Source organism: Durio zibethinus, chromosome 21 (assembly GCF_047325235.1).
Source record: "Durio zibethinus cultivar Kanyao isolate XHJ-2024 chromosome 21, ASM4732523v1, whole genome shotgun sequence".
Classification (NCBI taxonomy): Eukaryota; Viridiplantae; Streptophyta; class Magnoliopsida; order Malvales; family Malvaceae; genus Durio; species Durio zibethinus.
Genome location: NC_143182.1, coordinates 6114828 through 6252191, shown reverse-complemented (window position 1 = coordinate 6252191; position 137364 = coordinate 6114828). Strand labels below are relative to the sequence as shown.

At 31.9% G+C, this 137364-nt stretch overlaps 13 protein-coding genes and 4 pseudogenes across 31 annotated transcripts; 7 read left to right on the top strand and 10 right to left on the bottom strand.

Annotated features, from left to right (window-relative positions):
- Positions 1-20372: 20372 nt before the first annotated feature.
- LOC111305189 (mitochondrial Rho GTPase 2-like) lies at positions 20373-26610 on the bottom strand. Of its 2 annotated transcripts, XR_016331312.1 has the most exons (15): positions 26252-26579; positions 25780-25912; positions 25528-25677; positions 25001-25177; positions 24650-24901; positions 24091-24159; positions 23887-23942; positions 23274-23355; positions 22398-22609; positions 22172-22241; positions 21769-21881; positions 21312-21462; positions 21030-21216; positions 20784-20915; positions 20373-20596 (listed from the first exon to the last, which is right to left on the bottom strand). XR_016331312.1 is itself a non-coding variant. In XM_022902477.2 (14 exons), exons 1-14 carry the CDS (start codon positions 26455-26457, stop codon positions 20848-20850), a joined length of 1926 nt encoding a protein of 641 aa, XP_022758212.2. In that variant the 5' UTR covers positions 26458-26610; the 3' UTR covers positions 20625-20847. The 2 variants fall into 2 exon arrangements, 1 of the variants encoding a protein (XP_022758212.2); XM_022902477.2 differs by lacking the exon at positions 20373-20596 and having other exon boundaries at positions 20625-20915; positions 26252-26610.
- Positions 26611-52645: 26035 nt separating this feature from the next.
- On the top strand, positions 52646-54937 carry LOC111306424 (uncharacterized). The gene is made up of 5 exons (XM_022904296.2): positions 52646-52861; positions 52969-53031; positions 54185-54353; positions 54440-54529; positions 54615-54937. The coding sequence occupies exons 1-5, from the start codon at positions 52754-52756 to the stop codon at positions 54737-54739; spliced, it is 555 nt and encodes a 184-aa protein (XP_022760031.2). The 5' UTR covers positions 52646-52753; the 3' UTR covers positions 54740-54937.
- Positions 54938-56020: 1083 nt separating this feature from the next.
- SCY2 (SecY protein transport family protein) lies at positions 56021-63210 on the top strand. Of its 7 annotated transcripts, XR_016331317.1 has the most exons (15): positions 56021-56351; positions 57013-57534; positions 57681-57769; positions 58399-58478; positions 58597-58686; positions 58899-58990; positions 59972-60055; positions 60580-60721; positions 60985-61101; positions 61288-61417; positions 61921-62044; positions 62172-62278; positions 62471-62590; positions 62771-62862; positions 62980-63210. XR_016331317.1 is itself a non-coding variant. In XM_022902473.2 (14 exons), the coding sequence occupies exons 1-13, from the start codon at positions 56279-56281 to the stop codon at positions 62558-62560; spliced, it is 1740 nt and encodes a 579-aa protein (XP_022758208.2). In that variant the 5' UTR covers positions 56021-56278; the 3' UTR covers positions 62561-62590; positions 62771-63210. The 7 variants fall into 7 exon arrangements, 5 of the variants coding, with proteins under 5 accessions (XP_022758208.2, XP_022758206.2, XP_022758207.2 ...); XM_022902473.2 differs by having other exon boundaries at positions 62771-63210; XM_022902471.2 differs by having other exon boundaries at positions 62678-63210.
- A 693-nt stretch (positions 63211-63903) lies between these two features.
- LOC111305185 (non-structural protein) lies at positions 63904-66618 on the top strand. 2 transcript variants are annotated; one of them, XM_022902467.2, is made up of 8 exons: positions 63904-64322; positions 64498-64555; positions 64657-64962; positions 65042-65090; positions 65176-65270; positions 65453-65574; positions 66218-66279; positions 66372-66618. In XM_022902467.2, exons 1-7 carry the CDS (start codon positions 64177-64179, stop codon positions 66273-66275), a joined length of 834 nt encoding a protein of 277 aa, XP_022758202.2. In that variant the 5' UTR covers positions 63904-64176; the 3' UTR covers positions 66276-66279; positions 66372-66618. The 2 variants fall into 2 exon arrangements, with proteins under 2 accessions (XP_022758202.2, XP_089607097.1); XM_089750971.1 differs by having other exon boundaries at positions 63905-64322; positions 66218-66618.
- Positions 66619-67246: 628 nt separating this feature from the next.
- Positions 67247-72269, top strand: LOC111305187 (general transcription and DNA repair factor IIH helicase subunit XPD-like; annotated as a pseudogene). Its single transcript, XR_016331659.1, has 8 exons — positions 67247-67991; positions 68224-68530; positions 68820-68902; positions 69005-69408; positions 69877-70027; positions 70369-70411; positions 70533-70713; positions 70934-72269. The product of XR_016331659.1 is annotated as a general transcription and DNA repair factor IIH helicase subunit XPD-like (transcript).
- Positions 72270-72377: 108 nt separating this feature from the next.
- Positions 72378-78256, bottom strand: LOC111305184 (transcription factor BHLH42-like). Its single transcript, XM_022902465.2, has 8 exons — positions 77917-78256; positions 77521-77775; positions 75929-76025; positions 75546-75560; positions 75348-75404; positions 74680-75250; positions 72900-73801; positions 72378-72814 (listed from the first exon to the last, which is right to left on the bottom strand). Exons 1-8 carry the CDS (start codon positions 78018-78020, stop codon positions 72734-72736), a joined length of 2082 nt encoding a protein of 693 aa, XP_022758200.2. The 5' UTR covers positions 78021-78256; the 3' UTR covers positions 72378-72733.
- Positions 78257-92328: 14072 nt separating this feature from the next.
- LOC111306423 (aluminum-activated malate transporter 12-like) lies at positions 92329-95878 on the top strand. The gene is made up of 6 exons (XM_022904295.2): positions 92329-93147; positions 93274-93414; positions 93610-93882; positions 94249-94361; positions 94486-94629; positions 94752-95878. Exons 1-6 carry the CDS (start codon positions 92868-92870, stop codon positions 95079-95081), a joined length of 1281 nt encoding a protein of 426 aa, XP_022760030.2. The 5' UTR covers positions 92329-92867; the 3' UTR covers positions 95082-95878.
- Positions 95683-97570, bottom strand: LOC149512809 (protein trichome birefringence-like 6). The gene is made up of 2 exons (XM_089749792.1): positions 97397-97570; positions 95683-97173 (listed from the first exon to the last, which is right to left on the bottom strand). Exons 1-2 carry the CDS (start codon positions 97568-97570, stop codon positions 97108-97110), a joined length of 240 nt encoding a protein of 79 aa, XP_089605918.1. The 3' UTR covers positions 95683-97107.
- LOC111306083 (protein trichome birefringence-like 11) lies at positions 95683-102358 on the bottom strand. 2 transcript variants are annotated; one of them, XM_089749789.1, is made up of 5 exons: positions 101651-102358; positions 100632-100770; positions 100381-100526; positions 99667-99825; positions 95683-99021 (listed from the first exon to the last, which is right to left on the bottom strand). In XM_089749789.1, exons 1-5 carry the CDS (start codon positions 102130-102132, stop codon positions 98655-98657), a joined length of 1293 nt encoding a protein of 430 aa, XP_089605915.1. In that variant the 5' UTR covers positions 102133-102358; the 3' UTR covers positions 95683-98654. The 2 variants fall into 2 exon arrangements, with proteins under 2 accessions (XP_089605915.1, XP_022759724.1); XM_022903989.2 differs by having other exon boundaries at positions 100381-100770; positions 101651-102353.
- LOC149512810 (antifungal protein ginkbilobin-like protein) lies at positions 96305-96675 on the top strand (annotated as a pseudogene).
- A 4030-nt stretch (positions 102359-106388) lies between the features above and the next one.
- LOC111306082 (potassium transporter 5-like) lies at positions 106389-109563 on the top strand (annotated as a pseudogene). Its single transcript, XR_016331730.1, has 8 exons — positions 106389-106505; positions 106590-106824; positions 106926-107162; positions 107273-107335; positions 107433-107693; positions 107781-107948; positions 108065-108309; positions 108455-109563. The product of XR_016331730.1 is annotated as a potassium transporter 5-like (transcript).
- Positions 109564-110140: 577 nt separating this feature from the next.
- Positions 110141-112693, bottom strand: LOC111306081 (F-box protein At2g27310-like). Of its 2 annotated transcripts, none has more exons than XM_022903987.2 (2): positions 112344-112693; positions 110141-111531 (listed from the first exon to the last, which is right to left on the bottom strand). In XM_022903987.2, exon 2 carries the CDS (start codon positions 111411-111413, stop codon positions 110274-110276), a length of 1140 nt encoding a protein of 379 aa, XP_022759722.2. In that variant the 5' UTR covers positions 111414-111531; positions 112344-112693; the 3' UTR covers positions 110141-110273. The 2 variants fall into 2 exon arrangements, with proteins under 2 accessions (XP_022759722.2, XP_089605916.1); XM_089749790.1 differs by having other exon boundaries at positions 110141-111406.
- A 4703-nt stretch (positions 112694-117396) lies between these two features.
- LOC111305183 (outer envelope membrane protein 7 pseudogene) lies at positions 117397-117916 on the bottom strand (annotated as a pseudogene).
- A 315-nt stretch (positions 117917-118231) lies between these two features.
- Positions 118232-120617, bottom strand: LOC111305182 (small nuclear ribonucleoprotein SmD1a). The gene is made up of 4 exons (XM_022902463.2): positions 120461-120617; positions 120255-120331; positions 118788-118979; positions 118232-118670 (listed from the first exon to the last, which is right to left on the bottom strand). Exons 1-4 carry the CDS (start codon positions 120472-120474, stop codon positions 118609-118611), a joined length of 345 nt encoding a protein of 114 aa, XP_022758198.1. The 5' UTR covers positions 120475-120617; the 3' UTR covers positions 118232-118608.
- Positions 120618-121419: 802 nt separating this feature from the next.
- Positions 121420-123740, bottom strand: LOC111306080 (stem-specific protein TSJT1-like). 2 transcript variants are annotated; one of them, XM_022903986.2, is made up of 5 exons: positions 123422-123734; positions 122512-122752; positions 122281-122401; positions 121923-122032; positions 121420-121691 (listed from the first exon to the last, which is right to left on the bottom strand). In XM_022903986.2, the coding sequence occupies exons 1-5, from the start codon at positions 123622-123624 to the stop codon at positions 121656-121658; spliced, it is 711 nt and encodes a 236-aa protein (XP_022759721.2). In that variant the 5' UTR covers positions 123625-123734; the 3' UTR covers positions 121420-121655. The 2 variants fall into 2 exon arrangements, with proteins under 2 accessions (XP_022759721.2, XP_089606991.1); XM_089750865.1 differs by lacking the exon at positions 121420-121691 and having other exon boundaries at positions 122017-122149; positions 123422-123740.
- Positions 123741-127767: 4027 nt separating this feature from the next.
- On the bottom strand, positions 127768-131064 carry LOC111305180 (R3H domain protein). Of its 3 annotated transcripts, XM_022902457.2 has the most exons (8): positions 130881-131020; positions 130704-130810; positions 130445-130515; positions 129991-130099; positions 129528-129610; positions 129093-129251; positions 128443-128544; positions 127768-128162 (listed from the first exon to the last, which is right to left on the bottom strand). In XM_022902457.2, exons 2-8 carry the CDS (start codon positions 130774-130776, stop codon positions 128013-128015), a joined length of 747 nt encoding a protein of 248 aa, XP_022758192.1. In that variant the 5' UTR covers positions 130777-130810; positions 130881-131020; the 3' UTR covers positions 127768-128012. The 3 variants fall into 3 exon arrangements, with proteins under 3 accessions (XP_022758192.1, XP_022758191.1, XP_022758196.1); XM_022902456.2 differs by having other exon boundaries at positions 130704-131064; XM_022902461.2 differs by lacking the exon at positions 130445-130515 and having other exon boundaries at positions 130704-130997.
- A 776-nt stretch (positions 131065-131840) lies between these two features.
- On the bottom strand, positions 131841-135769 carry LOC111305181 (uncharacterized). 4 transcript variants are annotated; one of them, XM_022902462.2, is made up of 9 exons: positions 135341-135769; positions 134991-135052; positions 134551-134605; positions 134305-134403; positions 134041-134127; positions 132943-133059; positions 132618-132710; positions 132344-132374; positions 131841-132092 (listed from the first exon to the last, which is right to left on the bottom strand). In XM_022902462.2, the coding sequence occupies exons 1-9, from the start codon at positions 135443-135445 to the stop codon at positions 131896-131898; spliced, it is 846 nt and encodes a 281-aa protein (XP_022758197.1). In that variant the 5' UTR covers positions 135446-135769; the 3' UTR covers positions 131841-131895. The 4 variants fall into 4 exon arrangements, 2 of the variants coding, with proteins under 2 accessions (XP_022758197.1, XP_089606419.1); XR_016331252.1 differs by having other exon boundaries at positions 132016-132092; positions 132344-132415; XR_016331253.1 differs by having other exon boundaries at positions 132080-132092; positions 132344-132462.
- Between the last annotated feature and the right edge of the window lie 1595 nt (positions 135770-137364).

The following is a 137364-nucleotide window of genomic DNA, read 5'->3' as shown; positions in this document are numbered from 1 at the left end:
GTTATCCATTGGTATAGACCAAGATAAGCTAAATCTACAGACTATATTTTTTCACCATAAATTTTTTGACTTAGGCTTCTATAGTAGTGATCAAGTTCTCGATTTCAAGTCATTTCGTAAAGTAATCTATTGCTACTAAGATAAATATCTTTTGGTAACTAGTCAAGGTGAACAGTTCAAAGATATCCATTTTTTACTGCATAAAAAACCATGGGCTAATGATAAAGGTGAGCTCGATTGAAAGGAGATATTGCACATGAGTAAACCTCTGATGTTTATCACATCTTTTCACCAGTCTAATTGCAACTTTTTTTATAGTGAGCTGATAATAGCCTTGCATAAGTACTTTGTATAATAGTAGCCAAGGTTTGAGATGGCTTTCATTATTATTTTATGAATTTCTTGTAAGACATAGTCTGCCTCTTCTTTATCAACACATTTTAGATAAGGTAGGCTAAAAAATCTTTTATAATTTTTTCTTAATCATCGTGTATCGAGGAGCCTTTTTTATCGTGCTTTTGTTCAAATTCTATCTTTTGGTAGAATTCATGTGGTCAGATATGCTTTGATTGGTGTTATCCAAACTTTTTTTATGATCTCCCTTACGAGCTTCTCTTTAGTGTTTTTGTATGTCAACTTTTCTAACAAGACTTAGTCCGAGCTTTCTGCTATTATTCTTAAGCCAACTTAGATAAAGAGTCCATTAACAAAGTTTTTGACCTCGATATCTTTTTCACCTTTGCTTTCTTAAAACCAACCACTAAAGCCAATGTCTCATCCGGATATTTTTGAATTTTATCTTCTCGAGCTTCGAACTCTCTATTTATTTGGTTAACCACTAGCTAAAAGTCATTATATGCGGTTATATATTCAATGTTAAGCTCGATGGCTAACCTTAAACCAATTATCAGTGTCTTGCATTCCACTTTATTATTAAAAATCCTGAACTTAAATCTTAAAGCATATAGGCATTGCAGTCCTTCTAAGCTGATCAAAATAAATCGACTCCTTCATTATGATTCGTGGCCGATCTTTTAATAAAAAACTTCCAACTTTCTTTATTTGAGGTATTTATTTTTTTCTCAGGTTGTCTTTCAAAGTGACTTGAGGTGAGCTTTATGATAAAATTCACCAGCACTTGAGTTTTCATTGTCGACCTAGGTAGAATGTGCAAGTCAAATTCATTAAGCTCTATTGGACTGGGTCATTTTGGGGCAAATAAATCATTTATGATGAAAAAAAAGAGCTTCAAGAAAATGATTTAGAGTTCTTGTAGAGTGGAACCATACAACACTAGGCACGAGATGGATCTTTCGAAGAATAAGGCTTTTTTCGAATAAGCCAATTCATTTAGGACCTTGCAGATCTTTTTTTTTTCTATTCAAAGATCATTTTGTCTCTGTGTCTTCACACTAAGAATTTTGCCCATTTATTAGCCTCTCCAACATTTTAAGCTTTTGTAAGACTTATCTTATTGGTTGACAGTCAACACGTGAATCTTATAAGCATGAAAATATGGCATGAGTTTTATGACTGAAGTGATAATCACATAGGTTAATTTTTCTATACTATTGTAGTTGATTTCTGACCCTGTTAATACTTTGCTCACAAAATACATCGGTTTTTGTTTCCCTTTTTTCTTTCAGATCAAGATCAAGCTGATGGCTTGGTCTGTGGTGGCTCAGTATAAGCATAAGATTTTGTTGAACTTCGACTTAGATAGAATGGGTAGAGAGGATAAAAACCCTTTGAGTTCTTCAAAAGTTTTTTTACACTGAAAAGTTCTCTTAAAGTTAAAGATATTTTTAAAAATTTTAAAGAATGACAGATATTGTTCTACCGACTTGGACATGAATATGCTCAAAGTGACTATTATGCTAGTTAACCTCTATACTTCTTTTACCAAGGTCAGCATATTCATGTTTAAGATTGCCTGAAGCTTTTTTAGGTTTACCTTTATCCTTATTTTATTGATCATGTAACAGAAAAACTTACCTAATGTGACCCCAAAAGCATATTTGCTAGAGTTAAGCATCATATTATACTGCTTCAAGATGTTGAAGGTTTCTTTAAGGTCTTTTAAGTGCTCAATCGAGCTTTTGCTCTTGATTATCATATTGTTCATATATACTTTCATGTTACGGTTGATCTAATTTTTAAACACCATATTTACCAACTTTTAGTAGGTTGCCCTTGTATTTTTCAATTCGAAGAATATTACCTTGTAATAATAAAAGCCTTTCTCAGTAATGTAGACACCATTTTATTATTTATTATTTATTTTTCTTTTTTTTTGGTAGCGATTTTGACAGCCCCCTATAGTTGTACTACCAGCAGTCCTGATAGCCATCGACAATCGTTCTGATAGCCGATGACTGCCCTAATCTTAGACCACCGGTAGTCGTTCTAAGATTTTGGACTTCTTTTCGCTCTATAAATAGAGCAATAAATTCGAAAAAAAAGAGGAGACCTTGCCAAAAAAAAGTTTTCAGAATAAAAAAAAAATTTTGCCTAAAAAAAATCAAAATAAAAAAATATAGTCTTCCCCGTAAGGAGGAACCTCAATGCCAAAAGCCACGTGCACCAAAGAAAAAAAAGATAGTGTGGGTTTTCAAAAATTACCAAAAAAAAGAGAACTCAGGAACTTTAAATCCTGATCTATGTCGATCGGGATGATTTTTCACAAAATGGAGATCGGATTTAGAACGAGGAGGTTGAGTAGAATTTTTTGAGTCTTTTTGACGTTTTTTGACCACCGACGATCACCGACAACAATCGCTCACAGTGACCATAGGCGGTGGTTGACGAGGCAATATGGTGTCAGATTCTGGCAAGGCCAGAGAGTATTTTTTTTTAGTTGGGAATTTTTTTTGGAAGAAGGTTGAAATGAATTTTAAAAAAAAGTTCACTTTATATAAAAAGCCAAAGTTCAAAACAACACCGTTTTGGACTAAAAAAAATTCGCACGTGGATTCGGATCTGATCCAGGATCTACGTAACCCAACCCACTACCTGTTTTTACCTCAACCTAAGATCGGTCTAGTTGAATTGGTATCGAACCACTAGTGAACCGATTCAGACCGATCAAAACCGTCGAATCGAATGGATCCGCATTGATCGGACCATTGATCGTCCGGTTTAGGTAAAAATTTTTTTATTTTTTATCTATTATTTTATTAATATTTATACATATTAAAATATTTATATTTGTTAAATTAAATAATGAAATATGTAGTTAAATTTTTTTTATAATTTTTTTAATTTTAAAATAAACTTAAAAAATATTTAAAATAATAAAAATGAACTTTCTAATAATATAAATTAATAAAAAGTGTCAGAAAAAGAAATTTTTATCCGACGATGAGATTCGTAAGTATTTTGAGTAGTGATACCTATGAAATCTCTAGGTGAAATTTTTTTTTTAAATACTATCAGAGTATTTGAGTATTTATAAAAAAAATTTTCAATACAATAAAAATTCTCTTTTTCTTGGTAAAAAATTAAATAATAAAAATTAACTAATAAATTAAGAATAAGTAATAAAAAATGAGAAAAAAGTTTTATCCGATGACGGGATTCTAAAAGTATTTCGAGTAGAGATACTTTAAGAAATCCTTAGGTGAAAAGATATATTTTTTAAATATTACCAGCATATTGAAATATTTATAAAAAATCTTTAATATAATAAAAGTTTATTTCTTCAAAATAATAATAATTTAATAAATAAAAATCAATAAAATTTCTAAAAAAAAAAAATACATGCATCAACATATTAGCATTATGCATTACATGCATAACAAAGTTGTTGTGAAAAGTAAATTCGAATTTTCGAGGATGAGATTTTAAGGTATTCTGAGAAGTGATACCTAAGAAATCTTTAGGTGAGAAAAAGTTCTTCTAATATTACTAACGTACTGAAACATTTTAAGAATTATTTCGATAAAAAAATTCTAATTTATTTTTCTCGAATAAAATTTGAACACTAAATAAGAAAAAATCAAAATTTCAATAAACAAAAGAAATCAAGAAAATTATTTTTCAAACACAAAAAATAAGACTATTTTTATTAAAATCAATGGATAACACATAGTTAATTGGTACTGTTTTAAACGGACGTTATGGAAGTGTTAATCCTTCCTCACACGTAATCAACTCCTGAACCTAAATTGTTTCGCAGACCATAAAATTATTTTTTTAATAAATTTTAATTAATTTTAAAATTTTATTAAAATGATAGATTTTAATAGGTGGTCAATTGCACTTAGCCAAAAAAAATTAGTGGCAACTTTTTTCTTTTGTTTTTTTTTTTCAAATTCATCGGACGGACACAAAACCGTTATGATAGCTTGGCGACTCCATTAGGGATGCCATTTGTTTTTTAGAGTTAGGCCAAAATTAACTATGAGTTATCCTCAAATTTTAATTTAAACAATTCTAATCGATTTTTTAGATTTTTATTTTTCACCTTCAACAAAAAGTCAAAGAAAAAAAACAAATCGAAAACAAAAAGAAAAAATTCACACATGTTTTTTTTACTACGCCTTTTATGTTTTATTTTTCTGTATATATTACTCTCAATAAATTAGGATATATTTGTACACATAATAACATGATGCATTTCATGCATGAGCTCTATACCTGAGCTCCGTCCCTTATAGAAGGAAGTAAAGTACCTATGCCCTTGTGAGGTAATAACCTTCGCAATTGCAAGCGAAATACTTTCACTCAAATTGAATATTTTTCATTCGTAGCTTGTAATGTGTAAGGATCTGGGTGCCTTACTAGTCCAATGTGGATGATAATGAGGAACAATTTGGAAACTTTTAGACACATGTCAACCCGAACCAAGCATATAATAAGCCTAGAAAGCTAACCTTAGGTAGAGCCTTGCCCACCTTATTGTAAAAAATACCTAAGTCTAAAACATGTAGGAATAAAAGTTGTGTGTAAGAAAAAACACAAACAAAAAAAATCTTAAAATTTTTTTCCAATCTCAAACCACATCCTCACACTAACTTAATTTTATTTTTCTTTCTTTTTTCTTTTTACATAAATCATATCATACAATTTTGCATCGAGATATTTGTTTTATGACATCTTTCTTTCGAAAAGTCCTTCATAGATCCCATAGAACTATAGAGTTGCTCAAATCTCATATAACAAAAATTGTATGAATCAATGAAAGTTTTTAGTGCTAGAATTTATCCAAGAGCAAATATCTCCCACTTGCATTCATGCATCATGTGCACCATTTTTTTAAAAAAATTAAAAATAAAAAAAATAAAATTTTTAACGCATGGCATTCTGATTTTAAAAATTTATGATAATAAATGTTCAAAAATAGCTCACCCACAAAAAATTTTGACTCAACCTACCTACCATTCATACAACACCAAAGCTTGAACAAGAATCATTAAACAAGAACAAGCTAGTCGATTTGAGAGGATGGAGAAGGCTTAAGAAGAACTAAAAAATGATATTGATAAGATAATGGATATGCTCAAGAAGCTTGATAAAATAAAAGCGGTGGAAGAAAATTTTAGCTTTTAAGAGTAATTTTTAGACATGGTGGATCCTATTTACCCTTTAGGGTTTGAGCTACGACCAAGCCTACCTTTTCAAGGAACTAGAGTGCAAATTTTTTCTCCAGGAGGATATTTCAATTTTTATCCAAGAATGACATCCACACCTGTTCCAAGATAATTTTAAAATTTTGTCAATCTTGTTATGATGAAAAAATCACCTAAGCCAATCTTAGTTCTTAATTTGGATGATCCTAAAGAGAGAGAAAAGATAGGGATAAAGATACCTGAAAAAGTGAAAGATACTAGTGTCTGAGAGAAGATAAAGTTATTAGAAGAAAGGTTTAGGGTCGTAGAGGAAATAAATTTTTATGGCTCCACGGATGTAGTTGACTTTTGTTTGGTCTTAGATGTGGTCATTTCACTAAAATTTAAAGTCCCTGAATTTAAAAAATATGATGGCACAAAATGTCAAATGACTCATGTCACTATGTATTATTGTAAGATAGTGGCACATACTCGTGACGAAAAGTTATTGATGCATGTATTTCATGACAGCCTTTTAAGATCTATAATCAGATGATATGTTCAACTAGATAAGACTCGTATTCGTTCTTGGTAAGAGCTCACAAGGACATTCTTTACACAATACTGACACATCATAGATCTAGCTCCAAATAGTCTGTCTCTATAAAACATGAAAAAAAAAGTAACAAAATTTCAAAGAGTATGCACAGAGATGGAGAGATATGACTGCATAAGTACAACCTTTTCTCACTGAGAAAGAGATAACTGTCTTGTTTGTGAACACTCTGAAAGCATCGTACTATGAGAGATTAATAAGCAATGCAATCAAAAACTTTACAAACATATGATATCTGGTAAGATTATTGAAAATGCCATAAAAAATGGTAAGCTCAATGCAGGAGAGACAAGCGAAGCAAAGAAAGGTGAAACCCTCAAAAAGAAAGAGAATGAAGCCCAAGCAGTGAACTATATGGGGTAACAGTTCGGAGGTTTCACTCCACAACCTATACTAATAAACAATGTCACATCCATCCCTTACCCTTATCAATTGTATCAGCCTCTACAACAATCAGTTTGTACACTTCATTTTCAGTTATCTTTTCATACACCCAGCTATTCATACAACCATTTCGTTGTACCTACCAGATCAAAATAGAAATCCAATCCAGATAGTGGTCCAAGAGCCTCAAAAAATATAAAAAAAAAATTATTTTTTACCCTATTCCCATATCTTACACAAAATTGCTACCCCAACTTATCCAAAATTGACTTTTGAAACCTGTGCATCTAGAACCCCGTCAACCCCCTTACCCAAAATTGTACGATCCTAATGCAAAATGTGATTATCATAACAAAAATCAAGGTCACTCAACAGAGAACTGTCCTGCACTGAAATACAAGGTTAGAGATCTCATTAAAGCTAAAAAAATAAAATTAAAAACTAACAGTGATCATCGTGTTATTAAAAATTCTCTACCTTGATTTATTGTAAAAGAGATAAACCAAGGGTGTTAAAGCATTGATGTGATGGACAGATAAGAAATTGGAGAATGATTCTACAACTTTTCTCAAGAAATGATGGATACTTCATTTGGTGTTACAAAGAGATGGATTGATTCAAAATAAAAAGTAGGCCCTTTTTGTTTTCTTTTTCGCTTCTGTATTTGACATGTGTATGAACTTCATGACTTGTATGAAAGTTGAATTTGAATGCTAATTAAGAAAGTGTTTTTTTTTAATTTTTTATAAAATAATGAAATTTTTTCTTTTCTTTTCATAATAAAAACTCTTAAAAATTTTGGGTGATCGTTATTATGAACCTATCCGAATAAAATATTCTTGTGTCCTTTTCATGTCTTAAAATCACTTGAAAAACCTTAATGCATCAAAGGATACAATTTTGAACTTTGTGATACCTCTCGTCAAGGCAACAAACACTGAAATGATCAATTTGAAAAAAAATTTTGAGTTCCTTGAACGTCAGACTAATATTCTACTTTTTTATCTAGATGCCGGTGAGTTAATAGGTGTCAAGATGACGCTTCAAACAAAAAGTCATCTAGATAACCACAAATACACAAATGCACCTTTTTATCCAAGGGTATGTTGACAGAAGTGAATGATTTTCAATCACCCCAAAATTACCCAATTCATGCCACTAGTCAATTTGGTGATGATGTGCACAATCGAGACCCAAATAGATCCTTTCAACATGATTTTTATTGTCGGATAAACCCTGTTGACTTACCAAGATAGGACAAAGATTGGTTGTCATATAAGTTGTGAAGAAAAAATGAAAAAATAAAAAAATTTTGATGGTTACATCGTGCACTTTAGATATTCAAACGATCCTAAAAAAAAAAAGAAAAAATGATAAAAAAGAGGTGATAAAAATAAATTTTTGATTTTTCAAGGAATCACTCTTCAGCATAAGTGACCAGACTTGAAATGACGAATGACCATCTTTTGTTCATCCTTTTACAAATAAGAATTATCCATTTGCTACCCTTTTGAGCCTAGTGAATTTTTTCTAAATGAATACTGATCAAGGATCACCTGACACAAAGAAAGATCTATTTAATGAAGTCATGCTTTGACAACAAAGAAAGAATGCCTTAAGTTGTAGAAGCAAACGTCAAACAAATTAAGTATGCAAGAAAAAGCAAAAGTGAAAGCAAAAAAAGAGAAGAAAGAGAAAGGAAAAAAGAAATGATTGGATGTTATGACTGAAGGAATAAAAAATGAATGTCCAAAAGAACATCCTTCACATGATATGAAATGATCCTTGGTGCGATCACCTTCAAACACATGTTTTGGGCCCATTTATCCATTCTTTTAGAACCTCAAACTCTGGCTTATGTTACATATCTTGAAAAGTTCATTTTGATCAAACAATGACACTTGAACTAAAGAATTTATTTCTTACAGAATCCTCGTGATTAACTTCATTTTTGTCTATTTTTTTTGTAAGATATTTTTCTTTCACAAGAGTACTTAAGTGCATAATGAAATTGTCAAAAAACCAAAAAAAAAAGAGAAAAATAAAAAATAAAGCTCTATGGTGAAATTAAAAAAAAAAAAGGGCAGTCTAGAGCAAGAATGAGATTGCAACATGAAAGCTTATTGCAACCAATGATTGAAATAGAAAATCCTAGCCTTTTCTAATATGACCTTGAATTTACTACAACTAATCTTGACATCTATTAAAATACCATATTGTGATACTAAAAGGGTGTCAAATCTGATTTAACTACAAAAAAAACTTTTAAAAAGAATTTGTTGTTGAGCTTGGATAAAAATTTAATTTTTCATATCAAGTTACAGACCTCAATTTGATAATTAATCATCCAAGCCATTTGAAAAGATGAAATTGCCATTTTGTTCAAATATCTGTATAATAATGATCATCATTTTTTAGAGACTTAAGAGTCACATTGTTTCATAAAGGTTGACTAAGGGAGTTTTTTGTGAAAATTTTATTATTAAAATAAAATGTTTTAAGGAAAAGGAAAAAAACTTTGAGAAAATAAGGGGCACTATGGGAAGCACTTTTTAATAAAAAAGTATGTTTAATCAGTTGAGTTTTACTATAGTTCGATGGCTTATTTTCTTCAATTCCCTTTCATCAAGTTCAAATTGGTCATTTGAAGATGAAAAATGGAAAAAAAAGTCGAGAAATCCAAATTGTGAAGAAAGAAAGCAAATTTGATGAAAAGTGAGCAGCAAAAAAAGATTTGAAATTGAGATGAAAGATCGAGATTGAAAGAAATTGAAAAAAAAAATTTTGGGCAGTTGCGTATCTTGACTTGGTTTTTTTAACAAAAGAAAATTTTGAGCATTTGAACATTTTGACATTGCATTTGCATTATTAGCTTGTCCTTCATGGATAAAGCATGTGTGCATTAGTATTTTTGGAAAAGAAATTTGCATTTCATGTACATCTTTTTAAGAAAAGACATTTGCATCTCATAAGCATCATTTAAAAAAAGAACCTTGCATTTCATTTACCTCATAATGGTGTTCACTAATTTTGGAAACATTAAAGAAAAAAAAAGAAAAAAAAAAAGGCAAAAACATATTCAAGAGATAAAAAATTTTCAAGAATTTCAATGAGATGGTAAAAGATGAGAGCTTTAAAACTAATCTAGCTAGCAAAAAAAGTTGTTAACTCAGTGAAATTGGCAACGTTCAATATTGTGATAAATTATTTTTATTCTTCTTAGTGGTGATATTCGAGTATTAAAGTATGAATTTTATTTTCTTGATGGTGATATTCAAGACATTTTTAAAATTACTCGGTGGTGATATCCAAGTTTAAAGTTTGAATTTGCATTTGTATTTTCTTGGTGGTGATTTTTTTTTACTTAAAAAAATCATTTACATTTTTTTAGTGGTGATATCCGAGTGTCAAGGTTTGAATTACATCTTCTCGGTAGTGATATTCGAGTGTCAAAGTATCATTTACATATTCTCGGTGGTGATATCCAAGTATCAAGGTTTCAATTACATTTTCTCGATGATGATATTCGAGTGTCAAGGTTTTAATTACATTTTCTCGATGGTGATATCCGAAGTCATTTGCTTTTTCTCTTTTCTTATTAGCGATATCCGAAGTCATTTGTCTTTTCTCTTTTCTCGATGGCGATATCCAAAGTCATTTGCTTTTTCTCAGTGGTGATATTTGAGTGTCAAGGTTTGAATTGTATTTTTTCGGTGGTGATATCCGAAGTCATTTATCTTTTCTCGATGGTAATATCTGAGTGTCAAGGTTTAAATTACATTTTCTCGATGGTGATATTCGAAGTCATTTACATATTCTCAGTAGTGATATCCGAGTGTCAAAGTTTAAATTCTATTTTTTCGATGGCGATATTCGAAGTCATTTGCATATTCTCAGTGGTGATATCTAAGTGTTAAGGTTTGAATTGCATTTTTTCGATGGTGATATCCAAAGTCATTTGCATATTCTCAGTGGTGATATTCGAGTGTTAAAGCTTGAATAATATTTTCTCAATGATGATATCCAAGTTTCTTTCGGTGACGGTATCCGAAGTTATTTACATCTTCTCGGTGATGATATCCGAGTGTTAAAAAATCATTTGTATTTTTTTCAATGGTGATATCCAAAGTCATTAACATCTTTTCAGTGGTGATATCTGAGATTAAGTATCTTTTATGGTAATATTCAAAGTTATTTTTTAACAGTTTAATTTTAAAGTTGTTGAGCTTCTGTTTAGAGGAGCTTTTCCAATATAAGATTTTTAAAATTGTTAAGCTTCTGCTAAAAGGAGCTCATAGGAGCTTTTTTAAGATGAATTTTTAAAGTTGTTGAACTTCTGCTGAGATGAGTTTTTTCAATATGAATTTTAAAATTGTTGAGCTTTTGCTTAAATGAGCTTTTTCAAGATGAATTTTAAAAGTTGTGGAGCTTCTACTTATAAGAGCTTTTTCAAGATGATTTTTAAAGTTGTTGAGTCTCTGCCGATAGGAGCTTTTTCAAGATAAATTTTTAAAGTTATTGAGCCTTTGCTTAGAGGAGCTTTTTCAATATGATTTTTAAAGTTATAGAGCCTCTGCTTATAGGAGCTTTTTTTCAAGCTAAATTTTTAAAGTTGTTGAGCTTTTGTTTAGATGAGCTTTTTTTCAAGATAAATTTTTAAAGTTATTGAGCCTCTGCTTAGAAGAGCTTTTTCAAGATGAATTTTTTCAAGATAATTTTAAAAGTTGTTGAGCCTCTGCTTAGAGGAGCTTTTCTCAAGATAATTTTTAAAGTTGTAGAGCCTCTGCTAAGAGGTGTCTTTATAAGATGAGATTTTTAAAGTTGTAGAGCCTCTGCTTAGAGGAGCTTTTCAAGATGAATTTTTAAAGTTGTTGAGCCTTTGCTTATAAAAGCTTTTTCAAGATAGATTTTTAAAGTTATTGAGCTTCTTAGAAGAGCTTTTTTAAGATAGATTTTTAAAATTATTGAGCATCTGCTTAAAGAAGCTTTTTCAATATGGATTTTAAAATTATTAAGCCTCTACTTAGATGAGCTTTTTCAAGATGAATTTTTAAAGTTGTTGAGCCTTTGATTGAAGGAGCTTTTTAAATTTTTTAAAAAAAGATTTTATGCTTAATGTTTCTTCTTTTCGAATAAAATAATTGTCTATTTATCTTTGTTTTATTCCTTATTCTCAAAAATGGGCAAAAAGGGGTAGTTGTAGACACCATTTTATTATTTTTTTTATTTTTTTTATTTTTTTTCTTTTTTTCTTTTTCTTTTTTTTTCTGGCAGCGATTTTGACAGCCGCATATAGTTGCGTTGCCAGTAGCCCTGATAACCACCGACAACCGTTTTGACAGCTGGTGGTTGCCCTAATCTTAAGCCACCAAAATCTCATATTTTTTAAGATTTTGGTCTTCTTTTCACTCTATAAATAGAGCAATGAATCCGAAGAAAAAAAAAAAGAGGAAACCCCACCAAAAAAAAGGTTCCAAAATAAAAAAAAATTTATTTTTACCCCAAAAAAAACCAAAATAAAAAAACACAGTCCTCCCCGTAGGAAGGAGCCTCAGCGCCAAAAACTACATGCACCAAAGAAAAAAAAGATAGTCAATGTGGGTTTTCAAAAATTATAAAAAAAAAAATAGAGAGAACTCAAGAACTTTAAACCTTGATCTATGTCGATCGGGGCGGTTTTTCACAAAAGGGAGACCAGTCTAGAACAAAGAGGTTGAGTAAAATTTTTGAATTTTTTTTTATATTTTTTTATCATCGGCAACCACCGACAGGGACCGCCCACGATGACCATAGGCGATGACCGACTGGGCAGTCTGGTGTCGAATTCTAGCATGGCTAAAGAGTGTTATTTTTTTTAGTTGAGAATTTTTTTTTGGAAGAAGGTTGAAATGAATTTAAAAAAAAAGTTGACTTTATATAAAAAATCAAAGCCCAAAACGACACTGTTTTGGACTAGGAAAGATCTGCACATGGACCCGAATTTGACCCGAGATCCATACAACCCGACCCGTTACGCGTTTCTGCCTCAGCCTAAGATCGGTCTAGTTGAACCGGTATCGAACAGCTAGTGAATCAGTTCAGATCGATCAAAACCGTTGAGTCATCGAACTGACTAGACCCGCATTGACTGGATCGTTGACCAGTTCGGTTCAGGTAAAAAAAATTTTTTTTGAATTTTTATATATTATTTTATTAATATTTATGCATATTAAAATATTTGTATTTGTTAGATTAAATGACAAAATATGCAGTTAATTTTTTTAATTTTGTTAATTTTAAAATAAACTTAAAAAAAATATTTAAAATAATAAAAATGAGCTTTCTAATAATATAAATTAATAAAAAGTGTCAGAAAAAAAAATTTTATCCGACGATAAGATTCGTAAATATTCCGAGTAGTGATACCTATGAAATCTCTAGGTGAAAATTTTTTTTTAAATACTACTAGTGTATTGGGGTATTTATAAAAATGTTTTCAATACAATAAAAATTCTCTTTTTCTTGGTAAAAAATTAAATAATAAAAATTAACTAATAAATTAAGAATAAGTAATAAAAAATGAGAAAAAAGAAAATTTTATCCAATGACGAGATTCTAAAAGTATTTCGAATAGAGATGCTTTAAGAAATTTTTAGGTGAGAAGATATATTTTTTAAATATTACCAGCGTATTGAAATATTTATAAAAAATCTTTAATATAATAAAAGTTTCTTTTTTCTTCAAAATAATAATAATAATGTAATAAATAAAAATCAATAAAATTTCTAAAAAATAAAATAAAATACATGCATCAACATATTAGCATTATGCATTGCATGCATAATAAAGTTTTTGTGAAAAGTAAATGCGAATCTCCGATGATGAGATTCTAGAGTATTCCGAGAAGCGATGCTTAAAAAATCTCTAAGTGAAAAAAAGTTCTTCTAATGTTACCAATGTATTGAAACATTTTAAAAATTATTTCGATAAAAAAGTTCTAATTTATTTTTCTTGAATAAAATTTGAACACTAAATAAGAAAAAATCAAAATTTCAATAAACAAAAGAAATCAAGAAAATTATTTTTCAAACACCGAAAATAAGATTATTTTTATTAAAATTAATGGATAACACAGTTAATTGATATCATTTTAAACGGGCGTTGTGGGAGTGCTAATCTTTCCCTACGCGTAACCAACTCTCGAACCCAGACTGTTTCGCAGACCATAAAATTATCTTTTTAATAAATTTTAAAATTTTATTAAAAAGATAGATTTTAATAGGTGACCAATTGCACCTAACCAAAAAAGATTAGTGGCAACTCCCTTCTTTTATTTTTTTTTTTCAAATTCATCGGACAGACACAAAATCGTTACAACAAATAATAAAGGTTATCTTTTCCTAGTCATCTTTTAGCATTTTGATTTAGTTATCACCAGAATAGGCATCCATAAAATTGAAGAGGCCATGCTCGACATTGTCTTCCTTCAATCAATTTATGCTAGGAAGAGAAAAGTTATCTTTAGGGTAGAATTTGCTCACATCAATAAATTCAACACATATTCTTCATTTTTCACTATTTTTTTATCATGACTGCGTTAGCTATCCATTAGAGTAATAGATCTCTCTGATAAAGCCTACCGTAATAACTTATTGACCTTTTTCTCGATAATTTGTTGTCTTTTTAAGATAAAATTTTTTTTTACCAAGTTGGTTTTACCTCGAGATTAGTGTGCAGTCTATGAACCATTATCTCAGTATCAATCCTAGGCATATCGGATGGTGTCCCAACAAATAGGTCAACATTATCTCTCATGAGTTGAATTAACTAATCCTTATGTTGAAGTTTAGCTCCAATATGCATATGTATTATGAGGATGCTATCCTAGAATAGAATTGTTACAAGATCCTCAATCGGTTCAAGTCAATTTTCATCCGAGTCTGACCTCTAATCAATTATCTTTTTTTGTTCAATTAGGTCAAGGTCATTTCTTGCAAAAACAAATATCAACGTGATGATCGGTATATTATGGATAACTTATTAAATATGTATGTAATGAAATTAATATGTGTTTTTTATTTCATATTGGATTTTAACCGACGTATTAGTTTGATCCAAATAACATATGGTTGTTCACACTGACTTAAAAGCTTGATCATCTTTGAAGTTACCTCAAAAAATTTAAAAAATAGAAAAAAAGTTTTTTTGGTTAAAGTTTAAGAGCTCGAAGTGACTTAAAAGCATACTTCTATCAAGTTGATCTTACATTTTATGTTCTAACTTGTGGTTTTCTACTTTTTAGTTGGCTTTCATTGATTGTCCCTCCTCAATGCTTTCATTCTCAGTTGAACAGTCAGTCTGCTTCTTATTCTTTCCTTTCATTATTGTGATGTAACACTGATGTGCCTTGGACTGGTCTCCCTTAACCTCTTCAACACTATTGGGTGTTGAAAATTTAACTTTTAAATGAAAAACTAAGCCTATAAACCGTATAATAGATTGGTTAGATCAGCCCAATATCATGTTGTAGGCCTATAGAATGTTCACTACCATAAATTCTATAACTGAGATAATTGTTTTGAGTTATATCCCCAAGAAGATCAGTAGTTTGATTGCTCTTTTCAAAGGCACCTATTTATTCCTAAATCGCACCAATGTTATGCTAATCAGCTACAATTAATCTTTAATAATTCTCATCTTTTTCATGGTGTCATAGTACATGACGTCAGTCAAGTTTTCATTGTTGAACATGATTCTCTTAACTACAAAGTTGTACACTACGATCATAATCATTATAGCATCATCGTGGGGGTGCTGGATTTTTTCAAGGTCTTTCAGGCTAAATGAGATCAACTCATATCTTCAATCTTTTTCTCTCTTTATCATGGTACCCACTACCATAACCATATTTGGGTTGGATTTCCTTTTAGCTGAGGTAGAGCTACCTCCAATGATCACATTAATCATTCCGATAATTAGCTTGTTATTATCAGTTTGGCTTTCTTTTTATCTCACATTATCTTTTTAGTCTTTTCATTTTTTCATTTTCTAGTCTTTTTTCTCTGTTCTGAGTGGGCTCTTTTTGGTATTATCTATAATTTGTTATAGGCTGGCCTTATCTCCACTACTTTACAAACTTTCTCAACTGACATCTCCTTATCAAAGCTTTAATCTCATTTTTTAGGTCGACACAATCTTCAATGTTATGGCTTATATGCTTGTGAAAGGTATATTTTTTAGTCAGATCCCTCATTGTATTTTATTTTAGTGGCTTTAGCTATTTGAGGTCAGAATTTCTTTCAATTTGTATCAAAATCCTCTCTTAAAAGTTATTCAATACAATGTAGCTTTTTTTTTTTACCAGGACTTTTAGTCCTATGTTGTCTCCCTATTGGGAAAATCCTTGCTTTTTTTACAATCGATGAGGGGAGATGAGCCTCTTTCATCTCAATGAGTTTTCATTATAGCTTTCGTATTTATGTACTTCTCACTATCAATAGGACATCAACCAAAGTTTTGGATGGTTCTAGCCACAAAGTTAACTTTAGGTGATACTATTTGTTGATGGCTATAGCATTCGTTTGCTCTAAATCTTTAATCTATAGAGCTTTGGCATTAAAACGCATAACGTAGCTCTTCAAAGATTCATTCTGACCTTGAAGGATCGACATTAAGCTCAAAGTTATCTTCTTCACTTTTTGACTGCTGACAAATTGAGATAAAAAAAATGGCTAAGCTCCTTGAACGTCATGATTAACCTCAATTCTAGGTTGTTGTATCAGGACCAAGCTAGGCCCTTCAATATAAAAGCCAAGCCTTTACAAATCAGAGTTTTGTCTATGCCCTACATCATTATGTTAGTCCTATAAAGTTTCAAATGATCGAAAAGGTCAAAAGTACCATCATATATTTCCAAGGTCAACATTTTAAATCTTTTAAAAGACATGGTTCTGTCAATTTCTTTAGTGAAAGGCGAGATTTTTAGGAACTTAAGCTCATCCTCAAAGGCTATTGCTTTCGTTTTTAGCTCTTTTTTCATGGCTTGCATCCATGCTTTTAAATCTCTATTTGGCTGGGGTTCAAGGTTTGTTTGTTTAGATTTTTGGGTCGTAGCATATATTGAGTTATGGCTGGGGTATTGATAGATTGGGCTGGTGTGCTCCTCTTCTCTAGAGACTGAGGAAACTTTCACCTCATCATAGCTATGTTGTCTAACAATGGCTCATTAGCTAGAAGTGATTAGGTCAAGCACTTTTGAAACTTGTGATATGGTCATGGTTTGTAACATCTACTTGAAGGCCTATCTCTGTTCGATCAAACCTTGGAATTGTTCCATGGTCGGTCCCACCTATGGTTAGGCAGGTCAGACGGAATGTTGGCTATGATAGGTTTCTGTTCCAGTTGAAACAATCATCCTCCTTCCTCTAAGGTTTTTTTTTTTTTTGCAGCATTGCTTTGTGCTAGGTTAATGTGTGAAAAAAGCTCCCCCACCTGGTGCACCAAATGTTTGTGCCGAGCTCTAACCTTAAGGCGTTCCTAAAAAAATAAAAGAAAAAGATGATAAAAAGCAAAGGCAATGTGTGTTTTTTACGTTTGCACTATGACACATAAGTCAAGCAAAATGAGGTAAAAAAAGAAGTAGAAAAGAAGAAATGGGACTAAGATCAATTTACTTTAGTGGTGCTTGGGCTTTTATATTTATAGGTGAGCAATAAAAAACCATCAAGAAATAATAAAGATAGTGCCAAGCTGATGTGACATTGAGCATGTCAAATTAACCTAATATATTAAGTCAACATAAATAATAGAAATATCTCAAGTTGTATGCCAAAGACTTCTAAAAAAAAAAATTATTATATCCTTTTGACTATTAAATACCTTAAATAATTGTTATTATAATTAAGTTGATAAACAAGAAATTCAAACTTTCCATTGACAGTTTCTTAGGGGATTTTGAATGGAATATTAGAAGCTTAAATAAGAGAGAGAATTCAAAGAAAATGAGAACCATAAGCGTCCCTGAGAGGGCCCATACATATAAAAACAGCGGCTTACAACCAAAGGCCACCCGGAGTTTTTTTTTTTTTTTTTGGTGCTTATCTTTTTGTTATGTGCTGGCTAGGGTCGTGTCGACGATGGTGATAGCTGTTTGTTTTGATTTTTATGAAGCTTATTAAGTTTTCTTTTAATCTTTCATAGGTTAACGAGAAACTGAAAAATGCCACTACTTAATTGAGTGGATATACTTTTTTACGTGAAAGATAAAGGGTTGATATATATCCATGCAAAACAAATGCATTAAATTAAATGAAAACTCTAGAGCAAAACGAGGTGCATGTACCATTGGTATAGCTTAGGGGCTAACAAAGGGGAAATGCGTAGCTCCACTATTTGAACAAATTTAATTTCCAATTCTTTTTTCTTTTTTCAGATATTTCATAATTCAGGGATAATTTTGAGAGAAAAAAACTAATCCTAGCAGTAATAAATAAGAGAAGAGAAGCAGGGCAGGGTGAGGGAAGATCGTTGGGCCGTCAGGCATGGCTTTTCTGTATGCGTCTTATCTGTTGGATTGACAAGTGTGGAAATGGGGATTTTCAGAGGATCTATGAGGGTATCCAAAACAGGACCCCACGCCATATAATTCTGTTACCATTAGATTCTGGATATCAGCCTCTGCTCCTCTGTTCGGATACTACAGCATCTTGGAATGATTACATTTCTTGTCTTCTTTCCAACAGTTCTTAGTTTCAACTTTTTTTTTCCTTTTTCACTTTAATCTGGTAAAAAAAAAACCATTGAAAGAGCATATGCTTCTAGTAGTATGTCTTCACTTTGGTTATTAGACAGGACCCACTCGCATTGATCATAGATTGTTAACGTCAATTATGTATAATTGCTTCACTGAATCACAACCGTCCATGTTTCACACTTGCTTAACAAATTATCTTTAATTTCATGATTATATGTATATGATTAATCCTTGAAAACGATTAAAAAAGAATTTGATTAACATGTTTCGATATCAAGCTAGTATATAGAAACATCTATAAAACGAAAATCTATAAAATCTAATATGCTGCATTTAGGACCATTGATTGGTTTTTTCTACGCATGAAAAAATCTCCATGATGGACATTGGACTGGAGAGGAGCCTGATCCAATTAACATTTTTCTAATTGTATTTTATATAATATATATATATATATAAACCTACAAATTAGAGATATGAAAACAAACAAGAAAAGTTGCAAATTGCAATGGTGTTACACACGTGAGCCTATAGGTGATAGAGAAGATTTTGTTTCATTGAGGCCAGGAGAAGACAAAAGATGACTATACAGCCATGAATATAGAGAAGAAACACCATCGACAAGCATGGCGACAGAAAATATAGAGTCTAGCTCAGACATTTGTTTTTCACCTTTGCATAGGAGGAAAGAAAAGCCTGCAGGCTCTGGTTGACCGTAGTGGAAAAAGAGAGAAAGAAAGAGACTGGAGCCTACCAAGTTTCTTACTGGGAGTGATGGCAACGCCAATAATATTACACTATCAAATATGATCTTTTTGTTAACTCTTTCTTCTCCGTCTTTATTTTTACAGAATCCTACCCTTTCACATCAAACCCTCCCCCCTTTTTATGACAAAGTAGAGAACACTCGGGATACCGCATCTCCTCCCAGATTTCCCATTCATTCGCTTCTTCCTTTCTTTTATTATTATATTTTTGACCACATAGGAGACCAGAAATTATGGGACATCATGAAATTTACCTTAATTTTTGACAAAGTATAGATTTCTCGTCTTTGTTTCTTTTGTCCAAAGAGGAAAGTAGTGAGAAAAAGGTTTTTTTTTTTTTTTTGGATTTCAAATCAGAGAGACATGCATTGAAGAAATATATAAATTTACTGACCAAAGATTGCCGAGTCTATTTCGATTTTACTTCAAAAGAAAAAGTTAATCTCTTTGCAAACTAGTTACCTTTTCTTTTCCATTTGTTACTATTTTTTAAATAATCAATTCGGTTTTAATCCAGACTCGAGTTTTCACTAACCAAAACATGACCGAATTCATTCATCACGATTGAATTAAGACTACCCTTTATTGATATTTTTTACTATTTGTTTTTTTTTTTAATTAAAAATAACATACATTAAACCAATGAAACTTTTTCCTTTATTTATTATTTACTTTTTAATAACGCTATAATCCCAAAACAAAGACCTTTAACCGTGTACATGCCTACGCCACATTTGGTATTCCAAAATCCACTTAGCAATCTTTGGTCACAAAAATTAATGTTCATACTTCCAAGATATATGTGCAAAAATAAAGAAAACTCGACTAAATTAATAGCATAACTTTTCGTTTGGCAAAGTGCCTTTCTTGGGCTGAAATGAACAATGAACGGGAAGATTTTTTTTTCTTGTTTGGTCCACAGGATAAAATACGAGGACGGTGGGGTTAAGACTTCCACCTTATATGTCTTATGCGTCTTCTTAAACCTTTTTAACACTAGACAAGAAGTTGAAGACAGCAAGATGAAGTCTTTTCCTCACCAGCATTCTTTGCCAAACAGCCCAACACCTGTCTTTCGTCAGGATTATCAGTCATTACTAATGTATACTACCATGAATAAGGTTGAGGATAACTGACTGAAAAAAAAAAGTATCCGACTATTTCAATTCGATTCCTACCTTTTTCAGTTCATTCCTACCCAAAATGCTGTTTTGGAGTAACCATAACTAGGTAAAAAACCGCAACCGGCAGATCACCATTCATCTAAGGAAACAGGTATCTAAAGGCAAAGATGCAAACATTGCTCCTTCCAAACACGAGATGCCTTAAAAAAACTGCCTTGTACTCATCCTCGCTAAACAATACAAGCCAATTAAAAGTTTTGGAGGGGGAGAATTTGAGCTAGTAATCATAATTCCGAGCGAGGTGTTGCTGCCATTAGGCTATGCCTCAACCACAAGTCAATATAAACAATCACACTTTCAAGGATAACAGTTCCTACCATAACTGATAATTGGCATGAAATGCCACCATGGAAATTGATACAAAACTGCATGAAGTTTTACAAATATTTTAGTAGACAACGAAAAAAAAAAAAAAACCTTCAATAAAAGGTAAATTATTTGGTTCAAGATAAGTGAAAGTAGAAAAGATTACCTCCAGCCTTGCTGAAATAATTCCAACAAATTATATACAGGCTTCAGTTTGAAAATCCAATCAAGGATACATGTACTTACGATTTATTTGAGTTGCAAATGCAGCAAAAAAGCAATGGCAGCTGATGACCAAATGGACCATCTTTCAAGTATTCTTCCTTGCAGCATAAGCACGATAAGCTGCCAGTCCAACAACAGCAACAGCAGCTCCAACTGTAATTTAAACAGGAACCCAATCATGAACAAGTAAAATGTGAAGCAACTATTATATAAGGTTCATTTCTGTTGGAAGTAAAGAGGTGCATGGGCAAGTGACATAATACTAACGTGAAACAAATATAAGTGAGCTATTAACGAGCCGGCGATATTGCCTCCTTTTCTTCCCTTTCTCAGTTTCAGGAATGCTCATATGAGGGTGTTCTGCTGCACTTATGATTTTAGAAAATACATTTTTGGAATCTCTTAATTTCACGCTTACATGAAATGGAGCTTCCATTCCCAACTGCTGAGTAACCTGAAAAACAAAATTGAAATTAGCACAATATCTCATTTATCATCACAGTTTTGTAGGATTTGGACAAACAAAGCAGACAATGATAAGATAAATACTCTTGCAGAGTTTTGCAGTGCCATTGGATATGGATCTAAGTCATCCTTTGCTGCAATGAGGAGGCAAGGCACTCCATAACCACATTCCTCTCCCTGCCTAGCAACTTCCAGAAGCAATTCTCTTGATCTTTTCCATGAATATTCATCTGAACTGGCAATAGGAATATAATGTCATGTATGATAAGAGACCATTTACTGATAAATCAGCAGATTTCCACAGCCCTTCAAGGTACGCCAATTATTCTTCAATTTCCAGATATCCACAGGTTTGTAGATTGAGCACAAGATAGAAGCAGGTAAAAGGGGGAAAGTAGGATGAGTATAAAGGGCATTAAAAACCACTAAAATGCTAATTGAAAGAGGTTCATAACCACTAGTTATACATAAGCTATAGCATATTCACCATGATATTCTAATGTTGTTTAATTTAGACAAATTAAATATTGTTTAACTTTACCTGTCATACAAAAATACAGATACATCACAGGCTGCCAAACATTCCTTATTGAACAGGAATTTCTTAACTCCATCTTCTGGTATCTCTTGCAAAATAAGGGTTTTCTGAGTACCCTGTAAAGACAATAGGGTCACAAAGATTGCCACATCAAATCCAAAACTTCTCATCAGAAATGAACAGGCATGTTTTCAATGCACAGGAATCAGAAAATTGATAACAAAAAGAAAATAAAAACTTAGTTTATTTTTACAAGGACATTACAGTCATCCGAACAAAGATTTTACTACCATATTCATGGTCCATGATCTAAGGGGGAAACATCGGGAGATAGAAAAGAAAGAGGATAAAAAGCGAGTTCCATGAAAATACCCGGACATATGGCATATGTACAGTTATTACTCACCCCAATCTGTTCAACCATGTTCGTTGCATAATGTACAGCATTTGTTGGAGTATAGTTGCTTGAGAAAGGCCTGCAGTTCAAATATTATTCTAATAAATGAAGTCATAGTATCTAGACTATGAAATGACAAAAAACAATAGTATAATTTTACTAGATGAACCAAAGAAGCTGTAGATGAAACTAGCAAGATCAACATCAAATGATCACATAGATCTGGAGTCAACACCTTCCTAAAAATGAATTCATCAAAGCAGACTTCCCAGATCTTTTAGGACCAAAAACAAAGCAGTGAAAAACGTTTCTTTCTGTCCGTTGCTTCTTGCAATCTGCAGATCTTCTCCTAGTAACACGAAGGGCTGAAGTTGGATCTCCACCATATCCAATGCAAATCAAATTAGCCAAACTACATGCTGGATCCAGACTCGTCATCATGGCCCACTGCAAACCATAGATATGGTAAGAGTTACAGTTAAGAAGTAGATAGACAAGATTAAAAATGTTCAAATACCAATTAATGTCAGCAGAACAAAAGAAACCTATCTCTTATATTTTCTAAGAAATAAATCTGGTCAGTGTTGGAAGTCTGACTTAAGTCCCAGAACCAAGGGAAGCAAGAAACAGATATACCCAAAATATTCATAGAGGAGACAACAATATTGTTGTAAATGCAGATCAAAGCAATAATATGGACGTTCAAGTTTAATTGACAATAGTAGTAAAGTGCTAAAATAAGCAATTTCATAGAGACATAATTCTGTGAAAGAATATAAGAAAGCAAACCAGTAATATTAGCCACTCAGTCAGACTATGTATGATACATAAGTGGGACTGCTGCTTAACTGCATCCCAGAGGTCAATCCTTACTGAAATATGGTTTACCAATGCAAATTAGCAAATGCACATAAACTTGTGAAATCCTTAAAGAATACTCATGGTATGAGTAGGATCCCTAACACTCTGTGCTGTCAGCCCAATAATGCAGAAATTTTCAGATATTAATTAAACTCATAACACACATAAATGGCCAAGATAGGTATATACATGTCATCATGTGTTTATACCATGGTAAAGCATCAAGGAAGGAGTAGTAAGCACAACAAACCTCAGATAAAAACCCATTAAGAGTCAAATTTCCTTGATATGTTCTCTCTGCAGCATCTACATAAGGGCCCACAGTCCAGGGACTGAATTACAGAGAACACATATGTTAATAGAAATATATTCCTGATCATCATTAAGGGGAAAATGGATAAACAGCAATGGAGGATAAGTCTAAAAGTTAACTCGCCTTATAACAAAACAAGAATTTGTTAATAAAACCTTTAGAAGCTGAGGATTTTTGCAGGAAAAAATTAAAAGCAAACAGTATGATTATTTATATATGCATGCATGCATGTATGTAGTGTATGTGTGTCTATGTATGCACACCTACAGAGATGCTAATGCTTATAATAGAAATAATAAAATAACATATGTGATTTAATCCAATGAACCAAACCAAGGTTAATCAATTTGGTTCAGGTTTAATTCTTTTGCAACCTCAACATTAGCTGTTCCATCTCCACCATTTGCAACAAGCTACTTGGAATCAATTCAACAAGTCTTCAAGCGTTGTGACTTTTTGATAATTGGAGCAAAAGAAATGTGCTAAGAGAACACTGTTAACTCTATACAAGTCTATAAATAAAGAAGATACATCCAGTAACTACATTCACCTTTCTGGAGCGGTTACAAAGATATCATCAAGCTCAGAAGGTTGCAAGGATCCATCCTGGTAAGCTCAAAATCAAAGCAGAAATTCAGTGGTTGTCCATGAGTTAGCATTATACAAACTCTAAATATAATAAAGAACTTGCACTAAACATTCTTTGCATCTTATTTCTGTATAAGTGATAAGGATTTGAGAGATTAACACATACATTGTCACTGTCATACAATCGGAAGATCCCACGCAAAAAGTCTAGAGCTTCATTTGTCAGCTCCACACTCTACAAGATATCTAGAAGTAAGTATATTGCAATCCCCAATAGGAAGTTATGAACGATACAATTATAGGAAGTACATAATTCAACAGTCAAATAAATTTGTTATCGGGACATAAATAAAAGGGAAGGTGGGTGGGGAAGATTCATTAACATGATGCCATAAACTAGATAAAACTTCAGGATTAGGGATATATGCATAAAGCCCTATGTTTCCTTGATATTGAGATCCATTATGCATGACAAAGAAGATGAATACTTTGGAGTAAATCAATATGCTAAATCTTGTCTCAAAACAAGCATTCACAAACGAGATAAAAAACAATCTTCAAATCACTATTAACAACCTTAAAAAAACCAAAAGATCAAGTACCACATGCTTAATCAAGTGCATAGGAACTTAAACAATATAAATACAAGGAGAAGCAAGCCAATAAACTTGAATACCAGTTTGTAATAAATAATAGTTATGTCTAAGGTCAACATTATGAGCTACCTGATCAGGGGCATGCTTGGTTGGAACTGGAAGAATATCATCCCTAAGCTTTAAATCATCATCATATCCAAACTTTCTCAAGACAGCCCAAGCTGTCTCAACACGCCCTTTTTCTATAAAAAGAGCATGAAGAAATAGGAAACCTTCAAGAGTAAGACCAAGGTCATTGACTCCTCCTCTTATCCTCTCTTGCACCACTCTCTTTACAACCACTATCTCAGCAGGTTGTAATGGTGCATTAAAACATTTAACCTGTTTACCATTTGTCAAAGTTTTCCAAATTTTTAACATAGAGAGAAAGAGAGTGAGTAGCCATCATTAGGAAAAGGACAAACGAAAAGAAAAAGAAACCTGAAATTCATTCAACTCTGCATCACTAAGGGCTCCATCCATGTCATGATCACAAAGCATAAATATCCGTTTCAATGCTCTGATACATCGTGGTTTCAGACATTGTTTCTCATGATCAAATAGTGGAGCTGTCGGGTGAAGAACTGCCTTTTGAGCATAATAGAACACATCAGGGACCTGGAGCATGTGAAAACAAAAACCTTAATTTCAGTTTTCAATATCATAGCTACTAAAAGACACAAATAGTAAATGGATTTAACAAACTTAAGGACAATATAAATGGGTACCACGTTTATCAATTGGTCAAAAATAATAAAATAGGAAATAGTTTCGAACCAAAAAGAAAGACTGGAAGCTTGTCTGTTGGTACCCCCTAGAGTCTAGAGCCACCACTTAAAAGGTGAACTGCTAAATGCGAATACCACAACTTCATAAAGATAGATGGTGCGGAGACTACAAAATGATAATGCTCGTAATCATGTGAATGTGATGTTAACCCAAAAATAATAATAACAAAAAAAAGGAACCTGAATTAGCGTAGCAGAGGAACATTCTATACAGGTCTCAATCTCCCTGAACTGTTGCATGATTGGTGCCATAACTTGTTCCAAGTTCATGGGCTGACGCTCATCTCGTAAATCTAGTTTGCACCCAACAACAATCACTGGTGCCTTAACCTATTGAGACATAAGATATAAACATAATGAAAGCAATGTCATTTACTGAGTAAACGTAAAAATATATATATCTTATGTCAACGAATTACGCCGACTGCAAACCTCTAATTTATGAAGCTCAGGAAGCCAAAAAGTAGTCAGACGACTGAGTGTCATGGGTTGATCACAAGCATATGTTAATACCACAGCATCAGCTCGCTTCAACTCATCAATAAGTTTTACTCTGCTCTCCATGCTAAAAGTCAATAGCAATGGCAAAATATCAGAATATATCACAACTTATCAAACTTTGTTTTTAAGGTTGCTTTACTATTTACTGTTAAATAAAATAGCGATTCTCACGTTATTGTTTCATATATAAAAACAAAATCACAAGTTTTCTTGTTCAGACTTCTTTTTTTAATTCTTGAAAAATATACTTCAAGATAACACGTTCTAAAAAGGTGAACCATAATCCCAAAACTGACCATCTACTTAAACAAGTTGCTGTAAATTTTCGGTACGGCTGGATAAAGAAAAAACAATTAATAACATTAACATGCATAGAAGATTGAGAAAAGTTCAAAAACAATACCTTGAGGAGGTGTCAACAATGGTGATGGGGACGCCATCGGGGTAGAAGTCAGAGGGGAGGCGAGTTGGGGGGAGAACTGCCGAGACGTACTCAGGGAAAGAGTCGGAAGCTGCAGCGACTATGAGGCTGGATTTACCCGTGCCGCGGTCACCAGCGACAACGACTCTCACACCCGTTCGGACACCGGCGGCTGATCTACTTGGCATTGGGAGACGGCTATTGCAACTGAGAAAAAGAGAGAGAGAAAAGGATTTCTGATTTTTTTTTTTTGGGGGGGGGGGGGGAGGGTGTTGAAGGTTTGAAATCAGACAGCCGAAGGTTTAGTAGAACAGTAGTAGGAGAGGTGGGCTATTGGCTATTATTAGCGAAAGATTTCAATTCATGGCGTGTGAAGAAGTTGAGGGCTGCTTTTTGCGTGTACCAAAAATGATTGTACTCGCCTTCGTTAATGGACTATTCGTGTCTGTTGGGCATGTTTGAGTCCATTGAGCCTTTCAAAGTCCAACAACACCAACTTATGCCCCTGAGTCCCTGACTTTGCTAGGCCCCTACAGGTTTGCTTGTAACATAAGCGGTGTCGTTTATTCTGGCTTCCTTATCACCTAAACCCCGATCGATAGCTTACCCTTCCTTACGTAATTTAACAATAAGGTGATATCCTATAAATAAAATATGAAAATAAAACAAATATATAATATAATATAATATTTTAATAATTATTATATATAAATTTAATAAAATAAAAAAATATATTTTTATATTATTATATTTATATAAATTATAAGATATAATTTTTATATAAAATAAAACATAAATACACGAATATATAATTACATTGACAGTGAAAAAGGCAAAAACAATTAACTAAAGCGGTAAGAAAAGTGGTGGTCTCAGTGGTGGTGGCCGAGATACGCTAGGTTCTAAGCTTATAGGCATCGACTATAAGGCGAAATCCTCAATCAAACAGCTTTGCAAATTACAAAAACTAAGAGCAAGAAGACGAGGGAAATAAGAAAGAGAATCATTGATCTTATATGTCAAAACTTTTTAAATTATACTGTGGGCTTAAAATTAATATTATAGACACCATATTTGATTTAGGTCCAAGTTAATTAAGCTTGGTTCAATAAGATCTAATATATTCAACCAAATTAATCATTGTATTTTATATTTTATTTATTTATTTATTTTATTTATGTTTTTGGTTTTTATCTTCTGATTATTCATTTATCTGTTTTTTATTGATCTTTAATTTCTTTCATTTTTTATTTGATATATCTTTGATTTTTTTTTCTTTATCAGATTAGGTGTTAATAATAAAATAATAATAAGAATAAAAGAAATAAAAAATAATGAGGTTGTCATGAATAGGTGATTGCAGAATTGTTGATGAATTTAATTTTTATGAGATCATGCAAAAATCTTATCAAAGTGGGAGTTAGAGTTAATCAATAACTCTTTTGATTACACTCTATAAATACTCACCTTGATCAGAGCAGGGGACACACAAAAATACAAAGAGCATAATACAAAGATTAGAGTTAAGAAAAGCAGTCATGAAAATAGTCACGGGTTTTTAGAGAAATTTTTTGGGATTACAAAAGTTTTTTTCTGAAAATTTTGTGGAAATTCTAGATTCCAATTAAATTTTTGGTAAAATTTGAATTTTTTGATTACTTTTCAACGAAATTCATAACTTTTGGCATCCATTTTTCAAAAATCGGTGAACTTCCAACCAAATTTCGATAAACTTACCCAGATTTCGATGACAATCCTAAAATTTGGTGAAAGATTCAACCGATGTTTTTGGGGGTTTAAAGAGAGAGGGAGAGAAAGAGGAAGAAAAGAGAAAGGGAGAAAGAGAAATCTAAGGATCGAATTCTTACTATTTATACCCCATTAAAATGGTATCATTTTGGCGTTAAAAAACCTTTAAGATCCATGTGTTTTTATTTGGGCTGACCCAATCCAAGCGCAACCTACCAAGTTGAGTTGATTTCTCTAAGCCATGTTTCTGAGTCACTTTTTATGTCTGAAACTGAGCCACTCCAACTAATAAATTCTATTTTTTTGGTTTTTTTATTTATTTTATTTAGTATTTTATTTATGTGTTTGTTTATTTTTTTAGTATTTTTGCATGATTAAATTTGAAAAAAATAAAAAAATAAAATATTTTTTGAGAATAACTATTAATTATCAAATGATGAAATTTATAAAAATTTCAAATGGTAAATTTATATAAAAATTCTATATGAGGAATTTTATCTAAATTTATCCCAAGTGGTGAAATAATTTAGATAAAATTTCGATAACAATAATTAATATTTATTTTCAAACAAAACAAGAAATAAAATTAAGAAATAAAAAAAATAAAATTTTGAAAAAAATACTAATTACACAAGGATAAAATTCTTAGAAATTTCAAATGGTAAACTTCTTAAGAAATTTTTAGATGAAAAATTTTTCTAAATTTGTCCCAAATGATGTAATAATTTAGAAGAAATTTCAATAAAAATAATTGTATTCTTTTTCAAATAAAAAATTTGATTGAAAATATTTGACAATTGTCCAAAGATGAAAATCTTATAAATTTCAAATAGTAAATTCTCTAAGAAATTTCTATATGAGAAATTTTTTAAAATTTATTCTAAATGATGGAAGAATTTAAATGAAATTTCAAGAAAAATAATTGTCATATTATTTTTTTCAAAAAATAAAAAAAAATATTTTTAATTTGATCCAAATTGTGGAATAATTAGATATATTTTTAATAATAAAAATAAAAAATAAAAATAATTAAATATTTTTTCTGTCGACGAAGCCCCTTCAAGAAAACAAATGGGATCCTTTAATATTCTTGAGGTGAAAAAATATTTTTAAAAGTTCTACTAGATTAATAAAAAATCTTAAGAATTATTTTCAATATGTAAACATATAAATTTAAAACCATTAGCATTAAGACCTTAGGATAAATTTAAAATAAATGGTACTATCATTTGTATGAGCATGTGGGGGTGCTATAACTTTCTCTACATACAATCGAACTCTCAAACCTTATTCTGATTAGTAAATCCGAACCTATTATTTTAGGGACCCTTAATCAAGCTTATAAGCTCCTTAAAATGATAAATTCATTAGGTGGTCAATCACATATAATTAAAAAAGATTTGTGACGACTCCATTTATTAAGTCTAGTTATAGATTTATGGATCTATATATTATAATAAATATAATATGTATATTTTAATTAATATATTTACTTTGATTTGATATAATTTTAATTTTAAAAAAAATTTATTTTGATTAAATTACATACATTAATTTTTTAAAATTCAATTTTTTGTTTTTAATAAGTACGTTGCAATTCAATTTATTTTAAATTACTATCAAATAAGTTTAATTCTTAATTAATTTTAAATAAATATTTATTACAAGAAAAAAACATTAATTTATTAACATGATTTAATCTCTAAAAATGCTTTTCAAAATGATAAACGTTGAAACTAAAAAAATAAGAACATTTTAAATAAAAAAATTAAATATTAAAGTAATTTATCTCACATTTAATAAATTTTCAGTATTCTATAATTTTATATTCAAGTTGGACCTCTTCACTTATTATCAATTAGTTTTAAGTTGAATGCTTAACATTGTATCAGGCTAAGATTTTCTTCCGTTGTCTTTTCTAAATATGTCACATATTAGATTTCTATCATATTCAAGTTGTTTTCCAAGATTTTTTTTTTTGCCTTTTTCAAAAATGAGTTATCCCACATCTAATAACTATCAAATTTCCTATAATCATCTCATATTTCTTTTTGTCCTTTCCAAAAGTGAGTTATCCCACATCTAATAAATATCAAATTTTATGTAGTCTTATATTCAAGTTATTTTTCAAAAGTGGATTATTCTACATCTAATAATTGTTAAATTTCTTGTAGTCATCCCATATCTAATAATATCAAATTTTTTGTAATCTTATATTCAAGTTGTTCTCCAAAATTTTATTCTTGCCCTTTTCAAAAGTGAGTTATCCTACATTTAATAGATATTAAATTTTCTGTAGTCTTATATTCAAATTATTTTTTAGGATTTTTTTCTTGTATTTTCTAAATCTGTCATGTGATAGGCTTCTTCTATTTCTGCCTATACATGATGAAGCCTTATTAAAGTAGGTTATCCCAAATCTAATAAATATCAAATTTTTTGTAGTCTTATATTCAAATTGAGACACTTCACTTATTATTAAGTTGGATGTTTAATATGATATCAGAGTTAAGATTTTTTTCTATTATCTTTTTTCAAATCTGTTACGTGATAGATTTCTTATATCACCGCCTACACATGATGAGAGATTGTTAAAATAGGTTATCCCATATCTAATAAAATTTTAATATCGTGTGTCATAACATATAGATCCGTAAATTTATAACTAGACATTGACTTTAAGGAGTCACTGCTAATCTTTTTTTGTTTAGGTGTAATTAGCCACCTAAAGAATCTATCATTTCAAAGAACACCTAAGCTTGACTAAGGGTTCCTAAAAGATTAGGTTCAGGTCTATTAATCAGAATAGGGTTCGAAAGTTCAGTTACAAGTGAGGAAAGTTATAACACCCTCACAACGTCCATCGAAAAATGATACCAACTTAATTTCGTGTTATCCAATAAGCCTTAAAAATTTTATCAAGTAATTATTATTGAAAATTATTCTTAATTAACTCTAATACTTTTGACAAAAAATTAAAAAAAAAATTTTCACCTTAAGAGTATGCAAGGAAACTATTGTTTCTCTTGTAGAAGCTCCATCGTTGAATTATTTAACATAAAAAAATCCAAGAAAAAATAAAATGAGAAAGGAATGATGATTGACATTCAATATAAATCTTCTTCTTTTTTTGCTTTATAAGAAAAAAAACTCATGCTTTTATACAAGAAAAATTGATACTTTCAACTTTTCCTTAAAAATGTTTTTTTTTTTTGGAAATTTTTCTTTCAAGAAAAATTGATACTTTCAACTTTTTCTCAAAAATACTTTTAGAAATTTTTATTTTCAACAAAAATTAATACTTTCAACTTTTCTTCAAAAATATATTTTTTAAAAAATTTATTTTCAAGAAAAATTGATACTTTCAACTTTTTCTCAAAAATATGAAAATTTTATTTTAAAAAAAATTGATACTTTCAATTTTTTCTCAAAAATATTTTTTTAAAAAAATTATTTTTTATTTTTTTTTGGTTTGAAAATAAACATTAATTATTGTTATTGAAACTTTATTTAAATTACTTCACAATTTGGACCAAATTTAGATAAAATTTCACACCTAAAAATTTTATAAAAATTTATCATTTAAAATATTTATAAATTTCATTATTCAATAATTAATATTTATTCTCAAAATTTTTTTATTAAATTAAATCATGCAAAAAAATACTAAAAAAAATAAGAATAATAATCACATAAAACATTAATAAAAATAAATAAAATAAATAAAAAGACAAAAATACCAAAAATGAAACAGCTCGGCTCGGCTTGAGGCACCAAGACCGGTTCAGAGGTATGGCTTGGTAGCTCTACTTGCTGCTCAACTCAGCTGGAGCCAAAAGTAGATATACGGGTTACTGGTTTGGGTCGCGCTATGGGTCAGGTCACCCACTTGAAAACATGCGGATCTTGGTCCCTTTTTAATCTACAAACGACACTGTTTCATGCTTATATAAAAGCCAAAATCTTTTTTTTTTCAAATTCCCTTTCTTTCCCTCTCTATCTTCTTTCTCTTTTTATTTCCCTCTCTCTTTAAAGTTGAAGATTTCGATTGAATTTTTCACCGAAAACTAGAATATTGCACCAAAAAGTCACCGAAAACTTCAAGCTCGTTGAAAAATTTCATCGAAATCTGAAAATTTTTCAAAAAATTTCTAGAAAAAAATGCCAACAATTCTAAAAAAAATCTTAAAAATTCTATTATTGCATCTAGTTCTTCTAAACACGTATTTCTTTGCATAATTTATTTCTGTGATCTTTTTTTTGTGTCATCGTTCTGTAATATTTATGGCAATATTATAAGAAAATTAAAAAGAATTCTTGATTGACTCAACCTTTGACAAGATTTTGATATTATCAGAAACTTCAGATTTTCCTTTAATAAAATCAATCTCTTAAAAAAGCTACCAGCATGCATTCACACGGTAAAATTTTATCTTTTTCCCTTTTTTTTGCTAATATCTTAAAATAAAATAAATAATAAAATAACAAAAATAAAAAATAAGAATAAAATAAAATAAAATAACAAACACCTAGGCCTAACTACTTGGCCCTATTGAATCGAGCCTAATGGGCTTAGGCCCAAATCCTATTGGACTAGGCCCAATGGGTTTGGGTCTGGATCGATTAAGGTGTCTGCAGCTGTCCTTCTTTGCGTATCTCTTGTACAACAAAAATTATGCATAGACATAGACACCCTACATATGATCACCCCAACATCTTCATATTTTTTATTTTTTTTGAACAAGTAAACAAAACTCATCTGAACATATATATTATCTATATATATATATATATCTATATATTATTTATATATATATTTAATATATATTTATGAGATTTTGTTGAAATGTGCTTTTGTTTTCAGTTTTTGAGCGATCTTCATGTGAGCGAGCTTATGGGAATGATTTTAACCAAGCAACTGGAAGCGACCAGTTCCAATCAACAAAGAATACAATAATTAGGAAAAAAACTATTTGTATTTGGATATTCTTTATTGTTTTAGTTTGCTTTAGTTTTAAGAATATTATTTTCATTTCATTTTTATTAATTTAATAAATATTTTTTTATTAATTTAATAAATATTTTAAATTAATAAAATAAAAAATAAAAAAATATGGCTATATGGACTCGAACCGTAGACCTTCTCGATAAAACAGATCGAACTAATTATTATCAAAATGATTCGACCTATTTCAAAGACCCAACATGCATTTTTTTACATTGGGCTCTTTCATTAACTGATAGAAATATCAGCTAGTCTACCATATATATATGTTTTCATATATATTTTTTCTCTTAGAAAAAAAAGAAGATGGTTCCATGTGCTCTGATTCATTACTGATACAGGAGCACTACCAAAGTGTTTCAAAGAAGGGAAAGTTTATCTTAACATAAGTTTGCTTCTGGCCTAGATCAACCTAAGTTAAATGAAGTCTCTATCATCCTGATTAAAAAATCAAAGATGAAACTTCATACACCTTAAGATTCATAGGACGAAAAGAAAATTTTTGAGGTCTTTATACTCATTATGCCTAGCATTGAATAGACTAGGTATTCGCCCTATCAATATATCAAATCAATGATAGATTCGATTCGGATCCTGCTCCTACCTAAACGGTACCCGAATCGAACCAAACCATTTGTCAGGCTATTGTTCTCTTGTTTTGTTCCTTCAAAATAATGGAGTAAGACATCGATTTCTCAAAAGGATCAATTTTTTTTATTACATGATAGACTCCCCTGAAAAACATTGGCGCGCGTGTAAACGAGGTGCTCTACCTAACTAAGCTATAGCCTTTATGTTTGTGATACATATTTTATCATATTATTTAGATAATTTTTTGTCAAGATGAATATTACATGATCCAACATCATAATCATACCTTTTTGGTCGGTTTGATTGGTATTGCTTAGAAGTATATCGGATTTATAATCCACCGATGTGATAGGTCCTTTTTTTTTTTTCTCTTTATGATTTCTTATGATAATAAATGACCTACTTAACTCAGTGGTTAAAGTATTGCTTTCATACGGCGAGAGTCATTGGTTCAAATCCAATAGTAGGTAGAACTCATTAGATATCATTGATCCTGGTGTCTAATAAGTTTTTCTACCCATTTTCTTTTATTGATTTTCTATCTTTTTCATCTTATTCTATTTTCGTTTTCAATTTTCAAATTTTTTGTTAGATCAAAATCTAATTTCACTATTTTACTTTTGATTGTATTTGATTCTATTTAATCAACAGAATCAAAATGGGATGTAGAAACAAAAGTTTTGTTTATACGAAAATTATTTCGATTAACCAACTAGTTACGAAATCACATTGATAGCCTTTACTCGTGTCCTAACCCATCTGAGAGCTAGATTTACCTCAATTGTTTGCCTCTTGCCTTCAGCTTTCCTCAAGTTAGCTTCTGCTGTTTCAAGAGCTTGCTGAGCTTCTTGTGGATCAATGTCACTACCCTTTTTTCGTATTTTTTCCAAAAATAATGATTTCATTATTGACTATTCTAGCAAAACCACCCATCAGAGCCATCGTTAACCATTGGTCGTTAAGGCATATTCTCAAAATACCTATATCTACAACTGTGGCAATAGGTGCATGATTTGGTAATATGCCAATTGGTCCGCTATTAGTAGATAAAATGATTTCTTTCACTTCTGAATCCCAAATAATTCGATTATGGGTGAGTACGTAAAGATTTAAGGTCATTTCTTCAATTTGCTTTCCATTTCTAAGTTCGTAACCTTCGCAGTAGACTCAACGACTTTGAAAAAATAAATAAATTCTTTTAATCAGAGGCTCAATAACTTTTAAAAAATAGCAAGGCTCATTTAATCAAAAGCTCAATGAGTTTGAAAAAATAAATAAAACTCCTATAATCAGAGGCTCAACGATTTTTAAAAAAATAAAAAATAAATAAGGCTTATCTAATCAGAAGCTCATAACTTTTCAAAAAATAAATTGCTCATCGATAATCATGTCCAAAGGAATCATAGATCAGATCTGATAAAATTTATAATGGATACTTAAAGATTCATAATTTGAGTCCGAAAATCAAAGGTTCATTTTCATAAAAATCTCTCAGCTTCGCAAGAGTTCACTAAAATTTGATTATCAAAATTCAGTTTCATAAGGATTCAAATCTGTAAGATCTCAAGATTCTTATTTACAAATTGCAAGACTCGTATCCAACATTTAAAGATTCTCATTTGAATTTTAGAGATTTATATCCAAAAGTTTAAAGCTTCTTATTCAAGTTTAAAAGTTCACATTCAAGAAATCTTAGAGTTTCACATCTAAATTCAAAGGTTCTCACTAAAAAATTTAGAGATTCGCATCCAAAAATTGAGTTCAAAACTTTTCGTTTAAACTTGGAGATTCACATCGAAAAGTTCAAAGCTTTTCATTCTAGTTCAAAGATTCACATCCTAATAAACTTTAGGGTTTCACATCTTAAAGATTTTCATTTGAAATTCAAAGTTTCTCATTTAAATTCGAAGATTCACATTCGATAAATTTTGGGTTTCACACCTCAAAGATTCTCATTTGAAATTCAAAAATTCTCATTTGAAATTTTAAAAATTCTCATTTGAAATTAAAAAATTCTCATTTGAATTCGAAGATTCACATTCGACAAATTTTAGGTTTTAAACTTCAAAGATTTTTTTTTGAAATTCAAAGATTCTTATTTGAATTCGAAGATTCACATTCAACAAATTTTGAGTTTCACACCTCAAAGATTCTCATTTGAAATTCAAAAATTATCATTTGAATTCGAAGATTTACATTCGATAAATTTTGGATTTCACACCTCAAAAATTCTCTTTTGAAATTTAAATATTCTCATTTAACACTCAAAGATTCTTATTTGAGGATTCAAAGATTTTCATTTAAGTTCGAAGATTCACATTTGACATTTAAAGATTCTCATTTGATATTCAAAGATTCTCGTTTGAAATTCAAAAATTTTCATTTGAAATTCAAAGATTCTCATTTAACACTCAAAGATTTTCATTTGAAGATTTTTTAAAAATTTCCATTTAAAACTCAAAGATTCTCATTTGAATATTTTTTAACTTTAAAAAATCAGGATTCTTATAAAAAAATTTATAATTTCTTTTTTAGGTGACTCAAAATTTTATATGTCATGATTAATGATGCAAGTGTAACATCTGGATTCACACAATAATGTAGATGCCATATCTTAAATCATGATTTCAATGTTTACTGGCTGATGCATGTCCAAACAAAATTTTAAATATTCACCGAATCATGTATATGTGATGTTCAAATGACGAAGCAAACATAATGCATGTAATGCAAATAAATGTCATGAAATTATGGTAATATGGTTCTCAAGACCCCACCATCTCACATTTCACGAGTTTCATCAACTGATCTCTATTATTTTCATCACTTAACCATCATTCATAGGCTTCTCAACGTAACTATTTCAGAATAAATTTTGTCTATTAATCCATACTATTTTCATGGCTTGATCACCATTCACAAGTTTCTCAGCACTAGCCATTATAGAATGAATTTTGTCCATTGATTCTCATCATTTGATCACAATACACAGGTTATGTCAACCAATCTATCACCATATTCATCTCTTGATCACATCATCTTTTTAGATCTTATTGAGCAATCCATCACCATGTTCAATATTTGGCCCTCCCATGTGTCATTTTTTAAGTTTCTGCCATCTCTTCATCATTTTTGCCTCCGATCATTCTTGATTTTTTTTTTTAAAAATGCAAGAACCTTTTAAGCACATATTCATTCATTCATTCATTATCATTTCAATTCTTGATAAACACAATGCAATCATACATTTTTTTAATTCATTCTAAAGATATGAGAATAAAAAAGTACAAGGTGTACTAGAAGAAAAATAATTAATAAGAAATGAGTTTTGGTTCAAAAGTAAATGGGGAAAAGAAACAAGTTAGATGTATGTCATTGAGACAAATAAATATTTAGACAATTTTGAACATTAATTTAAGATTCTTTTTTGAAAACTCATTCCATTGACTGTTGAAATCATTTTGAGCTCATCAAACTTTGCTCCAGCTTTAGAGGATCTTTAGATGCCTTGATCTTCCATATATTGGAATTGTTTATCTAATTTTCAGCTTAGACATTTGTCTACCCAAATCGTCATTTTCGAGTTTTCAATTTAAGTCTTCTTTTTTTTTCATCTTTTTTTTCTCTTATTTTTATTTTTTATCCATTTTTCCTTTTTTTCTTTTTCCCTTATTCATCTTTTTTCATCCATTATTAATATCTCTCACACATTAATCTCTAAAGCAATATAGCATGATTCTATTATTCTATCATAAGTATGCCTTCGCTCAATATATGATCATTTAATTCGAGTATTCACACTTGATCCAAATAGACTTTTCAAGGTTGTAATGTAGGCTATGGTGAGGGATCATAAAAAAAGATAAAATAGGCTCAAAACATGTGTTTAAAGGTTTCAGAACCAAATGATCATTTGTTATTTTATGCAACCTGACATTTTGCCCCATTCTACATTATTTCACTACTTTTTCTTTTTTCATCGATTTCATTCTTCACAAAAAGATTCTCCTTATTTTGCCCAAATCATGTATGCCATTCATTTTTTTTCTTTTTTCTTTGTTTTACTTTTTTTTCTTTTTTTTCTTTTTATCTTTGAAACCTTTTACGATTTTTTTTTACCTTTTTTTTTTAAAAAAAAAATCCCCCAATATAAAGGGTGATCATTGGTAAGGGTTTTTTAGAAAAAAAAATCATAATAGGCTCAAAGGGGTAGCAATGAATGATTTTTTGAATGGTAAAAGAAAGATGACCATTTTTCATCTCAAATATGAATACTTTTTTTGAATATCATCTATTGAACAAAAATAAGCTTATGGATCTTCATAAAAGATTGTATCTTCAAAATATATCCATATCATATTTATCAGTAACTTTTTTTCAAATAATCACCTTAAATCAATGTGAATGAATTCTCAAAATTAAATTTTAAAATTATTGTTAGCATTATTATCTAAACATTCATCATTTGGAGTTTAAAAATGGGAATGAAAAGTTATGAAAGGTGATAAATAATGGAACAATGATTGAATGAAAGAGAAAATGTAATGAAATACATTATCCTTACCTTTTATTAAAATGATAACTAATGAAATCCTACTGCATAAAAGAAATCCTAACATTACTTTAAAAGAAATCCTAAACTGACACGTAGCTTCTAACCAGCTTTGACATCTTTCTCTAAAATCATGTTCATGTGCAATTAGGCGAAGGACTTTTATTGACATCTTACCCCCTGATTCATCGAAACTTTGCACTTTATGTTTAAAAGCATGGCAAGTTTCAATACAATGACCCATATTCTCATTATGATAATCGCACGTCGTATTGGCATCATACCACTTTAGATAAGGTGGCTTCAATAGTTTTAGCATAACTAAAGATACCAAATTGTTCTTGATCAGTTTTGAGAATAACTCATTGTAAGTCATGAGGATGGGGTCAATATATACCCTTTCTTGATTGTCCCGAGATCTTTTTAAATCATTTGCTTGATTGTTAGGCTTTGAAACTATTATAGTGATATGACTAGAATCATATACAAGTACTTGAAAGGTTGATTGATAAGTTGGTAAGTAAGCTGGTTATGGATATGGTTGGTACGGGTAAGGTGAAATATTATTTACAATAGGATAGTATGGGGCATAACCTTGTGGTAGATAGGGTTGATATCCTTCGAATTGTCTATCAAGGTTCGTGACTTAAGCTTCAATCTCTTTTTTTACTTTGGCACCTTTTTAGTTTTCCTTTCTTTCAACTTGCCATTTTTAATAGCATTCTCAATGATTTCACCTGAGATCACTATATCAACGAAATTTTTTCTTACATTTTTTATCATTTTTTTATAATAAGGAGATTTTAAAGTACTGACAAATAGTACTATGATCTCTTTTTTTGTAAAAAAAAACTATACTTGAGAAGCAATATCCCTCCACCTCTGACCATACTTTTTAAATGATTTAGTTACTTTTTTTTTTTTCAGATTTTATAAATAAAGACGATCTAGGGCTAAGTCAATGATATACCGATACTGACTAATAAAATCATGGGTCATATCACTTCAAGATTGAATGCGGGTTCTATCCAGCTGGACATACCATCTAAGAGTAGAGCCAGTAAGGTTGTCTTGAAACATATGCATTAACAGTTTCTCATTATTAGCATGGGCTACCATTTTTTAACAATACATGGTAATGTAGGTCTTCGAACACTTTATTTCATCATATTTTTCAAACTTCGAAACCTTGAATTTTAGAGGAATAACCACAACTGGGACTAAACAAAGTCCAGCAACATCCACTGAATCATAAAAACCTATGCCCTCTATAGCTTGTAACCTTTCCTTTAACAGGTTCATTTTTTGTTCAACTTTTGAGGCTTCTAAAGTCTTTTTCTCCTTGGGCCTTAATTTTTCTTTATCCTCTAGATAATCTAAATTAGGTACTGGTATTGGTTCTACTACCTTTTCAATAAAAACAAAATTTATGTAGCTTTAGTACTGTGGTGGATTTGAAACTGATGGTATTTCAGGGTATGTGTACCCTATAGGATATGTGAACTACTAGGGCGGTAGATTTTGTACGGATTAAGCTTGATGTGGCCCAAAATTAAGAGGGTACAGTGGGTCATCCACCTCTTGTGATGGATGGTCTTGTTGACTAATGCTTTCTTCTATACCTTTTCCCTTGTTTAATTTGTTCAAAGCCTTTAAAATCATATTCAACTTCCCTTCTAGCTTTTCTTGGGCTTTTTATATCCTCTCAAAATGATTAAAATTTTTTTATTTCATCTATCTGGCTCGAGTCCTTGTATTGTATTAGTGAGTGAGGTTGTTTGATAGAGCTAGCCTTGAACCTTTAACACCATAATTATGATTAGAAATGCTATGCTATGTTGATGTATGAATGAAATATACATTTTTATGGATGAGATAAAAATGATGCAGATGTAGAATGTTACATATGACAATGAAAATGATGTATGATATGATAATGCAAATGCATAAAGTCAAACAATCAAAATAGTTAGATCATAAACTGTTTTTTCTTATGTCTTAACTTCAGGTTACATCTATCACTAGGTAGGAAAGGCTCTAACCTAAGTTTAGCCTCTTAAGTGCACACTATATGCAAGGTTAGGTGATTTTACCTACTAAAAGTTTTTAAATTGTTCCTTACATCATTGTCTATCATAGACTAGTAAGGTAGTCCAATCCTCGCCCATTATAGGCTACCAACGGAAAAGATTCAATTTGAGTGAAAGTATTTCACTAGCCGCTGTAAAGGCATTAAACCTCACGAAAGCATAGGTACTTTACTCCCTCTTAAAAGGATGAAACTCAAGTATAAAGCTCATGTTATGCATATGCATATGAATGACATAGTTTACAACATAAATAAAATGAATGGAAAAGAAAAAAAATCCTTACAACGAATTCAATTTTATTAGGCTTTTTGGATAACACAAATTTATTTACTAGCCTGACTTTCAACTCTTTCTAGTGGAGTCGTCAAACTGTCATAACATATAGATCCATAAATTTATAGCTAGACATTGACTTTAAGGAGTCGCCACCAATCTTTTTTTGTTTAGGTGCAATTGGCCACCTAAGGAATCTATCATTTCAAAGAACACCTAAGCTCGACTAATGGTCCATAAAAGAATAGGTTTTGATTTATTAACCAGAACAGGGTTTAAGAGTTTGGTTACGAGTGAGGAAGATTATAGCACCCTTACAACGTCCATCGAAAGATGGTACCAACTTAATTTTGTGTTATCCAATAAGCTTTAAAAATTTTATGAGGTAATTATTATTGAAAATTATTATTAATTAACTATAATACTTTTGGTAAAAAATTAAAAAAAATTCCCTCACCTTAAGAGTATGCAAGAAAACTACTGTTTCTCTTATAAAGGCTCTATTGTCGGATTATTTAACATAAAAAAAATCCAAGAAAAAAACAAAAATGAGAAATGAATGATGATTGACTTTCAATATAGATCTTTCTTTTTTTATTTTTATTTTTTGCTTTATAAGAAAAAAACTCATGCTTTTATACAATAAAAATTGATACTTTCAATTTTTTCTTAAAATATTTTTTTTAATTTTATTTTTAAAAAATTGATACTTTCAACTTTTTCTTAAAAATATTTTTTTTAAATTTTATTTTCAAAAAAAATTGATACTTTCAACTTTTCTCCAAAAATATTTTTAAAAATTTTTATTTTTAAGAAAAATTGATACTTTCAACTTTTCCTCAAAAATATTTTTAGAAATTTTTATTTTGAAGAAAAATTGATACTTTCAACTTTTCCTCAAAAATATTTTTTTTTAATTTTTTAATTTTTTTGTTTGAAAATAAATATTAATTATTGTTATTAAAATTTTATCTAAATTATTCCACCATTTGAGCTAAATTTAGACAAAATTTCACACCTAGAAATTTTATAAAAATTTACCATTTAAAATTTCTATAAATTTCATCATTGGATAATTAATATTTATTCCCAAAATTTTATTTTTTTATTTTATTTTTATTAAATTAAATCATGCAAAAAATACTAAAAAAATAAGAATAATAAACACATAAAAAATAAATAAAAGGAAAAAAATACCAAAAATGAAACGGCTTGACTCGGTTTAAGGCACCAAGATCAGCTCAGAGGTGTGGTTTGGAGGCTCAACTTGTGGCTCGGCTCAGTTGGAGCCAAAGGTAAGGACACGAGTTGTTGGTTCGGGTCACGCTACAGGTCGGGTCGTCGACTTCAAAACGCACGGATCCTAGTCCCTTTTTAATCTGCAAAATGACGTCGTTTCCTGCCTATATAAAAGCCAAAATCCTTTTTTTTTCTAGATTCTCTTTCTTTCCGTTTTTTTTCTTATTTCTCTTTTTCTCTCTTCATTTCTTTAAAGTTAAAGATTTCGTTTGAATTTTTTACCATAAACTGGAATATTGCATTGAAAAGTCGTCGAAAACTTCGGGCTTGTCGAAAAATTTCACCAGAATCTGAAAATTTTTCAAAAAATTTTCAAAAAAGAAAAACCAAAAATTCTGGGAAAAATCCTAAAAATTCTATGATTGCATCTGGCTCTTCTAAATACGTCTTTCTTTGCTTCTACTTGTTATCTTTGGATAATTTCTTTCTGTGATCTTTTTTTTTCTGTGTCATCTTTCTATAATCTTTGTGCCAATTTTATAGGAAAATTTAAAAGAATCCCTAATTAACTTAACCTTTGACAAGATTTTGATATTATCAAAAACTTCAGATTTTCCTTAAACAAATTCAATCTTTTAAAAAAGCTACCAACATGCATTCACACTGCAAAATTTTATCTTTTCCTTTTTTTTTGCTAATATCCTAAAATAAAATAAAAAATAAAAATAAAAAATAAAAATAAAAATAAAAATAAAATAAAATAAAAAATAAGAATAAAATAAAATAACAAACACCTAGGCCTAACTACTTGGCCCCATTGAACCGAGCCTAATGGGTTTAGGCCCAAATCCTGTTGGACTAGGCCCAATGGGTTTGGGTCCGGATCGATTAGAGTATCTACATCGTGTAGTCTTATATTCATATTAGGCTCATTCAATTATTGCCAATTGATTTTAAGTTTGATGCTTAACACTAAATAATATGCAAATATTAGTTTCAAAATTTAGATTAGTTTCCAAAAAAACATCAAATATATTGGTTTAGTTATGATTCATAAATCACTATTTCTCTTTTTTTTTAATATTTCATTTTTGATTTTGTAAATTTTAGTTATAAAGATTTTTTTTATTAACATATTTATCCATTTTATAGTTATTTTATCTCATTAAATATTTCGTGTGTATATAGATAATGAATTATATAAGTTTGTCATCTTCTATTGATTTAAGCAAACCCTATAAAGAAATTGGATTTTTTTTAATATTTATCAATTGAATCTATTAGTGGTTCAACTTCAATACCCATTAACTGAATAATATATATTCAACATATTAAAATTTAACTTTTTATCTTATTTTAAATAGCCATACATCCTATATATATTGCTTTAATTTGCAAGACTTTCCAAGTTTTTTCTCATTATTGATGAACTATTTTTAGTTGGGCAATTTTTTTTAATATTATTATTCTAACTTTTTTTTTATTTGTACTATTTTACAATTGATTGAAATTATAGTCGTGATATACTACAGTACTATTATTATTATATGCATAAATAAAAATTAATATAATTATGAGATAATGTGTTAATATATATTAATATTAGTGTTTGTATATATTTTGATAAACAAAACATGCAAAAATACATTAAAAGGGTGTTTGGTTTGATTATAGGGAAAAGTATGATTTTTGAAAAAGTGCGATATCTAGTTTTTTTTTTCATTTTTAGGGCATTACATGTTCAAATTCACTCATTTGATTGGATAAAATTCACATATATTAATTCTTAAACAATTACCATAATTTTCTTCACATATATGATGATTAACTTTTATTAATAATAAATAACTAAACAACAAATGATGCATTTAACAATAAAAAAATATTTTATTTGATTGTTGTTTTTATTTATAAAATATTATCAATAAAAAAATATTAGGGATTATTTAAGGTGTTTATATCTGAAAAATACCTTAAATAATCCATTTTATTTTTTATAATTAGGATTATTTTCGTCATTTTCAAACAAAAAATGTTTTAAATTATTATTTAAGGCGTTTTTAGTTTGAAAACGCCTTAAATAATCACGTTTATTTTTTAAAAAATAAATTATTTAAGGTGTTTTTAATCAAAAATACTTTTTAAAATGTCTTAAATAAAGGGACTATTTAAGGTATTTTTGGTTGAAAAATGTCTTAAATAATTTTTTTATTTTTTTAAAAGTCATTATTTAAGGCGTTTTAAAGAAAAAAAAATCTTAAATAATCCTTTTTAAAAAATATGAGGGGATTATTTAAGGCGTTTTTCAACCATAAAAACTTTAAATAATTTTTTTAAAAAAATCAAGGATTATTTAGGATATTTTTAGTTGAAAAATGCTTTAAATAATTCTCATATAAAAAATAAAGGGAATTTTTACTTAATGTATTTTTCAACAAAAATGCCTTAAATAATACCTTTAAAAAAATACTAAGGATTATTTAAGACATTTTTCATTCAAAAACGCCTTAAATAATCTTTTTATTAAAATATAAATATATCATTTAAAGCATTTCTATAAGCAAACACCTTAAATGATCATTTTTAAATATTCATTCCTCGTGCTTGATCTTTAAAAAATCAAACAGTTTATACAGTGAATGATAAATTTTTTTTACAGCAAAAACATATAACTAAATTGCGGTCGCTTCCAGACATACTTTTTAAAAGGGTAACGACTATTTCATTTTTTTTATTCAAATCAAATTTGAAAATTACATAACTTCCCCCTTGAAATCCTAGAATACCACAGAAAAATGTGAGTTTTTAATTTTGAAACTTTAAGTACTATTGGGAATCTATTACTTTCCCCCATAATTGGAATACCCTGAACCAAATGTGGGAATCAAATACCCACCTTTAAGATTTCGAGGGAAAATTTGTAGATTCTCATGAACCAAATGCCCCCAAAGTATTTGCTTTCAAAAGTATATCATAGTTTAGATACTACAAAAGCTTTATTGACATATAATTTCTATATATGTTAAATATAAAGTATAATTATGTGACGAATACGGGAGAGTCAATGATATTTTTTATTATCCATTTATTTTAATTTAAAAATAATAGAGAATCCAATAATACTTATTTGGTGTCAAGGAATAACATCTCTATCCTAACTATTTGAAATTGTTTTCCTTCTCAATAATGCACTGTTTCAACCAAAATACTAAGTATATTAGTCTCACCAACATAATCTTGGAAGCTATATACTAAAGTTAAGGAGACATACGTAACGCAAAATTTAAAAAGTTAGTAGAAACCAAAAAGAAAAAAAACAAATATCATTTTTATACCTAGAATTAGACAAACATGCTATTTTGCTATTACTTATTGGATTACGAGAAATTAATAATTATTTTAAATGTTTATTTTATGGTAAACATTTTAAAATAGATAATGAAAAAATTAACTTAATGAAATGCGAAAATCAAATAAGATAGTTTAGAAAAAATCATTGTAGCCATGATAATCCACGTGTAAGTGTATCAATGATGATAGCATTGCTATTGAAGTAGCATATTCTTCTCCACTTTTTGTATACATTGGTTCTAAGTACAAATTATGTTGCAACTATTACATATGATTCAAGTAAAATATGTGGATGACTTGAAAGGTAACACCTGGTGCATATAGAGTTTGACATATATTAGAAGCATTCGCTGATTTGCTCTACATAATGCTTTCCTTCATGATTTACAGTCTCAGGAACATATTCAAGCACCAAATTAAAATATAACTCATTCTTATCAGTTGTTAGAAAAAAACAGTGCTTGAGTGATACAACTTTGGGATGATCAAGTAAGCACAAGGTTTGCAACTCATGGTATTTATATTTTTTGTCATGTAAAAATTTCCCAACTACTATAGTTTTTCCACTTTATAGACACTTAGCTTGCAATATCATTTATACATACATAAGGCTATAAACTATATTTGTAAACTTATAATAAAGACACCAAAACAAAGGCTTTTGCATTTATTATTCATAAGTTGTAGGCAAAACATCACCTAAAATACAATTAATCCAAAAAAGCCCTGACAAACATTACCTTCATTCATGTAACTTATAGTCTGCAGGACAACAAAAAAGGAATTTAAAGATGAAGGGGTTTAATGCATGTTGGTTTTCCATAGCTTCTAACTTCATAATGATAATAAAATTGAAAAAGTTAGAACTTGTAGTCTTAAATGATGAGATGTGCATTCATATTTAAATTGCTTGTGATTGAAATATAACCATGAATACAACTCCAAAGATCTAATCAACCAATGCTATTGTATGGTGAACATAAAATATGTTAGAAAGTAAGTAAGTCTACGTGCATTTTGTAGAAACTTCAATATTTTTAGGTATGGCATGCATTTCTAAATTCTTTTCCAAAATAGAACCAGTGATTATGTCAATCAATCCCAACAAAATGTTAGAATAAATTATATGATAAAAACATGAATGATAGTGCGATGTAATGGCTTTTATAACACGTAGAATTAGATTAAAGTTACACTTAAGAAAATATATACTTGCTTTGATTGACCATTTCTACCACCAATAGTGGTAATTATAATATGCCCCGTTTAGTTCCATTTCCATCCACCAAAGTTGCTTCAATTACCTAACTCACAAAACTTTTAGTATATAAAAAAGAAGTTTGTGCCATAAAGAGACAATACATTATACTACATGGTGAAGAACCTTTTAAGAGAGATAAAAAGCTCCAATTGTCAAGCAAATCAAAATGTGCAAAATGATCAATAATCTGAAAGAATTAAAGATGCAATCAACTTAAGAAGTCAAAGGAAATCTAATTATCAAATAATCAGAGCCTTTGATTGTTTTAAGTTTATAGTATACTTAACTTACCAAAAATATTGCATCTTTGAATATTATAAAATAGTGAATTTTTTTCCTTTGCATATCCCTTTCCTTTCAAACTAAGCCAAGGCAATGGGTTACCTTTGCCTTTTCATTGCCACCACCCACAAAATTAATGACTTGAATTTTTTTAAACCTTGCAAATGAAAACTCACTCCATTTCACTTACTAGACTCTTACATCTAACAGTTTGAAAACTCATTTCATTTCACTTACTAGATTCTCACCTCTAACAGTTAAAATTAAAATTTTTCATTAAAGTTCACATATATTAATTGGTAAGAAAAACCTATACCAATTTTATTATATGAGTAACAATTAAAGCTTTTTAAAACATAAAATTGAGACAAATACAAAGTTCACTATATTTAAAACACTGGAATGAATATATTGCGTTGTCAAAATGCATAATTCATCATTGAATCAATTGCACTACCAAGAAGCATCCCTTAAATCCTGCTGTAGCCTTCATTCAAAAAAAAAAAAAAAAACAATCAAAATCTTAACTTTACTTTGGCAAAAAAACCTTCAACTTTACCAACAAAAAATACAAACCCACATCAAAGAAATAGTAAAAAACTTTAATCTAAACAATCAAACCTTCAACTTTATCAATCAATAATCAAAGCTCATTTTAAAAATTTATCAAAAGAAAAAAAATGAACAATGAAAACAAAAAACTTATGACATAATAATAAAAAACCTATATAAAAAAGTAATAAAAAAACTCAAAGAAAGCAAAACATAAAAATCAACTTAAAACCAATTTGAAAAAGATTTATCAGGAAAACTTAGATTTTGACATATTCCATAAAGGTCAATTCATTGTCAAAAGAAGCTTCGAGGTTTAAGAGGGTGGTTGAGAAAAGCTACTATTGGCTTTATGCAAGAATTGAGGAGAGATGAGAAGTGTTTGAGACAATGCTAAGAAAAAAGCTTCTAAAACTGTTTTATTTTAAGATTACCCATGGAATTTTTTTTAAAACATTGCTTAGGTGTTTTGTTAGTGTAAGATCATTGATTGCTTTTATTTATTGTTATAGATATGAAAATTTCTTTTGAAGCACCCAAATGAGTCCAAATTCCAAATCAATGCAACAACTATCTTATGGCCCATAATAGAGACAATGGTGGAAGGCTTATAGGCTTTGTGTATTCGAAACATTGAGCTATAGGTTTTGCTTGTTTTATTGAAAATAATTTTTTAAAAATAATTAAAAATAAGACATTTTAATTTTATTTTTTGATATTCTTTGTTGTTTGAATGATCTTGTGAAAAATATTTTCACTTGTTTTGTTTTTTTTTAGAAAATTAGTGTTCCCATCAAAATAATGTTCTTTGCATGATCATTTAAATTGTATTTTTACATTTATCCAAAATAATAATAAATGTTATAAATATAAAATTAAAAATTAAAAATTAAAAATTAAACACAATAAAATCATTATAGTAAGATCCTACAAACTTAGAAGATAATAAAATAGTTTATATATTGTTCTTACATAAAAGATAGTCTTTACAAAAGTTACAAATTATGTTATAGTCTTTACAAAAGTTACAAATTATGTTCATAATAATATAAATTATAGGATTTTATCTAAATAAAATAGTTTTTATGTATACAAAATAGTCAATATTATTCCTTAGACATAATAAACCCACAATAATCATAATTAACCTACACAAGAAAGTGGTTTCCATTCAAATAATATTAACATAACTATTAAAATTTTCAAAATTATTTATTAGTAAAATATTGAAAATATTTATTATTAACATTATTATATATTTGAATAATAACACTTAAAATAAAATTATTTCTTATTATTTATATTAATATTTTAAAATATTTAAAATAACATTACTTTTTTTGAAATATTATTTCTATGAATATAATAATATTTTTAATAATATTATTTATTATTTAAATATTTAAATATTTACATTAAAATGGTTATATTTTATATTGAAATTATTATTTTTAAATTATAACAAATTTAATATTTATTATTAAAATAATAAAAAAAATTAATTGTCAATGAAATATAAAATAATATATTTTAAATTAAAAATATTTAAAAATGTAAAACATGATTAAAATAGTCATATTATTAAAATAATATTATTATATGAAACAATATTAATTATTAAAATAATAAAAATTATTTACTATATCTGTATTTATTATTAAAATAATAATATAATATAATACTATTTATTATTAAAATATTAAAAATATTTATGTTTAATAATATACAAAATGTAAATATTTAAAATTAGGCACAATGGTAAAAAAAATCCTCAAACAAAAATTTAATAATCATTTAAACTTATGATACTTTGTTGTAATCAATCAAGTCTTAAATTTTTTATTTTGAATCAATTGTATTCATAAACATTTATTTTTATCCAATTGAATCTTTATATTTCTATTTTCATTCAATTAAGATCTTGATTTGACAAAAACAGTTAATTATTTTTCTTCGAATAAGGTTTCAATTGATGAAAATAAATGTTTGAAAGTTTAATTAATTGTAATAAAATAATAAAGGTTTGGATGATAATTGAATTATAGTTTAAGAGTTTTTTTTTACCCTTTTGCCTTAAAATTAAAATATTTGAAAACTTTCAATATTAATATTTTAATATTTTGATTTTTTTAATTAAAATCAAATAAAATTGCTTTAACATAATATTATTTTGGGTAAGATTAAATTAAGTCATAGTTTAAATAATTATATCTGATGTTTGACTTAGATAAAACTATAAAATTATTAAAAAACTTTCAATATTAATATTTTAATTCTTTAATTAAAATTAAAAAAAAAATATTTTTTAATAAAATAATATTTATGACCATGTCAAATTAAGATTGAATTTAAAAATTTATGCTTAAGGTCCAACTTAAGTTAAAATATACTCACGATAAATGGCCTTATTCATGAACTTGAAAAAAGAAAAACAATTTTCACAAAAATGATGTCATTTTTAATTGATTAATTTATTTTTTGTCAAACAAATATAAAACAAATACAGAAACCATCGCCGGAATTACAATACGAAAGTGGGAAAAAAGAAGGCTATAAGGGCCGCAGCCCGCAGGTAAGAGCTCAATAGAATCGTCCGACTTCCGATAGTTTCGCAAGCTCAAGCGCTATAAACACGCCCTCAACGTATCATTCTTGTTCCCCTCCATTTATCTACTTGGTTTACTTAATGACTCTTACGGCCCTTGAATTATGAACTTTTTTTTTTTTTTTAGTTTCAGTTGAGAACGAGGCCTGATTCTGAAATGCTCTACGCTGCTCTTAGTTGGGTTAATCTGAATAGACTGTTTGCTAAAAGTAAATGCATTTTGTTTATAATCTTTGCTCCCAGTGCGAGATGAGGAAACCATTTATATATAGTTCTCTATTAATTGCTGCTACATTGCAAACAAAGTCATGAAGGCCACTTTCTTTTCTTGACTGATCATTTGAAGAATAAACCCTTACGGTCCCATTATTTCATCTTTTTTTTTTTTTTAAACATGATATATGCCATGATTTACTCATAGTCATGGACATATCTAACTCTTCAATCCCTGCAGAAATTTTGTCAAAAAAGCAGGTGGATACTTGGTGCTAAAAGCATTAGCATGCTTGAAGTTGTTATATATAAAAGCTGAACTACAAAATCTCACCTGACTTTGCCAACCCATTAAAACAACTTCACATGATCACTTTGAAAAGTGCCAAAGTTTTGGACAATCAGTGGTTTATTATTGACAGATTTAGTAACTTCGACCTTACAATTACACACAAATTGATGTTGAAAACTAAACTTGAAGGTGTGTTTGGTTGCTGAATGAAACTAAAAAACTGGTTTACACGTCCGCAAAAAGACCAGCAAAATCAGCAGTCAGTAGTTCACCAACATCATCATCATCACATTTGTTAAAGGTTTACCCTTTAGGATGAAGGCTTTGCCTTAGTAGTTTTTTTTTTTTTTTTTGGTCAGCTGGGGGACCTACTTTCCTAAACCAAACATTTCAAGATGTGGAGGTGAAATGTCAGAGTTGTTGCGGTGGTTAAGAAGAATAAGCATAAGCATAAGCTGCTTGCGTATATTTTGCATGGCTTTTTCGAGATGCCTCAAGTCATGAAATTGTACTCTTAATTGCATATCCATTAATCACACAAACTGCACACAAGAGGAGAAAAGCCTCAAAGATAATAATAAATTAATAAATAACTACTACAACAAAATTGGAAGAGGGGTTTACCGAACCCAACCCAAACCCACATCCATACTACTAATCGGCATGACATCCAAATACTGAAATACCCTTGATATTTTTTGTTTCTCTTTTCTATGGAAATATATTATGCAATGCAAATTAAAAAAAAAAAATGATTGTCCCCATAAGAGCTTCTGAAGCCGCGTTATAATAGTTCATGAAGAGGTAAATTTAGTGTGATAGTGTATCCACACATCTACATTTAAAAAGTAATATTAAATAAAATTTAAAATTCAAATCGTATTATTTATAATTCTTACTTCTTTTCTTAAACTGTAACTTTTTTTACACCAAAAAAATTGAATGCCGGCTATTGCTAGTTTTAATGGCAGATTAAGTTTCAAATGATGCAATAATTAATTAATTAATATGATTTTTGATATTTGAATTTGAATTACAACTATTTTTCAACTTACAGTTACTATAATTTTGACAGATTAATATGAAAAATGGTGGTCAATGATTTAATGACTTAAATTTGAAAAGGAATAATCCCTTAAATTGTCAACCTACATAGAACTTTAAAATATTACCATTTAAGCTAGGATTGTGAACGAAATGAAAATGAACGAATGAATGTATATCTATGATTCATTCGTTTATATTTAGAGACATTTGAACTCAATTCTTATTCGATAAAAAAAATCACTATATTCATTCGAGTTCGATTCGTTTAAATGATATGATATTTACATTCAGTTTATATTCGATTCAATTAAATTAAACGAATTCGTTTATAAATTTTAAATTAACATGTTCATGAATATATATAAATGAATATGTTCATAAACAATAAACAAATCATAATTAAATAAATTTAAACAAACAAATCATAAATTAATATAAACAAACTCAAACGAACATAAACAAACCCTAAAATAGGAATATGATAAAAGATAAAAATATAATTTTGTTAATATTATTATAAACGAATAGCAAACAAACAATAAACGAATAAAAAATGAATGAATTTTAAATAAATTTTAAATGAATTTTTTTTTATAAATATAAATAAACCGAATAAATCTCTATTCCTATTTGGTTGGTTTAATAAATGAAAAAAATATTATGTAAAATTATTTATTAAACTTAATAAACGAATAAAAATAAAATATATCATAAACAGTTGGTTAAATATTCTAATCGTTTATACCTTAATTCAAGCTTTCCCAAAAGAAAAAAAAAAGGAAATAAATCTATCAAAAGACTATTATTAAGATTTAAGGTGAAAAATATGAAAAAAATCAACAAAATTATTTCAAAATTTCCTTTTTTTGTTTTGACTTTTGACCAATTACCTCCAAAGTTTACATTAGAATCATGCAATAATTGGGAACTTTTCTAATTTTTTGCAACTAAAAACCAAAAATCACTAATCAGAGGGAAAGTCAAAAAGGGAAAATTAAGAACCGCAGAGATACCAAAAAATACAAATGAATGAAAATTTACGCGTTTAACGCTTAATCTAGTGGCAAATCAAGGTCAATTTACACGCACAATTCCATTTTAGCACATGCACGCTGATTCCAAACGACATCGTTACCGATTCTCTCATTTGAAAGTGGAATGCACGCTCTTTAACGAGAAAGTGAGTTAAACTCTCCATGTGGCTCCTAGGTGGCCGAGGCTCCTATTTTAAATATCGCTTTCTCTCTCAGTCTTTTCCCAACGTAACCCAAAATTTGTAGTTAAGTTGCAGGTTAGAAGTTGGAGCTCCAAATCCTCCCTGTCTCTGTTTCTCTCTCAAAGAAGAAGAAAATAAACTGAGAAGCCATTCTCTCTTTCAGAAAATGGCTGCTGGCGCCGAAGATATTGAGGTTGGCTTCAAAGAAGCAAATTCGTGCCTGCCTTCTCATGTTCTCGATGATCAGGCAATATGGGAAACCAAGAAAAAGAAGGTTTTCATCAATATTCGCAGCTAAATCCTTTTTCCTTGTTTTCTTTTTTCATTTTTTTTCAGTCGTTTTACCGAAACATCTGCTGATTGGTTTGCTGTTAATTACAGGATGATGTGAAGCACAATTACCATTGCCATCGTTCAAAGTTGCCTACTGAGCCCTTTCCACCGGTACACAATATTTTTTTATCCTTGCATTGCCTTGTTAAACAAAAAATATAAAGAAACTTGATCGCCATTGATGGAAAACTGTAAAACTTTCTCTCTTCTTTTTTTTCCCTTCTTTTGATGCTGTAATTATGAAACAAGTGGAGAAAAATGTTGGGATTTGGAGAAAATCAAAGAAAATTCAAGAAACCGGGAATTATGGGATGAAAAGCAATCATATGTTGACTTGAAAAGATATTTTACTGGAAATCATATCAACTGAGCCCAGGAATTTCTTAATGGTCATACCAGATTGGGAAATTTTTAGTGATTTATTTTCATTTTTAGTTTCCTTTATCGGAGTGAATATACAGTAGAATTGGGTCTAAAGAGCTTTCCCTCATTTCCAAATAGCAAACACTCCTAATTAGGAAATGATAGTCCTATTGGTTGTACTCTTTTTTTCTTTATATAATTTTGTTGGTAATATTTTATGTTTATCATGATTTTAAATTTTTTATTTTTTTCATTTGTGATTTTTTAATTTATTTCAAAATTTTGTAATGGTGTTTTTCAAATATTTTAAAATCTTGATTTTTTGAATTTCATTTGATTTCGTAATCTTTTGTTTTTGAAATTTTTTCTAATAGATAAAATTTATCACCTAGACTTTAGGTGGAACGTAAATGCTCATATTTTAATGACGTTTTAACAGATATAGCCATTTAAAACAAAATTTTAATGACAACAATTGGATCACAGATTAATTGTCAAATTTACTCTACAAGCAAATTGCAAAATTGATTTCAATTTGTACCAAAATTGTAGGGGTGGTTTGGTGAAAAAAAAGAACTTTTAGGGGTGGTAAAACAAAATTAAAATATTCCTGGGGTCATTAAAGTTGTTGGTTTTGGGCACCTTTTTTATACGTAGTTTATTTCGAGGAAGCTGGTTTTTGGGTGGAGCAAATCGGTGTGGCAAGCTCTATTTTTTATATAATCACAAAGCAAAATGATCTATAAACTCTTCTACTGTTTCTCTTTTTGTGTTTGAGAATCTCATCAAGTTGTAAATATTCATGACTCTATCTTATCACTTTCACCTCATTGATGAATTTGCTTCAAACTAATGGTCTTTCGATTTATTTTCATTTACATGCATATTTAATTTTCTAAAGCACTCAAAGGGTAGCTCGGGACGGCATCAGAAACCAAGATACTCCGGCAACTGGGCATCAGGAGGTGGAATGCAGGCTATTTTCCTAGATTCTGGTAAAAAATCATGCGGGACTGGTGTTTTCCATCCTCAAACGGTTGGCACTAATTTTCAGTCAAGTAGAAAACCAGGTACTGTAACATAAATCCTAGTGATATATAAATAAATTTGGTGATAAATTACTGATATTAAGGTTTGACATTGTTGCATGGTGCAGCTTGCTCTCCGGTTCTCCTCCCTTTCCGAGTTGTTCAAGCTCTCAACCTCAATGTTCATGAATTAGGCCGGCAAATTTCTCCCCGGCGAGGTTTACCAGTAACTTAGGTTTCACTTTGTATATTTAATACTATTGAACTTGCTGCTAAAACTGGTTTTTGTTCATTTTCATGCAGATCTCAAAAATAACAGTGCAAGAAGTGGAGACAAGGGGAAAGATGTATCAACAAAGCGTTGGGTGATTTCCCAAAATGAAAATTCTTCGCCAGAGGTATTTCTTCCCGAGGAATGGACGTACTAGCCTATCAAAATTTCAATAGCCAAATTTAGCAGTATTACTATCTGTTACAAACCACACCCCCCAAAAAAAAAATCATAAAGCAAAGCATTAGATTTGCATGATTGTGGTGTTGTCCGCTAACGATCGAATAATGTAACATAAATAATAACAGCACCAAGTCTCGATGTGATTGGTTGTCCTGATTTCAATAAAAATATTTTTCCATTTATTTCTTGCTCATAGAATTTTACATTTTCCTGCAAAAACACTTTTATAAGGGACATGTAGTGTTTGATATGAGCTAATTACTTCAAAAATTATAATGATTTATATATAATGATTAAATTATTATGTTTAATAAGCAATCGATGATTTTACAAGCTAATATTTATTATAATAAATTCAAAAATAATTTATTAATTTTTTTTTTACTTTTTAAAATATTTTATATATAATATAATTTTTTATTTTTATTTTATTATCAATTTAATAGATTGGTTTTATTTTTTAATTCAAATATTTTTTACATAATTTATATTATAAAAATCAATTTACCTATCAATAAATATATTTATGAATTTAATAATTTAATAATATTTTATTATAAAATAAATAAATATTAATAATATTTTACAAATTATCATCTTTAAACAATCAAATAATTATTAATTTGTGTAACTATTACAATATGCATATTTATTTTTGTACTTTTAAATAAAATAATTTTGATTTTTTGTAATACTAAAGACACGGTGATCTTTAATTAAGAATTAATAATTATTAATCAAACAAAATTAAAATCTCTTTGGTAATAAAATTATCCCATAATTACATTACCATAATGATCTTTCAAATATATCAAACATTATCTTAAAGATATTAATTCAGTTATATGATAGATAAGTAGCTAACTATAGCATATTTATTTATTTATTTATATTTTTAGATTTTGTTTGAATTTAGTTTTTTTGAGTGATTTAAAGATTGTATTTTTTTACATCTATTTGGTGCATTCAAAATTTTATATTTAAAATAATGTTCACAATAACAAAATCCAAATTAACAAAAAAAAAAAAAAGAAAAGCTATTCTTTGACTGCTCTTAATTGGAAAATAAAGAGAAATTCTAATTTTTTTATGAAAAATAAAGGAAAATTCTAATTTTTTACCATATTTGAACTAAATTAAATTCATATTATAAAAAAAGAATAAATACAGTAGCACATATTTTGGTTCAATTCATATCCTATATATATACTAATCATAAATCTGTAATTCATTTCTTTCCTTGGCCAAAAAAAAAATAATCATAAATCCGTAAAAAAACAAAATTGTAAACAGCGGTAAGAAATAATACTAGCACGATTATTCTCTTCCAATAAAATGCTGTGAGGTAGTTTACTAGAAGGATAGAAAATCCCAATTGGAAAAGAAAAAAAAAAAAAAAAGGGTTGAAGGAGATATTTTGAGGTTATTTCCTTACGGATTAGCGATTTCTAGTACTAACATTTTTTGATACTCAAAATCCGGTCATTCTTTTGCCTCCCTCTTTCGGTGGACAATGGAAGCAACTGTTCTCGGCTCCCATCGCTTCCTCCCTAGCCTCCTCTCAACAAAACCACTTCAAATTCCAGGTTAGTCTTCCCCTGTTTGGTTCCTTGGAAAACCTAAAAGAAAAAGGAGGCAAAGTTAAATAAAGAAGAGTTAAGCACCGGTTCAAATTTTGAGAGTTTCTGTCAGTTGGCTGTTTCAGTATGTGGGCATGATTTTACTGATTTTATTTTCAGTTTATTGAAATTGGGCCTTGAGTTCAAAAGGACTTAGTTTACATGCTTATATCATGCTTTTTTTATTTAGATTGAGAAATGTGGTTTTGGTGAATTAGAGCTATTTCTTTGTGGATGGTGTTCTAGCTATGAATTTAATTCGTTAATGTGAGTTTCAGTGGAAGTGCTTTTAGTTTTCGGTTTGGATAAACTCAAGGCTTTTAAAAATGTATTCTCTCTGTTTGTTTTAACTATGCTTCATTAGGAACTTTATTTTGCTTGAGTAAAAAAACCATAAAAACTAGTTCAAAAATCGTGGGGGGGGGGGGGGGGGGGGGGCAGGGGGAGGGAAGAGGTGATGTAGATGTTGAATGCAAGCCACAGTATAATTTTGGAGGAAAGGAGAGAAACTTGTCATTCATATCTCAGACATTTTTATCTAGCGTAATGGGAAAGATGCAATGTTAACTTTTTTGTGTTAATGGAGCAATTCTGTGCACAAAATTTTTTACTCTGACTTGGTATGCAGCTGGACATGTGGCTCGTGACCTACGATTTTATCATCCACTCTATGCCAAACTCCACCACACTCTCAAGATGAAATTGGTAAACTGCAGTAGAAGCCATTTTGTGCTGCCAAATAGATGTTTCCAGTCAAAAACAAACAGAAAATGGTCGAGCAATTCTTCAGACCAGCTTCGAAGTGACTATGTAAATGTTGAATCACCATCCTCAGAGTCTCTAAATCTGGACGTTGTTCCTTCAAGTTCAGATAAGGAGACAGATATTTCCAATTCTAATGGTGTTAATAGCATTGAGACTTCATGTGATAGACCAAAATATTTTAGAAATAGATTTCTAAACTTTGTATGTCTGAGTTCTGTGATGAATAATGCTGCGGAGTCATTCTTTAAGAGTGAGATTCGAAGGAGGCTATTTGTGACAGCTATACTGCTTGTAATTAGTCGTGTTGGGTATTTCATTCCTCTACCTGGATTTGATAGAAGGTTGATACCTCAAGATTACCTTAGCTTTGTCTCTGGGTCTGTTGGTAAGTTTTGTAATCTATAAGAAAAATTTGTACCCTTTTATGCCTTCTAAGCTATTTGGAGTTTTTTTCTGCGTTTTTGGTCAATACTGTTAAATAATTTTTGTCTAAGTTAATGAATGTATGACCTTTCATTTTGCTTTTGGTAGATGACCTGGGTGATTTTTCTGCGGAGCTTAAACTGTCCTTTTTTCAGCTTGGTATCAGCCCTCAGATAATTGCATCTATAATTATGCAGGTTTGTAACTTTTATTTTGGCTATATATGTTTTTTTTTTTTTCTTACATGATTGTGTAACATACATTCCATTTTTGTCCTTTCTTGCTGTGAAATCAGTTTGCCACCCTCTTGGTATATGTTGAAACGGAGATAGATAGATGTTGAGGCTGCTTGTTATGTTCTTTTAAGATGGAATGTTGTATAAATGGCTAAAGGTTATTCCCTTTAATATGAAGCTCACATGAAGTGCCTAGTTATTCTTCTTTTGGCCTGTGTTCTAGAGTTTAGTGGTACATTAGGGTTCTGAAGTTGCTTTCTATTAATTGGAATAACTATTACCTTGTGATTGGATAGAATGTGGGACTAGGAATCTCTTCATATTTTGTGGCATTGTTTGCTCTTGTTTAATGTATTTGTGAATGGTTGTGAATTTTTCTTGTTCATTTGGTCTTGGTAACTAATGTCTATGATCTCTATAGACATATTTGTTAAGTTAGGTTCAAGAAGGAAAAAAATGGATGTGCTTTTTCTTGCCAAGAGAAAGATACCCAATAGAGTCTTTGCTTGGCCTAAATTTTTTTTTGTTTTAGGGATTCTTTTATGTTTGGTGTATCCTTATGTGGATTCTCATGAACTGGTTGAAAACAGGTACTCTGTCATGTTGTTCCATCCTTAGTTAAGTTGAGGAAGGAAGGATTGGATGGCCACGAGAAGATAAAGAGTTATATGTGTGTCTAGTTTTTCATCTCAAGCAGTGAGAGGAGCCCTTGCTACATAATTTTACATGTATAATTCTTGATAAAGCTTGGCCATTTATAAAGCATGTTATTTTTCTTTCTATTGCAGATGGTGGATTTCACTTGGCTTTGCAATATTAGAAGCTGTTATAGTTGCTTGTTATTCTCTTCCATATTCAATTTATGCAGCCAGTTACAGGTACTTTAGCAATATAAACATGATCAACAGTCTTCTGATTTTATTGTTTCTTGGAAGAAATTGGCAGGATATGAGACATATTCAGCCTTTCCTGGAATAATTTACATGTAATCAATGTCAAATCCATTTTTGCACTAGTGCGCGACCCATTTTTTCCATCCATATGTTATGTTTTAGACTTTATTTGTTAATTAAAGTCTATGGTTTTTCAGGGTCAAGCATGTGATGGTGACTGCTTTTCTATTGGTTTGTGGTGCAATGACTATGACATGGATCTGTGATACAATATCAGAATCCGGATTTGGTATCATTCTTAATATATTTACTCATTATTTCTTATACCCGCAAATTGTTATGGACAAGTTTTTTAATTTTATGATAGTATGAACAACCGGCCAAATAAATGTACAGCTAGTGGTTCTTTTCTCTTGAATTTATATTGAGAGAGCTCTGAAAATAGAGCTTGAAGCAAAAAGGTTTATAGGATGTGGGAAGACCTTACCTTGGATTGGACGAAATTATGGGAAATAGTGATAATTTTCTTATTGTAAATTATAATGCGTTCGACTTGAGATAGGGGAAAAAATATGCTTCTATCTAAGATTTTTATAATGCCTATGATGCAAGCTGTAATTACATATTCTCATTTTGAAACTCCATCTTTTCTGAATATATATAATTTCCACCTACTATGTTTTGGCATATATTAGAATGGCTGCCATAGGATAGTTGGATTGCCTCTAAAAGCTTTGTGCCCCCCAGTACTGGAAACATTTATTTTATGTCATTAGCTGTGCAAAAGATGGAAACTCTTTTCTAGGGATAAGGGTAATATGGTCCACTATTAGTTCATCTTGTAACATCTGCATTTTTAACTCTAACGAAATGTCTTTGTTAAGTTTAACTTATAACACCAATTTATTCCATGTATTTGTCAAAATTTTATGAGGCCTTTTTAGCCCTTTGGTTCATAATGTCCATATCAAAGCAACAAATTGCTGGCAGAGTAACTTACTTTCTAGCTCCTGTTAACCATCAAATCAACATTTTATCATCACTATGACTAGAAAATGAGTTTTGATTTTAGAACTTGTAGATTATATCTCAAACAGAAGAAATTCATCAAAAGTTTCAGCTTCTTATGGTGCTGGTTTCGGCCTTTCAGCTTGTTCAAATTCAAGAATGGATGCCTGTTTTCTTGCATTTTGAAAGTGATGAAGTTGCTTATTACTTCAATGTTTGAGTATTGGTAGCCTTCTTAATTGACTGCTTGTGCATGTTTTAGGTCAAGGTTCGTCTCTAATTATATGTGTTGGAATATTAACCGGGTACACTGATACACTATACAAGATGTTGACTCAGCTCTCAGGTATGCCATATGTGCTGAGTGAGGACTTACTAATGTTTTAGTTGGGTGGAGCTTTTGTCGCAATTGTAATTCTTTAGTTTGAAAACTGTTGATGTTTTAAAAGTATGAAATGATTACAGGATTTCTCTTTTCCATGCAAAATTCTGAGTAGTTTTAACTAAAAATATCTCAAGCAATTATTAATTAACAAATTAAGCTTTGACTAGGTGGGCAGCCTGTCGTTGCTGTACCAGAATTTGATTTCAGTGTAAAGAGTACATTCAGTAAATATTGTCAAGGAAGTAATCCTATATGTGGGCTAGAGGAAAGTAAAATGAAAATTGTACCTGTGCACCAGTCTTTTAATGATTGTTGCTCTACTACAATGTAAAAACTGCCAATGTTCTTGGTTTTCTGTAGATGTGGACATCAACAGAGCATGTAAACTATGAATTTTTTGAAAATTTTCTTGGTTTTCTGTAAATTTTTTCTTAATTTTTCAGTGTTCAACATTGTTGTTTTCTTTTTTTTTTTTTTTTTTTCAGGGAGTGCTGTGAGTTGGTGGCCATACATGCTTGCTGTACTGGGTGTTTTTACTGTAGTCACAATGTGGGCAGTTGTTGTAACTGAGGGTTGCAGGAAAATAAAGCTGCAGTACTATGGATTTAAACTAGCATCTTCGGCAAGGTAATGCCAGTGTTACTCCCTAGACATTAGATGCATTCTGTGGAAAGACAGAGGCTTTGGTTTCGATTCTTCTCGGTATAACATAGATATTATATATTGTGGCTAATCTGAGCAGTGAGCAATGACTGATTTTATATAAGCTAGGACTATAATTGAATTTATTTCAGGAGATTTGTAACTTTTGCTGTTCATTTATTAACTAATAATAAATGGTCATATAATCTTTTTCAGTGCCACTTTTTCTTATTTTGTGTTTTGGACAGGGATGATTCCCCAATAACTGAAGTAGAACCCTATATTCCTTTTAATATTAATCCGTCAGGAATGCAGCCTGTTCTCACCACCACTTATCTCTTGGCATTTCCAAGTATTGTTGCTAGGTAATTTGCCCAGAAGTGATTTAAATACTTATTATGAATCCTTTGTTCTATTTGCATTTCAGTGTAATATTCCTTTGATGCATTAAATTAGCATGGGTTTGTTAATTGTCCTATCCTATTTACTTACCTTAAGGCTATCTATTGTTGAATGCCCAGCAATTATCTAACACACAACACTCTTGACAGTATCCTTGGTTCGCCTTTTTGGGAGCATGTTAAGGAGATATTGAACCCTGGAACATCCATTGGTGCAGAGCCATGGGTTTACTACTCAATATATGCGTTTTTTGTTTTTTTGTTCAATATATTTGATATTGTAAGTACTTTTGAACCTTGATGATTTTAAGTTTCTGATGATAATCTGCTTATTGTCTGCTGTTGCAAGCAAATTGCTTTTCTTGCCATGTTATCTTCCTTCTGGCTATTGCTTACTTGCTGGGGTATCTTAATGCCAATAGAAAATGAACCACGGTTATCTTTACTTTTTATACTTGATTTTGCTTTATTATTTGTTTAAGATGATGAGAAATATTAGTTACTTAAGGAAAACTACAGAAGTGGCTAATACTGGCAGGGCTTGAACTTTAAGCTTTTGTTTTTTCTTTTGAAATATGAACTTTAAGCTTTGGTCCGCTGTCTTATACACTTTTTTCTACTATTTGTATGCAATTGAACTAAACTTTGAAATGTACTAATCAATGCATGAATTTGTTTATATGATGTGTTTGTCTGAAGAATCATATAATTTTTCTCCTAGTAACTTATTCTAGTACTTATTGCTTTTTTCTGTTTGATATTTGTGTGTAAACTCCTGTGCAGGCCAACTTGCCGAAGGAAATAGCAGATTACCTGAATAAGATGGGTGCCAGGATACCAAATATAAAGCCTGGGAAGGCTACTATTGAATATCTCTCAAAGATTCAGGCATCAACACGTTTTTGGGGTATGTTTCTGTCTGAAAAATAAGTACAGTATGGAGTTGAAAGCTTACACCATTGTCAGGGCTATATGTTGAACCCACTTCCCATTTCTTGTGGGATTTTGGCTGTTTTTTGCCATCACATCTGCAGGAGGGCTACTGTTAAGTATTTTGGCAACTACATCAACCGTACTTGATCATTACTTGCGACATATCAATGAGGGATTTGCAATTGGGTTTACATCAATTTTAATAATTGTAAGTGCAATTCTAAAGGCTTGTTTGTAGATGCACTGATGCTCAGTTTTATAACATTTTTTAGAGCACTTGATAGGAGACCAAACCATTAAAGCGATCTCAGTAAATATCACCTATGAAATACTGTTCTTTTTGAGTGATTAGAGTGTACTGTTTTGCATTTCATCTAACGCATTGCTCCATTTTGATTAGGTGGGTTCCATAATTGAGCTAAGAAGATCCTACCAAGCATATAATGTCATGCCAAGTTTAAGCAAAGCTCTAAGGCGATATGGGGTGTAACATTTCAAGAGGCTCTTCACATCCTTGGAGGTATTACTTTATTTTATTTTTACCTTAACATGTAATTCATGCTTCATACTGGCAAATTATTAGGAAAATATTACTCCAGTGGTGCAGAGATCCACCGCAAGATATTGGTATTGAGTTGTTATGTGGTAGCTTTGAGTTAAATTCTGGGTTCAACGTGAGAACACAATTTTGTTAATACAGTTTGGTTGAGTTGCTGCTGCTGCTGCTTTTGGGGAGTAAAAGATGAAAAACCTAACTTGATTTTTTAGTTAATCAGCTCACTTCGCAAGCAGGTTCTTATTCTTCTGAATCCTCATTTCTGGATTTGGACATGGCTTCTCTACTCTGTGAGAAGTGGATTTTAGTTTTGAGTTGTTGTAATACGGTTAGTGGATGTATATACACAACAGGTGAAGCATGTTTCCGCAGGAAGGGATGTGATATCTCCCGATTTCTATAGATTTGAGGTGTAGATGGATGTAAGTTGTAAGGTAAGGCAATTTGACGTTGGATTCCCGGTCGAGAATACGCATGGTTGTGATTGATAGCCGAAGGGGGTGTAATTTTTGTTTCATTTATCCATCTTACCACACACCACTAATTCATGAGAGAGTATGAATTCCTGATCATTTACGCTTACATGCCCAGTGGCCTATATTTTTTATAATCTCTCAAGATTAAGATTTGTTTGATTAATTTTTTTTTTTAATAATAGAAAGGAAAAAGTAATTGTTTTTTAAAAAGTAGTTTAAATTGAATAAATATGTTAAAATATATAATTGAAACACATTATAGTAGTCTTATAGTTGTACGTATAAATTTATGTTTTTGTAATTACACATTTTACATTTTAATCTCAATTTATTGGATCAAATTTAAGATTTTAAAAAATGTAAACACGTGGTTATAGTGTTCATAATTCGGTTAAAATTGAATTAATTGATCTTGATTTAATTTAGTTAATTAATTGGTTATTAAAATTTAAAGTTGCTTTTCGGTTAATTTGATTTAAAAATTAAATTAATTAAATTAATTGAATTAATTACAATATTATAAAATTTATATATAAAATAAATATTATATAAAATTATTTATTTCATTTTACGTTATTAGAGTTTTTAATTTAATATTTTAATATTTTTGTTAAATAATTTTATTTAATATATTTAACATGTAAGAAAATAAAAATCTAAAATGTAATATAATATAATATATTTTATTATTTTATTAATAAAAAAGTAATCATTAATTGAATTAATTTTAATCAATTAATTTTTAAAATTAAAAATTTAATTTAATTGATAAAAATAAAATAAATAATTTAATTAATTTAATTTTAAATAATTCAATTGAAAATTAATGAAACAAATCGAATTAATACCTCCGCTCGTTATATCTTCACAGTAGCGGAGGCTAGGGCAGTCTAGTTCTTCGGCAGTTAGATAAAAAGCAAGTGACGTGGATCACGGGGATTGATTGTCATTTGTCACTTTTCACTCTTATAGTCGCACTCCGTGCCGGTTTGTTCTTATCCCGCCCAAACTTCTATTCAAATAATAAACCTCATCCGCTCAAAAGATTTCAAGCAACCCAAACACCGGAAAAAAATGGAATTGTCGAAAGGAAAAGGAAGCTCGGAGATGGAGTTCACGGAGGTCGAGACAACCGCTGAGTTCCTGGATGGCTCTGTCATCTTCCACGTCGTCAAGGACGCCATTGGTTTCGTTCTCTACATGCACCAGCAAATCCCTTCGTATGTTCTCGCTTTTTCCTTTACTAGCAAATTAAAAAAAAAAAAAAACTCATAAATTTCTCTATCTTAAATGTTTATCGAATTGGTGACATTGGAGGTTTCTATTTTATTTTCTTAACATTATATTTATTTTTATAAATTTCTTGATAACATCAATTACTTTATATATATCCAGCATTTTGCAAGACATCAGTCTTGAATTCGATTCGATGCATACTGAATATAAAGAATTGGTATGTTAGCGTTGTTGTTTCAATGATTTGCTTTTGTTTTAGTATTTTATCTTGTCTTTTTTTTATTATTATTTTTGGACCCTAAGAATTGTCAGTTTTAGGAGATGGATCTTACAAAAACAGAGGCGAAGGCATCTTTGCGACAAAAGCACATTGGCAGAATGAGAGAGGTTAAGCAAGGGATCAGAAGGATGGAAAAGTTTATGAGTACAATTTCAAGTCTTCAAACTGCATTTCAACTGATGATAAGCGAGATCCCCAACATCCATGAGGTTATTTTGGTCCTTGGGTCAAATCCAATTCGACCTCAGCACGTTTATCACATGTATTTTTCACATGCAAATCCTGCTCCTTCTGCTGAAGCTGATTTCATGAAAGGCAGGACAGCAGAAGGTCTTTCAAGGAAGGTAGCTTATGATGCTGTTTCTACTTCAATTTTAAATTGCACGTTTTTTGAGATATGTAATGATTTATTCTGTTTAACAGGCTATTAGGGCATTGATCTCAAAAGGTGCAGGTTCCAGTTCCTATCCAGGTAGTTACTCCAAACATTTTTGTTGTTAATGCCAATGACTCTGTGGAAGTCAAGTTGATGATTTTCTGTTATCTTTATTTTTTAGGCCCTACTAAGTTGTTTCTAATGGTTAAAGCTCCCACCTCATTCAGTCTGCCTTTGCATTTTCTTCCAAAACGTGACTTCAGATACAGCAAAAAGGTACAGATGTAGTAAACAATTGTGCACCCATAATTGGACCTTTTATTTACATCTTGAGATCATATATGAATCTTAATAAATTATAATTTAAAGAATTGTTTACACACTACTGGTGGGTCTATGCATGTTTATTACCACTTTTATTTTGTAATCAGTAATTTTAATGCAATTTTGCTTTCCAGATTGTGCCTTTCAGACTACGGTTTAGATGTAGAACCCAAGGTTTGCAAATGGATGCTCCTGATCATGGTCCGCAGTCTGGCAGATCAACTGGTTTGATAGATTCTTCGGATGATCTCATCTGGTATGCGGATTGATATCTTGAGCGCTTCTAACTATTTACTTAAAGTCATAGTTGCTGTCAAGTGCCGTAGTTCAGATGAAACCTTTTATTATATTCCCCTTTTATAGGTAATAAACCTTGTTGTAAAACACTATAAACACGGGGAAGTTTAATGTACGTTAAGGTGGCAACTCCAGATGGTCCAATCTTTGAAATAAAGTTTTGACCTATTAATCTGAATTGGGAGACTGATTAGTAATTATTATCGTAGTCCAAGACCATGACTGTCATCCTAGTTATGGTTTTTGGCTGACTTCCAAGTTTCCCACTTTGACATTGAGAACATAGTCTTTCTTAACTCTCCAGCTGTAAGTTTAGGTTATACTTTTCTAGTTCAGGCATGCATAAAGTGATCATTACCACATATGGTTATTGGCAAACTAAGGTGCAGCGTAGCCACATCGGAAGATGTTAAGTGGGTATCAGTGTTTGTGTCAATGTTGTTTTTGGTACATTCACAAGAAAAACTTTGCAGCTGATTGGCTTGCTGAAGCTGGCACTTCTTGGAAGCCAGTGTTATGTAATCAAATTATTCTAGAGGATTTCACTGTGTATGCACTTAAGGTTGTCCAAACCTTGCTTTTACCTATATCATTCTTTACAGGTTTCAATGTCGGCATGCAATAAAGGGCATAGCCTTCAAGACATCAGAAGAAGAATAAGAAGGTTCATCTTCCCATGATGAAAGTTTTGTCTTCTTGCCTCTTTAGCTGGTTCCGTCTCATTAATAGGCTCGTTATACTTTTTCATACTTGTAGATGCAAGAGTTCGTGCATATTGATAAATAAAGCTGCAAGTTTAATAGCTGTGGTTACAAGTGGCCAGTAATTAGCACTCATCTTATCTGCTAACCTGCATTCTGATTTACGACTTCAACCTGTGTATCACTGTGTAACTGAATCGACTTTATTTTGTAGCTACCAAGAATCTACAGAGCATTAACCATAGAGTTTGGCTTAGGCATTAATTAACTTGAACTGCAACTGTGCAAGGTGTTTTTTTTTTTGGAAATATTTCATCTATTGTTAGTGTAGTTTTCAGACTACACAAGTAGAAATAGGAAAGTGACATATCTCTTAGAATATATTTTAAAAAAATAAAAAATTTAATTAAAAAATAAATATAATGTGTTAATCTCTTAAATCCTTGTGTAATTAAAAGATTATATGTGTATCAAATATTAATTTTGTTTAGTTGAAGTGTCAGGATTTAAATTTTAGTGACTAAACCTAAAAATACAGGACTCTCACACTGCAGGACTGTTGGCAATTTGTTTCAGCGTTTGGATAAAATAAATGATGCATTTTTCTCTTTGTTAAAAGGGTTAAAGCCTAGAAAGAACAGCTTTAAACGTTTGTGAAAGAGGATATTGAAGAGTGAAGACAATGACAATCAAACCTAATCCACAACTCTCAAATTTAGAAGGTTTTAATTTAGGTTAGAAAAATGGTAACAGTCCGAAAATATATTGTTTTATTTTCCTTTCTTCCTTTATGGAATTTTGAACCTCCAATCGAACCTTTGGGTTACATCTTACATGACTCGGAAGTCAAAGGGCCTGGCGCCCCAGGCCCAAGGCTGAAGTTTGTGAACGTATATATCGGGTCAGGCTAATATTGGTCCACTGCAATGTTCTGTTCTGGGAAGTGAGCGAGAAAAAGGAAAGAGGGCGGTTCTTCTAGCAACTAGCAAGATCAACAATTAGTGAAACACCCACCAAGCCTAAAGTGAATGAACTCTCTCTCACCATTCTTCTTTCTCCAACCTCTAAACCTTAAACCCTACCATCTCTGAATCCATATAAATCCATAAGCATCTCTTGAAACAAATCAGAACCCAGAAAAATACTATGAAGTTCCAAATCGAAGACGTCAAGGTCTACTTTCCCTATGACGACATCTACCCGGAACAATACTCTTACATGATCGAACTAAAAATAGCCTTAGACGCCAAAGGCCATTGCCTTCTCGAAATGCCCACTGGCACCGACAAAACCATCGCCTTACTCTCTCTCATCACCAGCTACTCTCTTGCCAAACCCCAAAGCCCAGCTCATTTACTGTACCCGCATTGTACATGAGATGGAAAAAACCTTGGCAGAATTAAAGCTTTTGCACAATTACCAGATTAAGCATTTGGGTTCTCAAGCTAGGATTCTTGCGATTAGGCTTTCTTCGAGGAAGAATTTGTGCGTCAACCCAACGGTTTTAGCGGAGGAGAATCGGGATTCGGTGGATGCCGGGTGTAGGAAGCTGACAGCGAGTTGGATTCGAGCCATGGCGGCGGAGAATCCCAATGTACCTATGTGTCAGGTTTTTGAGAATTATGAGAAGGCCGCTTCTGCTGCCGTGTTGTCACCCGGCGTTTATACCCTTCAGGTATTCTTTTTTTTTAATTGATAAATGTATGATATGAGTTTCAAGGTTCAATTGTGAACTGAGTTTTGTGGTTTATTTAGGTACCGTTTAGTTGTTTGCTTCCTGAAGTAGAAAGCAAAAAAGCAAAACAATAAAAAAAGAAAAAAAAAAACTTTTGAAGAGTTAAAAGTACAGAAAAATTTTTTTTTTTATGTAAAACCAATTATATTAAAACTGATGTTACATTTTATAGTCTCTGTTTTTGGCACTGTTTTTGTTGGATTTGAGGGCGTTTCGGACGGAGAAAGGGTGGTTTCCGTACATTTTGGCAGGACATATGGTACAATTTGTAAAGGTGGTTGTTTATAACTATCAGTATTTGCTTGATCCTAAGGTGGATGGGATTATATCGAAGGAAATGCAGAAGAGTCTGTTGTGGTGTTTGATGAGGCGCATAATATTGACAATTTGTGTGTTGAAGCACTACGTGTTGGTGTTAGGAGACAGACACTTGAAGGAGCTACAAGGAATCTTTATAGGATAAGCCAAGAGATTGATATGTATGTATTTTTCTTTGGATAACATTTTATTTCATCTGTAAAATTTCGCATTTTAATTGAAATTAGAGGGTGAAACTGATAGGTAGGAGACTAGAACTTGTGAAGTTTAAGGTTTCAGGAGTTAATGCAGTCAATCTTTTTCATTGCCTTAATATCCAAATACCTCAATTAGTTCTCTGTAATTTCTTAGGAGCAATCTTCGGATTAGTTCTTGAGGAGTATTTCATCCCTTAATTTCTGAAAATGAAATTTTATTTATGTTCATTTCAAGTTATATCATGGTAGGAAGGTTCAAGGCCACTGATGCAAGCAGACTGCGTGCTGAATACAACCAGCTTGTAGAGGGTTTGGCACTAAGAGGAAGCCTACCTAGTATGTGGAATAGAATCCTTTTTTTGCGAAATGTTTTTATCATTATTCCTTTGGTTTGATGATAGTCCCAGATCATGAACTTTACTCTCTTCTCTTTTGCAGTCACTGACAACTGGTTTTCAAATCCTGCCTTGCCTGATGATATTCTAAAGGAAGCTGTGCCTGGAAATATCTGTCGAGCTGAGCACTTTTTGCATGTTCTACATAGATTGGTTCAGTATCTGAGAGGGAGACTAGATATTGAGAATTTTGAGAAAGAAAGCCCAGTTGGCTTTGTTGCCTCTATCAGTAGTCATGCTGGAATTAACCAGAAAACATTAAATTTTTGTTATGACCGTCTGCATTCACTCATGTTGACTCTAGAAATAACTGACACAGATGAGTTCTTACACATCCAAACAATATGTGACTTTGCAACTCTTGTAGGTACTTATGGTTGTGGATTTTCAATCATTATTGAACCTTTTGATGAAAGACTGCCACATATTCCAGATCCTGTCTTGCAGGTTGGTCTTTGTCATTTTTTTTTCTTTTCTGAATTAATGATTTTTCAGTATGTTGACAAACTTACATAACTCTGGAAACAACATACAGGTTTTGTTCCCACCATGAACATGTCCCTGTGATATTATCCCAAATCACTATTTTTATCGGGACCTTATGTTTGGAAGCTTTACTCTATATTGTTTTGTAAGAGAAGAAAATGAAGATAAATTTTCATTCTTGTTAATCTATGTGTATAGGATCTCTAATTTTCATGATATCTATCTGTCTGAGGTGGTCATGTAGATGGTTTGTCTTCCATGTTGACATTCATTGTATGCCTTTGTTTCACACCGAGATCTAATTTTATGGTTTTGTCCAGTGCTTGCATACAAATGACTCCTACTAATTTTTCTCAGTTACAATATCATTAATATATGATATTATTTTCTTCTTTTTCATTTACTAATCTTCATGATTTGGCATTTCAGCTTAGCTGTCATGGTGCTTCGCTTGCCATAAAACCTGTGTTTGACTGATTCCAATCAGTTGTTATTACATCTGGCACACTTAGCCCAATTGATCTGTACCCTCGCCTTCGTAATTTTCATCCTGTTGTTAGTCGTAGCTTTACAATGTCCTACAGTTGAGTGCACCAGCAGTCGCGGTCATTGTACCCACGAGAGAAGATGGTCTAGCACTTAGACTAGAAGCCTTGGCAAAGGTTGAAGATGCACCGGCGCCGCTTTGTCTGAAGAAGGCTCCATTCAACATCAAGTCACCTTCTGACCTCCAATTCCAGTTTCTCCATTCACTCTCCGGTGCATCCTCATGCTTGGTCACCTACATGAAATATTCCAACTTAATTCTCAACTCAATGTTTACGTTTAGGTCTTAAAATTAAGTGTTGCTGATCAGGTCTTAATTTAATACCTCTTTCTTAGAGCTATCATCAGGTGCAAGAAATCTGTTGCCTTGGCTCTTGACAAGAGATCGCATATGTCCGATGGTTCTCACTTGTGGAAGGTAGGCAGATTATAATCTTTTCCCTTTGCTTATGAAAACTTACAAGTTTGTAACTTATAAGATATTTAGCCTTATAAATATAGTCATTTTGTGTCAATTACCATTTGAGTTGTTCTTGCAGTGATCAACTTCCTGTTAGTACTAAATTTGACATGAGAAATGATCCTGGTGTTGTGAGGAATTATGGAAAGCTCTTGTTGGAGATGGTCTCTGTTGTCCCTGATGGAATTGTCTGTTTTTTTGTCAGTTATTCATACATGGATGGAATTATTAACACTTGGAATGATAGTGGAATTCTGAAGGTGAGGATCTTTTGGGCTCTCTGGTTATCAACTATGCAAAGAACTTGGGCATCTCTCACTCCCTTCTGGTCTCTGCCCTTCTTTCTTTTCTTTCCTTTTATTTTTCCCTAGCCTCGTATATGTAGGACTGGTTAACTTGCTTGAGAATAACATTATCCTTATACTGGAAGCAGATGTATATCGTTTTCCTGATGAAATGTTATTAATCCATTTCTTGTAGGAAATAATGTAACATAAGCTTGTCTTCACTGAGACGCAAGATGTTGTAGAAACCACGTTGGCTCCAGACAATTATTGCAGGGCTTGTGACTGTGGAAGAGGTGCGGTTTTTTTTTTTTTCTGTTGCCAGGTACTATTGTTGATGACATGTATAATTTTGAATTTGTTAGCAGAGCATGCAATTGGATTACATCTGTGGTGTCAGTTAGACAGGATCACAGGCTTATATTTGTTAGATTGTGGCCATTCTAAGTTGTTTCTGTCTTTGCTGCGAAATAACCAAAAGCAGTTGTCTTTATCATTTTGTCGTCATGCTAGTAGTTCATTTAGTAAAGAGAGGTGACGTGACCTATTACATTCTAATGAAATCACCTGAATTGCTTATATGTTACGGTGGAATGGTTGCTGAAGGTATAGATTTTGATTGACATTATGGAAGACTAGTAATCATGTTTCGTGTTCCTTTCCAGTATACATTGAGCATGTGAGTTTCTTCGAATTAATTAATTACCTTTCCAGTTTGCCTATTGCACTTTTAGGCATAGGCAACCTATGGGTACAGTAGGTTTATAGTAATGAAGTTACCGTAAGTTACATTTTCTATGTCTGCACGTCAATGAACTTGAGTTTCATCTCAGAATATTGCTGGTAAGGTTGGAGTACTTACGAGACACATTCCAGATAAAGGAAGGGGATTTTCTTACTTTTGATGCCTTTGTATGATTCTACATCCATCTTTGTCATGAAAGAAACTTGCTTTTTCTTGACCGTGTGACTCTGTTAAGCAGAGGCAAGCTGCACAATGTGTGGGCCTAGTTATCCGTTCAAAGGCTGATTATGGGATGATGATATTTGCAGATAAAAGTTATATATATCTCTTTATTTTTTCCAGTATATTGAAATTAGAAGTTCTCTCCTTGAGCTAGAAGCATTGCCTTTTTCAATTAGCTGCTAATCACTTGAACTAATAGTTGTTATTGTCAGTCATACTAAAGCTTAACTAGGGTTCTGTAGGATAACCGGCTTGAGCCGTTTTAGACTTCTTATTCTTAGTCCATATTTTGGTTGATAAAGTCATGGCATGAAAATTTCCCACTTTAATACTCAACTTGCCTTCCGAGTTAGTAATTGGATGCAGGTATAGCGGACATGACTGGCGTTCAAAATTACCAAGTTGGATACTGTCTCACTTACGAGATGCAAACCTGAATTTGAGCGCTGACATGGCTCTACATATAGCAAGAGAGGCGTGACCTTTTATTTTTTATTCAGTATTTTGTTAGCACTTTGGAGACAGATAAATTTCTTCTATACTATAACATAGTTATAAACAGATATATATTTGAGGTTTGCTCTGACTGTTGCAAATCTTGTATAGATCCTAGTTTCCTGGAGACGGTAGAAATCTTGTTTTGATTTTTCTTTGTTTACGATGAGGCAGAGTATTAATATTCCTAATATTTAAATATCAAATTACCATATTAGAAATTAACAAGCTACAAATTTCATATCTGATCGAGGTTTAAACATGTTTGGCGTCCAAACTTCTTTGCAGCTGCAGTTCCTAAGAAAATGGCTCAACCGTATGACAAGACCTGTTGAAGTGATAATAAGACTTTACCGTCACAAGAAGATTTGCGATGGAAACATGCATGAAATGTTGTATTAAGGATGCTTCTGGTCGATCAAAACCAGGAAGAAATTGAAAAAGAGAAGATCTCTCTCTGCCATCAACAAGTTCTGAGTCCACTTTGTATATCCATTATGCTTACTTCGATTTTATTGCCAAAAAACCCAAAACTTAGAATCGAGGTATTATTTGATTTATTGCCGCCTTCACCTCCATTATGCTTACTTTCTTCCCCTTCTCACGATCCTTCACCTGCCACATTCAACTGTAAGTCAAGTCTTCCCTAAATAAATCATGAAAAATTAACATTAATTAATTGGTATAGTGCAAGATTTACCTTGGCTCTCAACTCAGCTACAAACACCCCATTGTTCAAACAAGACTGAACCGCCGTTATCTCAATCCGAAGCTGTTCTCTTAACATCTGCATTATATCAAGCAACAACCCTTCCCTATACCCGCATTGCAACTCCAACAACGCGTCGCTTTCTATTATCGACACCTCCACCGACGTCTCCACCGTTGCTTGGGGCGGCGACTCCGCCGTCTTCGGCTTAGTTCCACCGTCATTACCTTCCACAATTCTCATCTTCCTTTTATCCGGCCCTGGTCCCGGGCCCAATGATCGTGTCCGCTCTGACACCGTTACCCCATTCCTCTGATCCTTCAAACTACTCGGTCTCTGCAGTGAATCAGCTGATCTCGACCGTTCGTTTTCAGCTTCCATTCGTCTGTTTTGTGTTTCGAGTTCTTGAATCTTTTTACGTAACTGTTTCACGTACTCTATGGTATCCCCGAGTATGGAAGCTTTATCCATTTTGGTAACAAACGGAACCAACGATCTTAGGATAAAGAACCGCTCGTTGAGCTTCTCGCGTCGTCGCCTCTCTGCCAGCACGTGGTTGGCGCTGAGCTCGTCCTGAGGAGTTCCCTTGCGGAACCGAGCGGCTGCGTCGGTGTCACGTGACTTGGGGGAGTTCTCGTCGCGGTATTTGCCGTGGAGGAATGGTACGGTAAATAGAATGTACTTGAGGAGCCATTGGGACATGCCTTCGACGGCCACGTGGATGTGGTGGTCTGAACGGGTTGTCCACTTGGCAAATGCTGATTGGGTGGAGTAGGTGGCATAGCCGGTTGAGGATGACTCGGCCCAGCGGGTTGGTTGGCCTTGGAGGATGGTGGAGACGGTCTGAGAATAGTGGGTATCTTCTCGTGACAGTTCATCCAAGGGCTGGGGCCCTACAAAATGCTCAAAAATTAAACCCAAATTGCAAATGATTAAACTAAACGAGAAGAAAAAGCAAGGTTTTTTCTTGATCAGTATTAATATCAATAGTAACAAGATTGATTGATAACATCAATGGATAATGCAGTAGGGAAGAAGAAAGGTTTTATGGGACAAAATAATTAAGGCGCTTTTGTCAACCATAACCAATGAATCAGTATTGTAAGGGTTGGTTGAAGGAAAAGCAAGGTTTTTTCTTGATTACTATTAATATCAACAGTAATAAGATCAAGTGATAACATCAATGGATAATGTAGTTGGTAAGAAGCGAGGTTTTATGGCATAAAATAATACTGGCGGTTTTGTCAACCATAACCAATGGATCATGTATTGTACAGGTTAGTTCAAAAAAAGAGATTTGGTAGTTGCAAGAAATATAAGCCACTGAGGCAGAACCCAATGCCAAGTTTTTCTCAGTACGCTGAGTTTACAGGCAGACCTCGATTCTGGTCAAAGCCTCAAGGCTCAATCCAACGAACGACCGGATCCCTAGGATCAGAGAGTTCCAAGACTCTTAAAAAAAGGCTATTCTGACCCACACCCCATCCCCCACATGCCCGACAGGGGACCACACTGGGAACTTAATCAAGGAGGGTAAAAATTAATTTCTGCGAAGGCCATGTGCATGGCCTTGCATGGACAGAGGCATACAGTTTCAATGTCATCGTCAAGGGATATGTTGATCGATTTTGGTCCACATGTAGAAACCAATTTTTTATCGGCTTTGATCCCCCTAATCCTGTTCCACAACTAAGATTTTGTACTAGATTTCTCCTAATTTCCTGACAATGCGTTAAAAAATTTATAGAGCTCAACTACCAGTATTTTTTACCTGAAGAAGTTGGTTGAAAGTTATTGCTCATTGGTTCCTGTAGCATTTGCCACCTCCTACTCGTCTCGGCTCTAAACGAGTCGGCTCGCCTCTGCTGGTCGGCTTGCTTCCCACTTTGACTCACTGCTAGCATGTGAAAATCTGAGTCCAAGTTATTTGATGCGTCGTCTGGTGACCCTAGCCTAATATCTTCCGACATATCCAACTGCATTAGTTCGCTTGGCTCGCCTGCGGCTGCTACTGCTGCTCGAGTGATTTGCGCGGGGACTTGGCTGCTGTTTCGACCCGTTTCAGCGGAGTCTGATTCGGGTTCTTCTTCGTCATCATCATCATTTTCTTCTTCTACTTCTTCCTCATCATCGTCTTCTTGGTTATCGTTTACTGGAGGGTCTCCAGCGGCGTACATGGGAGGAAGGGAAGAAGAGTGGAAGCGGGTGTGGTCCGAGGAGGTGGCGGGGTTTGAGGTGGAGTGTTCGGAGAGAGCAGGTTTTGGTGGGGGAGGGTTTGCGTTATGACTTTGATCACTGAAGAAGGTTTTGACACGTTGGACTAACCCTAGATTCTCTTGGACCTGAAATACGGCCAGTTGCTATCTGCTGTCAGCATATTGAACATATTCATGATCAACATTTTTTCTTCTAGTGAAACGAAAAGGCAACTCTAATTACCTTCTCCGTGGTGCCAAGTTCAACGACACCATCAAGAAGAGGAATGCAAAGCACAGTCTACAACAATAAAACAGAAATGAAATGGTTCATTTCTAATCTTAAATTAAATTCACAAGAGAAAAGAAAAAAAACAAGTGTTTATATATATGGTTTTAATTTAATCTGAACTTAGCGATGGGTTAGAAAGGAGATAAATACCTGTATACGAGCACTCTGTTGTAATTGTATGGCATTATCAATGTTGACAAACAGGAAGATACAGCTTAGTTAGTGCACTGAATTGCAGTAAAAATGCAAATTAAGAACAAGAGACAGTACTCATTAACTAAGCTACAGTTCTGAAAATTATAACTCTGTTGCAGTGCATTATAACCCCTCCTGAAGTACATTCGCAAGAAACGAGGTGCTTCTTCATTAAAGGTGATCAAAAAGCCAGACAGAAAAAGATTTTATTAGCATATGCCATGACCCCTCCAAATTAATTCAAATACTATATACTAATTAATAATTAGTTGAAGACACTTGTACAATTAACAAAAGCATGTCTTTCTTTAATGAAAAAGGCAATACCATGATGATACCTTAGCAAGAATAGCTCTTGAAAAGGTTTTGCTGTCAACCTCATTTGCACCTGCGAGCCAGACATGCTGTCTCCTTGCATATGCCTTTCCTGGTAACCTACACAATAGATATCACCACCCATGTTTTATATATGTTCTTGAATATATATCACTGTTTAAAATCTTTGGATGCAATATATTATGCTATAGACATTGAGCGTATACTGATGTCTATAGCTGAGTTTTTTTTCATTCCAAATCACCAAGTTCACAGTTTTGCAGCGTGATATATCGAGTGGAGCATCCTTATCATTACTCAATATATTATATATACTATAGTACTGCTACCTAAAATTTCTTGTTCTAAGTAGAGAGACGAGCCGACTCGTCTACCTTCCTCCATTATTATAGATGGCCTCGAAGAATAAGGTGAGTAGATGATTTGGACGTAAAACATGGCTGTAAAAAGGATTGCAAGTCTAAAAGCTAACTATTAGAGTTCATAGTAAATCTTATCTTGGAGAGTTTCGGAGCAAGGATTACTATGGTCGCTTAGGTGGGTTTCAAATTTTGAAGGGCAATGACATTTGGTTCTTTTTGCCGAAGTAGTATCTCCATAGTAGAAAAAAATTCGGTGACTAGGAACCAATATTTAACACCAATTCATTAGTCCTACTTTACCCATTTCAAGTGTTTTGACAGCAGTTTACCGAATATATTACTTGAGAGCGTACTGAGTAATTTTTCAGTGTTAAATTTGTCTTTTTGAAAGCGAGTTAATTTTCAGTATTAAACTGCAAAAAAAAACACACGAGAATCTCATCAGCCCCCCAAAAATGAAGAAGAAGACGATACGAAAGGCTCTTACCTAACCTATTGTAAAAGGCAACATTAGCCTGAATCAAATTCCGTAAAACCAAGGCTGGTGGATCAACTTAATTTCTTCAAATAACAAAATTCATCTGTAACTTTTAATTCTTCATGACCTTGGATGACATACTACTCTATATGAATCTACTACTTAAAAATTACTGCTGCCATAACGAATCCAAACAGTCTCATTTATGTAATTGCCTAATGACATACCATTCAGTAAACACAACCCCACAGCGACCGACGCATTTCTTACACTGAGTACCGATAAGTACTGAATAGGGAAGAAAGACTACTGCATTATTTTCTTTCCTCTCTTCAAATAGGAAAAAAGAATTGAATTATGTGCTCAATATGATAATTGTCCTACCATCTCGGAATCGAAACTTTGAATTGTTTATATAAGAGTTTTAAGACAAATAGAAGAGCATTTAATAGGCAGCATATAAGTTTATAAGTTTATAGAAGAGAATTGTTATAATTGTTTATAAAATTTTCTGTCTATCGACAAAGAGTGTAAAACAAGAGAGATCGTCATTCATCCCAATTCCCACCTATAAGTTTTTTCTACTTTCACTTGCAGATTCGAGCGCTGAGGTTCACTAGAATAAGTAATTCACATTAAAGTTAACGGAAACAAGTGAAATGAATGGTAGAAAGTTGAAAAGGAGAGCACAAAAGTCAATTTGGCTATCAGCTAACTGGTTATGTGAAGAAAGCTACAATATGGGAGAACTTACCCTACTGCAGGAGGAAAAGAGAAGGAGACACACATCAAATAGAACCACTCCGTCTCAGTTAAGTCTTCTGGTGACAACGCTGCACATGGTCGCCGTGCTGGTTGGTTCGTCTCCCCGGCAGACAATGACTCGTACAGCTCTCTAAGCTGCTGGCTCCTTTGCAAAGACGCTTCCTCCGCACTAACCTCCATTGGTTGCACTGTCTTTCTTGTCTTAATTGCTCCATTGTAGTATCCGTCTGACCATATTAAGATCCTATTAAAACACAATCAAATTGATCATTATGGCACAATTTTCACGAATATAAAGCCGGACACTGAGTTAATTGTATATTTCAGAATTAGTATAAGAAGAAAGAGATGGAGCTATTGGTTCTTGTGAAGGAAAAAAGTTTACCCTTGCTGGGGACAAATTTGCCAGAAAAGACTGTACGTCCATTGAACTGATTGCACCGCCGTCTGCAACATATTCTGAAGCCTACTACTAGGCGGCGCTGCCATTCCTTCCAACTTTACTCTCTCTCTCTCTCTCTATCTCAAATATTATTCACTTGACTTTCAAATCTGAGCCTGAATATTATTGTCAGAAAGGAGAAAAAATCCCTTTGGAGATACTAAGATTAGTAAAGAGAGAAAAAACAGAAGAATCATCAATCATTCTATCATGATCTCCATCTGAAAATAAAAAAACCCTTTAGTCCCCAACTGCTAAAACTCCAAAAAGAAGAAGGGTAGACAGAGAAGTCCGAGGAAGGAAGAGAAGGTATATAGCAGAAGAAGAGACCAACAGGTGAGAGAAAAAGAGATCAGACGGAGACAAATTTAAAAGGTAGATGACTTTGAGGAGAGATTTGTTTTAGTTGCCCAAGAAATGACCCGCACTTTGTAATTAGATGAAATCGAAAAGGAAAAATTGAAGGGTCGTTAGCTTAGAGATCGATCAGTATAAACTTAAAAGAAAGAAAATTTGAAGTAATAATAGTAGTAGTAGTTTAGGGTTCGTAAGTGCGAGAGAGTAGTTATCGTTGTGGTATGAGAAATGATGAGATTTGACTGGTCGGTCTACCAGACAGTTTGATGAAACCTGACAAAGGCTTCGGTGCGAGCGTAGATTTTGTTAGTTGCGTGGTCTCGCCCTCCGCTTACTTGCGTGCGTGCATTGTTCACTGTTTACATCATCCATAGAAAGAGTGTGCGGTTTGATTAGGTGGCGTAGACTGGGCGTTGGGGAACTGTTCATTCATCTTCAGAGTCAAAATCAAATTCATTGTTGGGTGTGAAACTACTTTCACTTCTACTATTAATAATTGCAGGAAAAAGAAAGAAAAAACTCATTTTTTTCACATAACCCATTTTCATCGCGTGGCTCCTGAATTTTGCTTTTGCTTTTATTACAGTTAGTTTTCTCTTTTTAAATTAAAAAGTACTAGTATAATTTTTTTTCTTAATTTCCTGTAAATTTGAATAATTCTTATTATTATTATTTTTTCACAAATGAGGTTACAACTTTAAAAAGTTATATGTGTTGAGATTCTAATTTTAAATTTAATAAATATTATATTTTAAATATGATTCCATAAATTTCTCAATTTTTAGAATTTTTTAAGTCAAATTTAGTATTTTTCTTGTTACTTGTTACTTTTACTTAATTTGTCATATAATGTTAAAAAAAAAAAGGAAATAAATCAAATGGTACTTATAATTTAATAAAATTAATTTCAAAACAAATGAAAAGATAAACATTTTGAAAAACTAATCAAAGTTTTACTGGCCAAAAAAATCGAAGTTTTTGTTTTTCATTTTAAAGTTAGGTTTCCTTTGAGATTATTAATAATGATTGAAAAGTGTAAAAAAATTTATTAAAGAATCATGATTAAAAGCTGTGATTTCTATAAGAATTAATATTTACATATAATGTGCATTGAGTTATAAAATGAGGGAAACTAATTAAACAAAGAGTGATTTTTTTTCCCCAACCCACCTTTTATATAAGGTAACATCAAAGAATTTCTCCCCCATTCTTTTATTTTTACTAATTTGAAGACCGACTTTCTATGCCAAAAAAAAAAAAAAAATGTTTTTCTTACAAAATTAAGCTTTGTTTAGAACTGTATAATATGTTGAGGTTAGATTTTAGACTAAAAAGCTGGCTTTCAACACATTACCCAATAAATTTAACACCTAATGACACATTAAATCAAGACAATGAAACTACACTATTAGTTTAACTTTTCTTTTTTATCTGACTTTTTCCCTAATTTTTTATTTTTCTTTAACAAATTTTCTACAATACCCAAGTATTAATTTTTAGATTTGATATTGCACGCACGTAATTTCTATCATTTGAGTAGAATCATTTTTATATGTTCCATGTTGAAGATTTTTAAAGAGAATTTATCATCTCTACTTAAATTTTATTATCAAAATTAGTAAGATAATACATATATCTTAATATATATTAAAAAAATAACATATGTGTCAGTTTATTAACTTCACTTATAAAATTTAAAAAAATTTCACTCTCAATGTATGAAAAAAAAAATTTTTAATTAAATATGGGTTCGTCTTTTTTATCAAAATATAAAGAATAATAAGCTAGGTACAATACAATACTATATATATTCATCAACAAAATTAAGAGAAAAACCAGGCCAATTGGTAGAAAGAACATGACACAATACAATTAAGGGAAAATTAATAATAAGAGTTATCTTTATAAATCAGCATGCATGCCTTTTATGATTATGGCATGCTAAGTATGTAGTGCAGCTAAGTTATACGTACAAAGATTATATGATATTAATGAAAATAAATAAATCTTATTTTTAGATGCTATCTGTATATCTATAACTGCAAAATGTTTGGCATGAGTTATAGATTCTATTTTGGTCGATGGCTTTGTTTCATGGGAAATGAAGTACTTTAGAAGTTACTTTTCCTCATTTTTCTTTTTCTTTTTATTTTGTTACTTACGAAATTTTCACAAGTTTTCCAATAAAAATTGATAGATAAAACAAAAATATAGTCAATGAAAAATAATTGAGTTTCAATCAGATCAAGAAAATTTTCTTCTTTATTAAAACCACAGAATTTGCTTGAAAATAAAAAAAAATTATTTTAATTTCTAGCATGCTAATGTATTCAAGCCCTAAATGATTAAACCATCATAATCATATATATATATATATATATATATATATTATATTATATTACAACATATATAATTATCAAATAATAAATATTGACATAAACACTTACGTAGACAATTTTTTTTAACACATAAAATAATTCTTAAAACTTTTTTATTATGATGGCACATAAGATATTTATTAATTTTAAATTATTTATAAAAATAAATTTTAAAAATTATTAAATTATCTAAAATTTTAAAATTTAATAAAAAATCAATTTAAGTTTTAGTGAAATTTCTTTCTCCTATACAACATCTCATTTCAATTTAAAATTAATTTTAAAGTTTATCGTATATTATTTATTGTATATTTTAAATTTTGTTAATTTTTTAGTTAAAAGTTTTATTTTTAATTATGATTTGATATTTTAATTATATTATTTATATTTTACATATATTTTGAATATGTAAATAATTCAATAATACTAATTTATATTTTTATTTAAATTTAAATAAAATAAAAATAATTCGTGCATTGCAAATAGCAAGTTAGTCTACAAAAACATCAAAATTCTTTATTCCCTTTCATATATATATATATATATATATTTATATATAATATTCTCTTCTCACCCAGCTCATTTGACTCTGCTGGAATGGTAGATCGAATTTTGAACCCACCTTCTTCACATTCATATTAATATTAATACACTTTAAAATGAATCAACCCAATTTGTACATATTCATCATTCTTGCAAGAAAACAATGTTACAACTTACGTAGACATATTTGCAAACAATTGGTCATTTTCTTCACTTTATGTTAAAGTTAATACATTTTTTTAAAAGAAAAACCTATACACACTTATTTAATACATTCATGTCAACTACTCATATAATATATATAAATTTTTTAAAATTTTATTATAATTCATAAAAAATGGTAATACTTATCACTTAAATTCCTAAAATAAATAATACACGCGTAAATATTAATATATGATATAAATGCCTATAGTACTGTCGTTTTTGAGAATGACCGGCCGATGCCTCAACACTCAAGCTATCCCTAAAAGCAATAAATAAAATAAAGTTAATTAGAAAAACGAGCGCATTTGACTTTGGTGGAATGACAGATTGGACTTTCAGCCTACCTTCTTTACGTTTATATTACTTTGAACCTACCTTGTTTACATTTATATTATTTTCTTCCGTCCCAAAATTATTATTTTTAATAAAATTATAAAATTAAAAATAAATTTTATAAACTTTAAATTTCAAAAATTTTAAAACATATTTTTAAAATTTTAATTCAACAAAATATTTTAAAAAATGAAGATAAAATTGAGTTACTTTAACCAAAAAAAAAAAAATCAACAAAAGTAATTATTTTGAGACAGAGAAACTAATTAATATTAATAAACTTTTGTACATACATATATGTCATTCAAGAAAACAATATTAGAGTTACATCTTACTTTTTTTTTTGTGAAAAGAATTCAGGGATAGATAAGTTGTTTAGTCTTAAAGTCAAAATAAAATATATTATACTTGATAACTTAAAACAGGTAGTTACAGGTCGTGTATTTGAAATGATTCTAATAAGTGATTATCAACAAGATTCGAATCTAAAATTTTTTCATCGAGAATGACAAACTTAATAGATTAAACCAATCACTTATTGATTACATCTTGAATATAATTGCAAAGAATGGTCTCAATCATAATCGCGCCTTGTGTTAAATTATAATTTTGTTTTACAATTTTTATAAAATCAGATGATATATAGAAGGATGGCCACCTAATTAATTAACTCCAAAATCTATACGTGAGACTTGTTTGATTTGGAATGATTATCTGAAGTAACATCCATATTATTAATAAAAAGAATATGATTGAGTTTGACGTCGCCGAGTCAAGGAAAATCTTAGACAACGTTTTAACTCATCATGTAATGATTAGGCTAATATATATATATATACACACACACTAAATAAACCTTCAACTTTTTACTGTTCCTAAATAAGTTGTCCATATTGTACTATTTTACTTAGATATAATTAATGCGTACCTGTATAGATTTTTATGTTGGTAGAAGGATGACATAAGAATTCCCCAAAAAATATTGAAGAAACTAAAGTTTGTAATTGGTATACTTAATTATAAACTCTAAAAATCATAATTAATGTTCAATATTTGTTAAATTTGTTAATGAAATGTGAGATGGGTATTGAGCAAGTTAAATTTTGTTATCTTCTATATGTATATATATATATATATATTACAGTACTTAATGATACTTGAAAATTTGTTCATATTAAGAATAGTATTATTCTCAACAAATTTAAAATTTACCATGTTGGTTAGTAGGAATTGAACGTCAAAAATCAACATTTATATTAACAAAGTATGAATTAGAAACAACTTAATCGCTATATACTACCATGCATAGTGTATGTTATAAGTCAGCCTTCAATTTGATAATGAACATTAAGGTTTGTTGTTGCATGTGCATGCATCAACTTTAAACGATAAGAGTGGTGATTAATTAAATGTCTCTTTCGATTCAGCATGCATTATTATTGGCAGCGATTTGTCTCTGTGCGGGCACTGTCGACTAACCTTTTAGACAAGTAATATAGCTCTTAAATGCAGAATGGAGGTGACCCTTTATTTTGCAAAAAATTTTTGGTTGTTTCTTTCACAGGTAGAAAAGTAGCAGCAGATGATAGGGCTAAAGCTGTATAGAAAGACATAGTCACCTAACAATAATATTGTACGGTAAACAGTCCGATCCAATTTTACCAAAATTCTGAAACTTCTAAGCTTTTCCTCATCATGCATGCTTTAAACGTCCTCTTCCAGGGACAAATTGGATTTGCAAGCTCTTACACAAAATAAAAATTAAAAAGAATCCAAAAGATCCTCTTGTCCTTGAGGTCAGCAATTGGTTAAAGCACTAAGGGTGGAGACAGAGTTTTGAGATTAGGGCCTTAGGGAGGGGCATCTTAAATGGTTCCGGTTAGATCCCTTGATGATCAAGTTAATTCGAATCACATCATTACAAAGATGATCATCAAATCAAGAAAACTAATAAAGCGGCAATTAAAAGCAATGTTTAGTGGGGCAGAATCCTGTGGCTGCTCATATAGAAGAATAGCGTTAAACTCGGACGTTTAGGTTGTTGCACTTGAAGCAATAATCATAACAATATAAAAGTAACAGACAATAATCAATAATAAAAAATACAAAAAAAATAAAATACATCAAGATTTATATGAAAAATTTTCAAGTGTAGAGAAAAAAAAATCATGGACCACCAGAAAAATCTTCACTATCAAATAATAGGTATACAAAATTCTTTTTTAGCTAAAATTAAAGCTAATCAACAATTAGAGAAATAATTAAAGAAATTTCACCAAATAAATGAATCAACAAATACACCATGAATTTATTCATAGAGAGCTTCAAACCCGATCTTCACCATTTAGAATGTAAAACTCTGAATCATAAACCTCCTGACAAGATTTCAACTCAATTGGACCACAGATCGATTTCCGTTCAACCAACTCTCCCTTTTTTTTTTTCTATACTTTTTCTGACTTTTTTTCTTTCTCTACTTAGTTTTCGACACACACTTAAAACAATCCCACCTTTTTTTTATTAAGTAGCTAGAGCTCTATGTAAAATAAAAAATCAAAGCCCATAACCTTTACTTGGTTCAAAACTACTTATACGATGTTGGACCTATTTTCCTAACACACGTTATTTAATTTGGGCAAAAAAGAGTTGAGGAAAGGATAGAGAGATTCTTCCCCCGAAAACAATTGGCACGATACTTATTTTATTCCAATATATTATTTGACAAATTAAGATCCCAAACATTTCTGAACTTTGAAACAAAGATTGGAGATGCACTAGATAAAGAATTCTAATTATTTTCAATCTTCCTTTTCATTGTTATACCTATCTAAAGCTCATGAATCAGGAAACCGTTGTTTGTTGATTCGGCCTCGGGCCTTAAAAATAACTCAAAAGTCCTGAAATGAGTGATTGCCTATATATTTGAACTGTCTTTGCTTCAGAGTTCAGTTCAACTCTCTTTGCTGCTGAAAACTGGTTTCTATATGTCGATCGACTGCGTTGCCTAGATGCGGCCATGAATGTCATGTCATTGAAAAATAGCTCGAGTTATAGTCTGGCATATTAAACTAAGAATGTTAGATGGTCATGCCGAAGCTCAACCAGAGTTGTGCTGGTGCAGCTACTCCGCTGTCTTCGCCTAACCTTCTCACCAGCCGTTCTTATAAATTGGGGGGGTTGTCTGCCACTAATTTTTAATTCCCATTTGATGGTTTCGGCTTTTCCCGCCGGGTCAGCCGGTCATAGCCTCATAGGCCATGGTCTAGAAAGAAAAGTCCATGGGCAAATTAATTCGGAGTGTTCTATTTTCATCGTTTTGTCATTGGGCAAGGGCTAGGCTAGTGAGCCTGCCTTGCTATCTTTCAGTTGGCCCAAAGCTCCAAAAATGGGCAGGCTCGATTCCTTAATTTCAGTACCTAAAAGATGGGCTAAGCCTAAGCCGTTTTCATCAAGGAAAAACCAAAGCAGTAGAATTTCACATGGATTAAACTAATGAATATATGTTTTTGCTTTTCAGGTTTTCCGGGGTTTTTCCCGAGTACATGATTATTTTGAATAAAAAAAAATAAAAATCTTGTTTGGCTAATAGTGGGCAAGGCACTGTAGATAATCTGCTCAAATTCCACCAGCTTCCTTGTCTCGAACAACAAATTAAAGTAACACGGCAACAAAAATGATCTAAAAAAATATGATAGTAACCAGATGAATGGCTGGGGCACCTGCACGCTCTCTTAGGTCGCGCAATGCTTGGTTCTTAGTGGAATCTCCACTTATTATTTGTCTCTACTTGGTGATTTAATATACTTTTTCTTATCACTTCAATTCTTTCCCTTTTTTTGTTATTGTCGACATTTGTTTATCTTTTGTTTTGATATGCCAATGAGCGCTAGGGATTCAGTTAACTCTTCGATTTTCTGTACCTTGCTCAATTGGTAAAAAATGTTGCAAAATTTTTTTAAAGGTCGTATTTATTCTGATGCGATTTTCGGAAAAAAATTCATGAGATCATTTTATTTGGTAAAAAGGTTGATTAATTTGAAGTAAAGCATTTGCTCCTGCTTGGTGTTTATGAAACAGTGAGGTGAGTGCTAATTTCTTGTTATAGTAGAGTACGAAATCGTTGTATTCTTCTGAGATATATATTGCAAAGCCAAATATTTTCTTAGAGTATAATAGCAAAACCATACAAAAAATTAGACTATCAAATTCGTCAAAGATACAGCTATAAAAACTTCAGACAAAGTAAAGCATCAACAAGAAATCCACCAAAAATTATGGGTACAAAAACATTGGGGTGATGTTCGAATTTGATGGCATATATGCTTGTTTCAATTGGAAACCAATAAGCCTCCACCCCCAAACTCTTTTTTCCTTTTTCCTCAAAAAAGAGTTACAATTTTGTGGTAGTTACTTGTTCAAGTCAAATGATGAGGTTTTTGAATCGTTATGCCATAGAATTTTTTTTTTTCAAAATTGTAGTTGTGCAATAATTTCATATGTACTAATTCTTGGATTTAATCCAAAGGTTCATACACTTCTTTTAGAAAGTGAATTCCAGCAAGATTAGAGTTCAATTTTTAACAGCAAGGTTAGAATTCCAGCAAGGCTACTAATACATTCTCGCACAAGCACACCGCATTGCCTGCTAGCAGCGGTCCGCCGTCCAGCTCTCCAGCATTCCATCCTCCAGCACTCCATGCTTCAGCCTTCATGCACCCCGCCCGCACTCTAGCACTCCAATGCTCTAGCCCTCCAGCGTCCAGCGCCCTTTGATACCAGCGCTTCCTGGAGACAGCGTTCTTTGGCTGTAGTGCTCCTTTATAGCAGCACTCTCTGATGATACTGCCCCTAGGAGACCACGCTCCTTTAGCAGCAATGCTCCTTGACAACAGTGCTCCTTAGCTTCTAGACAAAGTGCATCACTGCATAAAGAGCAGTGGAGCTAACCCCCCGAAAGATTGGCAAGGTCCACTTTTGAGATGTCCTGAAGAACCTGGCTTAGTGGATTAGATTTGGAGATAATTTAGATATATCCTCTTAACCTTTCTTTGAAAAATGAATGTTTCTCTCTAACAAAACAGATAGTGAACTCCTATGTTCGTTATTTATAACCACACCAATAATTTAAAGTCTCATTAAAACAAAAGCATTAATACTTTTATAATAACTGATAATTTCTACCATTATGCCTATTAAATATTTATTTATGTTAGGTAACTCTCAATTTAAAAACCTATAAATAGGAGCTTTCACAATTCATTTTATTTGGATTTTTTTTTTTGTAAGTTACCAATTCTCTGTCAAATTTGTTTCTCTGCCTTATCCTCCACTCTTGTTAGTCTTGCTTAACTTGTCACCGCACTTGTTTTTAAGGTCTGCGCCATCTCCCATGACATTTTGCTTTATTGATTTGCAAGGACTTCACCTACTCAAAAGAATCCTCTCCACATACCAAATAATAAAATATAAAGAGGGGTATGATCAGCATTGGATACCAGGTGGATGACGATGCATCAACTATATTTAACATTTTGATTCATGATAATGACAGCAATGGAACCCTACAGAGAAAAAACCATGATCATTACTCGTTCATGGCAAAAGGACAACAGTTTGTGGGTTCCTATCCTTTTCTTCTAAATATGGAGTAGTAGTATTACTTTTCTAAAACAGGTCAACCAAACGTACGGATGGATTTGTATTCCGTTGCACGGACATATCGAGTATTTCATTGGTTAATACCTCTTTTTGAAATATCTCCGTTCTCCATTGTGGTTGATTTTAGGTATATAGGGTATGCTTGCTTAGTGCTTATTGCTTTATCAGGAGTCATAGATAATTTGGTAAACGTGGCGGCAAAATTTTCAATATTTTGTTTGTACCAGTGAATCAATATCATTGCTGCAAAAGAAGCTGCTACAAAATGGCACAATATATCGGGAGGAGGAGAGCTAATTCATGACTTCTGATTGGAACATCGACAGTAGTGGTCAAGAAGTGATCAAAAGTAGTGGAAATCCTGAGACTATACTTTTCAGGACTCAGGTTGATGCATAAACAAAAATTCTAGAGGAAAATCATTTGTGTGCTGAAAAGCAATCGAAAAACTAAATACAAAGTAATTAGGTGCATTTTGATAAATGAATTATATAAGATAAACTTTCTATTCCGTGTGAGGTCCGTGTTTGCCCTAGTGATCATCTTTAATTGATGGCTTTGTTTTCAGTTACCATGTTCATCACAGTTTAGCATATTTTTTAATTAATAAATGGCTACATGTCTTATTAATCTATCCGTTCTGGAACTGACCCTAGTAGAATTGTCAATTTCTTATCTAGTGATCTCCACTAAAGAACGAGTTAGGTTCTTGTCTCCCAAAGAAAATGAATAGAGAAAACTATGTATTCATAACTTGTTAGATTCCACCAAGACGGAGATAATTTCGCGTATGCTCACTCTATATTTATCTATTGTTTTAAACAAAGACGTGAGATTTTAAAATGTAAATAAATTTAACATAAAAGAAAATATTATATTCTTAATCTGTTCATTTAATTAATGAATATTAAAATATTATTCATACACTTAAACAGGATTGTAATATTATGCAAATTATATAGGACCTCCATTAATCAAAAACCTTAATTTATGACCAAAAAAAAAAAACAAAACAACGAAGGCTAATACATGCATGATTTGCTTCGTTGCAAACCCTTTTTGTCAGGTACAACAAGGTGAGAAAACATAGAATCAGGGATTGAAATTGGGAAACCTTTTTGTTAATTAATAACTTTAAAGAAAAAGAAATTAAGAAGATGTTAGAGGATTCAATGGACAGCTGTTTTTTGTCAATATTGGCTGACATTGATTGTCGATACACATGACATATCGAACATGGGAAAGCACTGAAGATTTTAAAAGGTTTAAAACCTCTGCTTTACCTAATGACAAAAACTAATACCCAGAAAACTATTTTTTAAATAATTAAACTAATCAAAACCCTTTTTCACTTCTCCAATCTCCGCCCATTAAGCAAACGTATTGTCTCCACCTTCCACAGCGCATGGAGTTTACCGCTTGATTAGTGCTTGGAAATTACCACGATCGTACAGCCTTCGTACACATTAATTAAAGAAAACTGCCTTTTTTTCAGAAAAGTAAAAAAAAAAAAAAGGTCATTGTTAAAACAATGTATAAGAGAATGTTCACATGAAAAAATTTTCTTCTTATCATTAAGGTCAACTTTGATAGACCGATAAGCTAAAGTACCTGATGAGGCTTAGCTCATGAGACTCACAATAGAAAAATAATTTAGACAAATTTAAGGAGTTAACCTTAGGTCATTTATTTCGGTCAAATTTTGTTTAGAAGTAAAGAAGGCTTATATGTTAACACTTAACTCGAATTATGTAATTTTATTTTCAGTTATATAAATTGTAAGGTAAAGGATGAAAAAACAAGATTAATGTCACGGACTTAAAGAAGAGTCTTGAATCTTACATCGAACATAATAAGAGGGTCTCTAGGGTATAAAAGGGTTCACACTATCTCTGTCTTGAGAAGCACCTTTTGTAAGACAAAATCGTGAGCTCAGAAGGGTCAGAGCGAACAATACCTTATAAGGGTGTGAACTGTGACAGGAAGGCTGATCTGAGACGCCGGAAAGGTGAATGTCTGAGTCCCAGAGCCACACGGATTCGAAGCTTAAGTCTTGACCCATGACAAGTGATATCAGAGCCAGCTCTAAACCGTTCGATTCACGCCAAACACCTCAAGGGATGCAGGCAGGGTGGTCAGCCTTCGTGACGAGGGTGTCACGAGGTTGGGTGCGGAAGAATATCACGGACCTAAGGAAAAGTCATGAATGCTTTTTGTAGGACAAAACCATGAGACTAAAGGGGCCAGAGCGGACAATACCTCATAAGAGTGTGAACCGTGACAGGAAAGCTGATCTGAAATGTCAGAAGGGTGAATGCCCGAGTCCCGGAGCCGCGCAGGTTCGGAGCTTAAGTCTCGACCCGTGACATTAAGACTTTTCTTATTTTTTGCTAAATACTATTTTTTTTACTTGTACCGTTTGTCTTACATAATCACTGACTTGAACATCAAAATGCATCATAAAATTTTAATTTTAATGTTATTTTAATCATTTTTTTCTTTTTTTGACAAATTAAACAATTTTCCTTTCCAATCCAAAAAAAACCTCAATAAATTTAATCAAACCTTGTTATAGAATATTGGTTTGTTTGTTATTAGATCGTCAATGGTACCAAAATTAATTTATTACTTATAATTAAAGTATATGCGCTAACACACACAATCTTAGCTTATTAATTTATTTAAATGATTCTTAACTCTTCAAATTTTTTTTCTTTTGTGAAACAAATACTGATTATTCACGCTATACTTGCATTTTTTTTTTATTTTTAATATTTTTCTTCACTCTTTGATCTCATCACAAAGCTGCGTGATCATATATAATCATTAATCAGTCACAGAATCTAGATTACATCAATCTCTAACAAAACTTGTAGAGCTGCAGTTCTCTAAATGAACAATATATAGCTTCATATATACACCTAAATCAAACAGAATAATTATAAAATAAATTCAAACATTTGGTCGTCAGCAATCAAGTAATGAAGCACTTCCATTTCGCTTCAATGAGACAAAGGACGGCAACTATAATATTTGAAAACAAAAATTGGAATTAATTTAATCAAGGAATTATAATCAACACAATCACGTAATAGACAATATAAAGTGGCCAAATTGAACATTCTCCACTACGGCTGCTGGTACCATTTCTATGCAATCATCAACATGTTTCTTCAATACCTTTTTATTCTAATCATATAAAAATAAACATAGTCTTTGAATTTATATTTTCCTTTTGAATCACTTTAAAATAAGCTTCTAAGTTATAATAGATATAGTTAATTAAAACATTACCAACTAAAATTTTACAATATTAGTGCTATCTTATTAAATTTGCAATTACATAGCATCAAAATATCCGATATTTGTAATTTTTTTCTTTGAGAAAATATGCCATCAGTGCACAAATTACTTACATATATTGAATTTTTGTACAGAGTAATTCACTGCTTGATAATAAAAAAAAAGTTATAAATATTAAATTTTGATTTTTAAACTCATTAAATATTACCTTTTAAAAATTGATTACACAATCAAATTCAATTAAACTTTGAGTTTTCGTATACTAAACTTAAACCATGCAGAAAACCATGCGAGGAACAGGCATGATGGAAACGTCCTATCAAAAGGAATCATTAGATATCTAAACTCCAGCATGACATGACATTGCAACTTCTTCTTGCAACCATTTGGACATGAAAAAGAAATTGTTAGGCCGATTTATGGTATATGTGGGGGATGTGGACTCATCTAATGGCGATATTGATAAATGGCACTCTTTTATAGTGGAAATTATCTGAAACCCCATTTATAAATGGCTCTGGTGAACTTATAGCCCTCCTCCTACTTGCCATATAATATGTATATGCATATGTATATATATATATATATATATATTTATATTTGTATTACGTACAAATTTTATAGGAGCCTCAATTCTACGAGATAAGTATTAGAGATTTTTAAAATAAAATTTGAAAAAAAATCTTACATTAAAAAAAAAGATAAATAGTTAAAATTTTTTAAAATAAAGAGATAAATTAATTTAAAATGAATAGTTTCAATTATTTAAAAATAGATAGTTTTTATTTATTCAAAATAAATAATCATATATGTAAGAAAAGACACTTATTTGTTTATGAAAAACTCCTTTGATTTTCTGAAAATAGACAAAGATAATTCTTGAAATTTTCAAATTTCAAATTTTTTTTATAAAAGTTTTATTACAAAAATTTTTTATTGAAGTTAGTGATCTTATGATATACCGACGATTGTTCGATGGATTGATTTCATCAATACAAAACGCAATCGATCACTGAACTTTATTTTATTATCAAGATTTATTGCTTATAACTTTTTTACACACCTAATAAGTAAATAATATGGTGAGGATAAATAAAATCTTAAGAAAAATAGTATCATTATACGCTTTAAAGTCTTTTTTTAAAATTTTAAATTTACCAAAAACAATAATTTTAAACTTTCAATGTTTGCTCTAACAATAACTATATTGTCATTTGTACGGATTTTAGCACTTTCGTATCTCACTAACAAATAGATACAAACAAATATTTACCTACCATGTTTATTTAATTAATTACCAAGCAAATTTCTCAATCAACATTAAAATCTCAATTAAATTTGAACAAGAATTTCCAACAATATTACCGATCACTCCATTTGAGGTGTAGCAAAATGACGCCCTTGCTCTACATCAAAAAGTCTTCACTTCAAGTATACATATAAATATATATATATATATTCACTTATATTAATATAAATTTTACATTTTTTTTATCATTGGATAAAAATAATTAAGGTAAAAATATTATTTTGATCTCAATTAATCATAGATTTAGTTTGATCCAATGATAAAAAAGTGTAAGATTTACATTGATGCAAATGAATCCCTATTCAAATATATATTCATACCATGATGTATACTTAATTAATTACCAAACAACTACAATTCCAATTAAGGAACTTGAACAATATCTCTATATGGTGTCCATGCCATATTTGATGAGGTGTTGCGAAAAGACCTTTCTCGGCATGATCAGAAGAAATGTCGTGCCGAGCGATGTGTTCCACTAGAGTCATATAGCTAGGGTGACTAAATTCATAAATGAATCGATCTAGAAATAATGCTAAACATTGCAAACTTGTATTTTTTCATGCTTCATTTCTTTAGGCTATTATAAGCATACAAAGTGCTAGTATTAGTTTTTGTCCACTTTTGGAGCTCAGCATTTCTTGTAATTCCCACTTTATGCCTGTCTAGATCACCTGCTGTGCATATATATACTCCGTTTCTCCCCACCCAACCCCCTCAACTAGCAAGTGAAATTCAACAAATAACGCAGGAATAAGGAAATAAAGAATCCTAAAAGGAGTAAGAGGGAGTAGTTTTGTTTGCCAATGGGCTCGATTGTTATAGATATTCCAGATGGAGAAGGGGTTGCGCCCAGCAAAATAGAAAAGAAGAAATTTGATAGTTCTTGTCAACCCATTATTTCCTTTCTTAGAGAAATGAAAAATAAAAGGCATGGCATGAGAAAAGTGATTCATAGTATCAAGGTTGGTGTTGCTCTCGTTTTAGTTTCTCTTCTCTATCTACTTGATCCTCTGTATAAGCAAGTTGGAGATAATGCCATGTGGGCCATAATGACTGTCGTGGTTATCTTCGAGTTCTTTGCAGGTTCGTATATATGATTTGCTTGTTTGTACGTGTGGTTAGTCAGTTTTCCAACAATTATTACAAGATTTTACACAGTTTTGCTCACTTTTGTGTTTTATGTTATTATGCAATGATTATGCCTGTCAGGCGCTACTCTCAGCAAGGGATTAAATCGTGGAATTGGGACTATACTAGGGGGTGGATTGGGGTGTTTAGCTGCAGCTTTCGCCCAAGCAGTCGGTGGGATTGGCAGAGCCATAGTTGTTGGCATTGCTGTCTTCATATTCGGTGAGATTCTACCGCGCTAGCTAAAGCCTTTTCTTTTTAGCCCAAGATTAAAGTTTTACTAGACAATTAGTAGATGGATATAATTAATACATATAGACTATATTTTTAACTTGTTTGAAGTCATTGTCATGATCATTTTTAATTTTTAAAGCATGCGATCTTGACCGAAAGTCTGGGGTGATGAAATCTTTTCAGGTGCCGTCGCAACGTACACTCGACAGGTGCCAAACATTAAGAAGAAATACGAGTATGGAGCAATAATATTCCTCCTCACTTTCAATCTGGTTGTTGTATCGGGTTTACGCGCTGAACAAGTCATGCAATTAGCCCGTGACCGTCTCTCAACCATTGTTATGGGCTTCATTATCTGCATTTTCACAAGTTTGCTCGTCTTCCCCATATGGGCTAGTGATGAACTTCATGACTCTTTTGTCACCCGATTTGAAGACCTTGCTCGCTCTCTCGAAGGTATTATTAATTTTACCCATATACTTACTCTTTGGGTCTACAGATTTTCTTTCGTACTTTTCCTAGTGGGAGCCCAAGGCTAGGGGTTAGGCCTGGGGCCTGGAGCGAGACAGGTGTTGGAACATGACATCTTACATTTCTTAATTAGGGAAATTAAGGCTGAGTGTGATCAGGTTGGTTGGGTGGAGCACCCAATAACTGACCACCTAGGCAAGGGCCCGGCTTGTCTCTACTTGTATTTGATGAAGTACAAAAATGTTTCGAAGTGTATAGTTAGCTTTATGGCTATCATGGCTAAAATTTCTATTTACTCGTTCTAAGTTTCTAACCATAAACTTGCATGTTCTTATGTTTCATTTATTGTAGGATTCTCCAAGGAATACTTTGAAAATATCAACGAGAAGGAAAAGAAGTCTAGTGATAATTTCATTAGTAATTGCAAATCAGTCCTGCACTCCAAGTCAAAGGATGAATCATTGGTACCATATTATTTCTTCCTATAGAAACTCACTGTTCACATCTTCAAAGTACTTGATGGTCATCCATAAAAGATAAACAATATATAGTCCAATTCTTGTTTGATAAACAATGGAAGTTGTGCAGGTAAATTTTGCAAGATGGGAACCATGGCATGGAAAATTTGGGTTTTCCTACCCTTGGGGAAAATACCTAAAAATAGGAGAGGATCTAAGAGATTTGGCTACAATCATCCTTTCACTTAAAAGTTGCCTTAGACCATCAACGCAGGTACAAAATGTTCATAAAATTATTTTACATGATCAAAATATTTGAACGAACGTTTTTCCAATGTTTCTTATGAAAAATTTTAACAAATTCTTGGTTTAATTATTTTGAAATTTTGTCATCAGTTGCCGGAAATTCTTCGACAGTCAGTTAAAGAACCATGTGAAGCAATTGTAGCGTCACTTGCCTGGACACTAAGAGAACTTGGAGAAAGCATTACAAAGATGAGAAAATGTGGATCTGAGGAAACGATAGTGCCAAAACTGAAGTCAGTTAGGGTAGAGCTAAGTCGCATTCTAACTCCTTCCACACATGGAACTACTGTGGAGAATACCAATGGTCTTGGATTAGCAGGCTTAGTATATTCTTTAATGGAGATGGTGGAAAAGATGGAAGAATTGACAAAAGAAGTGGAAGAACTTGGAAAACTCGGAGGTTTCCATAAAAATAGTTGATTAATTATTTAAATCTATGTGCATATTCCTCTGTATATATATGCCAATATTTTGGGCTGGCTATATACAGGAATTTTGAAATGAATTCCCAAGAAAACAAATAGAGACGGTATCCTGGGAAAAAAAGATTACTTATTTATTAGTTAAGATAGATATGATAATCAGAAAAGCGGGGTGGGGAAATAAAATGTCTGAGTATTTAGAATGTATTCTGTGGTGATATTAAATTAAACCGATCACTATTCAGGTCTATAAATATAAAATCAGATGTTTATGGCCTGTGAGTAGATCGCTTTAATCCACCTGAATGTGTGAATTGGATCTCCTTGCCTGCCTGCGTGGCCCATTACATTGTAATCTGCATTTGTGCCCCTGAGCACTAGGCTGGCTGCTGATGCCTGACCTAATCTTTGTATTAATATCAAAGCAGATGGAAGCTTTTGAAAGAAAAACCAAGGGCAGCTTCCAGAGTATTGAAACTTGAAAGAGTCGATCACTTCGGAGTCTTAGCTCAAAGCTCGAATGCAAATTGGCCTTTTTAACAGGACGGTCGATCAGCACGTAAGCTTGTTCCGCAACAATGTTCGGACTTCCAGAATAAAAAGATTTTTCATCCATCAGATAAAGATAACGAATGAAAATAATGGAGTTCAAACTCTTATTTTACATGTCTTTTAAAACTATTTAATCATTAAATAAAAAGCTGTATCATTGACTCTTTCACATGACGTCATAAACATAAATACTCCATTCCGGGTAAAAAAGTAAAAAAAAAAAAAAAGGATTGGATCCCAAATCATGTAATTAAAATTAAAAATAATACTGCTGGGCGCTGGCTAAACTTAACCCGTAATGCCTCGTAAGAGAAAAAATAACAGCTATGGGTATATCTTCTTCTAGACAATGGCAACTGGCAAGTAGCAACGAGCCTCACACATCCCCGGAATACGATCGGTGGAACAAGCAGTGAGTAAAAGATATACTTAGATACCAACATGGAAGAGTATGGTAAAAAAGAGATTATATAAAAAAAATACAGATGCACAAGGACAAAAGTCTAACATCTTCATTTATTGATTTGATGGAGAAACGAATGAGAAAAAAGGAAGCCAATTAAAGTAATCGGACGCCTCATGTCTGATCAGAAATAATTGAAACAACAAGCAAGAAAAAAAAATAAAAATAAAGATTCAGATCGGTTATCTTCGAAAACGGCAGCAGCCATGATCTGATTACTTTTGTTGTGCAGTAATAGCAGAAGTGTTCCAAACACAAGCGTCACAACTGTTCTTTGCAACTCTGTTGTCTATTCCAAGGGCAGTCCTTTTGCCACTAGTTTGGCCTTTGTCCTCGAAGAATTAGAGACCGTCAAACCTACCCGCAAAGGTTACGTTTCTTCAACATCTCCCAATATCCTAATGCTTTTGCCTATGGTCATGCGGCTTGTAACCAAAACCTCACCAGCTCGGATTGTGCTACTTGTTTGGCTGTTGCTAAAACAACCATCTTTGGAACTTGTCAAAGACAAAAAGGGTCTCGATCGGTGCTCCATGATTGTACAATTAGGTATGAGCACTATCCATTTAATGACTAAACAGCTTTTTCACTGGAATTAATGGACTTTATCTGATAAATGTTTGTTTTGTAGCACCAAGTGTTTGCAACACTGAAACCTTATCTATTTTGGTGTAATCATATCCATTCCTGTTTCGATTGTGGATTTGTGGTTTAGCTGTTCACTTTCTTATCTAATTCTGGGTTCTTGGAAATAACTTTTGCACTTTAATTTATTGATCTTAAATGGAAAACATTTATTGGCATACGATTCTTAACGATATAACATGAATAAAAAATCTGAGTAATTGCAAACACATGTATAACACCATCCAGTTGGATGCCAACACAAAAAGGAAAATTATTTAAATATTTTTAATAAACACAGCAAACAGAACAATTTGCATCGCACTCCAATATTATTTTTATAGTAGAAGCACACAGCATTTTCCCCATACGTGAAAACTGGAAACTATAAAGAGACAATATCAGGGGTTGTCCTGTTTTTTGCCATTTCATCCTTGCTGAAGCAAATTCCCTACACGCCATCATAAAAGCATGACATCCGTATGAATTAACTACCGAATTTTTCACACTTGTTATGAATTTCTCTGTCCAAGAATCAAATTTTCACACTTGTTGTCTAATTCATTTCATTTCCTATTTCAACTAAGATTGGAGTTTAACCCTTTTTTTTCTCTTTCCACTACTAAAAGAAAGCCAATAAGATGGACGGAAAAGAAGAGAAAAGATGAAAAGACCTGGGCAAATAGGTTGCCAACGCCACTGGAGTAGAAACTATCAGGTCTACCATTCTCTAAACACCGGAAACCGCTATCTATAAAAGGGCAATCTGGAGCTGGACTCTGACGCAGTGGATAGTTATCATACCAAACCCATTTCTCAACATAAATCGCAATTATCTCCACCTTCATCCAAAAATCCAAGACGTTGATTCTTATTCAGTGCTGTTGCGTCTGCTTGTAATGCTGATGATGCAGCACCACCAAGTCCAAACCAAGGGAATCCATGGAAGATGACAGCCTGGTAATTTAAGTAAAATAAGCAAGCAATGAAGAGACAAGTAACCAAAGCGAAGCCAAGAAAATCAAGAAAGGGTTCGAGAAGGTTAAATTGCTTGAGTTTCTTGGAAAACTCTAAATGGGTTATTGCGTTCAAGTCTTGTGTAGTTGTGCTCTTTGTCATCCTTGTGAACTTTAAAAGAAAAAAAATCATTTACACTCATCTAAGGGCTGTTTTTCAAAGAAAGATTTTGGAAAGAAACGAAATGTGGAGTACCGTTCTAAACTGTCAAAACTCAAGGAAATAGGCATGTTTTTACCCATGCAGTATAGCCAAGAAAGTTTTATTTCCGGGCTCTATCAAACTTACAGCAGCCTATTTCAGGATTGTAAATGCGGCAATGTTTGGACCTCTTGCTGTCAGTGGTGCGGTCGTGGCTAGAAAACGTGGGAAAAAGGTGAAGTCCCCCGACATAATAGTGCTATGGCATTCAAGGGCAGGAGAATTTCAAGTTATACTTGCAATTTATCGAGGAAAGAAAAATCTAGGAGAAAGATGTAGAGGCCTTGATTCAATGCACTAGTTAATTACCAGTGCGGTGATTTTTTTTTCTTTATAAAAAAAATCTATTACTTAATAACGCAAGACCCCTTTATGAACATTCCTTTCATATATCTGTTAAGGCTGTTGACAATTTCTTTCCCAATCCTAAACCCCTTTAGATTTTGTTTCCAAAGATTGAGATTTCTCATTTTAAAATTATTAACCTTTGATTAATGCAAAATTTTTCCGATTATTAAAATGGACCATTAGTTCATTCTAAACATGGACAAAACCAAGAGTGCGGGTGGGGTAAAGAATTTGCTATAATTTCATTGATCAAGAGAACAAGATTTTCTAGTGTCAACTCCACATTTGTCACGAATACAAAACCTTTTTCCTATACATTAAACTTTTGTTGCCAATAGGCAATAAATATGGAAACTTTCTATACCATCACAATGGAGCTTGAGAATTTTGTGTTGAACTAGGTGAACGCAAGGATTCCCACTGAAGAAAAAGAGCATACAGAAGCTCATTCCATGAATCAGGCACACCAGGCAAACACCAATGGCTACAATCTTGACGGTTGAAAGGAGCCGGCCCTTTTTCTGGGCCAAAATGATACAAAGATGTATGTCCATCTTGTCTTAGATATGTCATGGGAGTCGCATTCATCATCTCTATCACTTGGAATCCTTGTGGGTGTTTTGATAATACACCAGAGATTATATCAACAAGCTTTTCCGTATTATTAGGCAATGGACCAAAATCAGGTAGCTTTAATTGATTACAGTGTCCTCCAGTTTTCCAGGTACCGCCTCTGTTCATCCATCCGCAACCAAAATAAAGTTGATTAATCATATTCATATCCTTGTATATTATATACATTTTGATGCACAAGCAATAATGAAAATAGATTCATAGTCATTGTCCAAAAATCAATGCATATATATGGAGTATGTATGGTCCACATAAAACATATCAAGACTAGCAATGCTAGACAGTAAGAATTCATGCTCATTAGAATTCAGCTTGCTGTAAAACTTGCATCAGCTAGAGAATCATATATACAACCATATAAAATTCAATGTGGTCTCATGTGCAAACAATTGAAACTTTCACTATAAACTCAACCAAGAGCATTTCATCACATCTATTCGTATGGTACTTGGGTCTCAAACCAAGAAATATAAACCTGTACTTCTTTAATTGTTTTTTGTTCTATTACTTGCTCTTTTCAAGCAGTTAATGGAGCATCATGTCCAAAGGGTTAACAATCACATGTTAACGGAAGAGATAAAGGCTGATAAGAGAAACCAGTATATCCAAAGCTCATATCCATCCTAATTATACTGATAGCAAAGAGTGTATGGATTGTGAAAAAACCAAGCTGAAATAAAAGATAGAACAATCAAAAAAGACAATGAAGTATTGCTAATCTAAAGAGAAAAGCGTAGGGGTAAACCTGAAATGTACAGGAGCATTGGTGCGAAAAACAACTTGTGTCTTGTTTGTATCTACTTGGCTGGTAATAAAATCAACTAGTGTTTCAATGGATTTTTGGTATGCAGTTCTAAGGTCCATTCCCATCTTCACCTCTGTTCCTTCTTGGAAAAAACAACCACTGCCAAAGAACATAAATCAATCCTAAGATTAGACATCATTTTATTATAATGAGAACCAAAAATAGCTGCATTAAACTAGCATCAAACTAATGGTCCTCTATTTTCTGTCATTGTTATTTCTTCTTTAATCAATGATGGATAACTTTTAAATATTCTCCAAATTTTCCATTATCAGAAGCGAGGTTGGAGAGCTTAAACTTCTTGCACTCAATAGCTGGAGAAAGTAGATTAGCAGAGAGTAGCAAAACAGAGTTGTCACATTCCCATTTACCCTCAGGAAGTAGCAAAACTTCTTGTACTTCGTGCACCGCTCTAATTCTAGATTCAACATGATCAACTCGATTCTTATGAATTCCTCCTATAGCTGATTCCTATAATTGATAACTCCCAGACATGGCATTTCTAGTTCACTAATTCCTATAAGTGTCAATTACAGGCATGGCATCTAAAAAACTATAATCTTATAATTGATCATACACACACAAATAGTACATGCATGTAAACACACAAGCTTACTAGATCATATAACATATTATTAGGTTGATGAGATTTACATTTTTATTGTCTTCTCTTCAGTCCACCAATGGCCACTGTTAAAAAATAGCACATCTGCATCTTTCCACATCAGATGACTCCAGGTCACATGATCCACTCTTACAGTCATACGAACACCTTTTGGAGATCCCTTTGGAGGACTTCCCTGCACCATTAGATATGGAGATCTGTAGTATTCAACTGTGCAGTTATAATCTGCAAACCTGAAAACCAAGAACCCTTTGTGCTTGGTAATTGGGTTCCCATTCACCTCATAAATTGAATCCTTGTTGGGAATAGCAGTAGCAAGCATGCAGAGCATAGATTCCCATTGGTTCCTTCCAATGGAGTCACCAATAAATGCAAGGCGCCGGTTCCGCAGCTTTTCCAGCATCATTGTTGCATTAAATCTGTCTTCAAGAAGATAATGTCAGATATAAACATACCTCATCAATCAAACAGCATTCTCAAGAATATAGTAAACAATAATGAAGCAATTAACATTAATGAAACAATTAAAATGAAGCACGCTTGTACTTACCACGAAACCAAGTTATAACCGAGGTGTAATCATGATTTTAGTCGATACAACAGGCATATTTCAGCTTTATGTAAAAAACAGATAAGATCATTATTCAAAATTTTAAAATATATCCAACAATGTCTCAATAGAATTAACTAACCAAGTGGACATATCAGAATTTGTAACATCATGAAGGAATGAAGAAAATGTAAAATTATAAAGCAGATTGTCAGAGTATACAAATTAGATGCTTCGGAGAAGGTTTTTAGGATACTTCAAAGGAGGAAAGATTGTCAGCCATGGAAAAATGATTTATTATAGGGAGGAAAACAGTTGAAACATTACGAATGAGTAATGCCAAAAGTTAAGAATGGAACGTATCAACAGATAGCAAACAGTCAACAAGCTACAATACAATTTGAAGATGACTCAAACAGACAATAACAAAGACACCAATCAAGAATAAAAACATGGATAAACCAAAAACAATAGTTGGAACATCTTTCATAGACACATCAAGATCAAAATTCCAACTTTTTCCTAATCATAAAAAACAAACATCAGGAATGTTCCTCTAGCTGGAAAATTTTAGTAAAAAATTGCTGACAACAGACACTGTTTAACTAAGACGATATCATACTTCTTTAAGTAAAATTGAAGTCAAAGTTTAACCCACTTTGCTTCCTGTATTCTTAGCGCAAGCAGAACAGATAGTACTAACTACTAAAATCAAAGTCAAACAAAATGAAGAGAAAAGAAAAAAGGACCTTGGCAAATCACATCCGTTAGGTTGCCAACGCCACTTGGTGTAGTAACTATCGGGCCTGCCATTCTCTAGACACCGGAAACCACTATCTACAAAAGGGCAATCTTGGCTTTGATAAAGTGGATGGTAATCATCCCAAACCCATTTCCCATCATATATATCACATGTATCTCCACCTTCATCTAGAAATCCCAGCCGTCCATTCACATTCATTGTTGTTGCTGGTGCCATAGCCATTGCCGCTTTTACTTGTTTATCTTCTGATGGTGATGATAGAGTGCCACTAAGTCCAAACAAAGGGAAGCCAGGGTGGAGCACAGCTCGGTAATCCAAGTAAAAGAAGACCCCAACGAAGAGGCAAGTGACCAAAATGAAGCCAAGAACACCCAGGAAAGGCTCAAGAGGGTAAAAGTTCTTGGATTTCTTGGAGAAATCCAAGTGGGTTGTTTTGTTCAAGTCTTGTGAAGTTGCGTTCTTTGTCATCCTTATCAGACGAAATAAAAGAATGAAAGAAGAAACATTCACATTGATTAATTGGCTGTGTTTCCAAGATTGTGCAGAAAAAGGGTGGCTTTAAAGGAAGATTTCAGAGAGAAAAAAGAAAAAAGGGTAGGGTCTTCTCAAGGAAAACACTGCATTAATGGCTAACCATGAATTTTCTTCCCTTCATATGGTCTTGATTAAAGGAAGAAACCGAAATCATTCAAACAATAAAAACGTTTATGATTTTTGTGGTTAGTTGGCTTTAGACTGAGAGAGAAAATGTTAAAGTATGTAATAATACAAATCATTAAGGCATTGAATACTTTTAATTATGCATCAATTGAATTTGAAGAAGACGAATAAAAACTCCTATCTTTACAAATATAGCATCCTAAATCATCAGAACTCCACAGAAATGTTTTTGTCGTGCTGCTGTCGTCTAGCCAAGGAACAAGACAAAACAAAACCAAGGTGGGACGTAAACATTGATTTGGTAGCGTCAAAATTTCACCTAGCCAAGATAAACGAGTGAGATATGGTCATATAGGAGGTGGATGTGGATTGGGGACTAGAGAGACAATGGCAGCAAGACGGTTGGAGTTGGACCTCAAGATGTCATTCGTGCAGCAGTGGACTCGTGGCTCGTGGTGGATACAGAACGTGGAAAAAAGAAAAGAAAAGTACGACCCCCCGACAAAAACATTGCCCTGCCATTGATGGCAGGGGAGCTTCAAAAGTGCAATTATTTCAACAGCATACAACTTTTATTTGAAGGAAAAAAAAAATTTGGTCTGTTTGTTGATATGACCATTAATTAATGACATTAATATCTACAATGATAATCAACAACCTTCTCTCTCTCAAAAAAAAAAAAAAAAAGGTTACTAACTCCTAAAGAATCTAGATTTTTGTTGGCCAATTGTGTCCTAGTTCTTTAAGGTATTCTTCACGACAAATTGGCAATCCAATCGAGAAGAAGAAAGATATCGGTCATTGACCTTTTTTAATAAAAAAATAAAAATAAAAAATAAAAAATTCAAAACACTGTAAACAATAAAATTTAAATTTATTAAATATTATTTTTAAAAACAATTATATGAATAAATTAAATTATTTTCAAGTTGTTGTCAGTATTTATATATTTTGCATTAATGTGGGACACTCGTTTTTCATATCATTTTTTTTCTTTGATCTCAACTTTCCTTTTTTGGCAAATTATAAACTTGTCATAAAAAAAAAACACCTTTTTCTTTCTCCCAAAAAATACATTCATAATTTATCACCTTGGGCCGATGTTTGTTTAAAGTCCATGATGGGGCTTCATCCTATTCAACCCTATCATATCGGCATATAAATTAACTTACCCAAATATTAAGTGTTGATTTGTCGTGTTTTCCACCTGTTAATAAAACTTTCTTTTCACATAATTTTGCTTTGCATTGCATTAACATCTTTGAATCAACTTTTTATTTTTTGGTGTATCGGAAGATGTTTCAAATTAAAATTCTGATAAAAACATGACGCCGATACCAAAACTTGTCGACAACATCAATGTCTAATAATTAATAACCTACAATAATATTTATCCCCAATTCATTTTCGAGCAAGAATTTATACAGCCCATGCTTTTTATTTGATGCCAACTGTCATTTAATTGAATAGACGGGAACAGTTGATCCAACCACCGCTATCCAACGCTCGTGGTACTTTACTGTGAGTAAGAAAAACAAAAACTTCTTTTGAAGCCTTCCAAATACACGCTACCCAACTCTTCAAAGGCTGCTGGCGGGTGTAAACATTCACTGGGGATTGGGCAACTTGACGTTGAAGTGAGTTGAGAGAGTCGAGGTCATTATTTTTTATATAAAACAATGAGATTGAAACCAGGATTTGGAGTGTTGAGGGTTGTATATTTTTCTCCCTATAGAAGTGGCAGTACCCTTATTCAATTGCCGTAAAATGGAATGTATTAGATTTTTGGGGACTGGATATTAAGTTTCATTTTTTTGGGTTTTTAAGGTAAACGTTGTGCATATATCTATAAAATAAAATACCATAAATACTCACAAGAATCAACATTTGGTAACAATTGAATACTTAGATAATTATAATTTATTATTGTATAGGGTACATCAAAAAATTATGTAAAACTTATATTTTTAAGTGATAAATCTTTACATAATTTTTTATTATGATTGATTAATTATAATATTGTAATAGAAAATTATAAGTAAAATGATGCCGTTCATAAAATAAACTTAAACTTAATTTATTTTAAAGGAATGATTTACTTGTATTAGTATAATTTTTATATTTTTTGAATTTTTCGATTAAAATAATTAAATTTAAAATTATTATTTTAATTTAAGTAATTCATAAATTTAATTTTAATCTAAAAGTTAAAAAAAATATAAGAGTTACATATAATAGATCTCTATTCTTTATTCTATGGTATCTTGTTTAAACTGCAAACTTAATGCAGGTTTCCAACATTTATTTTGCTTTTTATTTTTTCTTTCACGTAATGCTAACAAATAAAAAAAAAAAAAAAATTGCCCGTAACGGAGAGAGAGTAAAGTAACTAATAATACAATAAATTTGGTAGATGATGCTCTATTATTTATAAAAATAAATTGAGCTTTGAATTAACTTTCCTGCCATATTGTGAATCCATATGCACAATGAATCACGCATCTAATAATAAAAATATTATAATCTAATAATAGAAAAATCAATAAGTCTAAAATATAGAGTAAAATTAAATTTGTTATCATTAATTTTTTTTTTTCAAAATTATGGAAACTCACTTTGAATAGAATTTATATATACATTTATCTAACTACATATTACACAACTACTAAATTTTAATTTATAAGTTTTAAATTTTAAATTCTATAAATATAAATAGTCCTTTTTAAGTATATATCAAGTAAAGTAATTGATTTGCTTAATCGTAATCTTTTAGATAAATTCAATTATATTTAATAGTGTAGATGAACGGAATTTTTTATGAACTATTCATGAACATGTTTGAATTCTATTTATTTATTAAGTTTAACAAATGATTTTGAATTTTATTTATAAGTTCTTTTATTAAATAAACCAAACACGAATAACTTTTTATTTATTCATTTATGTTCATAAATAAATTTATTTACGATTCATTTAAAATTCGTTTGTTTATTGTTCATTTATAATAATACTAATAAAATTATATTTTTATTCTTTACTCTAATCCTATTTTAAGGTTTGTTTATATTTGTTTGTGTTCATTTATGTTGGTTTAGGATTTTTTTATTTAAATTTATTTGGTTTAATTTGTTTATTGTTCATAAATGTATTCATTTATATATGTTAATGAATATATTTATTTAATATTTATAAACAAATTAGTTTAACTTAACCAAAGAAATACGAACAAGACACAAACAATCTATCATATTTTTTTAAATCAAATGTTTGTTAGTAATATGTATGAATTGATTGAGGAAACATCTTACTCTCTTAAGTTTAATTTATTAAACAATTACCGATCGACTAAGATGTTTGCAATTATCAACAAAGGATTAGTTAAATTGATAATTAATTGTTTCAATGTAATTAGTAGTTTTGAGCTTTAATCTTACTTGTGGTCTTTAATTTGTTGATTTGATATTAATTAGCATAATCTCTATGGAGTATAACTCATTTTGCTTCGATTTAAAGTAGGAGCAAGTTATTTATCCCATATTTATGTTTCTATAACAGTAAAGTGTTTTGGCAATTGATTGAGTTTATATTGCTAGCGGTTCTACGTAGGATCAAATATCAATGTTGAATTTTCCTCACTTATGATTTCCTTTGATAATATAATTAAGTTTGCCAAAGAGATCATCACACGTAGAAGAAAAATTAAGGGTAAATTAAAAATTAAAATAAAAAAAAAAACTATTGGATTAGCATATATGCTATCTAAACCATATAAATAACGTGTTAAAGAAGAGTTAATTTGATCTAATTCTGTTATTCATTATGATAAGTTTCCTCGGCATAGACGCCCTAACTACATACTCGTATTTCATACGCTTTCCCACTTTTGGCGCCTTTAATTTCATACCGAAGAGATGAGGATTACAACAATTATAATTTTGAATTCAAGTTTTGGATTAAAGTTGTTAGTATCATATTCCATACTAATCAATATACCGGTTTTATAGTATATATAAGCTTTCATCTTCACAATTAATTTATTACTCTTCACAGTTTGAGTTAAAAACATGGCCACTGATAGTGAGCAAGTCATTAATCCAAAAATCATACAAAGGAAACACTCTTCTGATTCCTTGGATCTCGAATCCGCCGATGTCCCTGCTTGTAATGGCCACAGCTTCAAGGTTTTGCTAACATTTTTTCTTTAATGTAAATAATTTTAGTTCAGTTTTTTAATTTAAATTATATATTTTTGGTTTTGTGTCTAGCATGGGAAGAATGTCAACTGGTCGATGATCTTTCATTTAGCGTTTCAGAGCTTGGGAATTGTATATGGAGATCTTGGAACTTCGCCTGTTTACGTTCTTCCGAGTACTTTCAGTGAAGGAATCAAGCACAGGGATGACATTCTTGGAGTTTATTCATTGATCATCTATACCTTCACTCTCGTTCCTTTGGTCAAGTACGTCTTGATTGTGTTACGTGCCACTGACAATGGAGATGGTAACTAACTATATATGATCTCAGTCCCAGAGTTTTGTTTCAAACAAAACGATTTTTTTTTTTTTTTTAAGTTTTGACATATTTTATGTGACGCCTTTCAGGTGGAACATTTGCTCTATACTCACTCATTTGCCGATACGCGAAGGTGAGTTTGATCCCAAGTCAACAAGCTGAGGATCATGTCGTTTCCAATTTTTGGATCCAGTTGCCAAGCAGGCGACTGAAAAGGGCATCAGCACTCAAAGCTAAGCTAGAGAAAAACCACTTTGCCAAGTAGTTCCTATTGCTTGCCACCATCCTTGGAACTTCTATGCTCATTGGGGATGGCATCCTCACACCTTCCATTTCAGGTTTATTATTAACAAACCTTTAAAGAATAATGATTTGCCATGTATAAATATTTTATTTTTGTTTTCGTATTATCTTCGTACTCATGGTATTGCTGCAACTTGCATTGTTGTTTTATCTGCAGTTGGGGGCATCAAGCAAGCTACGTCTGCAATGACAGAAGGTTTTTCTCCCATTTTGTGTATCATTTGGCCAATTCTTGGTTCGACTTTCCAGTGACTGTTTATTCATTTGCTTATTTGTAAATTCGTTTGGAGCAGATATGGTTGTTTGGATAGCTGTAGCCATCTTGATCTTCCTCTTCATGATTCAAAGATTTGGGACTGACAAAGTGGGTTATAGCTTTGCTCCTATAATGTGCGTACGGTTCATACTTATTGGTGGGATTGGCCTCAACAACTTCATTAAATTTGATCCACTAATTGTCAAAGCTATAAATCCACAATACATTATAGCCTATTTCATGAGAAACAAAAAGGACGCGTGGATTTCCCTTGGAGACATTATCCTTTGCGTAACAGGTTTAAATCTTTTGTTCCATTTTTATGCTCATCTATAAGGCCTGTTTGTATCGAGAAGGTGAAAAAAAAAAATTCATTTTAATGCAGGAGCTGAAACATTATTTGCTGATGTTGGGCATTTTACTGTTCTATCTATACAAATAAGCACATGTGCCATTGTCTACCCATCTATTTTGTTAGCATATACTGGACAAGCCTCTTTCCTTCGCGAGCACCAACAATATGGAGCTGATGCCTTCTACAAATCTGTACCAGGTGAATGATAATATTGCCAATTGACACTTTGTTTCTTTACCCAGTGACGAAACTTATAAACTGAAACAATTTTTATACATGTTTTTCTTGTTCTATAATTCATACTTGCAATGCAGACTCTTTGTATTGGCCAGTGTTTGTGGTGGCTGCAATCATAGGGAGTCATTCATTGATTTCAGGGACTTTCTCCGTAATTCAACAGTCACTTTCACTAGGTTGTTTCCCTCGTGTGAAGGTTATACGCACATCAACTAAGTACCAAGGACAAGTCTATATTCCCGAAATCAATTACCTTCTTATGCTAGCTTGTGTGGGAGTCACTCTTGGTTTCAGGACTACAGACAAGATTGGCAATGCATATGATAATCCATTGGCATTAATATTGTTTTACCCTTTTCTCCCGATGCTGAAAATAGTTGTTGCAGTCACGTCTCGATGAATTTCGTCAATCTGGAGTAGCTTTGATAATCAAAATTGAAACTAATTATGACTCTGTGTTATATGCAGGGGTTGCTGTCGTTTTTGTAATGGTTCTTACATCTGCCTTGACGGTACTCATCATGATAATGATATGGAAATCCAACATTGTTTTCATAATCTCTTATGTTCTTGTCATTGGCCTAATAGAGCTACTCTATTTGAGTTCAGTCCTATACAAATTTGAAAGTGGAGGTTACTTACCATTAGCTTCGGCAGCAATTCTAGTGACCCTGATGTATATTTGGAATAGCGTGCACCGGAAAAGGTACTATTATGAACTTCAGCACAAAATTTCTGCTGAAAAGCTACAAATGATAGTCACAGACACAAACTTGTCTAGAATTCCCGGGCTTGCCTTATTTTACTCGGAGGTTGTTCAGGGTATCCCACCCATCTTCAAGCAATATGTTTCTAATATACCAGCACTGCATTCAGTTCTTGTTTTTGTCTCCATTAAATCAATGCTCATTAGCAAGGTCGGGACGGAAGAAAGGTTTCTCTTTCGAAGGCTAGAACCAAAAGATCGTCTTATCTTTCAATGTGTTGTTAGGTATGGATACAAAGATGTGCAGGATAAACAAGAGCCGATTGAGAAGCAGTTAGTTGAAAAATTGAAGGAGTTTATAACAGAAGATTTTCTGTTATCTCAATCTCAAACAACAGCGAATGATTGGGACACAACCAACGAGGACGGAGAGCTGCAAAGGGAGATAAGTGTTGAATCAGATCGAAATAAGCTACAAGAGGCTCTAAGAAGAGAAGTAGAAGCAGTGGATAAAACATCTCAGGCTGGGGTTTTCCACTTGATTGGTGAAAATGATGTGAGTGCAGGCAAAGGAGCGGGAATGGCAAAGAAGATTTTGATAGATTACGCTTACAATTTCTTGAAGAAGAATTTGAGACAAAGCGATGTATTATTTCATATTCCCCGTGACAGGATGCTCAAAATTGGGATGACTTACGAGCTGTAGAGTATGCAACTGGAATGTGTTTTCAAAAGAGAATATTGAAGATTAATTGTGCTCCAAAATTTAAACTCGTCTTCTCTAATAGTTCGTTCTAGATGAACATATTGTTGATCTAATGATTAGTAGAAGATCAACAACAGATCGCATGTGCGTTTTTTTTTTTTTTTTTTTTTCTGTTTGTGGAAATCTAGAGATCTAAGAACTTGATTGGTAGAGCAATGAAAGTAGATTATTTGTGTTTTCTTTGCTGGTGCTCTTGGAAAAGCAGAAGACCCAAGAAAATCAAAATCATTGATTGCCTTCTGCTAAACATTTTCAAGTCCTAGAAGATCGACTAACTTCTTGATGTGACAGCGACAAAATCTCCTTTTCTGAACTGAAAAACAAAAAGGTAAAAGACGTTTTAAGCCCAATGGGTTACCATTAGCGTTGCCGAGATTTCCCGTCGTCCTGAAACCAAGAGTAATATGAATGCACAAGAGCTAGCATTAATTAGGTAACGCATAATCAAGTAGACCTGCAAATAAATGCTCCATGAAAGGGCTAGTTCGAAGAAGAGCACATGCTCTGCCAGTAATAGAGAGAACTGGCCTACCAGGTCCAGGGGAGAGCCAATAACGCTTGAGTGGGGAATTCTACAGATTATCCCTTAAATCAGTTATATAACAAGTTAACAACCACTAAGCAAGGACAATACAAGTTGGCTGCTAGTAAAACAGATTTTCTTTAACACCAGCAAGAGAATTAGATCAGAAACATGGTAACATCTTCATTACTTGAAGCAAATTGAATCTTTACATTATTAAAAAAAAAAAAAAAGGTTTAGAGTTTGTTAGAACATCTATGGTAAGGTGTTAAATTAAAGCAGTACCTACATTTACAAGATGCAATACCAGAAAGTAACAAAAGCAGCAATGCCGCTTAAGATACAAAGTCTGTCTAACCTGCTTTCATTTCTCATCTTCTCCTTTTTTAACTCACTCTGCACTTTCGAGTACAAATGACAGGACTCAAGAACTTCACTGTAGTTTTTGCTTCGACGGCAGCTTAGAGCTTCCTTAAGAATAAGCAAACTGTTTCTTCCATTAACATGTGCACCTTCCATATCTTCCAACTGCATGCTTAGCTCTGTCAATTTGAGAGTTGTCTCTACACCCTCGCCTTCAGTGTGTATGACTCTGAACTTCATGCTGAGAGTGCACTCTACTACTTGACATGGAAGGATGTCTTTGGCAGGAAGAATAGACCCAAACCTTATCACAAAATCCTTGTCTGTGGGCCAATGCCTCTGACCACCAAGAGGACTCCAGCTGGCAAGATTAGCAGCCAGCTTAGCTTTCTTGTTTACGACAATCCAACTAAGGCGGAGGCCATCTCGGAGCTCCTTCCACAGCTTTCCATCTTTCCTTTCCTTTTCCATAGAGATAATTGGTGGCAGACCATCAGAAACTGAAAGGGTAACCTCACCTTCATTATCATCATCTCTAGCCGCATAAGTAAGAAGATCAATCCGAAATGGGCAGTTGTGAAACCAACTATTGGATCCATTTGCATTAGGAATACCCCACAAGACTTTTGAGCAGATTGTTTTATCTTTATACCTGACATCCACAATAGAAACAAAATCCAATGGTGAAATACTTTCAAGTCCATCTGTGTCACCATAATATTCAGCTTCAGTCCATTCTTCAGGGTACTCAAGATAGTGATTCCACTTACACTCTCTTACTTCCTTATTAACAATAAGCGGGAAACAATCTGCATAGAATTTTCTGAATCCACCAATTGATGAAATCAAACTTTTGACATCTTCTCTGTTGGTTGAAGGCCACATAGAAGAACAAACAGTTTCCCATAGTCTCTCCTCTCTAGAGATTGAACAAAATGTCGCACATGCACATGCTGCAGTGGCCAAAGTTGGGCCATCAAGACGCCTCAATATGTCATAGAAAATATCGGTACTCAACGATTCCATGCTCTCAAAGGCTGCCATCAACATATTCCAGACCTCTAACATACAGAGAACCACATTAAATGGAATTATTGATGATTACTCAACTAGATAAGTTTAACACCAGCCAATTCAGTTCAAGGAGCACTTTAGAGCGTACGCCCTTTGGAGTGGAATGAGGAATCTGATAACATTTGATTGTAGAGATTGTTAGGCCATTGTGAATCATATAGCATTGTGATATGCATAATCAAATGAGTGCATTTGTCGTTTTGCCTCAAATCTCTCTCCATTTATTTCCATCCTAAGGAGTGTGTGATGGACTAGCGTGGCAGTTAGTTGCATTAAAACAATTTGCAAATAATACAAGTAACAGTAGTTTAACTTTATGTTTGGAAGGCATAACTGAACAAAAAACTCAATGTTGGATCCCTAGATGGAAGCAACAAATAAGTCCAAAAAGAGGCTTATTCAGCATTCAATAAAAGCTTTGATCTCCAAGATAGCACTGTTCATTCTATTCAGATAATGCTAATATAGTCCAAAAAGAAATACAAACCAACGTATGAAATAGTCAGGGCTTATAGGATTTGAGTAGCAGAACCGAGTGAAATTGAACTCATCAAACCCATGTATAAGCAACAAAATCCCTATAACAAGTCAAAAAAGAAGGCTTCGTAGAAAAAAAAAAAAAAAGATTACCCCAAAACCAGCTGACACGCATAACTATATACACAGTAACAACATTATTAAAAATACTAAAAAAAATAGACTCCTATTTTGAACAAGTGAAGCAAAAACCCAGATTCCAAACTCCATTTCAAATGATCATGACTCATCAATCGACAAATTACATAACACAAATACCAAAATCCAACCATAAAAACCAATATTTAACCTTTTGTGAACAGTTGGGGACCCCATCATTTTTTACCCAAAACAAAAATGCAACAACAAAAAAAAAAAAAAAAGAACAACACCCAGAAGGAGATTTACCTTAAATTGGACATGAAAATATAAGAAACATGACGGCGAAGCAAAACTAGAATGGGAAGTGACAGGAAAAAAAGGAACCAAAAGAGGTTGTTGTTTGTTGTTGTTTTTGAAGTAGTGGGAAAGTGGTAATCAAAGTCAAATGAAACGGTAGAGAAGATCTAAAACGAAATATGGTAGATTTGACACGTCCTATTTGGGTTCGGATTTGATTGCTCGAAATCAATCCGGTTTTGAGTTCACTTTCCTTTATGGAAGCTTTCTTGGGTAATGTGTTTTGTCTGTACCTTGAAAGGTCGTCATGTTTGGGATATCATTCTTTGTTTTTATTTTTTTCCCCGCTTCCTCTGTTTTCTCCGATTCTCATGGTCCAGTTTTATCGGTTTCCACGCACATATTGCCACGTCATTATCAGATTTTTTCTTGGTTCAATAACACCAAGAAAAGAAATATCTTCCCTTGCCATAACAAAATTCAATGTCGGCCATTTAATAGATTCATGCAATGAAATAAAAAGTTTCATACAGTTTTGATTTTTTTTTTAATAACACGATCGGGTATATTTTTAATCTTTTTCCAGAATTATTTTTTTAAACAGTTTTAAGAAAGTCTATAGAAAATTTTCTTTTTTTTTTTTGTTTCGAGAGTTTTTCATTTTTTCAGAGACATTTTATCTTGGTTGTTCATATCTTCTTTTCTAATATAAATGTCTAACCGTTTATTTATTTCTGTGAATGTGAATTAGACGATTTTAAAAGGTTGTTTTACCATGAAAATACAAGAGGAGGTCTCTGGAAGATTAAGATGGCAGTTGATTTTTTGAAATAAAAAGTACTAAAACAGTTGATATTTTGATGTTTCTTATGGCAACTTCTTTGCAGTTTTTATTATCCTTGGCCAGCTGTACATTAGCAGGATGAGGATGCAGAGTTACGGAATTGCATTGAAACCAGTGGTGGTTCGTCCTTTTTGGACCCTCTAAGAAGGACCCAAATTGGAGAATCTTACGATTGCTTTTATCGCATCTAATTAAAGCTTGGAAGCTTTCTCTTCACTTGTTTATCCTTGAACTATTTTACTTGAATCACTCTATAATCTGAATTTTTAATTCAAATTATATAATTTCAAAATACAATTCTCTTTTTTTGATCTTTTATATAATTGATTCTAAAATTATGAAATATAAATTTTAATATAAATTTTAAACATGTAAATCTTAATTTGATTTGAATTAAATTTTTTATGAAATTATGAATATAAAAAAAATCATAATCATATATATATATATATTATATTACAATATATATAATTATTGACGTGAACGTTTATATGGACAGTTTTTTTTTTTAACACGAAATAAAATTTTTAAAATTTTTTATTATGATAATATATATGATATTTATTAATTTTAAATTATTTATCTAAAAATTTAAAATTTAATTAAAAAATAATTTAAATTCTAATAAAATTCTTTTATCATGTATATCACTTTATCTTAATTTAAAATCAATTTTAAAATAATTTATCTTTTTTAATTTATCTATAGTTAACATAAGTATTTAAATGTATCATAATTTTAAAAATATTATTTAATATTTTTAATATTTTGATAAATACTTATTTCATTATCTTTAACTTTTAAATATATTTCATAAAAAAAATATACAAAAAATATATAAATAAACAAACACGTGTCTTAACGTAGTCATATAAACCCTGACAGAAATCAAGACTAAAAATTATTTTTTATGTTACAAAATAATAACTGTTTGTCTAACAATTAGTGGACCAGTTCAATTTAATGAAAAGGTAAATGCATAATTTTCAAAATTAATAAAAAAAAGATAAAATCAGATGTATCAATAAAATCAGATGTATCAATGACACTTCCACACTTACAACATCTTTTAAGCCTTTCATGTGCAACTAAACAAAATTGATATATAATTTCTACATTTTTTAGTCATATGATTATAAGAATATTTTATGATCTAAATTTATGATATGTTTAAGAAATTGATTATTAGGAATCCTTTTAAATTCTAAACTTTGTCATACTTTTACAATAAAAATGTTTGCAATAAAATTTTTTCACGATATCTATTTTGAATAGAGTCAAAATATAAAACATATAAAAAATTATGAGATAAAAGTATAAATTACTAAAATTGAAATATTATTATCTATAGATAAATTTATTATTTAAATATATTTATGGATTAAAGTTTATCAAAATTTAAAAAAAAAATCAATTTAAATATAAAATAATTAAATAAAAAATTATTATTTAAATATATTTATGGATTAAATAAAATTATATAGCTTGATTTTTTATCGTCTTTTCATTTAACTTATTTTTCAAATAATATTTCATCTTCTTATAAATTTTAATATTAATTTTTTATTGCTCTCCATTTAAGATGGATTTATTTTTTTTCTTTTGTTTTCCATTTATATTTAATATATATTTTGAATATGTTAATAATTTAATAATATTAATATATATTTTTATTTAAATTTAAATAAAATAAAAATAATTTATACATCGCACTAATAGTAAATTAGTTAATTTATATTTAAGTAAAAATCATTTAATTAAATCAAACAAATTAATAAATTAATATAAAATTTTCAAAATTTGAAATCTCATTTGCAAGTTTTATTACATATGAATTTAATTTAATTTTATATTAAATAAATTTAATTCATACTTAATAAAATTTGTAAATGAGATTTAAAAATTCGAAAATCTCTCTTCGCTACCAAACCACGACCCAAAGTTTCGTCAACAAATCTCTTCTTTAATAACGTCTTTCTGCTTGTATCTTAGTAGAGTTACATGGGCATAAACGTCTTGGAATATAAAGTATTTGTTCCATGACTAAACTATCTTTATAGTACAAATAACACAATGTATTATCTTGTGGATTGGCATTGCCCTCCGTAGTTTCATGAATAACTGAGGCTTCCGGGTGGTTTTATGGTATTGACTAGTTCTCTCCTAAAAGTTTATTGGATGGGAGTACCATTTTGCAAATAGTTGGACCTAACTACTAGTACTAGTAGCATAAAAGAATCATGGAGTAGTGAGCACAAAGATTTCAATTTACGCAAATGAAAACGACCTTTAGATTTGAACTTTTAAATTTTCATTAATGGGATAGTACTAAAATGACAGATATTACTGGAGTGGAGAATTGAACCACACACCACGACTTGCGTGATTTTGCATCCATGGATGTTATGATTCAAAGGAGCTGTTTCAAGAAAATGACTCGAGAACCACAAAAACAAAGGTGAGCTGGCAAGGCATTTTTGGATATTAAAAAACAAATAGAAGGAGAGCTTTAGGTGACCTACATAGGGATGAGGAGCACTTAATAACGAAGTGGTGATAGATATAAAATGTTACATTGGCGTAACAGCAAGACATGGCTAGTAATTTACTCTACTGTACCCTGGTGGGTCTACTGTGCTGCCATTGGCCTCCTAGCCACCGAACCTGGTGGTGGAGAAAGAAATTTCAATTCCAGGACAAACCAGATGAATATGATAGATAGCTGCATTTTACCACACGCCATTAACAAGGCTAGAAGACTCGGACAATCTATCCATTTAATTTTTTTTTAATTTTTAATTTATTATTATTATTATTCTATACATTCTCATAAAGTTTTTAAATTATATATATAATTAGAACAATATCACTGTCATTTTATTTATAATATTAACCTCTTAAGTATTTTAAATATATTTTAATAAAATATGTGACAATTTTTATTTATTAATTATTTTAAATAATAAAATATATGATAGAATTTAAAAATTCTATCAAGAATATATGAGATTTTTTTTTTACTAATTTTTCAACTCACTGAATGGAAAGAGGCGACGACTTTATCAATTAATTACTATTACTTACCTATTCCCAAGTCTGAACCCAAAATTTACAGGGAAAAGGTAGCATCATTAAGCGGAAAGGCCTACTCACATTTGGGTGGGTATTGCCGTAATAGGGTTATAAATGATTACCTTTACCGGTTTATTATTAAAAAAAAAAAAAGAAAAGGAAAAAAGCTTACCCGAAGCTTAATTTTCTGGATTTGATAATTTTTGTAGTTTTCTAATCTTGATTTGAATATTTAACGGATAGATGGTGAGCAAGTTCCAGCAACATCTAGTTTGGAAGCTAAGGCACTCGCAGTGTGGGAAGGGTATTCGAAATGGATTCACCTATTCTGTATAATCACCATAAATGAGAATAAAATATTACTATTAAAAATTATATAGAACAAAAAATTTAATTATGTAATATATAAAATTTAATAAATAATTAAAAATATTAAATTATTTTTCTATTTTAATTTTATTAATAAATAATTAATAATTTTATCTTGTCAAAAAAGAAATTATTTGAAAACAAAATAAAATGGAATAAAGAAGAACAAGCGTAAAAAAAAAAGGTAAAAGTGAAAAAAAAATTGCTATTGAAATTTAAAAATTTTCACTGAACCCAAATGGATCCAGTCTCTCTAATTGGATATGCAGCGCCATTAAAGTATCTGAGAGTACAATACATTTGTTATCTAAACATTGAGGTGACACGATAAAACCCTCTTTTCGCACCTCATCATAGTTGCATTTAAATCCAAATCAGGCCTAAGTATCTCTTACTTACCAAGTCTAAAGTGCAAAAAAAACAAATGCTAAATTGGATGCACTTTCGAGATGAATTTATAAATACGAAAACTTTTTGGATCTCAACCAATACCAAATAAATGCAATAGTTTCCCATCAAATGTATAAACTCTAATTTGAAATTTCAATTATGAAACTTTTGGAGCCGGAAGCAATTGATATTTATAGTAATTCGTCATCTTCGCACGTCATTCAAAATTGTTTGCATAAAACGGCATCATTTTCGTCAAAAAAGCCAAACCGAAACTAGTAACTCGTTGTGTTTGATATTTGAAGTTCAAATTCAAAAACAGATGCTTTATTTCCAAAAAAAAAAAAAATAAAGGACAAAATAATAATGTAGAAGAAACAGAACTAGTAGGGATCAAAATACTCACGCTCTTACGTAAATTGAAAGGACAATACAAGCTAAACTAGTAGCAACCACTTCAAATTGCTAATCCCTAACTGTAATAATTTCATTAATCCTAAAATTTAAAAGCCATAATTCTAATAATAATAATAACAAAAGCCACAAAAAAGAAAGCCACATAATTCTAACTACTCGGACCAATCACCAAAAGTTTTGTTTAATCAGTTGCACCTTACAATTTATGCCAGCGGTGCGTTCTTGGCGACGGCATCAGTATAGGCCTCCGACTAGGAAAATCATCGTTGCCCTCCACGACGTCTTTGATTTCGCGATCACGATCAACCTGGCGCACGTCCATGTCGTCGGGATCGCGTTCAGGGTCAGACTTGTCCATGGCAGCACGAGCCTGGTCCAGGAAGGGCTTAAATGTCATCTCCATCGCAAGCCATCCAACCGCTAGTGCCCCGAAAACCACCGCTGCTTGTTTCATAGCCGTTGATTTTCCCCATTTTCTCGCTGATTTTGATTAATAATTTGGATTCGCAATTGCGACTGTTAGTCATATATATAACTGTACTTTGCACAATCCAACGAGAGAAAGGGCTAAGGAACCACGTGGAACCCGCTAAACAACGGTTCTTCTAATAGACGGTCAAGATTCAACATTAAGGGAATTATTCGATAAAAATAAATTGGTTCAAAACGAGCCTCGGTCCACTTCAAATGTCTTTCCAGGTTTCACTCGGAAAAATCTATGTACTTAAAACTTTTTTTTCTCGTCACTAGCAACTGATGGAACAAAAACCAAATGAAAGCAGTTCCTAACCGAAGGTCAAGAACATGAACAACCTTAACTAATGTGCTCATATAATGGAGTATTTGATACCTCTCATAAGTAATAACATCAATAACCCAAGTGGCAGGCTCAACATTAACACTACCATAGTAGGATCGTGATAATCCAAGACTGCCTTCTATTTTTACTTTTTCTCTTTTTAAAAGCAACAACTGGAAATAAGATTATCTGCTTTAGCTAATTGCATTCGATAATCTTAGAATTCGTGATTAAGCCATCCAACACAGGCTAATAATCACACAGACTAGTAAAATGCCAATAAAATTCCTTTAATGTCCGTAACATCACCCACAAATTCTCCCTACAACAAATCTGTCTACGCATCCAGCTGTCAACAAAAATTTGCAAGCAAGGCAAGATATTTAACGACCTCGACCACGTCCACGACCACGGCCACGACCCCGACCACGTCCCAAAGGCCTCCCTGAAATTGGAAATAAATTAGAAAGATCAATTCAAACGATCCTTCAAGAAGAAAAAGTTTATACAAGTTAGGGGATTCAAAAAGAGAAAAGATGGGGCTTGAGAGAAATGGAAATACCAGCTGTTGGCTTCTTGGGTTTCACCCTAGGTGTTTCTTCAACCAGCAATGTCTCAAGATTTAAGCTGTCAGGCAGGATATAGTAGCGAATATTATTACCCCTCACACTAAGGTGATCCAAACTTACTGGATTTTTCCCCTTCAATGTAAGTTTCACTGTTTTCAGATGGGTGTTCATACTGATATCCACACCTACAACAAAAACAGCAAATCAATCAGTCAGAAAGCTTGCATACCAAAATGTTTATGTTTCAATCAGGAAATCCCCAAAGTATATTTAGCCATCTTTATACTCTATCGCTCATGGTCAAAACAGATACTCTCTATGTCAGAAGCATATAGGAAAACTTTTGACTATCAAAATACAAAATAAGAAAGAATGAGAGACATAGAAGCACATTAGGGACGAAGAAATCCAGCAAAATAAACAACTAAACTTTTTACTGCTACATGTGTGACAAAAGGGATCTTTACTTCAAGCCAAAAGAGCCACACATGTTTATGTAATTTTGTATCCAAGTATATGCTCCCAGAAACTGTTGTTGCCTCTTGTAAGATATCATCACTATTTTTCACCTATAGAAACCATCATGAGCTTAAAGTGCTGTAAGAGATTATCAGTTAAGACAAAGAGAACCAGCTCATCTTTTCCAGAAGGAGAATGAGTTCAAAGTTTGTGTCATTATTAACATTAAGAACAGTGACTATGGTGTTCTCATAACAGAATAGCCAAAAGTAGATTACTAATATGAGATTATAAGCTGGTAAGAAGCTACCACCACCACCCAAAAAAAAAAAAGGAACATGTTGCTGAAATCCACTTGTTCAACAACCAGGAAAGCAGTAAATAAAAAAAGAAATGCTGGAAAAATAGATAGGGTTTAGATAGCCAAGAAGAATTCCCCAGTGTTATATAACCCTCCAACTATTCAGCAAGTGAGAGAGTAGAAAATAAACATGTTCTGTAATAAAGGTACACAAAGTCATCCGTTAACAACAACGAGGTGAAAAGAAATTGTGCACACAGTAATTGGTTAGTCACAGAAATGAAAGTCCGCAAATGACCCAGTTTCATCTAATATGAGTAACTAACTCATAACAAGATATCATATGTGCAAATGGATAGTCAAAGCATACTAAGTCCAAAACCAGTTCATCTTAAAAGGTAATAACAAGTGATATCGTAGGTGAGCACCTAAATCTATCCCCAATTTTGAAGTTAGCAATTTAACTGAAAGGATAGCTACAGAATACATAATTGAAATGGGAATTATGATTATAGTTGGCATTATTCATTTTAGGAAAAAAAACAAAAAAAATGAGAAACAATAAACCCTCAATAACTATGGCACATGGACAAGAAATTTTAACAAATAATCCTAAGATCTTACAACTTCATTAAAACGGAGGGTTAGGGTTTAGCTAAACCCTAATGTACAGGAAAAATGAGAAGGGAAAGAAAGGAACCTGTGATGGTGCCGTGAACAACGGTTCCGTTCTTGAGCTCAATCGACACCGTTTCATTGTTCAACTTCATCAAAAACCTGCTCATTATTGTTCAAATCAAAACCATTATATTAAGAATCTAAAAAGATATTTTCCACATCACTTCGTACACAAAAGAAATGAAAACATCTCTTAGTAAAAGAAAAGATGAAACTCGATAAACTGACCTGACGAGCTTCATGTTGAGTAGAGAGACAGAGGAGAGATAGGGCTTGAATCAAAGGCGAGAGCCTGTCGAACTGTGGAAGTAGGCGGGAGAGAGAGGGACCTGTTTACTGCCAGGTTTGCTCTGGAAGGGGATCTAGGGCTCGGGCTACTACTGCTAAAAGCCATTTTGAATTTTGTGAGTTTCTTAAAACGACGCCGTAGGAAGAATAGTTGTTCTTAGGTATCGGCCCGAGACTTCACCACCGACCAATTTATGGTCCAAGATCGATCAAAGGAGGGATTGAAACCCAAAAGAAACCCAAAAACTTACGGCGTAAACCATCCTCATAAGTGTGAAAACCAACGAAGATGGGGTATTTCTATGGCATAAGTAAAAATAAATAAATAAATAAATAAAATTAAATAATCACATAAAATTTTATTATAATTAATTGAATTTTGAAATATTTATTTTTATTTAACTGAATTCTTATCAAATGAAAGTTTATTAATCATTAATATCCATTTTCAACTGATTAAGACTACAATTAAATGAAAATAAATGTTTAAAGATGCAATTATATGAAATAAATATTTAAAAGTTTAATAGGATGAAAATAAATATTTAAAAGTTTAATTAATTATAATAAACAATAAAAAGTTGAAATAATTATTTAATTTTTGTTGGAAAGACTTTTTTAGACCTAAGCCTATTTTTGTTTGTTTCTTTCTTCTGTTCCTATGAATGGACAGCAAATTTAAGTGAAAATGACAATTGTAAAGGTTACTAGTTGGTAGTTCCGAGCAATCTTGGTAATTAAGTCGGCTCCTTTCTTCGGATATGGTTTAGGGTCTTTTCCCCATATAGATGGCTGAAGCATTTTACCAATGACAACCAAATATAAACGAATGCCTCAATGTTCGAATTTGTCTCAACGTTTTCTTGATAAAAGAAAAAAGATGGTAATTTTTTCTTCTTCCAAAAGAGAAGAAAGTAGTTGTGGGCATTTCATGGATGCGCAAATCATGACAAACTTTATTATGCGGTTGTTATTTAGTTGATGGAGAGCACACTCAAACCATTTACATGACATTTACTAGTCTTTAAGACGATACTGAAATTAGCAATTTAACATGGTTGACGTCCCTGGCACACCCTGGCTTTCCCCTGCCATCTCTTTCGTTATCATCACATCAATGGCGGTCCTTCTTGATTTACTCTCTGGCTGCAAGAACCGCTGGTCCTTCCACCTGAAAATCAGTTACACACTAGTCATAAAAATCATGTGGTTAACAAATTATTAATGCTGCAAAATTGCTCCATCTGTAGCTTGATGCATTGCTAGATACGTTTAAGTTGAACCATAGACAGGGCATTTGAGATTGAATTATCTGAGTTGGTTAGTCCACTCCAAAGGTGTCAATTAGCAATGTTGTTTATCTTATAAGACTCAATTAAGCAGCAAATGCTAAATTTTTTACCTTGAATGTTGCACCCCATATCTCTTCATCTGCTGCAGGAACGGCAGTGATCTTGTTCTTGGGATTTTCATAGCTTCGTAACTCGCCTACTACAGTTGAGAAGAAGCATCCTGTAAAGTGTAAACCATTGAAAGCATTCTCATCAAACACTAATGCCATCAATTTTCCCAGAGTTGTGTAGGTATATATTTCTCGTTTCTGACAATTGGCTATTCTCTAGTAGGGTCCTGTATATTTTCAACTCATAAGTACAGGGCATTACAAAACAGAGAGGAATGCTTGATTGCTTATGGCAACTGGGATACATAATCTAATATTGAACTGTTAAAACGCCAAAAGGGAGGAAAAAAGATGATACCCGGAGGGAAAGAAGCAAGTGACTTGCCACATGCACCTTTAAGCATCTCTGCATCATCCGAAAATGACACAAATCCATCAGCAGTAATCCCCCAGTATAAAGGAACACTGCCAAACTGATCCTGTTTGTTATATTAAACATGTTAAACAGACAGATCGTTCTGAGGCAACATGCGAGCAAAACTACTAGTTTCCACTAGGCATTTAGATACCAATTATCAAAGTAACTTACAGTAGCCACGAACAATGCGGATGTAGACTTGTCAAATACTACAAACGCAAAATTGCCAGCAAGGTGACCAACCACATGGCTCGGAGGATAAGGGGCTCGGTCACGCAACGCTTTGTAAGCTTCAATCACCAGCATCACCTCATCCGCGGACTTGGCTAGACCATATTCTACTCTTAGGCTACCTAAGTTATCAAGCATGCCTTCAAACAAGCAGAATATATCATCTTTGACCCCAAATGATCTGCAGCCAATATGCATTTCCATTCTTATTAACAGGTCCAAAGGAAAACTATAATTTAGTTCCAAAGTTCAGCAATTTATAACAATTTTCCCCCTTTTTGCTAATTTTGTTAACGTATGTTCCTCACTTCCACTGTTCTTTGCATGTTCTGATGACTGATTTTTACCAGGTAATAGAAAAAAACACACTTATCAGTAGAAACAGGCTGGCAGCAGCCAACTGCCAAACTTTTCGGTCCTAACAACATGACACGTGGCAAACATGCAATGTTATCAGACGTTGAATATGTCATGCTAACTCACAGTGGACCCCGGTCCCAAACTGAAAGGCCTGCTCTATGATCAAATCCCAGATTGATCTTTTATTTTGAAACTTAGATGACCTATATATCTATGAATCCTTGCTATGAATAGCTACAAGCGGCTCGCTTGATTCAGAGGTAGTCTAAGAGCAAAGAGGCACTAGAAGTCACCCTTCAAGTTCTTGTTTTAGCCCCAGAAAACCCTCAAGAAAGAAAGGAGAAGATGGTGATCAAAAACCTTTTTTTTTGTCATGAATCTTACCAGAACGATCAACGTATAAACATGCAGTCTTTTTATGTTCGATAGAATTAACTTATAAACTGTTTATATTTTAATAATTTGTGTGTGTGTTGGTGTTGTATCTTACCTTGGTCGTAGAAGAGACTCATTCTGGTGAGAGTAAGCCAAGTTAACTTGTTCACCAATTTGTATGGAAACTGAGGAAAGGTTAGACTTGATGTAGCGTTTCATCAAAGCCAAAGAGGTGGTTCTGGGGGATGGACTCCGGTTTCCTGCAGCCACCAGCTCCTCTGGAGGCGTTAAAATTTCGCTGCTAAAAACACCTAACATAATGGTATCCCTTTCTCTTTACTTCTCTCTCCGGAGTTGTGCAAATTCAAATTGCTATGAATGTGGAATGGTAATAGGAAAGCGGCACTGTCATGCTACCATTTATAAGAAAATAGACAAGGTTAGAACTGTCTTTTTAAAATATTGTCATTTCAAAGCTGGTTGATTCCCTCTAAGTTGCTGATTAGGCCTCAGGTCCTGTGAGTAGATATAGCTGCAAAATTAAGATATTGGTCAGTCATGAAGCCAACATTATAGTACTATTGGAAGATTAAATTTTATTTATGATCCAATTCACAATTCATTAATGTTTTTGTTCCGTAAATCGGGGAATCATGGTTGCTTGCTGCAAACGAAACATAACTTTTTTTTTCTAATTTTTAATTGCTAATTCCATTCGGCAGCTCTAAATGTGAAGCCAATGTCTTAATCCGAGGAATCATTGTCATTACACAAAAGAAACGAATAAAATAATTAAAAGAAATTATAAACAAAGTGGGAACCTTATTAGGATTACACGAAATCTTATTAAACTATATATATATATATATATATATATCTCAAAATCAAAATTGAATCTAAGATAGCGACATCCATTACATATATCAGCCGGCTGATATGTGTAGATAGATGATGCAACTGTCAAGGCGACAAGGTGGTGGGAGGACTTCTTTGCCCCAGGTTTTGAGGATAATTGATGCTTTTTCTATTTACCCATTTCTACCTGCAAGCTAAGGTTTATGAATTTCACCGTAGGATCCACGTATACTTTAATATTAACGAAAGCAATTCTTTTGGTTTTTTCGACATCTAACTTTTGCATGATGACAAATTCTCCCACGTAAACCTCAAGGATCCCACTTTGATTAATTTCCCTAACTAAGTATGGTTAAGTATACACAGATATCTGTTGATTGGAGAGACACAACATCTTGAGCTACCTCGCCAGGAGCGGCGGTGCAAGTCACAGAGTTATCGGGTCCGACGCCATCCTGGCCTTGGTCCCGAGAAGCAATCTCCGCTGCCATTGGCTCCAGCTAATGAGCATTGGCCTGAACCGCACCTGGCAGGGCGGTACGTTGAAGAAACATAGTTCCGGCCCCAATCAACCCACGAGTGTCGGCCACCAAGATCAACCACAAGGTCTATGGGCACAAGGGGTGTCCTTTGGTTAATAGTGGTCAGGTGTTGAAGTGTAGAGGCATCTTTAGAGACGGGAATTACCAGGGCCTCGGGACGGAAAGACTTTTGGGCTAAAGATGGAGAAAAAAAGAAAAGTAATAGAGAAGTGAAGAGAATATATTGAAGAGATGCCATGCTAATCTCAAATTGTCGTAGCAGAGATGAAAGGGAAATAGGTACCGAGACAAAGTATAAATCCAGTTATATTTATAGTTGTGCTGAAGACAAGTCTTGACCTACGCTTGCAGTTTAATGTGAACTAATGTGGGGAGCCCACAAAAGGCTGAAGGTCAAAGCAGGCTACTAGAAGCAAAGCGAGCCAGGTTCTCTGGACGTGGTGGCATGGTAGAGGACTTTTGACTTTGACCACATTATCCTAATCTTTTTGCACTGAAAATAGGCATCATCCGATCATGATCTAGACCTGATCAGAGTTTTTATACATTTATGATATTTTCTTGTCTTAATTCATTTCGTGGAAGGAATTCCCTGCACTTGCAATTGAAAATTGTGTGGTTAGCATTAGAGAGAAGTCTACGTGTAAGGAATCTTTTAAATGTTGCTTAGAAAACTTACCCGGCTTTGCAATTTTATTTATTTCGATGAGATATAAATTTTTAAAATTTTAATTTAATAATAAATTTAAAAATTTTAAAAATTTTGTTGTTTTTTATTATTTATTTTTTAAAAAATATAATCTTTTGAAAAACTGATACATTATGTTATTCGATTGTGAGTGAATATATGCTGATTTTTTGTTTTTGTTTTTTGTTTTGTTCAGGAAAGAGTATAACTCTCGTAAGGAGGAAAGGGGAACAATCTTAGATCGAAACCAAGATTTTTAAATTTTTATAAAACCTCTTTAATCACTAAATCAAAAAATAAAAAATATTTTGATTTATTTTTAAATAAAAAAAATTAATTTTAAAAATTTGTATAAATTAAATCTAAATCTAATAATACAAACATGATAATTCAATTTATTGATACAATATTTATCGATTATTAATATTAATCAATTATTAAATTCAAATATATTTATTCATAAAATCAAATTTCTATAATATCATCACTTATTCAACTTGATTGTATTAACACATTGTTCCAATTTTATAGAGCGAAAAGTCTGTAATTTTTTTTTTTTTGTTTTTCTCTTAAAAAATTCTCTCCAGATAAAAAATTTCTTATTCATTGTTAAAATATCAAATGTGAGAACCTCGAGCAAATGACCACATATACGTGATGTTGCTAATATTTCATTTTTATTCATAACTTTTAAATTTTAATATTTGCCTTTATAATTTTGTTAAATTAATTTAAAATTCTTTTATGATGTCTATCCTTATTAAAATTTGACAAAATTTAATTGCACATATAAATGTAGATATATTCATGACAAAAGTGAATCTTAAGCTTAAATTTATATTATGTGATGATATGACACAACAATATTTTTTTAATTTAAAGATAATTAATTAAAAGGATGAATTTAAAATATTTTTAAAATATTATAAATTTAAAAGGTTAAATTTTAACGATTATAAGTGAAAATGACATTGCAAAAAGTTTTACTTGAAGACAAATTCAAATTATAAACTACTTAATTATCTTGTTCAAAGTCAGCTCACAAATAAACAGAAAAAAGTGAAAAAAAAAAATTTATTGTCAAAGAGCAAAAGCATAATAGACCAAATTTATTAAGAAAATTGCTTCTAAATCACATAATCAAAGTTCAAATTCATACCAAAATTCTCAAGCATTGCAAGCCAACTTGACAAAATAAAAATTGTACATTTCGTTTTTTATAATTAAAATAGTAAAATAATTTTTTATGCATTAAAGAATAAATCAAAATGAAATGGGTGCAAATTTTAAAATCAAATCAATTTAATAAAATAATAGATGACAAACTCAAAATTTTTTGTATGTAAATATGAAAGTGTATGACATTACAAATTAATCATGGATAGGAGGCTGAGTCAGTAAAATGCGTGTCCCAGATTCAAGATTTAAACCCACCTGTGACGCAATCCCGACTCATTCTTTCAAGCAAAGAGTGGAAAGATACGAGACAAATAGAGATTACCACATAGAATTTGAAGGGTGTTTTGGCCATCTTGTTCAGACAAAGACATGAGCTTGTGAAATGAGAAGAATTCTACTTTTGTTGGAGTTAAAAAGAGGAAATGCGATAAATTTTTAAGAAGAAGATAGATGGTAGGAATAATTAGGATTTGAATTGAATTGGATTGAATTTTATTTTTTTAAATATTATATAATATTATAAATTTTTAAATTTTAAGTCGAATATTTATATAATTTAAATTAAATTAAATTAAATTTTATAGATTTAATTTTATTTATTTTATTGATTTTTAAATTTAAATTTTTTATTTTTATATATTATTTTTATATATTTAAATAAATTTTGATATAAAATTATTATTTTTATTTTATAAAAATTTAAAATATATGTAAAAGTTAAATATTATATAATTTGATTTGGGTTTTTTTTTTTTTTGCTTTTTTACCTTTGATGTAAAATCTGATCCCACCCAAATATTACATTTAATATTCAAATTTAATCTAAATTAAATAAAAAAAATCCATCTAAATCAAATCAAGCAGTATAATCTTAAATCAATTTTATTTTTTAATTTTTTTTTCTCCTCCTACTAGAGAGTAGAGGCCGGAGCCACTGAAAGAAGTCAAATTGATTTGTTTTTTTCTTTCTTGGTACTTGGGCACTACTCTTTTCTTTCTTCCCAATTTCTGAGGTTATTGGATTTTCCCTTCAATTGCTCTGACATTCTTATCAGGTGGAGAATTTTTAATTATAAGAACCGTATAAAATATAAAAAAATAAAAAAAACCAACAGCCCATAATTAATTATAATCAGTTTTTATGTTTTCTTCTTAATACAAGTCTCATTATAGAAACACGCTAAAAACGCATGAGAATTAACACAAAAGAAAAAGTTCGTTGATACAGAAAAAGAATGCGAGACCATCTAAAAATATAGTACAACAACAGTTTGGAATCATGTTTCCGAACTAAACCCAAAGCTTCTCAAAGCTATAGGTCAATGAACTACATTTACAGGTGATTTTATTAATGCAAATAAATTACTCCATCGAGATACATGAAGTTAGAAATGCAGCATTGTGCACAACTTTTATTTACAAACATAAATCTGCACGTAGAACTACCAAATGCCCTCCTTTGACATTTTCAGGAAATGGGACAACCTGATATTTGGGAGATCAACTACATCCGTCTTCTTCTTTATCCTTGTCACCTTCAGTGACTCTGCATCCTTCAACTGTGTAACTGTTATCGAGACCAAGTTGTAGAACTGTTCAACAATGGTTAGCAAAGAAATTAGTATACTTTCACCATGTAACATATCAGTCAATAATAAATCCACACTGGTTGGAGCATACTTTTAGGTTTAACCATCATATGGGGTATCTAAAGCAGATAATGCAAGAATCAAGCAGCAGAGCTCTTCTCTAAATAACATTTTTCATCTTTATAACCAACCCAGAATTTTGTGTGGCCCAAGTGCTTAGTTAGCATTTAATGAAGCCAACACCATTTGGAAAAAAAAAAAAGAAACAGATGGGGTGGATTACCTCACAGACACCATGCAGCAACAACCTATGGAAAGGATCTTGGACCTGCAAGGCGAGGACATCTCCATCTCCACTTTCCTTGATGAAGGCTCGTATGCAATCCTAAAAATGACAAGAAAGCTTATTCCTCCTAACAGTTTAAAAGATGAAGCATTTAAGACCAGAAAAACGATAATATACCAAGTTGGATAATAAGATACCTCATCTTTTAACAGTTTTACATGCCTAAGTGAAAGCCTGGAGAATATTTTAACTTGGATTGGTCTTATGTCAAGCTATATTTGACTCGTGTAAATTAGCTGTTTACTTAATTTACTAGTCGCTAATATAAAATTTTCAACCAGAAATCTACTCTCAAGTTTTTCAAGCATATACATTCTGACTCTCGTAGGACATATTGGGAACTTGGAGTTTACAAAGCACACTAACCCTGCTAAGCCTGTCTTAACCAATACTTATCCCCTTGATTACAGCATAAATATCAAGCTGGGGTCTATAGCGTACTGACATTACACCTAGCACAGTCCTATCCCTCTTGCACATGTATCAAACAGATTAGTTAATAACTTAAAGAAAATAAAAATAAAAGCTCAAGAGAAGACACCAGTAACGATAATCATTCTCAAAGAAGCAAAAGCAAAATTGTGTACCTCATAACCTTGAATGAGCTCTGAAAGAAAGCTACGGCGTAGTGCTTCCCTTGTTCGACAATCAATTCTCCGCCATGCATTCAAGACAGCCATCTTATCACCATCAGCATGAAATTTCTTCTTTGTCGACGAATTATTTAAGGCACCAATAATATTAGCCTAACACAGAGGAAAAGACAACAACTTGAGCATGTTGCCACATTACATGCCAATCCAACAAGAAAATTTAGATTACGGTCAATTTAACTTACAATCGAAATGACATTAAAGGAAACATAAGCAGATAAAGCAAAGGCATGCAAATAATGCAATTTTTCCAATTAAACACTAACCAATATTTTCCCGATTCTGGAAATTGCTTAAGGTTATCTTCTTCAATTACAGAAACTTTTTAAAAGATTGAAAAGTTTTCATAAACAAGGGAAGCAAAATGACCTCTTTATCCATGTCTATATTCCTAAATTTGTCCCATTCTCCCACATTAGTCATGCAAAACGCTGATGGTGGCACATCATCACCTATGAATGAATTACAAATAAATATATCAGTATAATAGACTCTGAAAGTTAATGCTAAGGAACTAGTGTGGTGGGCTGCTGGTGATTGCAATTAAGGCAAATCAATCAAAAGTATAATGAGACACCAAGACTATTAAGTGCGCTAGACAACAACAATGTTCTCATCCCTTCGGCTATCATCATACCAAGTTACCATTGTACCCATAGAATGACAGTTCCTGACCACATTCCTAATACCCAAAGGCAAGCATTAGGCATCAATGAATAACACTGCTCATTGCTCAAGTTGCATAGCTATAGTACACATGAATACAAGAGTTACTGGTTACTACACAGTGCATACAGTGAAATGAGAGATCTTCGGAAGGACACATCCTTACCCCATGGTGGTGGAGCAAATAAACCTCTGATTTCTTCCGCATTCAAGCGAGGAACAAGTTCCATCAATAAACGATCATTTAACCATCTCCGAGAACGTCGGCTTGTAACCTGCAACAAGTAAACAATCAAGTGGGGGGTAATGAATAGCATATTCTAGAAATATCTCGCAACAAACACAGAAATGAAACCATTCACAACGAAATTCATAAATGAGCTAGTTCAAAAATAGTTTTAAATAGACTAAAATTTCAATAAGAAGGATCACATATCAAATGAGCTAGAAATCACCAAAAAAAAAAGGTTAAATCAATCCAACACCTATCAGTAAACTAATGAAAGCTCGATCATTTCATTTTCTGAAATTGATACCACAAAATGGATCGCATAATCAACATATCAAATGAGAAATTATTCTAAAAAATGGACCCATTGGGCAGTGATAAAGAACGTTACTTTTCCAGTCAAGCTCTCGAGAAGCTCAATCTTCTTCTCAATCGAGAGCCCACGAGATTTGCTATTTTCTCCTGCCGAAGATTTAAAGTAAAAATCACTGAATTTCCCCAAAAGGGAAAGCTTTGAGCTTTTCTCAAAAAAGGTATAATTTTATTCATATATAACAATTTAAAGACCAGATGAACAAAAATTAACTCCAAGAGTCAAAATCAATCTGGGTTTTCGTATCATACCAACACCCAAAAAAAAAAAAGTTTACCTTTACGAAGCTCAATCAAGGGAGATGATAGAAGAAGGTTGGCTTCTCTTTGCAGAACCTCGGGAGTCGCCATGACTGTGATCGACTGATTTAGGTGATGATCGGACCTGTGATCGATGGGTATTTTACTGACGGTTTTTTTTTTGTAGGAAAGATAAAATCGAAACGCGGCGTTACCCTTATTATGAACTGGGAAACAGAAGAATATGCCCTTTCTGACTACCTCCGATGCTAATCCTAGGCCGAACTGCGTAAAAAGCTTGAACCCTAAAATCTGCTTTTCCGTTGTACTTTGAGGACGAGATTGCCCGGTTCCGTGTTGAAGCGGGAGGGATTTTTCCAACGTACAATTTCGATTGAGATGGTAATTGGTAAGGTCAGATACGTGTCATTTTAGGGTGGGGCACGTGGGAGAAGTAGAGGAAACTACTGAGGAATATACTTCGTATGATTCTTTTGATTCTTTTTATAATGTTCTTTCACATTTGGTTAGTAGTATTTTTTTTTTCTCAGTACTTTTGAATAATAAATACTCGCTTTCAAAGAGTTTTTTTTCTTTTTATTATTAATTTTGAAGGATTGGTTTAGTCCATAGCTTGTGGTGGGAATAAGTCCAAATTAATCTATCAAATCTTATCTTCTTAATTTTCATCGTTGGGTTTAATCAAGACCTTCTATTTATTTTTTGATATCAATTAAATCTCTTCATCCTTTTTTATTTTATTTTATTATTTTCGTTCGTGGTAATATTAGCTATATTAAAGTTTATGCTTCATAAAATTATAATGTTTTGACAAATTGTGGGATCCTCTAATCCTTTAGTTTTTTCTTGATGTATTAGTATCTTGCCCTTACATAAGATACTCATAAAAGGAATCTTGGATATATGTTTTTTTGAATTAAGTAAAACTGTTATGGTCACCATATTTCTCCATGAACAGATGATAAATGAACCTCTTGAAGAGATAAATCCATGAGCGGCCACTCAGCTGTTCTTTATATGATGCGGAGGGCAATGGTTGGTTGACGCCTTACACACAGCCACATACATAGTCCATAGTCCATACTCTACTGCCCTAATTTCTGCTTGTTAGTTTTTCACTACTTTCATGCTGCACAGGGTCAGGTAGATAGGCCTTTAAAAAAAATTTTTTGACTGATGAAGTAAAAGAGAGTGAGAAAAGAATATACATCAAACAGGAATCTGTCTCTCATTTTCCTCCCTCGACGAGTCTACCCTAATTATGAGAGGCTTCTGAATATCCAAGGAAGAATCTGCCACGATAGGGAGCATTGCTGGGCCGAAGATCCTCTCCATCTTAGCATTCTCAGCCAGTGTTTTGTCCAAAGAAGCCTTGGCAACTTTAGTAATGTAAACGATCATAATCACTGTGAAAGAAAGAAGAAAGAAAAAACAAAGTAATATTATTTCAAAAGAAGAATAAAATAAAATAAAAAACACCTATAATATCAATCATGCTACCTAAATCCCCTGAACATGTCTTAAACTTAAGATCTAGCGACTAAGGACTAATAGATTGCACCCAAGACATGCAATTAAGATGGTAGATTCATTTAATCAATGCAATCTAACAGTAAGCCTTGGTTAACCTGACAAATCATAGGTGATGGGAGCTTACCAGATACAGCAAAACCGAGTGCCATAAAAACCTGTATCCACCAAAGGTCAATGGAGGAAATTAAGCAATATCCTGGGAAGAATCAGAAACCAATTTATGCTCTGATCCAATATATATCACTGTATGGAAAAGGATGATCGTGCAAATCATTCAGTTACAATAAAATTGATAGAAATATATTATGTTGAGAACTCTGTATCATTTTTACTACCAAATGCGAGTTAAGGATCAATTACACTCCAAAAGTTAACAAAAAAAGGGGCATAACACTAACCCAATGAACTGTGGAAACCTCATTCCATCCATGTGTGACATCAGAAAGGTCCTTTAGAGTTGTTCCAATATATACCAGTCCAAACGTGGAAGGCTGTAATAACAAACAAACAAACAAACAAGAAATTTAGTAACTTAAAAATGCTCAACCAAAAAAGAACAAAAAGAAGAAATGTCAAAGCGAGGACAAGGACAAGAACAACAGTAAGACATTTGCCCAACAAATAGCTTAATGCAAGGAACTATGATTAAAATGATCAAATGAACAATGCATTTTAGGATCATCTCCAATAAATAAAACAGAAGATAGTTATAGAAGCAAATACCATCATCCCTAACCAAGATGCCAACACATACTCCCCCAGACCAACAGGAGTCACAGAAAGGAGGTAATTCAACATGTTGAATGGCAATAAAGGAACAAGCCGAAGCAGCAAAACTATCTGTTGGTTAAAGCGACCGATAAATAAAGAAAACAATTAACAATTAAACAACAGAAAATTTCATAATATGTTAGAAAATGTAAGCTAATCCACAAATTTTCAAAACAGTAGGGCAGGAAATCAAGAATCCACTGTCCTACACATTTTTGGAAGCTTATAAATATCATTAAAAAGCAAACTTAGTTTCTGGAATTCATTTTACCATATGGAGTATACAGTACATGCAAGTCCTAACGTCCTTGAGAACTATTTAGCCTTAGAATTCACATTCATTGAGTGGTCAAGCCAAAAAGGGGTCTCCAACTCTTTTCTTAAAATTTCTAACTACAAAAGCTACAGCTTTCTAGCTTTCTAGAAAAGTTGTTTATTCTTATTAAAAAAGAACGGATTTCTATTATTTCTTTCCAGGATTTGCTATCAATTACGGTGAGAAATCATTAACTGAAACTCTCCACATCACATGCAACGACATATATGCATAATACAGGCATAAGCAAACACATTCACATTTTACATTGGAGAATCTTAAGCAAAGGACCACATTGCTCTTGTTTTCAATGTTTCATGACATTTTGAGTTCACATAAAGGCTCCTAAATGGTTAGATCCCTTTACATTGAATTCAAAATTTAATACTAAACACATTAGATTTTATAAAATAAATATCAACACAACTTAGAAATATTAAGGAAAACTGAAAATTATGAAAAATGATGCACCGTTACTAACAAATGCAGTTAAGTGAAATCCAGACCTCCTTAACATCAATCATCTGCATAAAATAATTCATTCCATTGGGAAATTCTTTAAGCATTAATTTAAGGCTATAGCCTATCAGACATTGTTATTTATGATAACCGTGTTGCCTATATGCTAAGAAAATATGAAAATAAATAGACAACAAGAAGTGGAGGCAACATATTCACCAAAAATAATATCACATACAGGCACAATAAGCTAAGAAAAGACCCAAAACTCATGCCTTAAAACCAGATCTCTCAATTGCAATGGAAACAGCCTGGAAATTTGGGTATTTCCTTAGCTTGGAGATGACATATGATCTTCCGATCTGCCAGAAAAGCAAATGAAAGGCATTAAAACTTATTCTTGCCAGAAAAAATAAGAAATATTCAATTCATGACTAGCACTACTTGGTCAAAATCTGACATTAGTCTTATCAAGAAAATATTGCACATGCTTATACTCAGGTACTCATACACATCACACCCCAGCTCAAGAGACTCACTGTTCTTCCAAGAAAGAAAGCAACTGTAGCCCCTATTGTAGCACCAATTGAATCAGCAATAAATCCCACAGGCAGCCCAAACAGAAAACCTCCCCCAAGCTGCAACACAGGAAAAGTAGAAAACATTTGTCTTGTTCTTGGAAAACCATATGTGCGTCTAGTAGTACTTCTGCTATTGAGACAACTGAATGTGGTTTCAAAATCAGTAGTATATTAATCTAAATGCAGCAAACAGTGAGAACTGACGGTAAGAACTGAAGCAGGAACAGCAAGAATTGTGAGAGGAATGTATGCACAGGCCCTGCAAGACCAAGAAAGATAAGTTTGATGCACACGGTTGAAGTTGAATAAACTTAAAAAATGAGCAGGTCACGGCAATAGAGCAAACCGAGTAGTGTCATGCAATTTTTGTAGAAACGGGTTAAATGATAGTTTTCAACTTATGCTACAATCAGGATTACATTCTAATTCCCATTTTGTTCTTTGGGCTACAGATAGAGGAAATGACAGAATTTTACATTTTGTTCCAAAACAAAACCTTTCAGTTAAATGTTCACTAACTTGTCACGTTACAATATTGAACAGGGTAAGAATAGATGAGGAGAAAATCAATAATTTACACCTTAATTAAGTAAAATTGAATGATCTAAGATTCAGCCATCATGAATAACATAGTACTAACTTACAGCACAAGAGGACCCCATAGCCCAAGATCCTCCTTTAACCAGGACAAAAAACCCTTCAACATCTGCAGCATCAATTCTTTCAGTTAACAGAGTTACAAAGATGCAAATATGAAAAAAAAAAAAAAAATCCACTTAATTTTATAATATAATATTATCTTCTTGACAATTTCCTGTGTAACTAAATTTTAGTTTATCTAAAAACACCATATCTTAAAAGTTAAAACCAATTAATTATGTGCTTATATTTCCACAAAACAACAATCATTCAAGAACACAATGGTGGTCAAACTAAAACAAAATAAGTATATCGGAATTAAACATAAAATATAATAAAAAGAAAAAGGAAATACCTTTTCGATGGGAAGGGAAACGAGGGCGGTGACAATGGCGGCCAAGACAAGGAGGGATAGTCCGATTCTAAAAGCTGAGACCCAAGTAATGGAGACTACCGCCATGTCAGAAAACGAGAACAGCCTTTGTTGCCAGGGCCTCCAGCGGCTGTCGTTTCGTTAGCTGTGGTGGTCGTCTACGCCCCAGCCAATGCCACCTTGCCTCAACAACGACCGTGCCCTCAATCCCACGAACTTTGCCAGATTTAACCCAAATTTTGTTTAAGAAAAAAAAAAAGAGGAACCCATATTTATCTAAATTTAGATAATTGCTGTTGTTATAATTACTGGGATATAATTTTAGTGTGTGTTTCTTTTTTTGTGTATTGAGTTTAAAGTTTCAAACCAACCAGTTTGTTGTTACTCGTAATTCATGTTTGGTTGTTAGCTGATCACTTTTACTAAGAAAGAAAAAAGAAAATAGAGTTGCTTGCAAGCAAGTTGGACGGTTATCTGTGTCTTGGTTCAAGTGTCACGTCCTCGGCGGGCGCATTAGGCACAGGCGCACCAGCACGTGCAGCTGAGGTTGAGGCCCGCGCATAGGAGCATTGACGAGAGTTTACGCGCAAGACTTCGGAGAGAAGGCCAGAATACTCGCATAGCACGATGCAGGTCAGCCCGCTCAACCAAGGCTTAGCCCGCATGATGCCTGCACCACATTCAAAAGGGCTCAAGATGAGAGATATGTAAAGGAATCTCATAGAAGATCACAAGATCAGCAAAAATCTTCTGACAGATCTGATTAATCTTATAATTCAAGAGACAGAATTTTAATTTATTATAATTTTTATAATTATTTGATTTTAGCTTTGATTCTAAAAATTTAGTCGTAGTTAGAAGTCTCAACTATAAATAGAGGATTATTCTATCTTCATCTTTACATCATCATACATATTTCTGTTTCAGTAATATATAACATATTTTTAGTAACACTCTTATTTTTCTGTTTCTCTCAAATTTACACATTCTACCTTTTTCATTATTCTAATGTTCATAAGCTTGTATTTTAAATTAACTTAAGCTAAAAAGAAGTAATTCTAAACTTAAAATCATACGAATTTTAAATCTAAGATCGGAGTTCGTGAACACAAGTGCTACACTGAAATTAGACAGGGTTTGGAGGCATCTAATTAAGGAATGGGCTTTCAAGGCTTTTCTGGGTTTCTTCTTTTCTTTTGATTTGGGTGAATGGAACATCAGCATTTTTACCCATTCTGGGCCTGCACTTTTTTTAGAAAAGTAACATTTTATTTATCTAAAAGGGCGGGGATGGGCTGGAAGTAAGCCATGGACCATGGTCATAGAATAGATAGCTTCTTTTGTTAAAAAATGAAAAGGGTATAATATGCTATAATATTTACAAGCTTGGAAGTTGGAGGTACAGGACAATTAATTAATGGACAAATACAAAAACTTTAGAGAATTAAGCAAAAATTCGTGGAGTGAAACCCCAATTTTGACGAAGACAAGTGTTGATGGGGTTTTTTTTAAACAAATTCTGGGGCTGCATTTAGATTGTGCTATTTGGACCAAAATTTTGGTTCACTCGATTTTTTTTTTTTTTGAGGCCTTGCCTTGTTCATATGACAAAAGCAAAATTGGTTCTCCTAAACTTTCCAGAAGAACATACATAAGCATGTAGACTAGTTTTATTATTGTTGTTCAAATAAAATTTTATTCAATTGTGATTGTTGGAGATATATTTAGAAATGATTGTTGAAACATCAATAGCTCTAGATGCCTATATATATATATATATACATATATATATTATATTCATGTGATATTAGATTATACAATGAGAATTGGTCATATTTTATTTCATATATCTTATTATGTTCATTTTAAAATTCGAACTCAAATTTTCAAAATAAAGTTTTAAACTCTAAATATTGAAGTGTCTCCTTAATACTATATTAGCATTAGTTTTGAGTTTTTTCCCAAAATAAGGTAGTGGGAAATCTTATTTCCTTGGTGGCACTATT

Bases quoted from the DNA above. Each gene is read 5' to 3' on its own strand.
- LOC111305189 (XM_022902477.2), bottom strand. From the start codon at position 26,457: ATGCCAAGTAGATCAGCCGCCGGTGTCCGAACGGGTGTGAGAGTCGTT. The intron at 23,943-24,090 runs GTATGTGTTAAT...TGAGCTTACCAG, and splicing joins GATTGTATGACAGTGACAAT to GATGGATCCTTGCAACCTTC. The intron at 21,217-21,311 runs GTATTTATCTTA...TTTGTTTTTCAG, and splicing joins CACTGCAAAACTCTGCAAGA to GTTACTCAGCAGTTGGGAAT.
- LOC111306424 (XM_022904296.2), top strand. From the start codon at position 52,754: ATGGCTGCTGGCGCCGAAGATATTGAGGTTGGCTTCAAAGAAGCAAAT. The intron at 53,032-54,184 runs GTACACAATATT...AATTTTCTAAAG, and splicing joins CTACTGAGCCCTTTCCACCG to CACTCAAAGGGTAGCTCGGG. The intron at 54,354-54,439 runs GTACTGTAACAT...TGCATGGTGCAG, and splicing joins TCAGTCAAGTAGAAAACCAG to CTTGCTCTCCGGTTCTCCTC.
- SCY2 (XM_022902473.2), top strand. From the start codon at position 56,279: ATGGAAGCAACTGTTCTCGGCTCCCATCGCTTCCTCCCTAGCCTCCTC. The intron at 60,056-60,579 runs GTATGCCATATG...TTTTTTTTTCAG, and splicing joins GATGTTGACTCAGCTCTCAG to GGAGTGCTGTGAGTTGGTGG. The intron at 60,722-60,984 runs GTAATGCCAGTG...TGTTTTGGACAG, and splicing joins AAACTAGCATCTTCGGCAAG to GGATGATTCCCCAATAACTG.
- LOC111305185 (XM_022902467.2), top strand. From the start codon at position 64,177: ATGGAATTGTCGAAAGGAAAAGGAAGCTCGGAGATGGAGTTCACGGAG. The intron at 64,556-64,656 runs GTATGTTAGCGT...TGTCAGTTTTAG, and splicing joins ATACTGAATATAAAGAATTG to GAGATGGATCTTACAAAAAC. The intron at 65,091-65,175 runs GTAGTTACTCCA...TTTATTTTTTAG, and splicing joins AGGTTCCAGTTCCTATCCAG to GCCCTACTAAGTTGTTTCTA.
- LOC111305184 (XM_022902465.2), bottom strand. From the start codon at position 78,020: ATGGCAGCGCCGCCTAGTAGTAGGCTTCAGAATATGTTGCAGACGGCG. The intron at 75,251-75,347 runs GTAATTAGAGTT...GCCGTATTTCAG, and splicing joins AACTTGGCACCACGGAGAAG to GTCCAAGAGAATCTAGGGTT. The intron at 72,815-72,899 runs GTAAATCTTGCA...TGAATGTGGCAG, and splicing joins TAGCTGAGTTGAGAGCCAAG to GTGAAGGATCGTGAGAAGGG.
- LOC111306423 (XM_022904295.2), top strand. From the start codon at position 92,868: ATGGGCTCGATTGTTATAGATATTCCAGATGGAGAAGGGGTTGCGCCC. The intron at 93,415-93,609 runs GTGAGATTCTAC...AAATCTTTTCAG, and splicing joins CATTGCTGTCTTCATATTCG to GTGCCGTCGCAACGTACACT. The intron at 94,630-94,751 runs GTACAAAATGTT...TTTTGTCATCAG, and splicing joins GCCTTAGACCATCAACGCAG to TTGCCGGAAATTCTTCGACA.
- LOC149512809 (XM_089749792.1), bottom strand. From the start codon at position 97,570: ATGAAGGTGGAGATAATTGCGATTTATGTTGAGAAATGGGTTTGGTAT. The intron at 97,174-97,396 runs GTCTTTTCATCT...GATGGCGTGTAG, and splicing joins TTGGCAACCTATTTGCCCAG to GGAATTTGCTTCAGCAAGGA.
- LOC111306083 (XM_022903989.2), bottom strand. From the start codon at position 102,132: ATGACAAAGAACGCAACTTCACAAGACTTGAACAAAACAACCCACTTG. The intron at 100,771-101,650 runs GTCCTTTTTTCT...TCTTGAAGACAG, and splicing joins AACGGATGTGATTTGCCAAG to ATTTAATGCAACAATGATGC. The intron at 99,022-99,666 runs GTTTACCCCTAC...ATGGATGAACAG, and splicing joins AATGCTCCTGTACATTTCAG to AGGCGGTACCTGGAAAACTG.
- LOC111306081 (XM_022903987.2), bottom strand. From the start codon at position 111,413: ATGTTAGAGGTCTGGAATATGTTGATGGCAGCCTTTGAGAGCATGGAA.
- LOC111305182 (XM_022902463.2), bottom strand. The intron at 118,980-120,254 runs GTTCCTTTCTTT...TTTTTGTTGTAG, and splicing joins TGTTCACGGCACCATCACAG to GTGTGGATATCAGTATGAAC. The intron at 118,671-118,787 runs GTATTTCCATTT...TTCCAATTTCAG, and splicing joins ACCCAAGAAGCCAACAGCTG to GGAGGCCTTTGGGACGTGGT.
- LOC111306080 (XM_022903986.2), bottom strand. From the start codon at position 123,624: ATGTTAGGTGTTTTTAGCAGCGAAATTTTAACGCCTCCAGAGGAGCTG. The intron at 122,753-123,421 runs GTAAGATACAAC...TATTGGCTGCAG, and splicing joins GAGTCTCTTCTACGACCAAG to ATCATTTGGGGTCAAAGATG. The intron at 122,402-122,511 runs GTAAGTTACTTT...TATAACAAACAG, and splicing joins CCGCATTGTTCGTGGCTACT to GATCAGTTTGGCAGTGTTCC.
- LOC111305180 (XM_022902456.2), bottom strand. From the start codon at position 130,776: ATGGCGACTCCCGAGGTTCTGCAAAGAGAAGCCAACCTTCTTCTATCA. The intron at 130,100-130,444 runs GTAACGTTCTTT...TACTTGTTGCAG, and splicing joins TCGAGAGCTTGACTGGAAAA to GTTACAAGCCGACGTTCTCG. The intron at 128,545-129,092 runs GTACACAATTTT...TGTCATTTTTAG, and splicing joins AGCTCATTCAAGGTTATGAG to GATTGCATACGAGCCTTCAT.
- LOC111305181 (XM_022902462.2), bottom strand. From the start codon at position 135,445: ATGGCGGTAGTCTCCATTACTTGGGTCTCAGCTTTTAGAATCGGACTA. The intron at 134,606-134,990 runs GTAAGTTAGTAC...TTGGTCTTGCAG, and splicing joins CTATGGGGTCCTCTTGTGCT to GGCCTGTGCATACATTCCTC. The intron at 134,404-134,550 runs GTCAGTTCTCAC...CCTGTGTTGCAG, and splicing joins TTCCTGCTTCAGTTCTTACC to CTTGGGGGAGGTTTTCTGTT.